This window comes from Pungitius pungitius, chromosome 11 (assembly GCF_949316345.1).
Source record: "Pungitius pungitius chromosome 11, fPunPun2.1, whole genome shotgun sequence".
NCBI lineage: Eukaryota > Metazoa > Chordata > Actinopteri > Perciformes > Gasterosteidae > Pungitius > Pungitius pungitius.
In genome coordinates this window covers 18,293,214-18,411,049 of record NC_084910.1, presented here as the reverse complement: position 1 = coordinate 18,411,049, position 117,836 = coordinate 18,293,214, and the positions used below count along the sequence as shown (strand labels likewise).

Here is a 117,836-nt window from a genome sequence, read left to right as displayed (position 1 = left end):
AAACGAGCGTTGAGAAAAGGACACAAAGACTGTACACAACGTCTGATCCTGCAAAATATGTCCAATTGAATCATAAGTCGGCAATTGAGGGATGTTTGTTGACTAAAGATTAGAGGAAATGGTGATAAGAGTGGTTCCAGTCGTTGAGCTTTTACAATTTCCACAGCATCTTTTGCACATTTCATTTCCTCATCGTCAAACACAAGAAACAAGGTTACAGGGGGCTAATTCGGAAACTTCAAAGTTTCCATTATTTTTGCTGCCTTCGGGTTGCTCCATTGTGACACTGCTGATGCATCGTCAGACGCAAAGCCCCCTTTCTTTATACAGCAGAAAAACAGTAATTACATAGTTGCTCCTTTCCAAAGTTTCCCATGAATATTTTCTTTATCATTAGACAGGAGAAGTAGAAGAAAACATGAAACGACAGCGGGAGGGAGATCCAGAAGAGGAAGGAATCAAAGGGGCTGGAGACGCGTGCTCCCAGGCTCCTAACCAGCCTCAGACACTTTCGGGGACCGGATGGACCCCAGCAGGGGGGGGGGGGGGGCCGTCAAATTATTCCAAGCCGGCCCACCGCGGCCCGAGAAGTTCACTGCATCCGTTGGTTGTTTTGTCGTTTTCTTGCTCGTGCTCGTCTGTGATTCCTCTCGGCTCAGTTCAGCCTGCGGTGCTTCCAGAGGGGAAGATTCCAATATCCTGGAAAAATCTTGTGTTCTGGGTTGCTGAGCTAAAATGGGCCAAAACATGACATGAAATCAAACTTTCGTAGCGCTACCTCGGCCACTGCGGCTCATTCATGAGCAGAAAATAGACTCCTATTTGTCCACTCTGGTGTTTTTAAAACTGTCTCCACGTCTGTGTGTAATTGTTCTGAATCAGAAAGCGTGTCATATAAACTGATGCGTGTTTTAGATTCTGTGCACATTTTCCAGCACGATGTCTGGATGCTGACGCTTATGAAGCATGTCATCTCGGAGCACCATGCAGCATTTCTGATTACTTCCTACTGGAATCCAATCTGATGCCTTATTTAAAAAAAAGAAGAAAAAAAAGAAGAGAGGCTGCTCATATCAGAGGTTTTTTTACAGGGAAGGCTTCATATTCAATACAGACGGGGGGGAGGGAGATGAGTAGAGCATTGAGTAAATGCTCATATGTCCTGCATGATCGTGCCTTGAGTCTAAAACAGTGGGATGTAACAAATAGCTGATGTGAGTTGTTTTAACTGAGCAGCTTAAAGTCAAAGGTGCAGCAGCCAATATTTGATCGGGTTTTCTGCCCTTTGTCGTTTTTTTCCGGTACATTTGAAAGCTGCCCTGATCCCTCTCCCTTCTCTCCTTGAACTCGCTGGCTCGCAGTCTCTTTGTCTAACTGGGTTTTGCACACTGTAGCGTTAGCTCGGCGATTAGCTGGAGAACATCTCAGCTCAGGCCGCCTGTGGAAGAGCTCAGTTTAGTGGGAATGTTTGAGTCGGGATTTAAACTTTGCTGAAAGTGTGACACGCAGGAAAGCGTTTCCTGCAGAAATGACACCAATAGGAATAGAGGAATTGGCAAAAATGCTGGCAAAACCTTGATTTGAAATAGCATGTGCATCTCGTTTATTCTGAATCATCACTCAAGTCGTGGTTAGCCGCCCTGCAGATGTTTTGACCCGATCGTTATGTATCTAGAAAGCAGAAGTGAACGTGACCAGATGTGTCTCCAGTGCTGAGACGCACAGAGCATTAAGAGCGCCTCACCCGGAAAATCCAGCTGTTGGCATTCCCTGGAGTCACTTGCCATGTTGAATTAAAGTGTCTTCATTCTGTGGCGTTACCGCGGATGCGAATGTGACGCGGCTGTCTGCGGTGACGCGGGTCTCCTCGATGATTTTCTACTCTACCAGTGGGCAGCTTGATGGGGGGGGGGGGGGGGACACGGAGAGGACGGGGGGACGTTGAACTGGGTTCCTAAAAGTGTCCTTTATGAGAATCGTTTGTATATTCCTACGGTACAGAGAGATGTCGCCTCCTTTAAAGGTTACTTCTGAGCTTTTTATTCCGTTGCCATTGTCAGAAGAGCGGGGGAGGCGACGACATGCAGCAAAGGACCATGGGTCAGAATCCAGCCTCGTCAGCGTCAGCGGGGAGCCTGCTCTCGGATTACTACCTGATACTACCTGATACAGTCAATAACTGGAAAATGTAACTCCGGGAAAACCTTAGAACATAAGTGTTCTACCTAAAGCTTTCCATATTCAAATGCACAGGGAGGCGATTTAGAGAGTAAACTAAGAACCCCCGAGGTGGGGATGTGGTTAACTGCATGGGCTCTAGTTCTGGGAGGGAGGGAGGGAGATTTACGAGGCCGCAGCAGAGGCGTGGAGGGCATCGTTAACATCACTCATTGTCACAGCGCTCACATTCATCAGGAGGAGCCCCAGTGTTAAAAAAAAATGGTTGAATTTCCCTAGAACCAGTTCATGCCCAACTGGTTATCTGAGATCACAAATGAGGGGAACCAGTCCCTTCAAATACAGGAGATACCTGCGGTGTGTCATCAAAGGGTTATGATGCGCTTTGGGACTGCATTCGATTCTCCAAACCGCCGCAATTTGCCACCTTACGTGGCCACCTAACGAAGATTAGATGGCTCTTTGAGATATTATTATATATTATTATTCATTTTTACACTTAGCAACGTCGTGCGGCGGGCCGCACCGTATGCGATGTTTCACGCCCCCGGTGTATTTAAAACAACATCAAAATGTCCTAAATGCTTGCAATGGGTTTTTTTGTCCTCGTGAGGGCGGAGCTTAATTTAGGTGCGAGATCCTGCGACCTCGCCGGCGTTCTCAGCCCCTGAGGTCTGTCTCCTCTCTCTCTTCTGTTTAAGTCTCTGGTACGAAGCATTGCAGCGGCGTGCTGCGCAGTTAATGAGCTTTACATGCGGAGGGGCGGAAGGAAGTAGAAAGTCTGTATGAAAGCAGCGCCCACACACACACGCGCGCGCACAAAGATGCACACACACAAACACGCACATTCTTGCTTGTCAAATCATATTAACATCAGGTCGGGCCGCTTTTTTTTTTTTTTTTAAGCCGGTTGCCATGGCAGCAGCGAGAAAAGAAAAAAAAATGGCTGTCCCTTGGTGGTTCACACAGGCGTCAGTACCACTGGTGTAAGTACTGCCCCCCCCCCCCCCCCCCAACCCCCTGCTGTGCTTAATGTAATGTGAGAGTGTAACTCCAATGCACAAAATGTACAATTGCTGTGGATGTGTAGGAAATTACTTCAATTTGTCATCGTAAAAAAAGGGTTCGAAAACTCTCAGGCCTCATTTATCCATTAAATTACTCCAGAATGAAGTTTATTCTTTGAGAGTTTAACTCGCTGATCTCGTTGCGCTGCAGATCTGCTGTGGAATAGTCCCGGGGGGGGAGGGGGGGCACATGAATCACATCCCATTTCCCTGTACTGTTAATACTTATAATAACATGTGATAAGATATAAATAGGTTTCCATTACAGTGGCATTACAGTATTTATTTTCAATTATTTTACTCAGATCAAATCTCTCCCCTCAAAGCCCCCCCCCCTCTCCCCAACCTCCTCCCCTCCTCCCGCCCCGGTACAGAAGATGACTGACTTGTTCCTTCATTCAACCAGCTGTAAGACACGCTTGAATAGGGGGGAGGGGGGGGGGGGGCATGAACCCAGCTCACATTTGTGTGTTGCATTGGTGTTGTCGAGAAACAACAACATGTCACGCCCCCCCCCCCCCCCTCTCTCCTCGGCTGTCGCTGGGCCAGGTACGCCTGCGCGTCACGTGCATCATCGTGGAGTTCTATATATATATATATATATATATATGTATATCATTGTTTTTCCTGTATTTGCAGTGGCTTTGCAGAGAGGCTGCTGAAAAGGAAAAAGAAAAGAAAGGAGCAGCCTTTTCTCACCTCATTCCGCTCCAGCTCCTTTTATTTGTCGGTTCTGATAGTGACGCTGACCCACATTTTCTGTGACCATTCCCGGGCTGTTTTGTTTTCGAACACAAAGTGTGTTTGTTTCCTCAACGGGTCCAGGGGAAATCAAATTGAAAGAGAAAACCGCGTCCACACACATTTAAAGTTTGAGAAATTCAATATTCGGCTTTTGCTCCCTGATTATGATGATTTTCTTTTTAACTTTGTAACATTGTAACATACAATAACTACTCGCAAGAGCAGCAAGAGGTAGCTTGACAAGCTTCAACTCATGCTTAGCATTCCTCTGGTGAAATGTAGGAAACAGGCTGTAATTACAGTGCAACATATTACATGTGCTTTGTGATTGGCACCGAGAGCAGTGGGCGGTCTGTGTGGGTTTTACAAGTGTCAAAGAAATCTTGTTTGCATTATCAGCGTACTCTATTGGAGCCACAGAATAAATATTGTTAAATGTAATTAAATTAATTGCCGGAAATATTACACAAGCAAAAAGGACTGCATGGGTTATCTTACCTGTACCTATATTATTGTAGTATGGGTTTCAGTATTGGTATGAAAACAGTGTAATAAAACCTGAAAAACAGAATCAAACTACTACTGACCACCAGGGGGCGACTCCTCGTCTATTCGAAAATTACTCTACTTCTCTCTTGATTTACTGCCTCAGTAAACATGAGTCTCTCGTTCTCTAGTTTTACCACATGTCATGGTTTCTGTGTATCCATATGCTATTTGAGTGAATTATTATTTCTAGAACTGATAGATTTTTGATTGATGTTGAACAACGTCTTTGCTCTTGGAGTTTTCTTTCTTTGCGTTGTACGCCTCCGCTCGCTCTGGACTTTGAACTTTTGAACTTTAAGTCTCATCTTTCATGCATTGGTGGACACATAGTGGATGAAACCGTTAGCCCGTCCCGTCTCATATTTATACCTCAGCAAGTCCGTACCAATGAAAAAACATATTTATCAAGGAGTCCATTACTTAATGAAAACCCTGTGACCCAAAGTGGAGGGTGAAAGTCTGAGCAGAAGACGACCGTTAATCAATGGTAAGCTAAACAAGGTAGCAGATCCTCAGAAGCTAATGGATGGTGTTCCTGTGTGTCATCAGACTAATTGGCTTTTGCCGGTGACCCCTCTAGAAGTCGACCGGGTGGAGGGGTCAGTTTGAGAGGGGACCTGTTATTTTATCAAGGTCTGCTTTTGTGTCCCGGTTGGAAACTTGCCTGATTTAATTGCTAAGACTTTAAAATATAGGGAAACTACATGAGGCTGGTCATGGGATGCATTGACTCTGTACTCAAACTGAATGATTTAACCCGGGCCTAAGGAAGTCCGCCAAAAGCTCATATAATGTCTTTTTTAAATTTCTCTGTTGCTTTTGGGTGTGTCCACAACTTAAGTGGCTCTTTCCGTTCCCACTGTGTGTTGCATTGCGGGTCCACAGTTGTGCATCCACATCTCTGAAGTCCAGTGATTTCATGCAGGCATTTTCAAGTACACTTCATTCTGTCAGTACTGTGCCCAGTGGGATTGTACAACCAAAGGCCGGGCCTAATGTATGCAATGGGAACGCTGCCACGGTTCGCCTTGTTTGCATGAAAAAAAGAGTTGGCACACCTAACAACATAAAATACACGCTGACGTGGCAGTCTTTCCTATCATTTAAGAGGTGAAGGAATAATAAAAGTAGTAGCGCCTCTCCAGGAACAAATAAAGAAAGCACGGGCAGCGGCTAATCAGCTAGCATGCTCATTTGAGTAAATATTCTCTGTTGGATTTGAACTTTTAGTTCATTTATTAACGAACAGCAGAACTTACTTAATTGTGTTGATATTAATATTGTCCCATTTCTGATCATTTCTTCTATTCTAAGCCACAGTCTGCTCTCCCAAAGGTGCAGGGTGAAATTACAGTAGATTTACTCAATGATACTCAAACAGTATCACATGGTTTATATTATATATTCTTGTTCACTTCTCTCAACCTCATGGAAGGACACACATGCCAGAGCCACTCCTTGTGTTTTTACCTTTCACAATAAGAGTCCGGAACAGGTAATGTTAGCTGTTAAACCAGATAAAACTTAGATTTCCTCCCAGTAAAATAGCTCCCAGTAGTAGTGAAACCTTTCATTAGTGTCATTAGTACATCTGCTAGCTCACCGTGGAATATTCCACATTTTAGTGTAGTTTATATGTGTGTATATATAAATATCGGTGTGGATTCCTTGCTTAGGATCTACTCTTTGAATGTGAGAGAGAGACGGATAGATTCCCGCTGCCGTAGCGTGCCGACATATCGCAGGCAGGGAGAGAATTAGTGTTCACATCATCCGGCTCGCTGTGCATGCATATTACAACAGGCGCTGATGGTTTGTGTGTATCCGTTTGAACACAAAGTAAATATTTATCTCACCATGCGGCGTTCAGCTAAATGTTAGGAAACGTCTGGCGCGCCGTTCCCTGGCGGCACGCGAGGGTCTCTGATCCGGGGGAAGAGACTTGGAAGCCCTCTGACCACGGAGTTGATCTCATAAATCCATTATCTACCTTGTGCTAAAGATTACTCCAGGTCACATGCTCAGGGACTGGATTACTTTGATGAAGCTCGCGCAGAGAGTTCGGCCTCTTAAGTGTTTGCAAATCGCAGCTCGGGGGGGTCGAGGGAATGAAATGTAGAACAATTTGATACTCTCCGATGGTCGGTTGATTATTTCTCTGGTGGCTTGAAGTGAACAACTCGACGCGGGCCGGCTGGGCGGAGCTTAACTACATGAAACGGCTTCACGGGCGCCGCTCCCTGTAGATCAGAGGGACACAGTTCACATTTTTAGCCTCAGAACTTTCTGGCCCCCGTTGCTTTATCTTCAGAGGCAAATCCTTCTTCACCCCCCACCCCCCCGTCCCTTTTATACAAATTGTGCTGCACTGGCAAAATATGACTCTGGCGAATCATCTGAGGCTTGTTGTAGTTTTGTTTTAGTAGTTATTTTGGGGCTGTGGTGTCGCATCCATTTGGTCGGCCGACCAACTTCACCCCGAGGAACTTTGGGAAGTAATTTAGATGCACCGTAATTACCACCTGTGGCCTGAGTGAGGTTGAGTCAGTTTCTAGATTTATACATATATATATATATGTAAGAAAAAGTTTACTTAATGCGTTCCAGCTCTTTCTGAGGTGGTGTAGTATTGTGATATCTCAAATAGTCAGGTGGGTGGTATGAGTTTTCATTACTGCTCGCTAATCGTGGTGCAATCATTTTACTTTTGTTGCCACCATGCCAAACATTAAGGACATTAAGGACAATTTTGCCACATCTGAACCAGCCAAGTCTGTCCCTCCTGTTGAGGGTTACCACGTGGATCCGGCCGACTGCCGTCAGCACGTTAGCGCGTGTCCTCTCGGGCCTCTCAGGTCAAATGAGTGTGACTGCAGATCGGACCCCCCCCCCCCCCCCCCCCCCCCGCGGTGCCAAAAAAACGTTTCCGTCTTACTGTGTGCAGGCAAAAGCGTTTTTCTCGTTGCTGGTTTGCTCTGATTCAACAACCTCATTTCTTTGAATCCGTGGAAATCTGGACGCCTACAAACACAATCAAGCTTGCATAATGAAGAGAACACAAGACGAGGCGGGTGAATCGTGCACAGACAAAGCAAAGACTTTTTATTATTGCATCTGCCATGAAACTTTCATTATTATTATTATTATTATTATTACTTCATACTATCCACAGGGAGACACAAGCTCTTTCAGTCATTCCCCCCCCCCCCCCCCCCCCCCCCCAAAAAAAAATCGTTTCACACGTCGCCATTTGTGTTATTGGATTTGGTTATTGGGTCTGTATCTGTGTCTTAGTCACACTCGCTCAACCAAACAAAGAATAGTCCCAGAGCGGCGTGGCACACTGATCTCATTGTGTCACAGGAGCTGCACTCACGGCGCCGGGAGCTCGGTGGACGAGCCCTCGAGACGTCACAATGCAAACGAGTGTATAATCCAAACTTCATGGCATAACAATGTACCAAATAAGTAAGGTGTGAAGCGCCCGCTCAGCACTCAGAGAGAGCCAGTCGAGCGTCCCGCAGCATTTAGCAGCTAAAGAGCCCGATATGTCCCACGGGAGGACTGGACTGAAACGCAGAGGGAACGTTGGACTTCAACCATGTGGCCCGAAGCTGGGCTCCAGATGGAGGGTAATGTCGCTCCCACACTGCTGGATGTGCAGATAAAAGACAACGCGGATATTTATATCTCTATGTTGTGTAAAACCAGCATTCGTTACTCAATAAATACTCTTTTTTTTTTTTTTTTCTCTCCACATTTTATTCACGCGGCTCGAGGCAAACCTCTGTGAGGTCAGCGATGCGTTGCCTTGTCACAGTTTCTCTTTTCTCGTTTTTTTTTTCTTCTTGTTTTTTTTATTTTCATCAAAGTGATTTTGGCCAGTTTACCTTGAAATGAAGTTCGGTCTTCTGTGAGATTACATGTGATGACTTTGCTCACCTTTCCGGCTCACAGGGTCCCACCGGTGCTGTGGTGCACTTCAATAGACTTGCAGCCTGCAGACAACGTACGATACAAATACAACAGGGTTTGGGGGGGGGAAAAGATGATGTCACGTGACGACGCGACGTCTCTTTGACTTCAATCAGCCTTAACTTAAGTTTTAAGATGATGGCTTCTTCTGCGGGATCTTTGTTTACTGTGTTAACCTGTGACCGAGCATCAGTCCTGCCACCGGTAGTCAGACTGCTGGTTCAGCTAAAAGTTGATTCAAAGCTTTACATACTGACAGTGATGCAAGTTTGCAACGGTTGCAAATATTTACAGAACTATAGTGTGAAAAGGTTCACGCAGGCGGAGGACCAACCAGGATCCTTTGAACCAGTGGTTGTCTGTTGGAGGTGAAGTGTTGCACAGCCTCAGACGCGGTCTGTGTGCTATTTTAGAGTTTATGTGTCTAGTGCTTTTACTGTGAAATGCACCAAGAGAAGGAAGGGATGTGTTGAGCTATATACACTTAACTGTCATTTTCTCATATGTCCATATGTGCGATTTGACTCTGTTGTGTCTGAATGAGACTTCTGTGACAGGTTCCATGAACGGTTCTCAGCAGCAGGACGACTCCCTTTTATAACCCCCGATGCATCCTTTGTAAGCGAGTATCTCTCTCCTCCCTGTGGACGTAAAGGCACCATAATAACGTCCCGTTGTCAATCATCTGCACCGCAGCAGAGGCCAGGTGTGTGTGCATCCCAATAAGTTACCTTCAAGCAGCCGAGACCGAGACTCGGCTCCAAAAAGCTTTCTTATTAGGGAGAGACGAATGCCACGAGGTGATATTAATATCTGTAATATCAACTCGGGACCTTTTTGGTGTTCAGTAGCTCAGACAACAAAGGCTGCGTCTTTTAAAGCATCAGCGCTTTGACAGCCGGGGGCGTTACCCTTCATCTGCTGTCATTATAAGAAAGGGCTGTAATACGGGGCAATTTCCCACCTGCCATCAATCATTTTCAAAGTGCGACAGGTTCGTCACATCGGGGGAAACAAATTGATTGGGTTTTTGATTTCAGACATTTACAGGCTCTTTATTAGTTAATTGTCTTGTAACTTGATATACAAATAATAGTTAATAACACTTCCAGTTTTCAGATTTTAACTGTAAAAGGTTTCTAGGTTTAAAGGCTCCTTTTTTTACATGAACGACATGTCGGTGATAAGTGCTCTGCTTGACTGACGACAGCGTCGCTCTCCTTCAGCAGAAGAGAAATCGTGACAAAAGGCCGATTTGATGATGTCAGGAGGCTTAATGGTGCCATCAGTAACCCGGTCGCAGTGTTTTTCCGGTCGAGTGCTGATTTAAAATTCACTACACGGAGTGCAATAATGTTTTTCTTTGATGATCGATTGCGTTTGATGAATCAACCGTAATATGTGCGATCTCTTGTCGAGTGAACACCATCATCATCATCATCATCGTCGTCATCCATCTCCTCCACAGCGACCGAGTGGACTGTTTTTCAGACAGCTGGCTGCGAAACACAGAAAAAGCGATTCTGAGAATGACTTGATAGAAATATAGCTGCGATTAAAGATTTTCATTTTTTTGACATCAGAAAGTTGTGTTTCTAAACCTAGTGTTGTCTAAATACAACTGAAAATCTATGTGATGTATAACACATTATAAAAGGCACAGCGTTAAATGAGGCAATCCAGTTGGTCCGTAGCCATGACGTCTCCGCCACACACGTCCATGTTCTCCTCCATCAGAGAGAAAATGTGACTACTGTACAGATCTAATGTGTTGTCAGGGTTGCTTAGCGACAGAGTCAGAATGGGCATCACTTCCGCCAGCCGCTGAGTAATAATGTAAACCTTCAACTCACACGACACACCTCCACCTCACAAAATAATGCAAACTATAAATAAGTTTATTTATTGCACAACACAAATAGTGCAAATAATGAGGCCGAATACAGCTAGCTGCTCATTAATTGTCACCAAAAAGTACCTCATCAGGGTTCTCTCAGCGTACAGTCGGGACAGAACCACAGATTAAAAACGTGTTTATTGTAATGGGTCTCTCTAAGTGTAATATTGCTGTACTTTCATACATTATCACGGCGGTAATTTCACTTCCTGTGTTGGGAGTGTGTGTCACAGCTGAGATGCAGTGTTTAATTATACAACGGGTGCCGATGGTTGAGTTAAAGATGGTTTTAGTAAAAGAACTTTCAATCGCTCGCAAACACGCTCACAGAGAGGCAGAGAAGTGACGCACTTTCACAATATCCTCCTCTTTGACTCTTATGAGTGCAGAAACCCCGAATCCCAGATGGGCGACCACCTCAGAGCAACACTTTAATTAAGCAAAACCCAAACAAACTATGGGCTACTAGCAAATGAAATAACAATAATAATATCCTAAGTTACATGAAGCTCGAACCCAGGGGAGCAACAAAACCAGCATTAACCCCATTTGACCTGGATTTACTGTACAGCGAGGAGTCACAACGATTTACATGCATGGATTGCAGCTAATTGTTTCTTTCATCCCAAAGCATGTCTCCAAGGACATTGCTGCCTTCTCTAAAAAAAAAAAAAATCAAATCAATGAAATAAGAGGAAAAACGCAGCAAAACAAAACACAGTGAACCGAACAAAGCTTGAGGCGCGGAAGCAAGTCGGACTGGATTTGATAGATTGCAGCGTGGAAAAATACATTCCCAGTCAGAGCAGCTGATCAATGACCCTGCAACACACACAATGTGATAAGATGACTTTAACGAGGCGACAGGCGCTCTTAACTATGCACAGGAGAGGTGCAAAAAGAACCTCTTATACCTCTAAATAATTCTGCTGCAACCACGCAGGTGAAGAAAAATCTCATCTGGTCGTTTATATGCAGAAATATCTATGAATATACATGTATGTGGGTCTGTGCACTTCAAAGAAACAGGAGATTTGTGCGAGACACACTAATTGTGGTTTGTTTTCACGGATGATTATCTGAATTTTGGATTATTTTACCAAACACAGTATGCAATTGAACACTTTATTTGTGCTGAATAATTAGAGTTTATAGAAAAAAAGGGAAACATGTTAGGAGCATACAGATGTGCTGTTTAGTGATACAATGAATGACCTCTATTATCTGAGTGCATTCTTTTATGTACAGTATTTTTACCTCATATCCTTCAGCACGACACAGTATGTTCTCTCCTTTGATTAAACGGATTTCTGTTTGTTGAGGATCAAAAAGGCTTTTTAGGCTCACAGTATATATGGATGCATTACGGAAGAAGAAGAAAAAACTATAAAAAGCAGCATGTAGAGTATGTTCCAATGAGCACAAACTCAAAGAAAAGTCATTATTTTATAGTTGTAGCAATTCTAGTTAAAACAGCACTTAGCAGACAATTAAAAAACTCTTGAGACGTGCTTTAACAGATAAAGTACTTGGCTTTGATAATTATGTGTGTCTGAAGCTACAAAAAATGCCGAAGCATTGAATTAAACATTGAACCAAGAACATCTGCTGCTTCTCGCATGAATATGCAAATTCAAAATATTTGTTCATTTCTGAGGTTTCACAGATGGACTCGATGTGTGCTGTATTCTTCCAGGAACCACACCATTCTAGTAAATATATATTTTGAGTTGAGGGGATGAGTAATCGACTTACACAGGTACTTTCTTTCTTCTCATAAAACGATCCCCTGTGTGATTGACTACTAATTACCAAAAGAAACTCATGAACAAAAGATTGTTAATCAATCACTAATCTTGATAAACGGAGAAACTTCCTAATTCTCCAAAAGGCCGGCCTCTTTTGGAAGCCAGACACCGCTCTGAAGTCCCATTAAAATATCTCGGCCCACTGGAGCCGAGTGTTGGTTGTTGATCGGATGCCGATCCGGGATCCCGTGGTCAGACCGGCCCGACTGACACGTCTCTGCTGCTCCCCTCACTGCTTTGGGGAACTAGATAGCTGTCAAACACCATTTCTCTCATGAAGGTTGTGCTGCCAGTGTTCAGGTGGTCGGTTGGCAGTGACTTTTCATCCTGGCACTTCCTCCCACCGCATCCGCCTCGTCTTGTCGACTCCTCCCCCGTCTGTCCGACCGCATCCACTGGGCTTCTGACGGGGTGACGATTCCTCAAGTGAAAGAAGGAAGATCTAAGCTCTGAATGTACCATACATCTTTGCTTTGAGGTACACCTTATCCAAGCAAGCATTGGGGCGACTACGTTGTGGTGTGCATCAGTTTTTTTCAAATAAGTGCTCAGCTTTTACATGTCCTCGGGGGGGGCCTTCTCCCAAAGCCGATTCCCCCCCCCGGCTCTTCCAAGCCGATGTTTGCTTTTTTCCGACGTGTTCTGGGTTCCCTACATGTCTCTGGAATGCCTGCACAGAAAGGGCAGCCGTTTCATTCCGAGCTTCTTCTTCTGGTCGGGCGATATCGTGATAATTCACCCGGCGACCATCGGACGTTTGTCAATACATTGCCTTAAATGTTAGCCTGAAACGCTGCTGTGTTACTCTCCAAACTTGATCAACACATCAAGAAAGACGCTTCACTGAAAGTTGACAACGTAGAACTCAGGAAAGTCTTCCCGCCGTCACTGACTGTGCCTTCGCAGGCAGAACGTTTAGTGTGAAAAATGAAACGACCAATCGGGCGACAGCGAGGGAAACCCATCTCAGCCCCTCGTATCCGTGAGCTCATTCTCTCTCTCTCGCGCTCATGGCCACAGATGATGAAGGTAAAACATTATTTTCGGAGCTCCGCCTTTCTCTCTGCCTCGCGTCACGGTGACGGTGGCCGATTCTCCACCAATCGGTCCGTCCGTAAGTCGCAACTCTCTGTTGTAAACGGGACCTCAGAGATACTGGAAGACCTTCACTTGGAGAAGCTACTCCCAATTGGGAGGTCACGGTTAGGTGAAGACGACATACGAATCCTTGTCATCCGGATTGTATGTCAGTGCTTTCTAGTGTCAAAATATGACTAACCAACCTGTTCATGTCCATCGCTGGGCCACCTTCTCTTTAGACTGTGTGCTGTGACCCCACGATCATTTCTAGGTATTGAAGGTCTGACCCAATGTCACTGATGTTACTTTAGATCTTTCAAAGGATATTTTAGAAAACCTTCATGCTGCCTTTTGGATTTGTCAAAAGAAAACCAGCGCCGACCGTGCGCGATTTCGACCAGCCTTTATTCTGCCTTCCCATCTTTGAACAAACAGGGGGAATTAGCCTTTACTTTCCAGATTGTCCCGTGTAGAGAAAACAAACCATAATCAATACAAGGCAGGCAGATGTCTGGCAGCTTTCCAGCCGCTCAGTTGTTCTCTTTGCTAACGACAGCCGTTAGAGGAGCTTTACCTTCAGGGATACTGCCTTTGGAGTTGAGTCCCGCTGCCTTGAACTTGAATAAATAAAAGAAGAATTGGCTCCTGTCCGTCTTCTGTGAACCTGGCACTAATCAGGCTGTCGCATCCACTCCACTGTCCGGTCTGGAAGAAAGCGCCATGACGGGCTGACGCTGCTGAACTCAGACGTCTGGACGCAAGCTCGGTCAGTTCCCCCCCCCCCCCCCCCCCCCCCCCCCCCCCCCCCCCCCCCCCCCGATCCAGCTGTCTTTTTGAGTAATGGTTGTGCTCTCAACTAAGGGACGATCTTGGAACCGACGGGTAGAGCTTCTTCTTCTGTTGTCGCTGGCTTTATGTGCTCTCAGAGGACTATAAAACACATTAGAAAGCCCCCCCCCCAGCACTTTAAAGAAGTTACTTGACCTTCTTAAAAAAAACAATCTTATTTTAAATTGTAGCTAATGTCTTTTGGGTTGAGTGGTCTTTTTTATACACCACTATGATACGAAATGGATTTTGATCCCCGCGTTTCGCTGTATCTCGATCGTATCTCCCAAGCACAAACACCCTCCCTCCCCCCTCATCTCTCCTTCTCATGCTCTCTCCCTCTCTGCTTCAGTGCTGTGCTCCTCCTCGCTCTCTCTCTCTCTCTCACTTTGCATTAAGCCCTGCTTGTCTCTGATCCTCGAAGCAGTGCTTATGGGAGCTTGTGAGACCAGTGTGAGCACTGATGGTCTCCAGTCGCCTTCCCAGCACTGCAGGTGGAAGAGGAGGAGGAGGAGGGAGAGAGAGAGAGTGTGTGTGTGTGTGGGGGGGGGGGGGACCGGTTTTCACTGGGTGGGAGGGATACGAAAACATGTGAGTGACGCAGAGAGTGTGATAATACAACGGGGTAAAGAGTGAGAGAACATGAGGCAAGGGGAGAAAAAATATTTCCAGAAAAAGAGAGAGAGAGAGAGAGAGAGCAAAAGCAGGGTGGATCAAGAGCAGAGGAGCCAGCGAATAGGAGAGGGGGGGGAGAGGGAGAGAGAGAGAGAGAGAGACTGACTGACTGCAGACGCTCGCCCACTGTCACCGCTCCGCAGCCAGAGGACAGAGGACAGAGGACAGAGGCAGTGGACGCAGGACGCCATGGAGGAGGAAGACCGCACCGTGCGCCCGCAGCTCCGCCGCTGACGGATCACCCCTCCGAGACCATCCCGTCCGGTCGGGAGCGACTTCTCTCTCCCTCCTTCACCAGACCCAAGTGCCGGACCTCAACTCCTGCAGGACCCTGGGGGAGGGAGGGGGGGGGGCACCGTCTCAGGCTGAAGCCACACTTCACTTCTTCCTGCCTTTTGGACTAGTGTTTTTTTTCTTCTTCCAACCATCCCGCCGTTCGCTGACCTTCCGAGCTGAGTGGATCTACTTTTGTCCCGTGTGCGGACCATGGGGCGCGGGTGGAGGGGCGCAGCGGGGAGCCTCCCACTAAGGACCGAGGTGACGCTGCTGCTGCTGCTGCTGCTGTGGGGCTGCCGGGAGGCTCCCGCGCAGACGGACGACGGGAAGTCCGTCTACTTCTGGGAAACAGGTACCCGCACAAACCACTAATCACAGATTACACGCGTGCGCCCGTGAAACGAGCGCACGCGTTTACAATGGCGGCTTGGCTTGGCGTGCGTGGGGGGGGGTGTATTAGCGCGTTACGCGGCGTGCGACCTCCCGCACGCGTAAAGACGAAAAGGTTTTTTTTTTTCACTCCAACTTTTAGAACGGATTGAACGTTTAAAGTCAGTGAGGATAAGACATAAAATGTCCTCCAGGTGAGACACGGTCGCAAATTCAGTCTTCAGGTGCGCGGCTGCCAAAACTTCAAAGAGGCGCCAGAAAGATGACCCAGAAAATCTCGCTGAGTGGCACGTGGCACGCGGGACGAGTGTGATCCGTGTTTTTTTTCTTCTCTTGAACGGAATACTTTCATCTCCCCGAGTCTCAGGTGATGCACCATTATTGAGATGTTGCCGCTGAGCGTCACGCCAATTGATTGATTTGAGGCATCCACGCACAACCGCGCACCGGTGTGGGAAGCCGCAGCCGCAGCTGCAGCCACGCGCGTGACATTCATACACGTAGTACCGAATAAACATTATCACTGTTGACGTGTGTTTCCTTGTTGATTTTTGCTGGACATGGAGAGAAAAACTGAGACAAGCACATATAAAGTCCATTAAACGACTTGATTAAATCCTCAATTAGGCAGCAAAAGGGTGCTCTTTATGGTACAAAACAAAAACCTGCCCATCCTCTCCCACTAAATCAAACCCCCCCCCCAACTCACTCCTCTCCTCCCGCCCACGCCCAGAACCAGCTCCCAGTTGACATGTGCCACGTCCCTCCCGAGGTTCTGCATCTTTAAAGAGGATGTAGCTGAGTAAGGAGATTAAAGGAGCAGGGATTTAACAGCCCAGGGAACCGAGTTGAGGAAAAGGAAGGCAGAGGGGACGCTGCAGGCCGAGAGGTGGACAAACGTAACCTACATCCAACCCTACTGGCCACGGTGCCCACGCCTCTCACCCACGCTACTCCACCTTTTCTCCCACACTGAACGCGTTGCTCACCCGGAGGGCTCTTAAGCTCTGTGCTTCTGACACGAAAGCCCGCAGGTGGAGTTTGTTCACTATTTCCAAATAAAACATTAATTTCAGCCCTAGAGTCATCGCTCTCTTTCTTTTTTTTTTTCTCACCCCTCTTTGATTTCACAATTGGCTGTAGAGTATTAAAATCACACAGAGCAATTTAGGGCTTTGAATCCCAGTGCATCTTCACAAAAAGCTATCACTGTATGTTTGCACTAGATTTGCATACTTTAATTTCCAATTTTTTTAAGGATGAAAAAATACCCAAACGCGATGATGTTTGTGCACATTTGCAGAGTATGCAGTGGAGGGAATATTCTTGTGGCAAGCAATGCTCTGATGTTTTGCATATTGATGAGTCGAGCTGAAATACAGCCTCTGTCTTGGGAACTGTGGGGAATTGGGCCTGCACTGCTTTTATTGCCTTCTGAGAAAATATGATGTATCTGTTTTGGGAGTTGAGACAGTTCTCTTCATTTTTTTGCTCCGAGAATTTTATTCAAATGAGGCGGATAGAGACAACGGGCTGTGCCAGACGCCGCAAGTGATATTTCTGAAGGTGGCAGTGAGGATAACTGGAGCAAAAAAAAAAACGAGAATGATTATACCCACCGTGAGGAGGAGGGTGGTGGTGGTGGTGATGATGATGATGATGATGGTGGTGGTGATAATGGATTGCAACACTTTCTTTCTGGGGCTTTTGAGAGATTGCAGGAAGTTTGTCTCCCTCTCAGACGCTGTTTTCACACCATTTCTTTTCTTTTCTCCTCGCCCTCCTCTCATCTGTTTTGCTCCTGGTGCTCTTGGTCCTCTGCACCTCTTTCCGTCGCGTCTCTCCGTCTGGTGCCCTGCATTATGGATTCCTGTTTCCAGATCCGCTGCCTTTTCTCGTTAGAACAAGCTGCGGCTGCAGTGGCAAGTCAGGATCGCGATAGATGTAACACGTTCTGCTACATCCTGCATGTTTCATGTGTTAATAGCAGAGAGAACTGCTAATTACCACCTATGTACACACACACACACGCCCTTTCAGGTACAGTGTGCAGGCTTCATTAGAGCCTGTTGTTGAAGCGACAAGGTTGCTGGGTTTGATCTGTCAAGACTGCACATGTGTGCCTGAGGACAAAGCAATTACAGGTGGCGGAGCGGGCGGCGCTGTGTTCAAACAACGCGCTGAAAAAAAGTGCGCTGAAGAACTTTGAAAATCAATACTGTCACTGTTTTTAATTCTTTGAGACGTCAACAGATGCCAAATAGTCAATCAACCACCTGATCGCCGTTAATCGACCCCCTCGAATGCGGGCCCCATAATCTTTTTTCCAGGGATCTGGATTATCATTCGGATAAAAGGCAGGAGTCCCCTCCAGCCCCTGGTCAAGCCGACCTCCTACCTTCTGACCTCGTGTGGAGAGGTCACACTCAGACAGGTGACACACCTGTTACTCGTTACTCGACACGAAGCAGAGGCATTTCATTCATTTTGGTTTGTTTGTTTGTATGCTTTGACGTGATCAATTTATTCAGGGTTGTCATTTATTCATGAACTTCTCGTTTTTATGATTTAATTTGGAGGTCATTTGTTTCTTCATATTCTTCCTATCTGTCATTGTTCGAAATCATTTTCAAAGTACTTGGTACACGATGAACCTCAAGCTTTAGGGAGTACACCCCTTTCCTTGTCTCATCTGGTTTTAACGAGATGACTCATGATCGTTCAATCCCACCGCTGTGACTCCATGAATGCGTCCCCCCCCCTCTCTCTCTCTCTGTGTGTGCGTCTCTTCACGCCATTGTCACTCGCCGCAGACAATGGCGTTCCGGTCCGGCAGCTCTCGAAACCCGCTCGGCACGTCGCTGCGTACCGCCGATGTCACCCCTAGCCGCGGGCGACAGCCCCGTTTTTAGGCCCGAGCGCATTCATTCCTCCCTTCAGAGGTCCGCTCGCGGTGAAGGTCGTCACACCGGCTGAGGGTCGCGGGTTTGGCGAGTGGAACGCAATCACCCGCCATTACGGGCGGACGCCGCTGAAGAGGCCATCCAGGGAAATTGAGGCAGAACAGGTGTGACGGGTTCACAAGTTCAATGCCGCGAGCCAAGGTCGTTGTCGCAGTGAGGATGAAAAAAAAAAAAATATTAAAACCCTGCACAGGGCGGGCGAGTGTTCCAAGGTGGAACTTTGAGACGAATGGAAAAGCTCTGGGACATCGATCTCTTCCAAGACACTCGGACTAATCGCTACAAAGTTCCAGAACCAGAGGAGAGATCTGATCAGCTAAAGTGAAATGCCGCATAGGGTTTCTCCTAAATAAATAAAATGTAATCTCCATTCCCGATCCTCCATCCTTTCCGTCCCCGGTTTAAATTACAAATCTGCTCTCCCACCCCCCCACCCCCCCCCCCACTCCCTGAAAATCCTTTTTCCTGAAATAGCCGTGTGCTAATACCTGAGTGCTCATTGTGCGCGCCCCGGCATCGAGCTGAGCCAGGAGACAAACACCCTGCCTGCTCCGCTACCGGCAGGAACGTGACTGGCGTCGTCCCGAGATGAGAAAGTCCCTCGGAGGTTCCCGCCTCATCTCGGCGAGCGCGTTCTGCCGCTACCCTCGGTGACCGTAATTAGCATAGCCCCCCGAGGGCGAGCAGGAGTCGGGTCGGTAATTGGCCAGCCGCTGTTTCAACTCCTCAGCAACAGGCAACACATTTAGACCATGCATATGAATCGAGGCAATTTCCTTGGGATTTTTTCATTTTTCATTACGCAGTACGCCAATGGGCCGTTTTATTTTAATTCGGTGTGCCCGTGTTTTTGTTTTTCGTTTTTTTTCTAGTTCAATTGGAGTGGAAGCAGAGGCTAATTGTGTCCGCGGTTTGCGAGCGCTCGACGGCCCGCAGAGTTTTCGCTCTCGGGAAGCCACGGGGCCCTCGGCATCTTTCTGTCCGAAAAAAGAGGGAGGAAGCTAGTTTTTCTAGTTAGCTAGTTGGTCTTTTTGAGTCTCGGCCTGAAATGACCCGTCGCCGGTTAACGGCGACACTTGTGACGCTGCACTTGGTTTTAAGATCACCCGCGGCACTGCACGCCACATTTGACCCAGATTGATCTGTTTTGTGGCTCAGGAGACATCACGCCGCCCGGCCGCAGCCGGTTTCGTTTAAATGGCCGATCCATCTCGGGGGGGGGGAGAAAAGGAGCCACCGGAGATGCCAGAGTTTGTTTAATCTAAATGGCAGAGCTTACACTAAAACCTGGCTATTGCTGATATAGAAGGGATGGCAGGATTAGAGATTACACTTCATAGAAAAAAAACTTTATTTAGAGTGACATAAGAGGATTTCCCGCTGCCTTATTCCATATTCAAATGGCTCATAACATGTTTCAGATCCGGCTGCACGCCGTTCAGTTACACCATCAGCGTGCTTCGTGGTTGGGGGTGGTGTGAGTAAGCAGATCAGTGATAGATTTATGTGATGTGGGGATGTTTTCCACCCCTGATTATCAGCCGTGACCCGGCACTCGTTTTTCTATTTTCAGTCAATTTCCGGTAATCCAGCTCAATTTTAGCAGCATCACAGCTCACATTTGGTCTAAATGGGACCCAATGAGAAACCCTACAGTGTCTACTTCAACGCACTGAAGGACGATGCGTGCCTTGCCAAAGGGCGGTTTGGGTCTGGTTGCTGTTTTCATCCATGTATTAGTCATGCCTCTCTGATTGGCCTGTTCTCACCAACCTATTCTCTCCCCCCCCCCCCCCAGGTCTTCTCCAAAATAAACCTCAGACTTCTGTGTGTCTCTGAAAACCAACAAGGACTCCGATCCCCCGGTCAGTCACAGGTTGAAACATTCTGAGGAAACCGGAGTGCTTTAGCTGTGCGGGGAGTGGTGTTCAAAACAGGCCCCTTCGCTCCCTCGAGGGTTGTGGGGGGGGGGGGTGGTGTGTGTAACGAGGCGGCTTCAGCGGGCTGAAAGGAATAGCGGCGTCATCGAAGAATGCAGTGACATTTAGAGGCTGTGCTGCCTCCTCCGATGCCGCTCCAATAAAGCCGTGGAGAAGGAGAAGGCTCAGGAGTAAATATCCTCCCGTCCATGCAGCAGCACTTCCTTTAATCCTTCATCTCTCCCTCCGGCCATCAGCAAATATATCATTTCTTTCCCTGGGCTCTGCGGTAGATGAGGGCATGTCTCGCGGTGTCTTGCACAGAAAAAGCTTCTTGTTTCACAGGAGCGTTGCTCTTCTGCCTCACTCGTGAGCTGACGTAGATGCCGTGGAAAGCGCTTCATCGCTGTGTGGCGAGAAGATTAATTCATCGACAGCCCATGTGAGAAACACACACACTGCTGTAATCCATGTGTGCTTAAGGAGTCCCATATCAAAGCTATTCATTTTGCTGACTAGGATGAGAACATTAGGTGCAGATTTGAATCGTATACAATCACATTGCTTTTTTGTTACTGGAAGTCACACTGTGCCGCTGCGGTTTTGACCCCATTCCTAAATAATTTTGATTGTTTGAAATGATTGTCTTTCTTTTTTTTTTGACCATTTGATTTTTGGTTTTGTAAAATGGCACAGCAATTCCTCCGAGTGCCCCTAAGCAACAGTCACAGGACGGTGGCTCACGGTGATTGTTTGTGACGGTTTTGCCAATCCCTGATTTGATGGTTTTCTGTGGAAATCCACTGACCCCGTGTCTTCGGACAGAAAAGTGACTATCGACCATGATAGCCCCCCTGTGAGACTACCCGGCTAAACGCTAACACAAACATGTTAGCGTGCTCACAATAATGACAGGTATTTGCTAATCTGCACCACCTGACAAACTACAGCTGCGTATTAAAGTATAGAAGATTATCTGTAATATAGCAACACACGTCTGCATACGTTTGCAAAGACACAGTGGAGTAACATCTCCCTCTTTACTGACATGGCAAGGCGGGTCGTGGATGCCTTTTTAGTGCTGATACCCCTTGCGCTGTGGCTGTGGTCACAGCTGGTACCGTCACCTATTGGCACGCCGTTAGCACTCGTTAGCACCCTGCGATTAGAAAAACATCAGTGCATCCCAATCTGGACCCCATGAATGTGTGCGCAAAGTTTCAGGGCAAGACGTAGGTAGAACCGCTAGCATTGCTCAACCTATGAATAAAAAAAACAAAATGACAAAAAACACATTGTACATGCAGTGCAAGGTATCGTAGTGATGTTAATCTCACATATCAGTCACTTATCAGATCTGTGACGCGGTGCTCTCTGAAGAGCTAAGCTTCACAATGAAAGCCAGTACTCAAGAGCGGAAGATTTCAAACTTAAAAGTCCAGTTGGTAATAAATCCTTCGTTTACACCTCTGATTGATGCTATTGACCTCATTTGCATTTAGGCTGCAATACGTACACTGTGGGCTGAATCCTTGACATTCCTGGTTTAATCTCCATTTCAAGTGTTTCAAATACTTCACCATAGTAAAAGCACACATGGCAGCCGAAATAGGAGATGGTGATTCATTTGAGGACTTAAAGTGGCATAGAAAAGAGAGCCCGCACTTTTTCATTTAAGCCCTAAAGACATCATGAAAGGACAGAAGTATAGAATCAAGGAAGAAGGGAGAGGAATTTCCGAGGCTTAGCATGAATACCACCCACTGCTTTAACACCATCAACATGCTAAAGCAGAAATACGGTGTGTATAACGTTATAGGGGGAGAGAGCGTGATCGATGGGCTGGCTAATCAGCCTCGACAAGCCCTCAGATTAGAGGGAGGCCAGCAAACGTCCCGAGGCAGGGCGGTGCTGACCTGCAGAAGGCGCATCAGGCTCTCGACCCCCCCGACACCTCCAGCAGGCCGCGGAATATTTGCCAGTGGTCACTTCACAAGCACATGTGTATTTACCTACGGAGGAAAACGGAGTCATTTTTTGTCTCGTTTTTTTTAATGTTTTGTTTTTCCACAGTCAACAAAAACACCAGCCGGCAACATCCACCCGAGTGTCCACACGGCAACTCTCTGGAAGGGTCATTAAAGTGTCTCAGCTCTACACAGGCGACAGTTGACCTTTTTACCTTTCTCGGCCCTCTCAAGGTGAAATGATCATTTATGGATGATGCTGTGTGGTGGATCGCAACTCATTCTAACAATAGTTTCGGTGAGCAGTTCCCAGTTTCTTCTCTCCCACAAAGCTACAAATCAATCACATATATCACAGCTTTTCTTTTGGCAGCTAGTTAAGTAGCCTCCCGGGTTAAAGATGAAGCGATTGGGTGATTTCTGCTGCTTTTAAACGGTTGCATAATTTATGCCACAATACGGAACGCCATCCAACCCGTCGTCCACCCATTGATTCAAACGTCTATTCGTCAGCCGGTTCATTAGCTTTTCCTTTTTCCTCTCACCCTTTGCATCGCGCTGTGGGTGTACGGCGTGGGCGCGCACTCACGGGTGACACTTCACACACACACACACACGGTAAATCCCACAAAGGCCACACTTGAAATCCAGAGGGAGAAAGTTGGCATTTGGCGTTAACACAATGTCAAAAGCGAGGCAGCTCTTTACTTGTTTTAGCCGTTCCAGTCGGGGGAAGAGAATCCACCAGAGGTCACACCTGCGGTTATATGCAGCTCGGTGGAAGCATGTGACAGATTGTCTCCTCCATGTCGTCTCCGTCACCAGGTTGTGTGCGGTTTATTTATAAGTGAGGACTTTTAAGATATTTGATCATAAGATCATAAGATTTACTATGAACTGTAACTAGGAAGTGGACACGGTGGTCACATGTTACATCAGCCGCTGGTCAGCTTGTTTAATTTGTGCAAAGTGCATCCTAAATAAACCTTGATTGCATTTTTAATTGCGATGCAAATTCTGCCGGCTGAACAGCCGTCTCGTTTTGTACAACACAAGACATTTTATGATATTGCTAACTCCCGGTAACACATGTACATCATGTACATGATGCCTACATGATGTACATCATGTACGCAGCCTAGGTGAGGAATTGTGTGCATTATTTTTTTATAGTTAAGTCAGTCTTTGCCGTTTTTGTCGATGGTTTTCCAGCCCTGTGAGTGTGATGATACAATAGAAGGGACAAAGTGACCTCAAATGATGCAAATTAGCTTTAGTAATTTAAAGATAAGACTCGTGCGATCCGCGCCCGATGACGAGGGCGCGTGATTGGGTCCAAAACAATCCCGCAGCACACCACAGACACTGCTGAGGATCAATGTCCCGTTGGCTCGTCCTTTTGTGTCCCCCCTGAGAGGACTCATTAGTGAACGAGCGGCCCACTGTAATTCATCACGGCACGTGTGACCTCTCTCCTCGCCGTGCCCTTCTTCATCCGAGAAACCTGAACCCCGAAGCTGTGTTTATCCTGGAGCAGAACATCCAGGGCGTTGAAGGCATTTAGCGAGTTGGATGCCCGGCGGCTCTTCTCTGTTTCGCAGAGGGGGCTTAGTGTAACTATTCATTATTATTTCAACCATTCACTGATTTTGCCTCCCAGAGGAATCTTCACGAGTACAGCAGGGAGATTTTTATTGTTCTTGTCCTGTGTGTAATCTGGAAACTCCACAGCAGGAAGCCTTTTGTCATCAAATGAACAAGGTTCAAGTGTCCTGCCGTTGTTTAAGGGCCCCGCAGCTTTTGAACCACAACTAATTGCAAGACCAAGCATCCGGAAAATGTCATCTATCACCTCCGTGTTTGCAGTCTGCCCGTCCAGTGGAACCCGAGTGGTCACGCAGCAGAAGGGGAAGGGGTCGCTTCCTCCAGCAAGCGGTGGAAAAATCGCCAGCCGCACCCCCACCTCCCATGTTTTTCTTTCGGGCACGCTCTCGCACTCCGGACGGGAGGTTTTGTGGAATTGTATCTGTGCCAGAAGCTGTCGGAGGGCGCGGCGCCGTGTGCTCCACGCTTCCTTTCTTTTAAATGAAAAACTCAACCTCCAGTGATCTCACACCATTAGGTGTCATCAATCTGAGGCGGTTTATTTTATTATATTTCTCTTTGTGTGTGTGTGTGTGTGTGTGTTTGAGCGACTGCTTGACTTCTTGTTGGTTTTGGGTTACCTGCATCTTCAGTAAGTGGTTTCCTGATTGCTAGAATGACTTTCAACACTCCCCAGAGAGAGAACGAGGTTATTTTGGAGTTAGGAAAGAGAACAAAAAGGATGGCGGCGCAGGACTAACTTTTATAGTTGACATGGAGATGGACACCGTTTAGTGAAGAGAGTGTAGGGGGGGGGGGGCTGTCAACCCCCCCTGCAATCCTTAGCCCTGCTGCTTTCAAATTAAAAGCAATGAGATGAACACATTAAGTGTTTCTCTAACCCGCAGCTAGCAGGAAGAAGCGGTTTGGTGCGTCCTCGGGAGGACTCGTAAGCTGTCAAGAGACCCGGCTGGGCCCACCTGCCCCCATCCCCCCCCCCCTCTGTGTGTTTGTGTTGTGTGTGTCTCCAACCAACCGGATTACATAGCTGTCACATCCGTCAGTCAAGGCTGGAGCTGCTGCCCCTCCACCTCCACCTCACCCCTTATTTTGGGGCTTATGACAGCGGTAGTCACGGCAACAGAGATGATGAGATGTCTGTCAGGGCCTCTGACCCCTGCTGCCTGTGAGCGTACCTGTCGTGCACGTTCGACATCTCTTCGACATGTGGTAACGTGCTGAGCGGACACGCGCTGATTATCCTTTATTTGAGGATTTGTGGAAATGAAATGTTGCAGTGCAGACGGGACTAACCCCGTACCTTAAAGCAACAGAGAGGAAGAGCGAAGCCTGAAGTACCTTATTCCTCTGAGTCACTCGGCTTTGAGCCTCTTGAACCTGAACACGGCAATACTAGTTCATTATTCAAGGACGGAAATTCTGTGTTTATTATATATATATATATATATATATATATATATGCCAAACTGATTTAAAAACTTGAATTGCACATTTTGAAATTCATTAATCATTAAATTTAAAGTCTAAATCGAACAAGTAATGAGTAACCATGTGTGTATTTTAGACACTGCTGTGTAATTGTAAAACTACACGCATGTGATCATCTTGGAGGCTGAATTCCACCAGGTGGAACACGTTGAACCAGCGACTCTTCCTTCCGTCCTCGTACACTTTGCTCTCAACTCTCCATCAGCCGACAATCCCCACGTTTAGCACGATGTTTTCAAACCACGGCCTTGTAGGGACACCGTGGTGGTCCTCTCTCTAGGCTAGTTGTTGAGATGGAAGTAGCCTAGCAGCTAGCTTAGCCTAGCAGCTAGCTTAGCCTAGCAGTGCGTGAAGTGGTCCCCTTGCCAATTACCCACCTGAATTAAATTCAGCAGAATTAAAAACACCTCAAACAACATCATAAAGTATTGGATGATTGGTAAAGAATCAGAGCACTGGTCTCAGGTCTGTACTGCAGTGTGCTGCATTTTCACTGATTTGTGGACCCGCCACATCCATCCCATCCTGTGCCATTAAGTGTGTGAAAGTGTGTATCTATAAAACAGGTGAAAGGAAGATGTCGCCACCTCTGAACACATTTTCTTACCTTCGGCAATTTTAGTCCCTTGTTGATCCGTGTGCTGTTCTTTCAGAGGCTTTTCCTTTTAGACGAGAACGAAACTGTGTGTGTGTGTGTGTGTGTGTGTGTGTGTGTGTGTGTGTGTGTGTGTGTGTGTGTGTGTGTGTGTGTGTGTGTGTGTGTGTGTGTGTGTGTGTGTGTGTGTGTGTGTGTGTGTGGGGGGGAAATGTAGGTCAGTCCTGCTGTTATAGCCTTCCGGTGAACCCTGCAGTCAAACAGTCAGACAATCCGAACTGGCATGTGTTCATTCGTAAAAGGGCACGGATATCTCCCCACCCTCCTCTACCTCTTACATCGATCCCCCAAATCGGCTTTTTAAAAAAATATCTCATGTAGATGTTTTTCTCATCGTCCTGCATCCGGCCACCTCTAAATCCCAGTAGGTAGGGCCGGCGGTAAGCGGCACCGGCAGCGACGGGTCGGCTCCCCACGCCTCTCCACCACGTTTTAGGGTGTTTAAGAGAAGGCTCATCCGTGAGGAAAGCCTTTCCCTTGGTCCGCCGCTAATTCACAGAGGATTGATATCATCAAAAGCCCGGCCGGCTCCCTTGGGACTGAAGCTGTGGCCCGAGGACCCCCTGGCGCTGCTTTTTGCTGTTGACCTGACAGGGAGACTGCAGATGAGTAGAAAACGAAGGAGGAGTGGACAGACGGAGACGTGGGAGGGCGAGGGCGAGGGGGGGGCACAGAGGGACGGTGCGATCCGGAGCGAAGCGGCGGGAGGGAGAGGGCGGGTTTCTCCTCGGATACAAAGCGGAGCGCCGTAGACGTCCGTCTGCCCGTTCCTGCCGGCTCGGTAAACTGCGGATGACTTGGAGTCGAACTTCTCCTGGTCCTCTCGGAGTGTGCTACCAGCTGCTGTATTATGCAGGAAGAGCTACTAAAGAAACCCTGAACACATCTTCACAACTATACGTATCTGGGTCAGCCGCATACCTCTCATATGTCTGCCTGGTGCTGAAAGTGTTTCGGATTCAAGCAAATATCTTTACTCATTTAAATTTTATTTTTTAAATTCTAAAGGATGTGCTGTTCTCTATAATTTTGCAATTAGAAAGCTGGCGGGCGGGAAACGGATGACCTAATGTCAGCCCTAATCTTCCTCCATCAGCTTTTATTCAAACTCCTCTATCGGACTATAAACTTCCCCACTAAAGAGTATTGGTTTGTACCTTTTGTACCCCCTTGTTCCATTACGGAATGAGTCGTAAATGGTGGCTAACCCAGTGAACAAAAGCATCTCAGCATTGAGAAGAATCCTTTCTTTATCTGCTACGAATTCGTATTAAACCAAAACAACCTGAACTAAAGGTCGACGACTAATGAACTTATAATGCACTTCTGCATTCTTACCACACAGTGTGCAGGTCGACACGATTCACCTCGAGCTCCTTACTCTTCGCTGTTTCCATCAACCTCCAGAGATTTCACTGTTTCAGTCCAAGATGAATCATCACTTTGTGCCATCTCGTAGTTCTTGTTCATTTACGATACCACACCACAGTATTGAGGTTGTATTGGATGAAACCGCGCAATATCGCCTCTCGAACCGCGACTCGCATTGCTCTCCGGCCAAGGCGCGTCCGACCCGCGGTCGCTCCTCGGAGTCAAGCAGGGAGGAAAAACTGTGGACGATGCGGGGCAATAGCCGCTCCTTGTGGCGTCTGTTCCTCTCGACACCTCAAGATCACCTCTAGTAAGAGGGACGCCTTTCCAGGTGCTTGACACCATAATGCCTCTCGCCGGGGAGGAGGCCTCAGAGACGGGAGATGATGGGATACGTGTGAAAGAGGAGGAGGAGGAGGATGAATGCAGCCTCTCAGGACAAAACCAGAGGGAGGGAAATAATAATAATGACACTTCCCTTGCAGGGCTTCGTTGCCAAGTGCTGTGATGGATCAAGTCAGAGCCCCTCTCTTTATTAACGCTGATCGTATATTGCCTGCAGGAATGGGGGTGGGGGGAGACTTCATGCTCTCCGTATACCACGTATCAAAGCAGTCTTCACACCTCCCCGTTGCTTCGCTCAACCCTTAACGGGGATCACGTGTCTGGTTCCCCGGAGAACACAGGGCTCAAGGCGGCGTATTGGGTTGCTTTGATCCTCTACCTACCTGGAGTGACTCTCTGGAACATTCTGTGAAGGGTCAGACGGCCGAGGACTCACACTCACAAATGTCCAAACCGAGCCATGCGCTCTTTTCTCAGTTAACCAACGCGACTTTTTTTGTCGTCGTTTTTACAATTCACATTTGTCCACTTCAGCCGCCGGGCGTTAATCACACTGCCTGCCATTTTTCGCTTTAACGTTGAACACACACAGTTCGAAAATCACACATTTAGAGGAAATATGCCCGCAGCCATGCAGACATTCATTTTGCGGTTGAACATCTGCACGGCGTCCGACACGCGAGTGGGACACATCTGCTGCGCGGCATCAGTAGCCCCTCCTTTGCACAGTGACACGAGCGAGCATGAAACCACCTGTTCCCGCCACAGGCCCAACGTGCTAACACTGAGCCAACATGCTAACACTGAGCCATGACAACTCCTCCCCCATCCCCCCACCCCCCCCCCGACTTCCCCACCGGCCCGTCCACCTGGCTGCCCTCCCAACCCTCCCCTTGCCCTCATGTCCTACTCTCAAGCGATTACCACTCTAATCCCCAGTTAATGGATTCAAGCGCTCTCTCCTCTTGGCCTCGATGGCCGCCCCCTGATTAAACCTCCTCCGTGTTCACGTCCAGATGTTACCACTGGATGGAGGACGCGGGGGGGCGGGGGGGAAAGGTGTCTGTATTAGACGGTGTCAAAGCGTGGGCTTTTTCTGCTGTACTAAGGGGGGGGGGGGATTGATTGGCTTCCCTGGGCGGCTCGTTCATCACCCAGCTGTTATCTCGTGTGTGTGGTTTTAATCCGATTGAGGGAACTGTTTGATCGCTGCCGACCGATGACGGACTTAAAAAAAGAACAGGAAAGGAAATCTGCGAGGGGGGTTTCTGAGTGAGGACGACGGTGCATTGAGCCGCAAACACACAAACAGGTTGAGCTCCGTCGTTCTCTCTGGATCTGGATCCATGTAAGGACATCAAAGGCTCACACAACCCAGGTCGTGTGTGTGTGTGTGTGTGATCACATGCTCAGTGCCACCCCCTCCCTCGCCAACACTCCCGATCTCATTCCTCCGTCATCCCATGTTTACCTGCAGCGGAAATCAAAGGGCAGAAACAGAGAGTCGTGTGCTCATTTATTTCGGCACCATCAGAAGGAGGGTGGCAGTTTTTCACAGCTCACACCCCACGGCGCGATCACAGCACTGTGTGAGTGTGTGTGTGTGTGTGTGTACACATCACCTTGGACCTCCTGCCCCACCGGCTCCACCCGAAAGCGTATTAGCGCCTCTCAAGCAGCAGTAAGCAGGAAGGATCCTAACGCGACGTTTCCTTGAGAGCTTTGTTCTCTCCCCTCGCCTCCTAATTCATGGAGGGAAAGTGAGGCAGTGGGTGGCTCATTTATACGTAATGATATTCCTTGTGATGCCACTTCTTGTTATCTTGCTGTCAGGAGAAGACTACATGATGATATGCGTGTACTGTACAGGTGCAGCAACTCCCAGAGCAGGCGTGTTATCTCTACAGCGGCACTGCAGGCCTTTTTGCTGCGTATTTCTTAAGTTATTAAGTCTTACCTTGTAATATATGTAACAACAGGGTTGGATTCTTCTTATTTGACTCAGCTGGGATCTTGACATAAGGCTGACATTGCCTTACATTATTATTATACACAAACACGCCTGTTTTTTTCATCTGAAAAGAAGGCAATTTGGGCTTAACACTCAAGGTAGACATTTAGTTTGTATTTATTTTAAACGTTTCATTGGCTGCATGTAACAATGCTTCCATATTGCTCGAGTGGTTAGGAGACAAAGGAAACCATAGAATTTTCCCATCATCCAAAATACAGGAGTAAGAAATAGCTTTCTTCCCTCGCTCTGTTGAGCGAGAAGAGGAAGCGAGGAGAGGAAGCGAGAAGAGGAAGCGAGAAGAGGAAGCGTCCTCACGGCGCCGTCCTCCAGCACCCGCTGACAGCGCCAGCGACACCGAGAAAGTTTGAAAGAAAGCCGCTGAAAATTCCAATTTTTATGAAAAATTCAAGAAAAGAAATCTCAGGAACCGGTGAAGTTGTTGTCATGCAGCAACCCCACTAATGATCACAGTCTGCCGGCCCACCTTACCTTGGCAGTGACAAAATACGTTTTACCATGAATGTTATGCGGCCAAAGGTTCTGGCAACGCAAATGAAGAAATCAACCATGTTGATACATGGCCTGCATTGCGCTTATATTTAACAACACAGAATCTAGTCTGATTAAAGTTCATTACGAAGACCCTATCCCCTACTTCTGTTCTTACCTTGCAGGCTTGTGGCCACTTGAGGAATTGCAGGTTGCCACTGGGGGGGGTATTGCAACCGTAAGCTTGTATCTACTGCAGAGATGTGTCTCTCAAGGTATCAGAATGATAAATTGAAAACATGAAGGCCCAGAAATAAAATTAAAACTTTCAGTAAATAACCGATAATAATGCCCGAGGTCCCGCTTTAATACTGGCCCCGTGATGCCCCCCCCCCCCCCACACTCCTGCAGTTGAGCAGGAACTAGTACCTCGCTGTCGGACAGAGATTTCTGCCTCTGCTGAAGTGCACTAACAGCTGCTCGCTCTTATTGATTTGGCCTCTGGTCAATCCGTCGCCTCGAGTCAATAATGTCTCTGGGGGAGGCTTTTTTTCCCCCAGATCTCCTCTTTGCTGAGTTATGATGATTCTACAAATTGCTGGAAGATTTAGACTTTGTCAATCATTTCATCTTTCCGGTTACGATGGCCAGCATAACTGAGGTCGTACGCTAATTAAGGGCCTTTTAAAAAAATTATTCAGCTTTTATTGGTTTATACTCTGACACGATTTACAGTAATGATGTGTTTGTTAAGGTTCAAAGTCTATGAGAACATCAAATACGGCAGAACCATCACCGCAAAGGAAGCAAAGAAATGACCAGAGCTGTGTTCCCCCCTGTGGCTGCCATCAATGCCCTAGCAACCGTCTTCCCCGGGTCTCTATAATCTCCCTCTTCCAGCCAATTAACGAGTGGGGAGGGTGTGAGAGGGAGGGGTCAAGAGATCTGGGCTCCATACTCCGGATGGAGGGAATTTTTTTTTTTAAAAACATCCCCTCCACTCGACACCCCAGCTCTTCCTGTGGCACTCTTCCACTCCGTGTTCATTAGGGCCTCATGATTTGATTAGCTGCAACGCCGCTTGTCAGTCTGCCGCAAATAATAGCCGCTGAGCGGGGGCCACCTGCCTGCCTGTTAACCTGTTTCAGCCTGGTACGACAAAAGAAAAAGGGGGGGAAAAAAATAAGAAAAAAAAATAAAATGTTCCCCCGGTGGTGAGAAAGGACAAAGCTCGAGTCTCCTTGAATCCATTCGACTGAGGGAGGAAAAGCTGCTGAAAGCCGCATCGTGGGACCCGCCTTCATCTGGCAGGAATCGTTCCGGATCAAGTTCCCCCCCCCCCCCCCCCCCCAACTCCAAAAAGAAGGCCTTCATGTGTCTGACAGCTGTTCACACCTGGCGTCAAAGGAAGACAATAACGCCAATGCTCCCTACGCCTCTTTTTCATCCGGGGGGGGGGGGGGTGCGCGCGGCATGAATTATTCAAGGGGTTTTCTTCCTGGTTCCGCAGTTGACATTGAGCTGGCGGCGTGTCATTGCCTCGTCTACGACGGGACCCCCCCCCCCCCACCCCACAGATGCACCCCACTGTACACCGAGAGGCAGAGCGGGCCGCATCCCAATGCTGGAAAAAGTGGATCCGCATCCGAGAAGGAAAGCAAACAGCAGCTGCTCTGGATGAGCCCGTCTTTTGGAGCTGAAACGGAGGCCCGGAACAACCCCTGAGGACTGTGCTCTGAACCTCCCGCATGCATGACGCGCTCGCACCTCCACGTGCGTAGGCATCGGCACGAATTAGCGCAAGGCGAGAGGCGGCCGTCCTATGGGAGAGACAGCTGTCAGTCTTTTAGAGTCTATTCTTGGCTCCGGGAGCCAGACGGGATTCATAGTAATCAATCGTTTGTCCCGCTTCGCGCTTCAAAACACGAGCGGCGACGAAAGGAGGAATAAAAAGGAAGCTATTATTCCGGAGGTATCAAAGGCGAGATTCTTCAAAGGGATTGTGTCCGGAACGCAAGAAAATAGAAACAGTCGCCACGCTTGACAACTCTCAGCAGACACCAGGAAGTGTTGGCACCTGTAGCCCTTCTGCCCTTTTCTCTCGACGTGCACATGACATCCAATTATAGCTCGACACCCCAACAAGAGCTTTCCCAGTCGGGGACGCCGTCAATTTGCTGAGATTGCTGGAAATGTCTCATTTTTGCCCCCCCCCCCCCAAATACGATTCATCATAAAGGAATAACCCGGGGCATCAGCTGGCAGCTGGACCTGACCTCGGTGTTCTGGAGGAATACGTTATGAGCCGTAATGAGGGTCACCGGGGGGCCACTGTTGCCGCGGCTGAGCCCTTCTGCGGGAAAAAGTAAAGGCTTTTCTTTTCAGTCTGGCGAGGGGTCCAATTTTTGCGCCGGTTTGGATCAATAAGAGCAAATCTACTCACGTGAGCATTTCAGGCGTAGTGGAAAAATGCTCGGATCGGCTTTTTGCGAAGTACACACACACACACGAGAAAGAAAAGCCCACAATCAAAGCGGCGGAGATGAAACGAAACGGCGTGATTGGGGGGAAAAAAGCAAAAGGTTTTGCCCTGATTTCACCCCCTTGCGCTCTGTGTTCATCACGCACCTCGGCGTGCCATGAAACGCAGGGCGAGCACAAGAAAAGAGCTAACAGAAGGCGGTGGGTCGATGCGGTGGTATGATCACAGTCTGCTCTGCTTTCGGCCTGCTGTGTGTGCATGTGTGCGTCCACGTGTGTGTGTGTGCGCTTTGGCTGGAGCTTGGCTCCGATACCCACGTCCTCCGTCCAACACCTCCCACCTCCCTACTGCCGGCGATGCAGAGTCCAAGACGCACCCCCACTCCCCTCCGGAGGCCCCCCAAAAGTGGGCCTGCGCCTCAATGACTTCAACCACGAACTGGCCTCCAAGCGCCGCTTCCTTGAATCCATATGCTGAGCTGACTGGTAAAAAAACCCTTTTTTATGTTAGTTCAATTTAACCACCTGACAGGCGGTAATTTCATGAGTGTCGCCTCACCGAGGCTTTAATTAACTGAAACAAAAGGTGGTAGCGCTTTGTTCGTTGGATTTTAATAAATTGCACTCTTTCAAAGCCTTATTGTTGCCGACAAATCCAATTCGATGTAAATTCTTGCAAACGTGCCCGCTGCCACCTTCCCACTCGTGCACCCCTGTGGTTTTAGTAAACAATGTGTTTGCGTAGGACATTCACATAATGGCATTCGCGGTGAACAGTGCGTGGCCACACTCTGGTGCTTTAGAATAACCAAAAAACAACCCCAAAGTGAAAATGTGTACGGTGTCTTTTGTGAAGAGCTCTCGGTGAAGCTCCTCCAAGTCTTTTTCATCCGTTCCTCCGGGTGAAGAAGTGTCACCCAGAGGATCCATGAAGATAAATGAAGTGAGTCTTCAACGTCTCAGTGAAGAAGAAAAGAATGGCCTCCTCCCCTGACCTTTCCTGTTGTTTTTTCTTCAACAATCATCGGATGGATCAATGTGAGCTAACTTGGTGGATATGAAGTGAAGCTACCTGCTAAACGTCAGTATTTTAAGCTGTCATTGTGGGCACGTTGGCATGCTGATGCTACCATGAGTGCTCCTGGGAGTGAGGATGTGCCGTCAGAATACCCTCACCTGCCACGCATCCAAGCCGTTTGCAAAAAGACACTTATTAGATGAACAATCTGCACCTGTCAATCAAACTGTGGAGTCAGTGGGGTGGGGGGGGGGGGGGGAGAAGATTGGAAACATCTGTTCCAGCGAGAGAAACATTCAGTGATGTTCTTCGCTCTTCTTCCAATGTAGAACTGTAGCTCATCACAGCGTTCTGATTGGTTCCGTCATCCAGAGAGTCCAACGGACCACGGCACCGCAGGGGCCCTTAAGCCACGCCCCCCAACGCTGCCAAGGAGCGTTATCACGGGTCTATTGTAGAGAACGTGTAGATTGTGTCTCACTCGACTTTCGTGTGTTATCAGTAACCATACGTTCAGTGACCCAGCATGCACACAATTTAGATGTTGTTTTTGGTATTTTCTGTTCCCCTCATCTGTTCTCTGTTTCTTCTGTTTTTATGCCTCTGATCCGTCGGTTTTGTAGGACGACGCGTCACTTTTCCGAATCCCCCCCTCTTGGCTCCTGTTTACTGGCACCGCCCCCCCTGTGGCACTGTGGGTGATTGTTACCGGATAGTAGTAATCGATCTCTTAACTCCTTTTGCCCGAAGCAGAGAATTGACGTCACGGGCCGGCTGTCTGGGGATGCTCTACTTGAAGCATCATACTGAAACATTGAATAATGAAATTGCTGGTAGACTTTCTTAGTGCACAGTAATAGTCACCATCAGTGTCACGTTCCACTGTGTGTTCCGCGCCAGCTTATTCTTATTTCCTAAATTTCATTACTTTACATCTTATCTTGTTTCTTCATGCGCCACCCTACCCGTCTTTTATCTGATAACGGGAGAACTGCGCCTGAAAAAATTCCAAATCAGCCCAAATCAAGCAGAGTGAGGCAAAAAAAAAAATCTATAATTGTCTGCAACATCTTCATTTGCACAGTCGTTTGCTTCCCACGAACGCCGCTGATTCCACGTTGACGAATTGTTGAAGCCGATCCTCCAGCTAGCGTTTTTGCAAATGAGCCGATAGCCCGCGGCGTTCTCTTTGTTGCCGTGATTTACTGCATGTCCCCAGAGCGCATTTTAAACCTCCCCGTTTTTTTTTTCCGGAGGGCGAAGGCTGCACAGCATCCGCTCTCTCCGGCCGTGCCTCCCTATTGAATGGGGGGGGGGGGGGGGGGACGTTAAAGCGCGATGCATTGTGGGAGTCGGTAATCGAATCCCAGACGCTGGCACTCCTGAGGGCAGGAGATCTCGCCGTGCGATTGGAAGATGTATCTTAATCAAGTGACAGCTACATCATCAAGCCCCCCCAGCCCCCTCCCCTCCGAAGCAACACCTGCCCAGTGCAGCACATGCAGACTGCGGCAGAAACACAGGGAAATACACCTGGAACATGTGATCCCTCACAAGTGCATCCCCCACCGGCGCTGTTAAACCCGACTGGTTTCATGCCGATTTATTGGCGAGATGCTTTGGTTTTTATTCCACCAGGTTTGTGAGGTATGTCTGAAATGTCAGCAAAAACAAAAAATGTGCCATTTGAAATCTGGACTAATGCAGAGAAGAATCCCTGCGGGGAGGAAATGTTTATCCTGTTCGCCAAGATAATCGTCCCAATCCCCCCTTTTCTGATTCTTGAAGGGCGAATGCAATCGGCAGAAGGAGGAAGCCAGTGTAGAGCTATGAAGGAGGTTAATGTATGTGAGGCGGTACAAAATCCAACTTATGTACTTTAGTTGTCCGTGAGGAGAATGATTGTTTTACCTGTGCACACATTTGGCTGCTTCCAGTTGCTTCTGCCTCTCTGTGACCTTTCACCTGTCAGTGTGGTTGGGCCGTTTTTTAACAAAATGAGAATGACATCAAAGAGGATTCAAACCAGCACGTCTGACTGAGCGCCTCAAACCCTTTTGGACCAGCAGGTCCCCAAAAAAGCCCAAATCTCTGAATCAATGCCTCTACTGCTGTATTTGGACGGGTGCTCACCTATGCGGTGTCCACCCCCTCAGCGCCTCGGGGGGGGGGGGGGGGGGAGATAAATGGTGGTCAGATGTGAAGGCATCTAAAGCCAGTCATGGGAGTTTTGTAGCTTTGGAGAAATGGAGATGAGACGCCACACCCTAACGAGAAGAATCTCCCCCCCCCCCCCCCCCCTCACGCCTCCCCCCTCCCCCCTCTGATGCTTGTACATCCTCCTCTCTGGTTCCTCTTCCTCACAAGAAAACCGTCTCCAACGGTTTGCGTCACCGCTCGAGTAAAGGAAAACCAGCCAGTGCAGCATCTCGCCTCCCGGGGGGGCACAAAGCCTCCGACCCTCCCTAGTTGGCGCCGGTGCACCCCACCCCAATCACCCTCCCCCCTCTCACCACCCCTCTGCCAAAGCATCACGCCCCTTTAGGGCAGACTCAACCGGAGTCTTGTCGGCTCGGATTTGAGTCAGCGAGTCGACAAGAGGCCGACATTCGGAGGCGCTCGATGTGGGGGAGGGCCGGCGGGTGGGTGGGAGGGAGGGCGGGCGGGGCGCGTATCGCCTCCCTGCAGAACAAGAGCTTTCATTTGCCGGTAAATAAAGATAAAGCGCTCACAGACATATTTATTTTTACTTTGACAGTGATGGGTACGGCCACTGTTATTTGTTCTGCTCTCCCTCAGGTGTCTCTGCTTGAAATGCAGAGGGAAGCTTTTCCCTGCCGCGGCCTTCAAAAGTATCCTCGATGACTTCTGTCAAGCACGCATCAAGACAATTGGGGCGAAGAAAAAAAACGGGACGTCGCCAACGCGTCAAAACCGGCATCGGCTCTCTGAGCTTTGAGTGGTTTTTAAAAAAGAATGAATCTGGTCTCCGTCATTTACTCCCAACGGAGCGCGACGGCGTGACTCCCGTCACAATGGCGTCGATGGCATCCCGTGTACCACCGGGGGCTTCTGGAAGCACAAAAAAAGACACTCCCTCATTAGCTCCACTGCCTCTTCTCGACAAACAGCGAAATCCGTCGAGGGCGGTTAGACGTCGTTTCCTTTTAGACCCACTGAGCGCGTTGAGCGCAGCGGCGCGGGGGGGGGAACCGTCGCGTTTATTTCGCTAAACACCCGCGTTGAGCTGTGAATGGATCAGAGAGTCGTGGAATATGTGTTTTTTTTTTTTTATTGTTGTTCCGTTAACAGCGACCGTGTTGCAAGAGTCGTGTTGTTTGTAGTTCTCTTGGTAGCTTTTTGGGTCGACACAAAGTTTAGGAAACTATATTTGAAACCGACTACAGTCCAAATAACAAATGGAACAGATGGCTCATTTAGGACGGGGTCACATTGTTATTGTATCCTAGGAGTTAGGACCATACCGGATTATTCCAGACTTCATCCTTCAATGCCAAAACGGGGGGGATGAAGTGGATTCCTCGTGTGGATCAGCTCATCCGACAATTATTTTTTTCATTAATTGAATTAGTCGGGAAAAAACATCAGAAACCGTGGGAGGGGGAGAGGAAAGATGGCATCACAATATCCTAGATTACAAGGTGACATCATCAAATACCAACCAGCATTTAAAGCATCAGCATCAGCATCGCTAAGCGGGCGGTTTTATCGCTCGGGGCAACCGCTCACCTTCCAGTGAGTCCATTACACCGCGCGGCCTCTAAATAGTGGACCCATTTCTGAAATGCTCCTCATTAGTCACGCAGTCCCACAACATAAGGGAAAGAGTTGTAAATGAATTGTCTTTCCATCGACTAATGGCTTCATCATCTCATCTTTGCTCTCATTGTATATATATCAAATTATTGTGAAAAGGTTGCTTCTTTAAGGTTTGGTTTTGCATTTGAAGTTTCACGTTTTAGGTTTTATTTTCTAACATTTGATTTCACTTCGTTACAATGAGATGTTTCTAGAACAATAGCAGCGCAAAGGTGTTTCTATGATGATATTCAGCTAAATTAAGTAAAAATCTAATATTTACCTCCTTTGTTCTCCCACTCCGCAGAGGCTACTCTATGCAAATGCCGGCGTTTCAAGGAGTTTGTTTTTTCGGCTCAGGAGGATTGCGTTTTTTTTACCTCGGAGGGATGCTTTCGGTAACTAAGGCCAGACCTCTTTCTGCCTCGCGGCCCTTTTGAAGCTGTTTTTCCCCAAAGTAGAGGCCGTGCTTTCAATGATGTCGTGGCTAGCGAGGTCTGTCACCATCAGTCCGATTCAGCACAGCGATGGATGGATGGATCCATCACCAAGTACTTTGGATTCACACTAATTAGCCAGAACAGCTCAGCTCGGATGGATGGAGGTTGGGGGGGGGGGGGGGTGGACAGGCAATCAGTCCCAATCAGGCGGGACGGCGTGAGCTTGATGAGGTTCGAAAGGTTTGATAATCGTCAGCGTGAATCTGGAGCGGCCTCCTCCCCGGGCCATGCGGCTCGGCTCCCCCCCAGGCTCAAACTCGAGGGGGCGAGAAGGTGAGGAGGCAATCCGAAGGTCACCTGCACCTCCTTCCACCCGCCGCGCTCCCGTGTCGCTGTAACCCACGGGGCTGGGAGTGCTCCGGCGGTCCTGATGGGCAGGTGGCACCTTGCGTGGCAGCTCCTGTGGGGGGGGGGGAAATGACGTTGGGTCGGAAGAAAGCCGCTTTATATGAGAGCATTTACCTCTGAAGGGTACAGGCCACCTCCGCGTGATGGGAGATTTCTGCCGTTGTTTGTCAAGGTTACCGACGGAGACCGGGCGTGTGTGTGTGTGTGTGCGTGTGTGTTTGTGTGTGTGTGTGTGTGCGTGTGTGTTTGTGTGTGTGTGTGTGTGTGCAGCGACGAGGTGCTGGTCTTCTGTGCTTTTCTTCCATCTCTTGCTCTGGGAGCCTGATTGCAGGTTTTCACAAATATCTTCTATTGGAAATAGACACACGTGCTTTTTGACCTTTGGGAATCCGTCTGTTTTGGAGGCCAGTTTTTAAGTTGTGAGTGGGGGGGGAGCTGCAGTTGGTCCTCCCCCTTTGACCCTGATCTTCGGGAGGATTCTCTTTTCTTCTGCTGCCAGCAGTGATGTCGTCACGGCGCGTTCTCGGTAAATTCATCTCGACACGCCTCGATCCTCGGAGGATGTCACAATGAGGCAAGACATCATACACATCTAACATGCTCAGCCTCTCTGTAGACAATAGAACTAAAGCCTATTTCTGCTTCAGCTTCAAGTCCTTACAAATGTCACGATGATGTGTATCCTCACTACTAAAAGCTCTCTAATTGCCGAAGAAGCCCACTTAACTGGCGAAGCCTCATAGGGTGTCATCCCCCCCCCCTTCTGTTGCACAAACCGAGCCGCTTACCGTTGCCGTGACCGAGCTGTCGTGTGAATGAAAAACCGGCGCGAGCCAAGATCAAAATGGAGGCGACTACTTAGAACACGGAGCCATCAAAGGAGCCCCTCCTGAAGCACAATGGAGGCGTTACAGCTAATGAAATTGAGATCAAGTGTTGAGCGGAGGGAGGCTGGAGTCGATGTGGCTCGGCGCCCCCCACCCCCCGCGCTCGGCCCCCCGGGCAGCCATCGCTCTGAATGCAGGCCGGGGGTTAACAACCAATCCGTGAATGCTAAGCCGACTCAAATGGCTCCTTCCTGATGTTAAGTATCCGCCCCTGGTCTCGTTCCCCCCCCCCCCCCCGTTGGACCCCATGCCCACCACGTGTGCTCTGTGGCTCTCGGCCAGAGATAAATGTATTGTTGAGCTTAACGTGACTCAGTGTTTTCCAATACTTACTTTTGCCCAAAGGCCGCGCAAACGTGCAATTAGCAGCTTGTAGTCGGTGTGATTTATTCCGCTTCGTGGAACACTCAGCTGGACGTGTTTAGGTACTCAGACAGCAGGTTTGGGTTTTAAAACCAACCAAGGTTACCTAATGAAACTGACATCTTGCTGTGTTGCTTGGAAACCGACGGATCAATGCCCAGGCACGTTTGCATCAAATTAAAACGAACCCTTTCAATTTTTCCTTTTCATCATAAAACAAGCTCCGTCGGAGCATTTCAGGGGATTCGATCGGGCTTTAGAACCCACCGGGAAATACCATGAACGCGTCAGTGTGCGCAGCCGTATCCATAAAACCAATATTGCCATCTATGAAACCAAACCTCTGTAAAAATCATCTTCCTGTGCTGTGATCTAATCTGACACGTTGACAGAGCTCTTCCTCATTGACTGAACGTGGGTGGGAGAATGAACCCCTGGAGACCCGGGGGGGAGCACAATATATATATATATATATATACATTTACTCACTTTAGCCCCTCGGTGTGCGGCTCATTATCACATGTGGAAACGCCGACGACACTCTGCCAAGTGGTGACCCCGGGGGTGAAAAGGTTGAACGCACTTTTAGAACTTCATTCTACAGATTGAGGCGAAACAAGCCTCCGTGTTTCTTTAAAACACGTCTCATAAATGCCTCACTCAACACATCCGGCCGGAGCGACGCGGCGGCCCATTCGTCAGAGCCCCCCCCCCCCCCCCCCCCCCCGACCCCGCCGGGGCGGAGAAGCTGTTCATTAAGTCGCCACTCGGGGGGCCCAGGCACGGAGATCAGGCTCTCACCTCGGCTGGGGGCGAGGGGGGGCGGGGGGGGGGTCGGGGGGTCGCCCTCTGCAGATATCGCATTGCATTCGTGGGGGCCCCCCCGAGGTAAAACAAAGAAAAGCTCATAGTATCAATAAGTTATCATAAATAGCCTGCAGGTCTTGGTGATTTTTCAGGACTTTTTTTTTCATTTTCGTTCTCTGGGTTTGAAAGTCTATTTTAAAAAAGTTTATTTTGTAGGGAAAAATGAGCTCATTAAAGAAGTAAAGCTTGAATGGGATACTCAAACGGGACATTGTTGTATAATGAGAAGACAGATGATTGTAACATTATTCATTCCATTCATTGAATTGTTTATAGATAATATGAACTCCATCAATACTTTAATAGTATTAGCACGTACATACTTTTACAATCAGAATAGAAAAGTTGCGGTTCATTTTTTGATCAACTATTATTCCAAGAAAAGAAATAATAGAAACTTTTACTGCATTTTTTTTTCTCGGACTCACTTGTCAGAATGACCGATGACCCTGATATAAATCACACCGTGTGCCTACAGATTGTTTGAGGGTTTGTTTTATTAAAAAAGGTTCTGAAAGATTCCATTCCAGAGCGATTTGTGCCTTTGTGCCGAATGATAAGAGTGCATTTTGCATTCAAACTGCACAGGTCTGAGCCGTGCATGCATGGCACATCTAGTATTTAAGTTCATTTGATTTGACTTCCGGCGTCATCAGCAAAAATCGAATCAGCTTTCAGTGACGATTGGTTTCAAAGTGCAAAAGATATGATATTTTATCAATACATACTGTATATCGCAGATGATTCAGTTCACATTTTCTCCTACACGTGAGAAATGGAGCCGTTGGTTTTTTGGTGACGTCACACTGCGTGCAACATTGAAGAGGTACCTGCAGCGCGGCGCTTCCTCAGAGCAGCCGAGGTCGAGTGGAACCGAGGGTCCCGAAGCCGGAGGAGCGTCACGAGTCTCGCAGAAGAAAGCGTCCATCTGGGGGTGGGTTAGATTCAGGTGGAAGGTGGGATTTTTCTGGTCTTCAATCTTTTTTTGTCATTCCTCCACTGCATTTTTCTCCCTATCAGCCCTCGAGATAACATTCACTTCCTTTATCCGTTTGCAGTTTGAAGGCCAAAAAGACCCCAGTTGCCTATTTTCTGTTACTGAATTAGAAATAAACGTCACATTGATTTCATGGACTCAGAGGATCCGCCAATGGAATACTAATGCCGTTCACCCTTCTGCATCTTCCTCCTCAACTCCAGAGCTAAGGGAAACCGGCAGCGCGATGCGATCTGGAGCCAAAGGGGGGCCCATTGTGGCGTATTGACCGAGTGTAGGGGGGAGGGGGCCGCGGGGTAGATCCACGTCGTCGCCTGAGGTCAGGCGAAAGGGCAGCGAGGCCGCCCTCGTGTTCGGATTCTCCCGTCAGCACTCGCTGCCCACAGAGGGTCCAATCAGCCCCAGGCCCCCCCCCCCCCCCCCCCTGCTGATTTAATCAATTACTTAGGACTTTAATGGGAGGGGGGGGGGAAAGCGAAGCTGCCCAATTAGTTTGATTCCTTCCCACCTACCGGCGTGATCGGCTCCCCGATAACACACTGCGAGCGCTTTAATTGATGCGTTTCTCTCAACTTGCCTCGAGATCCAGCTGAGACGGGATGATTGGGTCAAAAAACGGTTTTCCTCTTTTTGTTTGGCCGGAGAAAAACATGAATTCCAAATAGCGTGTGTCGGTCCCTGTTCTTCGTGTCTGCGCGAGCGGAGCAGATGGGTATGTGGGTCTAGTTTTTCCAACCCGAAGTCAATGAATGTACAGGAAGATACGAGGAAGTAGCCACACACGTCACAGGACGGATGGAGGTGCTTTTCTTGTAAAGAATGCGTTCTGGTCAATTCTGAAAGATTACAAATGCAGGCACTGCGGTTTTTATTGACTTACCGCAACTGAAGGGAGTGGACGCATTTGTCTGGGATTGCTTTCAGTTGGGGCGTAATACATTTAGCTGACGCTTTTATCCACAGCGACTTACAATAAGTGCATTTCAACCGTAAGGATACAAACTGGACCCGATCCATTCACAGAGCACCAATGGTTTGAGCTGGATGCGTTCGGTCACTGGTAACCAGTGAAGAGAGGAGTGGAGCAGTGCGGGAGAATTCAGGAAGGTCGAAGACCAGTCGAGCTTCTGCATTCTGGATGAGCTGCAGAGGTCCAATGGCGGCAGGAGGGAGACCGCACCAAATGAGTATTCCCCCCCCCCCTGATTTGACTGGTTTGACTAATTGATGCTCGCATCATGTGGTTTTCTGCTTTAGAGGAATCAGTGAGTGTTACTAATGTAACTACAAGATGTTTTTCTAATTCAACACATGGAGATCACAGCCCGTGCGATTATGTTTTATCATGATAGCCGTGGCTTGTACTGGAGTTCTGCATAATCACTGATCATTTGCTGCCAAATGATGTGGACGTCGTGAGGCAATCAAAGATGAGCTGATTAGAACGCTATTGTCACCTCACAAAAACCGCCTTTGGTCCACAACCCAACAATGGATCTGCTGTTGTGACACTTATAGTGAATAAATGATAATAAGATTAAACAATGCAGTGACATCGTGGAGGTAAACTGGTTGATTGCAAGGCTGTCACTTATTAAATGATCCATCAAAGCACACTGTCTTTGTGTGACACATCTGCAGCCTAAAACTACACTGTCTTTGTGGGACACATCTGCAGCCTAAAACTACACTGTCTTTGTGGGACACATCTGCAAGCCTAAAACTACACTGTCTTTGTGGGACACATCTGCAGCCTAAAACTACACTGTCTTTGTGGGACACATCTGCAGCCTAAAACTACACTGTCTTTGTGGGACACATCTGCAGCCTAAAACTACACTGTCTTTGTGGGACACATCTGCAAGCCTAAAACTACACTGTCTTTGTGGGACACATCTGCAGCCTAAAACTACACTGTCTTTGTGTGACACATCTGTCTTTGTGGGACACATCTGCAGCCTAAAACTACACTGTCTTTGTGTGACACATCTGCAGCCTAAAACTACACTGTCTTTGTGGGACACATCTGTCTTTGTGGGACACATCTGCAGCCTAAAACTACACTGTTTTTGTGTGACACATCTGCAGCCTAAAACTACACTGTCTTTGTGGGACACATCTGCAGCCTAAAACTACACTGTCTTTGTGGGACACATCTGCAGCCTAAAACTACACTGTCTTTGTGGGACACATCTGCAGCCTAAAACTACACTGTCTTTGTGTGACACATCTGCAGCCTAAAAGCACACTGTCTTTGTGGGACACATCTGTCTTTGTGTGACACATCTGCAGCCTAAAACTACACTGTCTTTGTGGGACACATCTGCAAGCCTAAAACTACACTGTCTTTGTGGGACACATCTGCAAGCCTAAAACTACACTGTCTTTGTGGGACACATCTGCAGCCTAAAACTACACTGTCTTTGTGGGACACATCTGCAAGCCTAAAACTACACTGTCTTTGTGGGACACATCTGCAAGCCTAAAACTACACTGTCTTTGTGGGACACATCTGCAGCCTAAAACTACACTGTCTTTGTGGGACACATCTGCAGCCTAAAACTACACTGTCTTTGTGGGACACATCTGCAGCCTAAAACTACACTGTCTTTGTGGGACACATCTGCAAGCCTAAAACTACACTGTCTTTGTGGGACACATCTGCAGCCTAAAACTACACTGTCTTTGTGTGACACATCTGTCTTTGTGGGACACATCTGCAGCCTAAAACTACACTGTCTTTGTGTGACACATCTGCAGCCTAAAACTACACTGTCTTTGTGGGACACATCTGTCTTTGTGGGACACATCTGCAGCCTAAAACTACACTGTTTTTGTGTGACACATCTGCAGCCTAAAACTACACTGTCTTTGTGGGACACATCTGCAGCCTAAAACTACACTGTCTTTGTGGGACACATCTGCAGCCTAAAACTACACTGTCTTTGTGGGACACATCTGCAGCCTAAAACTACACTGTCTTTGTGTGACACATCTGCAGCCTAAAAGCACACTGTCTTTGTGGGACACATCTGTCTTTGTGGGACACATCTGCAGCCTAAAAGCACACTGTCTTTGTAGGACACATCTGAAGCCTAAAAGCACACTGTCTGCTATTTATTGACATCTTCCTCTTCACACCCTAACCTCGTCTCTTTTGCCGCCACAGGTCCGTGGGGAAGGTGCATGGGCAGCGACTGCGGCCCGGGAGGCAGCCAGAGCCGGGCGGTGTGGTGCGCCCACGTGGACGGCTGGACCACGCTGCACACCAACTGTGACCAGGCCCAGCGCCCGTCCAACCAGAGGAACTGTTTCCGCGTGTGCGACTGGCACAAGGACCTTTACGGCTGGCAGCTGGGCGCCTGGAATGCCTGCGTGCCTGTTTCGGCGAGGACCTTGTGGAGCTCGCGGGCGCCCGCGTGCAGCGGCGGCGAGGAGGGCATTCAGACCCGGGAGGTGGGCTGCACACTCAAAGCGGACGCGTCTCCAGCAGAGGATGCCATCTGCGAGTACTTTGAGCTCAAGCCTCGCCTGGAGCAGGATTGTTTGATCCCTTGCCCTCGGGACTGCGTGCTCTCCGAGTACTCGCCATGGACGTCCTGCTCCAAAACCTGCGGCACGGGCCTCAGGAACCGGGTCCGGAGCGTCCTGGTCCCTCCGCTCTTCGGGGGCGCGGCTTGCCTCAACCTCACCGAGTTCCAGTCGTGCAAAGCGGGGCCCTGCACGGGTCCGGAGGGCATGCACAGCCTCAGGGTGGGGCCGTGGAGCCCCTGCGCCCTCCCGCCGACGCGGACGGCGCGCCAAGTGAAGCGCAGGAAAGGGAAAGGCCAGGGGCTCAGGGAGCGGGCCGGGGTCAAAGACCCGGAGACCAGAGAGCTCATCCAGAAGAAGCGGACCAGGAACCGCCTCAACCGGCAGGAGAGCCCCTTCTGGGACATCCAGGTGGGCTACCAGACCCGGGAAGTGACCTGCACACACCGCAATGGGAGCGCCGCGGGTCGCAAGTGAGTGGCTTCATTTCTATGTTAATGTGACGTAAAGTTAATTTGATTTTCTTTTCGTTCCGTTCTCCCGGCTCTTTTGTGCGCCCTTTCAATTGCGTTGCCCGGGTAAAGGTGAAACGTTCATTTTTAAATGAGGCAATTATCTTTAATGTTCGGCAGAGGTAATGCATTTTATTGAATCTGAATTAGTCTCATTTCCACCCACCCATTTTATTTTTTGCCACCGACCAAACTGCCGCACCTTTCGACTCGCTAGTCCTCCTTCGGATCCGAGCACTTCTAACAAGACGCCAGATCCGTCCTCCTGAAAGCGCTCTCTTCTCCGATCACTGGAGTGCATGGAAGCTCCTTTTTGGGACATCAATCGCTTTTCAAAATGATGCACTTTTCTCCATTCTGTCCTCGAATGTGTTACAGGAGTGATAGTGAGTTAAGAAGAGTGTCAGGCAAAACGGCCTCACTTGTGAAGAAATGAAGTCAATTCGCTAGAGAATTAAATAATTCCAGGAAGCTTTGATTACATAATAACGGGAAGCTTTCTGTATTTCAGGGTTACGGTTTGAACTTCCAGAGAAGTTTGCTCAAACCACGAAATAAGGAAAAATGAAACTACTCTGCAAACAAGAAATTCAGAAAATAAAACTTGTTTAGACATGTAGTGTACTACAAGAACGATCGCCTTGAACACTTTGAGGTCAAAGGTCATTTCTTGAACAAGTCATGGGTTCAGATCTTCTGCTTCCCTTTGTAGCGCCGGTCGAGCCGTGCCCGTTTCTTGGCCTGCGGCCGTGACGTCATTGCGGCTGCGAGGCGCAGCGCCGCGCTCATCGGAGCGCTCTCCATCGAAACCAAAATGGATGCGCCGCCAGCAGCAGAGAGCGCCAAACCCGACGAGCCGTTAGTATTTATTTATTAGCCACACCTGAACAAAGGAAAGCATTATTTGTATTCCACCTGGGATCTTTCGGTCCATGTAGCTGCCACCCTCTCCTCAGACAGCCTCCCGTTGTGAAGGTAACGCCGTTGATGTTTGAATTAAACAGGAAACCGCCCGAGTCACGTGGCAGGTTGTCTTTAGGAGTCGTTTCCCGTGGATCCATCGGATTCCCTCGACCCGAACCCGAACGCTTCTTCCCGGGGGGGGGGGGGGTGACGTGAGGATTTTGAGGCTCTCTCTCTCGCTCTCTCTCGCCTCTGATCTCCAGGAACGAATCGGTGACGATGTCAGTGAAACCGCGCCACATGTGTCACACGCGACTGTACTCCCAAGACTTGATCAATTATATAAACCAAAATCCATTCATTAATGCTTTGCTGGCGCAGAGCTCTCAGCACTGAATAGGTTCACGTTTTTCAAAGGAACCGTGAAAACAACCCCACATGCCCTTAGGAGCATAAATATTAATCCTTGACTTGTTTACGTCTTGTCCTGAAATATTAATAGTTGTTATTGCCACATTTTGTGAGGGGGGGGGGGGGGGGGGAAATGGAGCAAACTTCCCATTGAAGACAAAACCCAGAACATCTTCCTCACTTCATTTCATTTTAGTTTGAGGAAGAATCGTCATGGAGCCTTTTTGGTTCTCCGTAGTCGTCCTGTCGTCTCCAACAGGGCCGCCTCCTCCTAACCCAATTAAGCTTGCATCATCGCCTTTTGAATATTTCCACTGCGCCACGTTGCATCATTGCATTGAAGGAGCACCACAGGGGTGCGCTCCTTTTCTTTCTTCCTTTTGGACGTTTCGTCTTCGAGTTTTTTGTTGTTTTTTGTTTGTTGTTGTTGTTGTCTTCAATCACTTGACCCGCGTGAAATGATGTCCATTAAGACCATTTCAGCGGACGCTCTGAATACCGCTCAATAAGTGAGCGAGCACAAGCCCCTTTCAGTCCACTGTAGGCGAAAACCTACAGCCGTCATCTTACTTATTTAAATAGGGGCCGATTGTGTCCTCATTCTGTCTGAATGACTGAGATGAAGAAATAATGACTCCTTTTCAGCAACTGTGAAATCTGCACCCGAAATGCTCGACTATGCACACAGCCATCGAGGAAGGCTCAAGATCCAGATGCGGGGGGGGGAAGTGGGTCATTGGCTGCATTAGAGGCTTTTCTTCTTTTTTTCTTTTTTTTAAACGCAACAATCCCCCGATGCGCCACGTTGAAAATTCCTCATTGTTTTCCTCCGATTGCAAAACAAAGCGCGTTTTGAGGGAAATCTCTGACTCGTCGTCCCCCCCCCCCCCCCCCCCCCCCCGAGCGTCACCTCGCCAGCCGAGGTGTTTTAATCTGCCAAAAAAGGAGACCAAATACCCCGCTCGTGCCTTTTTTCCTCATCGAGTCGCTGGAGGTGAAGTGTGGTGGCAACATCTAAATGAGAGGTTTCTAAATGAAGCGGAGCCGTAATTAGCGCTAATGGCTCGTCAGCTGCGACGCACCCCCCGAGGGTGAGGGGGGGGCGGTGGAGGGGGGGGGGGGACAAGAGCGGTCGGCTTTCGTTAGAAACAAATCTCTTAACGATTCGGAAAGGAGGAGCCCGAGGAGAGGAGCGGTTATTTGTTACATCTAAATGTCGTTTGGATGATCAGATGTGAGCGATGGATCACCCGGTTGCTTTGGTTGTCCGAGACGTGCACTTTATGAACATTTATCCAGTTTGAGCTTCTTAGATGTTCTTAGGTGATTCACACCTTCCTCTCTTTTGTTGGCCATACTTGATGGTCATGAACCCTTTTAAAGCAGTGTTCATTTTGGCAGCTATTTTAGATTTAGACGAAAATGCACATTAGTTTTAGTCACATTTAGTCATTTTAATCCCTCTTAGTTTTAGTCGACGAAAACTAATAACATTTTACTCTAGTTTTAGTCACATTTAATAGCCATAACAAACCTTTAGCGTTGCCATGCCTCTGATTATCTCCATATTCCTATAATATGATGGGAAGGGGCCTTCAGATTTAGCGACCTGCCGGTGGCAACAGGTCACGTGACCTGCCGTTCACATCACAGGAAGGTGGCTACAACAATAGGGGGACGTGTGCATCGACCAAGTAACGGAAAGTAGTTTTCGTGGACAAAATGAATTCCTAGTTTTTAAAGGGTGGGTTGTGTCGCTATGACTGAAAATGTTCTGGAGAAGATCAATTCCCGTCCGATACTACGTGACCGTACGTCACGCGCTAATTGGACAGCCAGCAGCCGATTAGCATTAAGACGGGAAGCAGGATGCCTGCTCACAGTGTCACACGCTACATCTTCTTTGTTTAATCTTTTAATCCTAAAATAACCATCACTATGGGCTGGACTGTTTCTTATTTTGGGGGGCAGTGACTTCCTGTAGACTTGAGCTGTGTACATTACGAGCATGGCACTCTCTCCTCTGGCTGGTACCACAGGGAGCCGGTGTGTACTTTGTGTGGCCTTAATCCTCCTCCTTCCTCTACCGACGTGGATCTCACAACCAATCCTCTGCCCCCCCGCCCCCCCCCTCTCCTCGTCTTTTCCCCCTTTCCCCAGCCTGTGCGCCCCGTGGGACCCGCCGCTGACCCTGCGGCCCTGCGTCCTCCCCAAAGACTGCCAGCTGACGGACTGGGCCGAGTGGGGGCCCTGCTCCAAAGCCTGCCTGGACCCGGCGTCCCCCGCGGGCCGCCGCGCCCGCAGCAGACAGGTGGTCCAGTTCCCCGTGGGCGAGGGGGCGGAGTGCGCGCCGCTGGAGGACTCTGAGCCGTGTGAACCTCAGGGGGAAGGTGTGCCGCCCTGCTCCACGTGAGTGACCCGACCTCCCCGACCCCCCCCCTCCCCCCCCCCCCCATACAAGGGGCAGTTTCACAGGTTAGGCTTATTGTTAGGTGGTGATAAAAGCTTCCTCTTTGGTTCCAGACTGAGGCTGCACTACACGCAGTGTTGGTTCTTCATTTGTTCTCCTGGGTTGCTCATGGGTGTGTGTGTGTGTGTGTGTGTGCAGGAGGCAGCGTAAGGAGATAGATTAGGGTAAGTGCTTGGGATGGGGCCAGACGCAAAGTAGAGACAAACGGAGGCAGACGGGAACAATATCCGAGTCCTGCAAACTCTCCCACACACAAAGGCTCAAACGGGCTTTTATTCACTCGGTTTCATCCCTTTTCATCTTTTCACAGCTGTATTCAATACAACCGAACGCTCTCCAGCATGACTCTCATCTCAAGAGATGTTTGGTTTTCTTTTTATAGACGTTCCTTTCTTCCTTTGGAAATCAACTTCACCGACCAAAATGTTTGATTCGCGTGTCCGCAGACACGTCGTGCTAGAATAGAATGAACATTCATCACATATATTCATATACAGAAGTCGGAATAAACGCTGAAGTGGCGGTTCCAGTGTCCATTAACTGTCCACGTTCCCGTGCCTACTGCTCGCACTCCATTGAACTGTAAAGTGCAGCTCAGAAAGAAACGATTGATATATTGATATATTTTTAATATACCACACCCCACATGTGGCGCTTTGACCCGGCGTTACGCCCACACACAGAACGGCCGTGTTCTCGTCCCTTCCGCAGCTACACCTGGAGAAGCACCGAGTGGAGCGACTGCCGGGTCGACTCGTTGCTAGGCCAACAGGACCGTCGGCGCGGCAACCTGACGGGGCTCTGCGGGGGGGGCCTGCAGACCAGGGAGGTTTATTGCGTGCAGGCCAACGCCGAGCTTCTGAAGTACCTCGACGACCTCCGGGAAAAAGACCAAGGTAAGAAAATCAAAGTTTCCCCGAGACCCCGAGTGTAGGCCTCGCAGCGTGAAAGAGACCAAAGTTTATTCCAAATGTAACAAGTAAGCACAAGATCCCTCATTTACTGTTTGAATAACACATCATACCATCCAATTCAAACGGGACTCAACTTTTTAGCGCTGAAACGAGGTTGACCCAAAACTGAAGCAGCATCTCAAATCCCATCCACCTTCCTTGAGATCAGTGAGAATCTGATATCAGCATCCGTGCACTTCGACTTGAACTGCAGCCACACGTGTAAAAAGGTTTAGCATTATTCTGTGTCTCTATCGTCCCGGGGTAGTAGATTATGACAACAATATAATTAATATAATATTAATAGTTTTTAGGAGGAATCACTTACTTTTTCCTCCACCAGCTCCTTTTTGCTCCACAATGGCTTATTTTTTTTTTGCACAGTGAGTGTCATAAGAGCCGCAGTGTCCGTCCTGGTGTATTGGAAGCAGATGATTGCATCTCTAACACGGCAGCAGGCACAAGCTTAGGTGTCGATTGGTCCAAATGTAAAACGACACTCCACGCATCATTTGCATTCACGGTCACTGTAAACGTCATGGATTTTTGTCCCCCCCAAGTGTCCTGCCGTGGCTACGTCGCCCAGCTTCAACTTTTCTCTTTGAACCTTCCATCCGCCGCCGCTCTCTTAAACTCTCAAACCAAAGCGCGAATCGTTAGGAGCGGGGATTTGTGCGCTGGTCACCGAGTGCCGAGGCCTCCATTTCTGATTTCTTTTGGGGGCCAGCTTAAAATCAAAGCTGCACTCTTAAATACGGCCTCGGCTAAATGCGTTAGCCGAGGCCCGGGGCTCACGGAGAGAGGTGAGGCACCCGCTTCGCTTCCAACGTGAGGAGGCACAAACCCACCGAGCCAGAAGTCCACTCAACTCGATCTAAAGGGGTTAAGTGTAATCTGTGGATTCATGGAGGTATCAGCCGATAAGACTCAGACGTCATTTTTGGTTTTTTTTCGCTGCATTATCCAGTCCGTCATCATGTCCACCAAATAATCCCCACGGATAACTGGTGCATCGCTTCCGCCGTGGTCGTTCCAACAGGTCAAAAATAACATTTGAATCCCCCTCTGAAAGGATGTCGTGGGTTCCACACTTTTTCGCCCCGGTTGATTTGAAATATGAATTTCCAGAAGTCCTGCTGAGAAACAGAGACCACCCAGGCACGAATAGAACATTAAAGGTATAAATAAGGACATATTTTAAATAATAAATATGTACGTTAAAATAATAATTATTAATAGCTCATTATTTATTCTTAACAGCAACAATCGTGGATTTGAGCGAAGCAATCTATATAAAAGTGTCATTTCTGTTTGTCGACTCATCATTTGAGTTGTATTGATCTCGGGAGGCTGTCGACCGTCTCCTATCGACACTGTGACCAAAGTCAACACAACTGAGGCCGATCAATCGAGCTCTCACGTCTAACCCGGATACATTTGTGCAGCCCCCCCCCCCCCCCCACACACACAGCATATGTATGTATATCATAAGAGACGCAGACCCTTAGTGGTTTTGTAGCAGATCATTTGACATTAAATACTTCCATTGCTGTGTCGGTCTAATCCCCATTTCGACATTTATTTTTGCATTTTTTTTTTCTGCTGGCTCCGGGACAGGAAGTGTGACATCATCGCTCTTAATCCCACTCACAAAGCTCTCATTGGCTCAGCTGGGGAAATAGCCGTCAATGAGCTCAGCACCAGAACAATTCGACTCGCTACACACTGTGGCATTATACGTGAAGCTAAAGACCTAACCAAGCTAAAATATCATATTAGATGACGCAGGACATTTTAACCCCGCTGGTTACTAATGATCCATGATACATGCTTACATGCAATTTGTCTGAACTATCACTAATTGACAAAGAGAACATTAGCTTGCTAATAAATGATCCGTTTAGACTGAAGAGAATCAAAGGCATTGTTAAACAACAATGCAAAATGGTGATATCAGTAAAAATAACACAATGCTCATCATTTAATAATTAATTCAATGCCCAGAAAGGCTTTGTTAGCATAATTTAATTCACTCTGAAACGAAATTCGTTCAGCATAGTCAGGAAACCTAAACATTTTACATGCGTACAGTATCTTTTCAAGATGAACATTTTTAATTGAACTCATTCTTTAGTAACGACTTTGTAGGGTCGTGTTTTGGGTCAAAATAGTTATTTAAATAGATATGCTTTATGCCGCTGATAAAATAAGCGATGACTCGGTCTTGGACGCTAACATATGTCTCCTCCTATTCTATAAATACCTTTATTGTACCAAACATTGTTTTTCCAAGTTTCCATTTACCTTTGATTATCTGCTTGTGCACAGAAATCAAAGATGTCTGTTATGTTGCCGAGATGTAATCCATGTCGTAAGGTCTATGCACCTGTAATGAAACTGGGGCAATTGTAAACATGTTTGTACCTTTTAAATGTACTCAAAGATTCATAAACACAAGCTCATCGGACCGGGTTTCTGCACAAACGCGTGTCGTACAAATACATCCACAAAGTGGGGGGGTGGGGGGGGGGTTAGGTAGGTAATCTCCCAGCATACCACTGAGACACGGAGGAAGTCTGCGGCTCAGTGAAGTTTGATGCAGCCAGCGCCCTCTTCCCCCCCCCTCGGTCATTACCGCCACGCTAAAGGCCTGCGAAGGAGCCCCCCCAGGCTGAGATCTGGAGTCGGCTCACCGCCTCCTAAAGCGTAACCTTAATCTTTACAGGGGGGGGGGGGTGTAACTCCCATCTGACCCCAGATCGGTATCGCAGGCTTACCGACGTCATGCGGCACGTCCTGTGTAAACGCGGGTTCGTGCCGCGGCCCGCGTGGGGGGGGTCGGCAACTCGGGTCCCCTTTCGCGAGCATTCGAGAAGAAGATGGACTTAAAAGCCCTTCAAAGGTGCACCAGGGAGGCGTTTGATCAAAAACGCTCAGGTTCACAGGCAGGAAAAGAAACGTCGATATGGCGTCTGTAGGGAGAGCTGAAGTCAGGGCGGGGTTAGCCTAGCTTAGCATTAAGCTTCCCATCAGTCCCAACGATGGCAGACAGCGGGCATAGAAGGCTTTTACAGAAATATAAAAACAGCGACTTCTTATTATTTTGTGACCAACATCTCCAACCTGAAGGTCTGCAGTCGGAGGCCCGGCTCTGCTGCTGTCACCCCCCCCCCTGTGTGCGTGCGTAGCTAATAGCACTATCTGCCCTGTGATTGCAGCGGGTCAGACCCAAAGACAGCAGAAGCCTAGTGTCCCCCCTCTCCTCTCCATCACCTTCCAGATTACAGGTAGGTGCTTTTAGTCACGCTGATAACGAAGCTCCAGCCTCTCCATCTGCTTCTCGCCCCCCCCGGCTCCCATTTATTCCTCTCCCCCTTGTCATTGTCAGTCTCCTCTTCTTTCTCCTTGTTTCTTCTGCTAACCTCTTCCCTTGTCTCCTCTCCTCTCTACTTCTCATGTTTCTTTTCCTTTTCTCATTCTTTCCTTTTGTTCACTCCATATGTTTCCATGATCCTTCCTTTCCTCTGTCCTATTTACTCTTTCCTCACTTGTTTATCTTCTCCTTTCTTCTCCTCATTTCTCCGGACCTATCCTCTCCTTCCTTTCCTCTCCTTTCTTTCCTCTGTACTCTGTAGCTCTTTCTACTGTATCCTCTCCTTTTCCCCTCTTCTGGTGTCTCTTCTGTTCACTGAACATCTATTTGTGTTCCTCCTCTCGCCTTCCTTCCTTTCATCTCTTCTCCTAACACCTATCCTTGTCACTTCTCATCTCCTTGTTTCTTCCCGCCTCCTCTCTTCTCCTAACCCATTTCCTTCTCCTCTATTCTCTCCTTTCCCTCCTCTGTCCTCATTCTCTTCTCTCCTCCTACCTCCACTATTTCCTAATCTCCTCTTTCCTTCGTGCTCTTTTCTTAGCCTTCCCTTTTTGCTGCTTCCATCTTTTGAATGTAAAAAAAAAAAAAGACCTTTCATACATTTTAAATGTATGTATTTTAAAGAACACTTTGAAGGTTGTCCCCACTGTTCTGATGTTTTAGATTCCTGATGACGTTAACTCTGCACGACATTACAGCACTCGACTCAACAAAGCCCAGACTGCGGCTCTTTTTTTTTTTTTTCTATTTTTTTTCCCAGACTGCTCGGGCTCGCTGCCAAATCCAACAAAGGGACAAGCGGTATTACAACAAAGTTCTGTACTCTCCCATAAAAATGTGGGCAGAGGAGGCGAAGCTTTGTTCCCCCACAAACAGAATATACGGATGGTGAGGCGCCCGCAGACAGTAAGCCACGCTAGCGTGAGAGATTTCTTCCCCTGTTGTCACTCCAGCACAGTAGAAAAAAAAAAAAAAAAAAAAAAGAGACGGATTCACTGGCGCTGTGAAGGAGTCCGGGCGGGAAGCGGGGGGTGGGGGGGGAGCGAGGGGTTCTTTTTTCTCTCGCTACCCGGTGGGTCCTCGGCGTTGGGCTCCCAAGTGGATTGATGTCGAGAGATGGAAGTCGGTGTAGTTCACCAATAAGGCGAGGATTAACGGCGGCTCAGCAAACTCACGTATTTGACTTCCAGTGTATGTGTGGGAGGAATTAACCTTCTTGCATTTCAAAAGCCCCCACTTGCCTCCTTCCCCCTGTACAGTTCTCAGGGAATTAGGATTCAGCGTCTCCTGACTGCGTGAGACTTTAAGCTCTTAAATGCCTCGTAGGAAAAGTCGAAATACTGAAACCTTCTGGTTGAACATGTGAAGGGTTTCTCTTTTCTTTTCTTTTTGTGACTCATTAAATATCCTTCAGGAAAAATGTGTTTTTACAGATACTTTACAGAGAAAAGGTTCGTACAAAGATTTATTTTTAACCTTGGTGCCACCTCGGAGCGTTTTAAGAAGCTCAGTTTAGCACAAAGGGGGGATTTCCCTTTGTTTGTGTGTGTGTGTGTGTGTGTGTGTGTGTGTCTGGGGGGTGGGGGGGGGGGGGCACTTGCAATATTTCAGAGCTAGAAGGACTGAAAGGCAATTGAGAAAAAAATAGAATCTGGTCATCTTTTTTCAAAGCCTGATATTGTTTTCTCTCTTCCGTTTGTGACTTAAGAAGCTGAATGATGATTTGATTCTTCGATTGTTTCATCTGTGAGAATCATTTAAATCGGGATCATTTTAAAATGTACGTCCTTTAGAAGTGATAGAATTTGGGTTAGAATCTCACTGTCCAGTTCATTACAAAACGATTATTTTTGTTTACCTTAGAACTATTTAACTCTGCGTAAAAATGGACACCAGAAGGTTTTTCCATTAGTATTAGTATTAGCATAGCTGCATTGTGTGTGTGCGTTCAGCTGGAAACGTGTTGATAAGTGTCAGGCGGATTGCGGGGGGGGGGATTGAACCTGTCTGCTGAGTGAGCAGAAGTCCCTCTTATCGCCAAGAACGACCTGGAAGCGCCGAGGTGGCGCCTTGCTGGATTAAAGCAATTATAGGTCGACATTTCGGGGGGAAACCCGCCTGACGAGAGTCAGATGGGAGGATTTGTAAACTTTCTTATCTCGCTTCTGAAACAGCTGCTTGTTAGTTGATTTTATTCACCCACTGGCCTCGATTATTAAACGAATGTTTGAACTCACACAAGCGGCAGATAACGTGTTCATTGGTGAGCTTCAAAGGCGCTGCTAAGCAAATATTTTAGACCTTTAGGGGCCCAAACATCTCCGAAAATGCTGATTTTTCATTTTTTTTTCTTCTCAAAATGTCACATCTCGGGCCAAAAGTTTAATTTCACTCACTGTCTCCTCACATTGCCCATCTACCCTCCGTCTTCTAGGACCCAATAAAGACAGAGAGAAACAGGGATGCACAACTCTGGCAGACACTGATACTGTAGCAGCACTGGAAGAACACCAACTTACATATTTAATGTGCATGTATAAATGCGTAAACTCTCCATCACATTTTTGTAGCGTTCAACAAAGAGTCGCTTGACAGAGTTCCTCGCTGGGAGTCTTCTAAAGGAAATGGTAGCACGACCCCGGCGGGGGGGGGGGGGGGGGGGGAGAAGGTGCCAAATTAGACCTCATCACCAGCCACAAAGTAGTCAGTCTTGTGTTGAACCTTCTGCGTGGTTTCAGCCTCCGGTGAGAGCGAAGCTCCACAACCTTCTGTGGCGCTCCGTGATCATCTTCCCTAATTTATCATCCTGACACGCCATAAAAGGAATAATGTCTTCTTCCCCCCCCCCTACACACACACACACACACACACACACACACACACACTCATCTGCTCTCTATGGGGACTCTCCTACCTAGAATCAAAGTAAATGAGCCTTGTTTCCGTCCCCTCAGAGTGGGACGCTGGTGATCAAAGCAACGAGGGTTTTCCTTCTCATCCGTTTTTTATTCCTCTTTATTTTTTCCCCGCGCGCAGCCTCCCGGCCGGTGGAGAACAAGATGTGCAAGGGTCCGATCCCCAACAGGTCCCAGCTGTGCCACATCCCCTGTCCCATCGACTGCGAGGTGTCGCCCTGGGGGGCCTGGGGGCCCTGCACCTTCGAGAACTGTGACGACCAGGCCGGGAAGAAAGGTTACACTGTGATTTATCTTCCACGACCCCGGATCACTAGAAAGGCTCGATGCGTTTCCTGGAAAAAACACACACACACACACACACACACACCTTTCCTCTGCGTTGGCGTTTTTTTTTTTTTCGGCCCTGACGTAACGACGATGAAAATGTTATAAATGAATTGAATTACGTGTCGTTGCGCCTCGTCCTTTTGAAAGAGGTGATAAAGAACAATAACCCTTTCTTTTAATTCCTATGCTCTTCTCTCCAGTTACTCTACCAATGTAGTACAACACACTCTAAAGTACTTTCTTTACTCTCTGAGAGCAGTGGTTGTAAAATTCGCTCAATCTAACACTACATTAGCTGGAGAACTGTATGAACATTATCATGTTGGACAACATTCATGAATATGCAGCCTTCATTATTAGAATTTGTATCAATTCATAATGTTTAAGTGCCTGTAGTAGGAGCCCGACATCTTGTTAAAAATGCAACATTACTCACACTCCCATGAGTCTGAAGGGATACGTGAGATAGAGTAACAAAAAGATCAAGGCGTCAGCGTGGCTCGCGCCGTTTGGTCACATGTGCGTTACGCATTGTGTCACTCGTGGCACTGGAACGAGGTGGGCGGGGCTATCCGGGGGCGTCCCGCCTGCGGCTCGTCCCGTGTGTGTGTGGGGAAATCATCGCGGTTTCTCCTCATTAGTGTTAATGAGCTGTTTCAAGCAGGCGGCCGTCAAGCCCGGGCCGAGCTAATCATCGGCATCCATCATCTGATCCTTTTAATTAAGTAAAAGTACCAGTGTCACGGTTTTAAAATGAATCCACTGCAGGTACAAGACACAGAAAGTGTCATGAAAGTAAAAGTATATTGATAATAATGATGCACCAGGTGGTCATTTTGATAGAAATGTGTAAATGTAGACCAGTTCTCGCTCTCAGTCTTTGTGTCCGTGGCCGTTGCAGGTTTCAAACTGAGAAAACGGCGGATCACCAACGAGCCGACGGGGGGGCCCGGCAACTGCCCCCACCTGGTGGAGGCGGTGCCGTGCGACGAGCCCCGTTGCTACGACTGGCGGCTGGCGGGCCTGGACCGGTGCGTCCCTGACGACGGGACGCCGTGCGGCGCCGGCGCTCAGCTGGCGCTGCTCCGGTGTGTCAACGGCAACGGTGAGAGAGGGGGGGGGGGGCGGGGGCGGGGGGTGGATTCCTACGTGCTGCTGGCTCCTCTTACTTTTGGAGCCAATCGGAGTCTTGTATTTTTCAACATTACCCCTCCCCACTGATACCTTTAGTGAGGAGTCCTCTCATTGCTCTATTCTCCACCCCCCCCCCCCCCCCCCCCCCCCCAAACCGATAAAGCTCTCCCACTTTAACGCTCGCTCGACTCAGCGCCGCGTACCTCGCCGCGCCTCTCATCACGGCCCGTCTCGGCACGCACAATTAAACGCCACCCTGTGTAAATCAGATCAATCGTCCGCGGGCCTCGGGCGGATTCGTGCCCTTCGCTGCTGCTGATTCTTACTCCCCCCCCCCCCCCCACGTGCCCAGTCAGTCCTCATGTTACGACCCGTGTCAGGTGACTTTGTTCACGTTCTCTGGACCCATGGTGAAGCGACTGCATGGTGTTTGGCGAAGTTGCACTGCAGCACCATCAGACGCTCCGCACTGCTTCTATTCTCCTCCTCCCCCCCCCCTCACACAACACACGCTCCCTCATCTGATGAAAATTGATCGGTCCTGTCTGGATTTTTTCCCCTGCCCGCTCCTCGCCTCGGAGGAGTCGGCCGCCTGTGTTTTCCTCTCGCCGCGTCCCGTCGCCCGGGCCATGAGACAAAAGGCCGCGCAGCCGCCAGGCCAAGGGCGCCGCCAAGGGCGCCGCCAAGGGCGCCGCCAAGGGCGCTGACGGCATTGCACACGCCGCGCGGAGCTCTTCCTGGCCCCCTTCCCCCCCCCTTCCCTCCCCTCCATGTGACACTGCTCGCCTTCCCTTGTCACTTCTTATTTTCGTGACTTCTCAGTTAAGCCGCGATTGGTTCACTGCGCATCCGTCAGAGGTGACATCGCCGGGGGCCTCCGGTCGGACTTTCGAGGCTCGAGCTGTTCTAACACCCCCGCCCCCCCCGGCTTGAGATATCAATTCAGCCACCACTGAGAGGTTTGCGTCGCCTGCAGGAGGAGGAGGGTTCACTGCCAGGCGACACGGGGACAGATCTGGGTCAATACCAATCCACTTTTTTGCCGATGCTCATCAATAAAAAAAAAACGGGGTTTCAACGGGTGTGTTGAAATGTGAGTTTGCTCTTCTCAGGTTCAACGGCACTTTAGTGTCGAGTAAAGAGTGCACCAATATGAATATATAATGTATGACACTAAAAGGGTCATCATCTACTCTGGTACCAAATATGCGTAGAACCAGGAAACAAGTCTGCGGTTTACAGTCTGTTGGATGTTTGTTGCTTTATTGATTCAACGTTATTCACGATTATAACGCTCCAACCAAGGCAATGCACAAAGGCGATTTGGCGACCCCCGAGATTCCAATAGACAGCAGCCGTCTGTGTGACTTAAACAGTCCTCGCGCGGCCAAATGTGTTGCGTGATTGTTTGATCCCAAACACGCGTAAAGGAAAAGCCGAGCTGGGTCCCTCGGGTGCCCTCTCTGGCGAACCCGCTTGTTTGTTCTTTTTACTGGATGTTTCCACACGCTTTTACGGCTGATTCGTCGATACCCGATTCCAGTTTGGAAGCCCTCCCTTCCCTCTGGGGGGGACCGGCGTCTCAAGCCCGGTCCTGACACGGCTCCGCCAAATTAAGACGAGCAGCTGCTCCGATCGTCTCCGTGCCAAAGTGTAGTTCAGCGGCAATAATCTGATTCCTGCTCGGGTTTATTCTCATTGCCAAAGTTACCGCCTTGAAGTTCATCCACTGGCAAATAAGATCAACATGTGTCGGCGTCATTGGTTCTCTTTTGAAGCTTTAGGTGATCTTCTGAAGTCTTTGAGGGTTTTTGGGTAGATTCTCGTGAATGTATTTAAGGACAACAAGACCTTTCATGCAAGTATTTTAATAAAAGAGCAATACATGGCTAAGTCTCGGCACTGTGGGCTAATCAGTGCAGTACTATCACAAGACAGTTCCTTTGTACCATCAAATACAAGAACGTCATGTGAACATGCTGTGATGTAATACCTGGAGACACAGATGGTATCGTCTCAGTTACAACACTTACCCATAAACACATAAGGGATTTTAGAAAGGTAATAACCATTAAATAAATATACAAACAAAGCCACCTGTCTCAGCCCTCAATATTATATCGTTACCTGGAAACACAGATGGTATTTCAAAATGAATAACCAATAAACCAAGTTTAGAAAATACAAAACCATCTGTTTTGATCTTCAACGAAAGACTTCAGGCCCCAAAAAGCCCAAACAAAGGAATCCCAGATGGACCTTTTCATGTACGAAAGCAAATAATAGCTGGCTTTCTCCCTCCTTTCTTTCTCCTCAGCTTGAGCAACGTGTTTTAATCATTACTGTGGTTGATTCATTTAATCCCCTCCCTAGCCTTCTATAGGGAAAAATAACCAAATAAAACAAAAGGCCCCTAATATTCAAGGAAACATCTTTAGAGAAAACAAAAAATGGAAGGAACCAAATTGCATCACCGAAGACGTTTATGCTAATTTGTCCTTTTTAGTTTAGTTAATTCAGTTTTTTAATTAGAACTTGAAGTATAATTACTCTTTACAATATAAAACCCCATTGATTGGGAATGCGTTTTACTTTGAAATGCACCTTTCTTTCCTTCCTCACGGTCCTGCGTTCTGTCCTTGCCTTTCATCAGAGGAGGAAGTGGACAGCGGCCTCTGCGCGGCGTCCCCGGCTCCGGAGCCCGCCCCCTGCGAGGTGCCTTGCTCGAGGGACTGCGTGCTCAGCGATTGGACGAGCTGGTCCACCTGCTCTCAGACCTGCTCCAGCAAGACCATCGAGGGCAAGCAGACGAGGACGCGCTCCATCCTGGCCTACAACGCCGGGGAAGGTGAGCCTCACCTGCAGACAGCCCCCCCACCCCTCCCCCCCGCCCCATCAAGCATGGAAATGAATGCAGATGGGGCTCGGATATCGGCTTAGTCATGGCCTTTCAAGTCGTCCTTCGCTGTCACTCACCCAATGTCTGGATTTCACACCTGTCTGCATGTGCATTCATCTCAGACAGTCCGCTTATCGCTGCTGGCGATTATTTCCATCGCTCCGGGTCCTGGCGCGACACTTTTTTTTTCTTTATTTTTTTTTTTATCTGTCTCCGTGATCATTTCATGTCTTTCTTTTTGTCATTTCTCCCAAACATTTGCCTGCGTCTTATCTCTCTCTCTGTGTGTGTGTGTGTGTGTGTGTGTGTGTGTGTGTGTGTGTGTGTGTGTGTCTCTCCTCGCAGTCACAGCGATGGTTGTGGCCTGGATCACGGTGATGGAGGGTAACGGCTGTAATTAAGATTTAGCTTTTAGCTGTTTTGAACCTCTGGCTTTGTGTGGACCCTGCAGCCAGATGTAAATCGTCAGCTGGTTTTAGTGAATTCTAAAACGACTGTGGGTTGGCTTGCGATTGATTTTAGATCTTAGTCGGCCGCCTGTGACGCACTCGGGGCTCGTTGGCCATGTGTGAAATAGACTTGTTCTCTGTTGTTCTCCAGTGGTGCTACATTATGTCCCCGCATGCACTCACCTATCACATTAACATCATTTGGCATCTGTATTCACCACAGGTCTCACTCGGGTGCCGAAGTTTCCAGAACTTTACGGTAAATCTTTGATGTTTGAGACTAGAAACGTGGTATTGGTTTTAGTTTTTAGAAAAACAAAGGAGATCCTCTCCCGCTGTCCTTTCAGACCGACTTTTGTGAAACACTCGACGCACACGCACTCAAGAACAATACCTGAAAGAGGCTTTTGTCTGTGCACAGGTTCCCCCGCGGTGGAGATTATCTGATTAGATTTGGAGCTCCTTAGCAGATTTCACAGCCGCAGTGTTGCATATTGATAAAGAGACAAAAACATTTAGAAACTACAGGAAGGACCCAAAGCTTTAAGATACGGGGTTCGTATCACGAAGCAAGCGCCCATGTGTTGGCATGGGGATTATGTGCTTATGAATACGACATTATACCTAATTAATGACCGATTTAACATAACTGCTCGCACTTCATTCCACAGCGATTATTACGGGACATTATGAAGCTCAAGTGCCTCTTACTCTTTCGGCTGAGTGATAACGAGACGCACGCAAAAAGCAAGGAATGCTCTACTTTGGGAAGGAGCCGGCCGTCCATAATTTATTCGGCAGCCGACGCAAATGACTCTCCGGTGCAGTTTTTGTTGTCCCCCCCCCCCCCCCCCCCCCCGCGAGCTTCACATTTTCGGCTGAGGAGAGTCAGCATAGTTCTGCTCAGGAACCGCTGGGTTGAGGCCCTGGCAGGCTGTGATTCAGGCTGTGTGTGTGTGTGTGTGTGTGTGTGTGTGTGTGTGTGTGTGTGTGTGTGTGTGTGTGTGTGTGTGTGTGCGTGTGTGTGTGTGTGTGTGTGTGTGTGTGTGTGCGCGCTCATTACCGAGGTACGAAAAGCAGGAGCCGCAGTCCGGCGTCGCCCCTCAATCTCGGCTGAAGGGCCCAAGTGTCGGCAGTTTAGTCTGCGCCGAGGTGGGCTCCATCGACACAAGTGACAGACTGAAAGGGGGCGGAGGGGGGTGGAACAATAGACGGAGGTTGAACACTCTGAAAAGTCTGACCCGTTGCTCACGGTTACAAGACGCCTGCAGTTCAACTGTATGGAAGCCAGAGTGCCTCATGAAATGGTAAAAGCATTTTTTTTCAATGATAAAGTGTTTTACGCAAGAACTCGCTTTGGTTAACAAAAAGAAAAGCAAATACAATACGCAATATGCATTCACAGCTGTATTCATAGTAGAAGAATTACAATATATTGTGAAGGAAGGAAGGAAGGAAGGAAGCTTATTTGTATTCAGACTTGTGCTTTTCAGCAGCTTTAAAATATTCTTACAGCTGCTCCAATTTTACATTTAAGGTCTAAAGAAATATCTGGCCTTAGCTCCAAATCTGAATAGAAGATACAGAGTCACATATTTACATATTTAGTAGTTGTGACTTGTGTTTCCGACCATTTATCCATGTGTCTCGGCTGCCAAATGTTCCGTTCACGAGGTCGTCAGCACACTTTGTCTGTCCCATGATGCTCTGCTGAAGGTCTAAAGAGACTGAAAGAGGCTAAAAAGGTATCTGCTATTATCAAGATTCTCGTGAACCCTCAGAACAAGACTGTGTGTGTGTGTTTTTTTTTTCTTCAGGTGGCGCCGTGTGCCCGAACAGCAGCTCCCTGCTGGAGGTGCGTAACTGTAACGAACACGCCTGCACCGTCTACCACTGGCAGACGGGGCCCTGGGGGCCCTGCACCGAGGACCCCTCCGCCTCGGCCCTCAACACCTCGGCGGGGGTCCGAGCCGGCGCCGGCGGCGGTCAGGGTTCCTGCTCCGTGGGAATGCAGACCCGCAAGGTCATCTGCGTCCGGGTCAACGTGGGACAAGTGCCCCCCAAGAAGTGAGGTTCCTCTCTCCCCCCCCCCCCCCGTTTGTGCGCTTCGATGTTTTCCTGTTAAACGTTGGCGTTTTGACCGATACGGGGCGACTCCTTCTCAAAAGAAGGAGCCAATCAGTCGCATCCCGCGCCGCCGCTGGGAGGGCGGAGGACACGGAGAGCTTCACAGAGCCTCTTTTATTTTGTCTGGTAGCTCCACGGAGCACGGAAAGCAATCTGTTAAGTCATTTATGTTTGTTGATTCGTGGCAAACTGGAAAGGCTGAGTGGTACGTGAAGATGTGGGGTTGTGTGTGAAAACCAGCCGAATTAAAAGAAACAAACGAGGCGTCCGGAGGTGAGAGACGGATGTGAGAAGCACCAGTGTGTGTGCGTGTGTGGGGGGGGGGGAGATGCTGATGGAGTAAGCAGGGCAGACTCCACGTGAAGTAACCTCTTCACATCTTCCCTTCGACCGACCACCACAGAAGAAAAACAAAGTCTCCCCGTGCCTGAGGGCCTAATTAACCCCGCCGTTTTTGGGCGCCGGTAATTTTCTCATTGATGATAATGACGGTAATTAAATGGGATTGATACATTAAGGCGATTCTAATCGCACGTCGGGTGAGAGGCGAGGTGTTGCTGGTTGGCTGCCGTCGAGGCAAACGTCTCGACCAGTGAGTCAATCTGCTAAGATTGATCCCTTTAATGCGTCTTTAGTTGCTCTCTCTGATCATGCGAGCAGAGGAGAGGCTCAGGAGGAGGAGGAGGAGGAGGAGGCGGTGTGAGGCGCCAACGGAGAACCGAGGTCGGACTGCAGGGAGGCTTTATTCTTTAGATCCACGCTGAGGTTGCGAAGAGTTCATTCGCCTCCGTCTTATCTTCTGTCTATTTCGCCGGTCAATAACGTTAAAGCGCCATTTGTGATCGTGGTGAAGGAACAACATGAAAAAGCGTCGCCGATGATACAGCTTTAAACAATGCGACTGTTACTATAAAGTCTATTTTAACTTCACCCAAGCTTCCACTCGGCAGCGGATCCGTGGTGGTCGGGTTCATCTTCATCTTCGGTATTACTTCATTCTTTGGATCACTGTGTGATTTTATCTGAGGAGAACAAAATTTGTCTGGAAAGTACTTTGACGTCTTTGAAGGGGGAAAATAACACAGTATTTCAGCGTTTAGAGCTACATGACCTGGGTATCGGGGAGCCGTGATGAGTGTTGTTGTTTCCGTGTGTTGAAAAGTCAAGTCGATCGTTCTTGTCTGTTTAGTTGTGTTGTTCCGTGGGATCCATCTCACTTTGTTCTCTGCTCCGGGGATCAGGCCCTCAATCATCACGACATGTTTAACTCAACAATACTTAATCAAACACCTCAACAGTGAGCTACCAGTTTTCCCCCCCCGAAAAGTACTAGTGAGAGACGTGCAGCTTATAATAATGGTCTGACATACTGTCACACTGTAGTTTTGACAGTTGAGTTGTGGCATCGAGGTTTGGAGAAACCGTCTTTATTTCATCGCAAAGGACAGACGTGCACCGGCATCAATATTCTGGTTCCCGCAGGAACTCCTCTCTCCGGAGAAAGATTTTAGCGGAAAAAAGACACCGCGAGTAATGGGGAACTCAATTCTGAGAGATTTATGCCACTCCGCTGCCAGTTCACCCTTTTTACAAAAGTACACATTTGACATTGGGACGTTCTGTTCAATACAGAGACACCAGAAAAACAGTGTGACGGACTGACGCTCTCTGTGAGCGCTGTCAGAGCCTCTTTGCGCCTCCTTCTCACCTCCGCGGAGCGGCGCCGCTGTCCGTGGTGCTGGAGGAGCTTCCCTTACTCGGCCCTCATCCAACCCAAGTTTTTGTAGCTGTATCACACAAACACACACACACACACACACACACACACACAAAGGGTTTGGGAGCCTTTCACTCCCAATGACAAACACAGCCACTGACATGGGTACTATTGGTTTGATTGCTAATTAGGCCCATTTGTGAGCTATGAAAGGGGTCCGCCAATCAGCACGTTGATTTCAAATCAACATGAGCGCATTAACGGAGCTGCAAGAGGCCAAATCATCTGTAATTAACATGCATGAACATTGATCTACTAAGACACAACAAACACATCAAACTATTTAATATGCAGTGGGGGGGGGAATGACAGCATGCAGCAATCGTGTGAGGAGAAAGATGAGCAGGAGAACTAAGGTATCACAAACATTAGCGAACTTTGTTACAATCGTTATATAAGATGTGAAGCCAACCCGACACTCACTTAGATGCCACTATTCCGTTCACTAAAACGGAAATGTAACCTAATCGGTGCATCTTAATTGTTGGAAAAGACAGGCGAACAAGCCTCTTTAACTACTACTTAACTCTTCAATGGTACTTGGAGTTTCATCATTCAATCTAGATGATGATCTGCATCAAGAAATGTACCAGTAGCGTTCAGTAGTGTGTTTGCCAGCTGGTGTTTACTCACCACGAGCCGAAGCAGCAGCTTCAGTGCTTCCGGTCATAGATCCTCCATCTGTGTCACTCCATCCGTGGTTACACGCCACTGAGGTAGTGTAGGAAGCAATAAAGTCTCAGGAGGGGGGAGTCGGACGGCGCCGACAAACACGGGACTTTCGTGCAGGAGACCCAGGAACGTTTGTTTATGAAAACACACTGTGCATGTGACGGGGCAGGGTCCTTCACGGGGGTTTCCTCCCCTTCGTCGTAGTACAATTAAACGTTATTGTCGTCCATTTCCTCGCCGAGGAATAAAGATGCAGCCCCCGCTCCTCCCGGACCATGTGTTGCCCTGATGCGGCGTTTACTCACCTGCACTCAGGAGTCACTCCGTAGGTTTTTTTTTTTTTTTTTATCTGGCAAAATCCAACTGGCAGGTGGTCTATTATCAGTTCACCCAGGGGATCCCCGTAGAACCAAACGAACCCGGCCACATGCAGATGTGTCCTGTCTCCTTCATCAATGGATCCGAGCCGGAGGCAGTGAACCACACACACACACACACACACACACACACACACAAACAGGCATAAACACGATCTGTCATAGCCCAATAGAAATGGGAGACAAAACGGAGACAAACATGTCAATGCCTCGGGGCTCCTATCATCCCACAGAGAAGGCTGAAGAAAAAACAACAACGTCTGCTTATTGATTGTTGTCGGTCTGTGTGGCGAACGGCACCCAACGTGTGTGTGTGTGTGTGTGTGTTGTGTAATCACATTGATGCTGCGGAATTTGTGGAACCGAATGATTTATGAGTCCCGAGCTTCCTAGTGGACGCCGTGCGTCCTCCCCCCCGTCCCGGTGGTGAGAGGTGGCTCAGAGCTGTCCAGACGGCGAGAGGCTTCCTGAAGAACCACAACCGCCTCAATGCTTGATCAACCAACGACGTTTGTGCTTTGTAGTCCGTGGTTTTGATGGTGAATTTTAGCAGAGCTTATCTTTTGTCGCCAGACCTGTGCACACTCACTTAAAAACTACTGTCTCTTCTTTGCTTTGAGTCTCCTCTCTTCATCCCGTCTCGACCATCTGTTTGTTGGGGGGGGGGGGGGACAGATTACTCAACGCACCGATCGCAAGCAAGAGAAGCGGGAGTTCGACTTGGGGTCGACTTGGGGTCGACTTGGGGTCGATTTAGGGTCGATTTAGGGACGACTTAGGGACGACTTAGAGTCGACTTAGGGACGACTTAGGGACGACTTAGGGTCGACTAAGGGACGACTTAGGGTCGACTTAGGGACGACTTAGGGACGACTTAGGGACGACTTGGGGTCGACTTAGGGTCGACTTAGGGACGACTTAGGGTCGACTTAGGGACAACTTAGGGACGACTTAGGGTCGACTTGGAGTCGACTTAGGGACGACTTAGGGACGACTTAGGGTCGACTTAGAGTCGACTTAGGGACGACTTAGGGTCGACTTAGGGTCGACTTAGGGACGACTTAGGGACGACTTAGGGTCGACTTAGGGACGACTAAGGGTCGACTTAGGGACGACTTAGGGACGACTTAGGGACGACTTAGGGTCGACTTAGGGACGACTTAGAGTCGACTTAGGGACGACTTAGGGTCGACTTAGAGTCGACTTAGGGACGACTTAGGGTCGACTTAGGGACGACTTAGGGTCGACTTGGGGACGACTTGGGGTCGACTTGGGGACGACTTGGGGACGACTTGGGGTCGACTTGGGGACGACTTAGGGACGACTTAGAGTCGACTTGGAGTCGACTTGGGGTCGACTTGGGGTCGACTTGGGGTCGACTTGGGGACGACTTGGGGTCGACTTGGGGTCGACTTGGGGACGACTTAGGGACGACTTAGAGTCGACTTAGGGACGACTTAGGGTCGACTTAGGGTCGACTTAGGGACGACTTAGGGACGTCTTAGGGACGACTTGGGGTCAACTTGGGGTCGACTTGGGGACGAGCTCGTCAAGTCAAAACCACGCACCGCTGTTCTGGAGGACGTTGTTCATTTGAATGCTGGTCCGTTTCCACGGCGACAGAAACGGACACAAACACACACACACGAGAGGAAAGAGGAATTTATATGATAGAAAATAGTGCTGCCAGTGAAGGATAAGATACCCGGAGTGTAAATAGAATTAAACAAAGATCCGACGAGCGAAGACAATATCGGAGACAACAGGAGGAATGAAAAAGAAAAACAGAACATCAACCAAATGTAAATATAATATTAAAGCTTCACACTCCCACAGCCGCCCAACCATTGTGTTGTTAGTATTCTGGCTGCTGCTGTGGTCCGCCAACAACCTTTTTGTTTCCAAAAACTGGAATATAACGGAACTTTAATCATCCAAAATGGAATGATAACCATCAATAGTGGGTCTATGACATATTAGTGTCACAGGGGAACAAATGGTAGTTTCTCTCCATAGAGGCAAACCTGCTATTAATCAACTATTCGCCGTATATGTAAGGCACTTAATAACCCACAACAGAAGAATTTTCGGAAACAAAGTTAAGAAAAATCATTTTGGACTAAAAGAACAGAATCACCTCGATTAGCGCTCAAATGAACAATGATTGGTACAATGATGATGTAATGAACGTGCTCTTTGGTATTATCCCCTCTTGGCGTGTTTCCTATTTTGTTGCATAACAACCTGGACATGAATCTAATGAAAGCCAGTTTGACAATGTATAATGCAAGAAATTTGACCTAAATGTAGATTTGCTTCGGCTTTTGGGCTTACACAGGAATCTGGTGCATCACAGCTGGATGTGGGGAGGATGTCATGGCAGATACACTGGATTTGTAGAAAAATAACAAGGGTCAGAGTAAAAACTCAAGTTGCTAATAAATAAAAAAGACCCGTAGGCTTCTGGAAGCTAACTTTGAGTTAGAAGCCTTGGATGAAAATAAATCCTTTTAATGGGATTTTAATGATGAAAAAGACACCTCCGTGCGTTGCTGCAATATTGCAGCTTTAATGGCAAAAAAAAGAAGCTTTTTAGCCACTTTCTAAACAATAGAACGTTACTTGCATATTTCAAAATGTCTAAAAACTAATTTATCTGTTATGGTTTAGTTATGTTTTTACGTCATTGTACTAAACTTCGTTAAATCTATCAATGAGCAAAGACGCTTTCTTAAGTAACGACAATGTTTCAATGTATTTTGACACACATGTTGCCTTCAACAAATATTGCGCTTCATGCGAGTTGGAATATTTCGCAGGTCTCAATCAGGCAGAAAACATTGTGCTGATTGAAGTCATGTTTTTTTTTCTTTTCATTCATCATCATCATTCACCCAAACCTGCCCCCTAAAAGGTGCGTGACACTTAAACGACATCATGCCGAAGTCAAGCTGGATACTTGTGCCGTTTATCTAAATAGGAATATATATATTTCAGGGAATTTCAACATTGTTCAGATATCCGCTCAGGCTAATTTCCAATTAAGTATATGTTATTGGATTATTACTGAGTTGCCAAACATTTGTCAATATTCCCATGAAAGTTCAGATCGGGTGTCTCGTGGAACTCAAAGCAAATTAAAAAGTGGGCTTTGTTTTTTAGAGACTTAAATACTGCGCTTCATGCAACCGCAGCTTTACCGATGCTGGCCTCCTGTCTATTGGATTCCTCATGAAAGAAATAGCTTTTTGCCTCTATTCCACATAGACTCTAATTGTGTTTTGATCTTGCAGATTTGCGTGCGCCGTCTAATTCTGGCTTCTCCGCGGGCCCTCCCCCCCTGATAGAGAACGCCCCCACCCGTCCCCACGGACGCCAGAAGCCGCCGTGTGCCAAATGTGTCTCCCCCCCCCCCCCCCCCTCCTGCATCCGACATCACTTCTTTTTTCTTTTTTTCTTTTTTTCTTTTTTTTCTCCCTTCACTTGTGCGAATACACCGGAGGATTTGTTCCGCTCCAGAGGGGATTTAGCTCTGTCCATCGGTATTAAAGAATAAATCTCTCCTCGCGTCGTTGTCACAAATATTACATTTTCCCTCACTATCGTTTCCATCGGGAACAACCCCCGCTAACGAGTACCGGGTCGCCCCCCCACCCCCCCGGAGGAGACGGCTCGTTCTGAGCGCCATTAGCCCCGACCCCCAAACCATCGGCGGGTCCATAGGACAACAGTTCTCTCTTTATCGTCTCGCTGTGATACGCACAGGGGCCCTGAGGTGCTTAGATAGCTGGAGATTATCCATGATAACCCTTGTTCTAAAAAAAAAAACGTGAATCCACCCGCCCCCAAAGACTGGTTTGTGCCATCAATGGGATTATCGCTCGCGGGGCGGAATCCAGTCAAACCGGGGGTTTCTGTGCCGAGGCCGTAGCCTCTTGTCCTCCGTGTGGGGACAGGAGCGCGGGTCCCCCTGGTGTGGACTTGACCGCCTCCTTCCTCTCTGTGTCCTCCGAGCAGCCCCCCGGGCCAGATGGCATACATCAGTCGGTAAACTTGATGTGATTACCAAGGTTTTCATCAGGTTTTATTGCCCTAGATAGTGCCTGGAATAATTCCATCCTGCGTTCAAGCAATACCCAGATGGCCCTTTGTGCCAAACCTCTACAGCGATATTTATTAAAGCCTTAAAACGCAGTTAATATCCCCAGCAGCCACTGTGCTGTTTGGACATATATGAGAATGGCATGGGGGGGGGGGGCGAGCTTCCATATTTCAGTTGAAGCGTTAAAAAAAGGCTTCTGAGAAGATCTGCTCAATTAAAGGATCTTCTGGACCTTTGTGATTCCGATACAGTTTTCTAGGCCTTTGTGATTTTAAAAAGAGCCCTTTCCCCTCGAAGGCTGATACTCTTGCATGCTTTCACCACAGGTCACAGGTCACAACCCCCCCCCCCCCCCGAGCTGCTGCTCCACAGTTCTGTGTTTCGGGGTTACTTATTGTGTGTGTGTCTCTGTTGTGTGTCCCAGGTGTCCAGACGGCCCCCGCCCCAGCACGGTGCGACCGTGTGAGCTGCCCTGCAAGAAGGACTGCATCGTGACTCCTTTCAGCGACTGGACGGCGTGTCCCGTTACCTGCGACGCAGGTAAAGGGAGGGGAGGCGTGACCCGGCTGCTGTGTAATAACGCTGCAGAAGGAAGGCGTATTCGCGGCACGGCGGCATCAACATTGTTGACGTGAGATTTCTGACGCACTGTTTGGCACAGTAGTCTCCGGCTGTGGCGATCATAGACGAAAAGATCAACTCATGATGAAAGGAAATGCACACGGAAGCCAGTTTAATTTGAGTGAGGAGTAACTCTTGAGGTGGGACCCATTAAACCAGCGCACACTTTCCCTCCCGCCTTGTTACGCGTAATTAATTTGACAGGCCCTGGCGTGTAAGGCGACCTTTGGGCCGACCTCTTTAACTGCGCCTGGCAAAGCCGACTCGCCCGTTGGCTACGAGCGCCGCCGCCGCTGTTGTTGTTGTTGTTGTTTTTTTTAGCTGCGAGCATTAAAGAAAGCCCTTGTTCACATGACGAGGTCACCTTTTCAGTCCGTAGTGCGACGGCCTTCGACGCGTCACGCGGTGAAATAAGCCTCAGCTGTTTCTGACGCCGCGTAACGTCTTCACGGTGCGATTTCACACCACGGACGGTTTTTAAGCAGGCGGGGGCTCAGGGCCACCGTCTCAATTAGCTCCTTCAAATCCACACACGGGGGAGGCCCGTGAGTGCACTGCTGAGTCGATTCCAAAGGTCTGATGGGATTCCCCTGCATCATCGCTGTTGGCCTCACAGCCCGAGTAACGAGACGTGTCTCCTTGGCGATGGCAGTCCAATCAGATTTGGCAACGGCCGTCTTTAAGTCTTCAAGGAGCATCAAAACAGCTGCAGACATGTGGCTTATCCTTTTGCCATTTTATATTTTATCAACTGTGTGTGTGTGTGTGTTTGTGTCTGTGTGTGTTAAGCTGGCAACGCCGTGAAAATAAAGCAGTCAAGGAAGCGTCTCATCATCCAGCAGCCGTCCAACGGGGGACAGGAGTGTCCCGAGGTGCTGGAGGAGGAGAGGGACTGTGAGGTCCCCAATGTCTGCCCGGGGTTCAGGTAGAAGGCTCCACAGGGATCACATGGTGCTGCTTCGGGGGTTTTCGGGTGTCTGCTGAAGGCATTGACAAAGTGTCAAAGGATTAATGTTCCTCTACTTTCAAAAGCACACTTCATTGTTTACTCTTCAGGCATAATAAACTATTTAAGCCATAAATGCTCGGGTAAAAAGGTTTAAGGACTAATAGTGTTTTTTTCTCACTAACGAGTCAATGAAAGAGCACTTTCATGTAGTTCAGTGTTCGCCAACTAGTAAAACTAAAAAAATGACCAAATAACAACCATTACTTCATCACGATCTATTAAGGAAGTAACAATATTGTGTTTTAATTAATACACATATAACAAATACCAGCCTGTAGTTTAATTTCATGGAATAATAATAGCAAATAATTGCAATATACCCGGTAATGTTGGTACCTTATGAACTCTCTTGTGTTATAAGCTGTTGGTGTAATACCCAACGCTTTGGTCGCACTAATACAACTGTGCTGTCCTGACTCATTTCCAGGTGGAAAACCCATAAATGGAGGAAGTGCCAGCTGGTGCCGTGGTTTCTCCGACAGGACCGTCCAGGTGCGCAGGAGACGTGCGGTCCAGGACTCCAAACCAGAGGTACGGAGGCCGACCTCTCGACCTCCCACTTGCCTCCCGATCACCGGGGGAATTAAATCTTTGCTCGTTTCAGTGCGTTTGGAGCGCGGCCACCAGGCGGCAGATAGCTGTGCCAAGGTTTAGAGAAAAGGACAATTTACTGAGAGCACACATCTAATCCTCCCCTCCACCCCCTCTCCCCCCCACTTACAAGACACATCACGAACTGCAGCTGACTCTCCTGAAAACATCAGCAAGAGGCTTATTTCCTTTTTCTGGTTGTTTTTCTCTATTATTAAAACATTTGTTGTTGAGTTGGGGGAAATGTGTCAGCGCTCATCGCGCGCGCCCCTTGAGACTCGTTTGACAGTCTGGCTTGTCTCACTGCTGGCTTTTTGCACCTCAGGCTCTCGCCATGCAATTTTAATCAAATGTCTCCGGTTGAAATTCACGGAAAAGATGGTGCAGCTCGCCTGTAGCCGGCGACGGCCCAAACTCCTGCTCACGCGCGGGCTTCGCGCCTAAAGTGACGAGTGCTTTGGATGAGTTGTGGCTCGGTGTGCTGCCGCTTTAAAAGCACATTTCCTCTTGCCTTTTCACAGAGGGATGGATGGGCCATGGAGTCCTGGGAGGCTTTCAGAAAAATTCAATTTCAGGGGGGGGCGGGGGGGGGTCACGCAGAATGATCAATTTCATTATGTTCCGTCTCCTATGGAAGTCTGTTTCGTCTTTGCCAGTTTACATTAACGGAGGGAATAATCCAGTTATTCATGGGAATGCTTTAAGCCTACTTTAGCCGTACTCACAACATCAGCGTTCTATGCAGCTTTTTGCTGACTTCCTAACATGCGCCACCTGACGCTCTGCTCCCTGCCGCACTTTTTTTTTTTTTTGAACACTCTGACACGTCTCTCATCGACTTAAACCCCAAAAGACGCTGCGTCCTTCCTCGTCTGGGTTTTTTGGTTTTGGCTGACAGGGGGGAAAAAAAACAGGTCTATTAAAGACACCTGAACTGAAATCATGTCCTTCTCTCTCTTTCTTTTCCACACACACACACACACACACACACCCGACCTAACACACACACCACACCAGGCGGAGGGTTGTCCAAACCACAGCAGTGTCCACGGGGGGGGGGGGGGGGTTCCAGGAGATTGATTTCTCTTTAACGTTACAGCCCTGCAGAACGTCTGCATCACAAGAAAATGAAACATTGCTGCAACACAAGTAATACACTTCATTGAAAGAACAAAGACTGCTGCAATGATGCAACGCAACACAAATTAAAAACCAGTGGGCTTCAGACCAACTGTGGTAAAGATGCATTTCTGTCTGCTTTGCTTCTAATATTGTTTTTGTTTCCCTGTGAGATTTAATCCGAGTTATGGAGTCATGATCTATTTTTCATTGATCGTTTAGTCGTCCTCTCTAAATCTCTATTTAATGACCCGTTGTTCTCCAGTGGGGCAGGGCGCATCGGTTCTCATTTCTGTAACTTAAAGGAGCCGATCAGTCATTGTGCTTGTAACATGGAGCACTATGCAGTCTGAGGGGCGCGCGTGTTTACAGCTTTATTGATTTGGTGGAAACGAAGTGCCGTCACATGTGTAGAAGAACAGCGCAGCACACTGAATCACTGCAAGGAAATACCCATCGTTCACTTCAAGTTTCTTTTGGATTCTTCCAGCTGTGTCCTGTCGGCAGCTGGACGGGACGCAGGCCGACATCGGCGAGTGTCTGAATTTTGCCACGGCCATGCCGGCCATCACTCAGCGCTGTCAGCTCCCCTGCCAGGATGACTGCCAGCTGACCAACTGGTCCAAGTTCTCGTCCTGCACCGCTGACTGTGTGGGGGTCCGCACCCGAAAGAGGGCGTTGATAGGTGAGGAGAGAGAGAGAGAGAGAGAGAGAGAGAGAGAGAGATACAATAAGCTGTGGTTTCAGACCGGCTTCCTCGCTCTGTATTCTTGGCGTCTCTTGGGTTACCGGGCGACTTAAAGGCGTAATGCGCCACAGCCTTAAAAACAAAATCACTTGTAATGAGATTTGCGACACATTAAGGCACTTCTGCTGAAGATTGCAGATGAGGGGGGAGGGTCAACTTCAACTTTAAACTGTGAGAAAGTGGATTAGAAAAGAGAGGTCCACGGATGCGTCAAAACACTTTCTCAAGGCGTTGTTTTAGAAGTTTAAATCTATGTCGGAGTCGTCTGGATGCTCTTTAAGTGTCATCGCTCAGTACAAATGAATACACCCGACATCCAAGTTCAGTTGTTTTGAAGCGGGTAGTTAAAACAATATGCAATATGTATGGACACATTATTGCATTCCGCACTGCAGTGTGCTGCAGTACAGCAACAAACGCCCGTGGTCCAAATCCTAAATCGTGATGCAAAACGAAAATCAGAGAGCCACCGCTTGCTCGAGACACCGACCCCTCGCACGAAAAAATGTGCTGCGGGCAGTTTGAATGAAAGTCATCAGAGATGTGTCTTCTCATTTGCATTGTGAAATTTGCACATAGATTTAGAGTCAACAATATTAACGACATGTTTGAAGATAAAAAAAAAAAGATAGCATTCTACTAGAAACAATTTTGCCAGCGTAATCTCTCGCCTCTGTGAGTAAACTATCCCTGACCTAAAGTGTTGGAGACAGAAATCCAGCCAACACCAGCACAGTCACCTCCCCCACAGCCATGCGGCTCATCTCTTGTCGTCCCGCTCTCCCCCAGGGAGGAGCAAGAAGAAAGACAAGTGCAAGAACACGCAAATGTACCCTTTGAGCGAGACCCAGTACTGCCCCTGTGACAAGTACAACGCCCAGCCGGTGGGGAACTGGTCGGACTGCATCCTGCCCGAGGGGGGCCGGGTGGAGAGCATCCTGGGGATGAAGGTCCAGGGAGACATCAAGGAGTGTGGACAGGGCTACCGCTACCAGGCCATGGTGTGCTACGACCAGGACAACCGGCTGGTGGAGACCTCACGCTGCAACAGTCACGGTGAGTGGGTCTGTGTGTGTGTGTGTGTGTGTGTGTGTGTGTGTGTGTGTGAGAAATGAAATGAATATTGAGCCATGAGCGTATTAATGGTTTTTGTTGATGTAAAGTAGCACATCTGAAACATCTGCACCTGCTTCCAAGGTGCACGACCTTCACCAAGGTCATCCGAGGCCACAAGTTTGAGGTTGATTTTCCTTGACACATCTTCCACTGCACAGATGCATGGGTTTCTGCTGGAATGCTCACACAGTGTACTTGGGAGAAAAAAAAATCCAGTATAAATGGTATACGACTGAAAACCTCACTTTACTATTTAAAGACATCATGCACACACTCCGGGTCCAAAATGAACACCTGCTAGTCGCCTACTGAGAGTAAATGTCTTCTCAGGCGAGTCAATTACGGACACGATCCACATAGCTGGCTGCTGGACTATTTTTATGTATTTTTACAGTTTCTCACACAGACCGGAGAAAGCTGCTGTCACTTCGGGTCCAGTGGCGTTCCGGCCAAACGGCACGCCGGGACAAATCCCAGCGGGACACTTAACACTGCAAACAGGCTAAATAAGCAAATGGAGCATAACTAGGGGGGGGGGTGAAATGACTCGTTTCACGTGCAGACACGGGAAGAACGTGCAGACGCCGCGCTGAAAGCTTTGGACCTCGTGAGCGACAGCGCTAACCCGCCACACTACGCGTAGACGGTGTTAAACGGATCATTAATCCAGAGTTACACAGTCGACGCATGAGATATCCGGCGTGTTTGCGTTGTTTTCCCTCTCTTCTTTTGTGTTTCTGCGTGGGGTTTCACATAAAAGTGAACTTTTGGTTGTGTTGAACAGTCATGTGAAGCGAAGGATAGCCAGCCAGCGACTCACTGGGATCTCTGGGTTCCACGTTTGTGGGGGTTGTTTTTCTGTCACAATCGTTTGACACGGTCTTATCTTGGATCCAAAATACTTCAAGCGGAGGATCCTGGCTCAGAAACTCGTTGTGAAATTGCTGTGAAATAGAATGCGGGAGATGTTCAAATGAATACATCAGCGTTGTGCATATGCGAGCGTGGTTATAGCCTCCCTGTGTGAGTCACAGCTCCAGATGTGCATCGGTTAATCCGGGTGTGTCGTGAGGATGGGCTCGTGTGAGTGTGTGTTTTCTGTGCAAAGTGCATTCACACATTCATCTCCAAGCATCGGTGAGCTCACACAACAAAAAGAATTGTTTCCTTGAGGTGCACCAGAAAAAAAAAAAAAAAAAAAAAGCCTTTCGGTACACGTGCATCTCAAAGATATCGTCAAATCTTTGTTTTATCCTCCTCATCCGGCTGCCACTTCCTCCTTTTTGCTTTCTGCGCCCTTCTCACTGGTTTCGGTGGAGGGGGGGGGGAGACGGGCTCTTCCCTCGACACGTGATGGCGATCGGGGGGGGCGAGGCGCGGCCCCCGTTATCTCCGCCCTCCACACGCATTTAACTCAACACTAAAAGTAACTACTACATGGTGTTGGTGTAGTCAGGGGAAATCTTGTAGCAGGTCCCCTGCTGTGTCTTTATGAATGTGACATGTCATTACCCACACAGTTATATTTATGAGACCCCCGATGTCCTGACTTTTTCCATGACTTCATATAGTTAGGGGTGGGGGGTGGCAGGGAATGCAGTCACTCTGGGGAGCCCTGCAGGGTGAAGCTTTAGGGCGAGCATCTCGAAAGAGAGAGGAAGGGAGAAGGAGGGAGGGGGAGCGGGGGGGGGGGGGGGGGGTCCTGTTGTTTGCTTGGTTGTTTCAAGGCAACATTTTGATGGCCGCAGCATTACACTGAACACTGTTTACGTTTCACAGGCTGGATACAAAACTAACTCAAGTCAAATTAAATGACAGTGAAAATTCCATTTTAATGTTTCCAAAACGCACTGTAAAAGAATGAGAGCCTTTACACATGCCCAGAGGAGGAATTCAGTCTCACTTACGCAAGACAACACTCATTTGGCTTCAATAAAACTGGAAACTGGAATCAAATCATATAGTTTCTGGGAGGAATGCCAGAGATTCCAAGAAAGTTTCGGCGTGCAGGAGACCCTTCTTCTGCACATCTTTCTTTTGTAACATAGATGAACAGATGCCTGCACAGCTCTTCTCTCCAGACACACACACGTAACACTTTAATAACGGACTCACTTAAACAAACCCTTACGTCGCTGTCTGTCTATCTTCAACACGCTGCTTGTGACGCGGTTTTGACGCATCGTCAGCGCGCTTCACGGCGATGAAACACCCACGCCACGTCGCTGTCAGTGATTCAGAAGGACAGGTCTTCACCCTGGGACTAACGGCGGGGGAAAGTCGAGGTGTCCGTGTGGAGATGCTGATCTGGACTCGGGGCGGGGGGGGGGGGGCGGCAACCCGGGCGCGAGGAGGTCGGGCGCAAGAGTGCCCAATGTGGTCGTTATGTCACCGCGAGTCGAGTGGCTGCGGGGGCCCCTGGTCTGGATCGGACTGAGTACACAGAAGCGTATCAGCTCTAACCGCTCAGTTTTTGGGTCAGCAGAGTTTTGGGTCAGCGACTTTGGGTCAGCGACTGTCTTCAGCCGAGCCAAGTTTGAGCCCTGCTTTCAAAGCTCCACTCGTGCACCTGATGGACGTCGGTGCCACTGTTTGCTTTGAACTCATCAAAGCTGTAACCAAAGCCGCGAGAGCATCTCCCGTTCTATTATCAGCCCCTTTGTGCAGCATCTTGATGTGTGATAGACACGTAAGAGTGTTCTTCCATTTCCAACTTCCATTTTATCTTGTCAACACCACCTTTCAGCAGCACACCGGCTCCCTTTTTTTTATATATATATTTTTCCCCGTGTGTATTCATTTGATCCGAACATGGACTGACTGACCGGTTTGGTTCAAACAGCTGCGGGGACAAACTTTGTGAGTAAGAAGCCGTGTGACCCGGACAGGGCTTCGGTGTGAGGCCTGATGGCGCCACGGGAAGAACATATGTGCGACTTGGAAGAGAGGAAAAAAATGACATGAATGGATTTGTGTGTTTCCTTCCTCTGACGCGCGTGAGTGTGTTTTTCGGGGGCCGAGCCGTCAGTCAGCGCAGCGCAGCGCCACGCCAGAAGGAGGAGGAAGAGGAAGAGGAGGTTAGACGTTTCCACTTTGCCGGCTCATTCGCCTCATCGATCTGCTTTTAATCAAAGGCTAAACCGATCCGCGGGCCGGCGCTGTTGCACGGGCCTGAAAACACTGAATCGGGCTCCATCTGCTAAACGGACTCGTGCCTCGTTAAAAAATGAATAAAAGAAAGCTGTCGTGGACACAGCCAAAGGCGTGTCAGCCACTGACTATCAATGCCTTTAGACATCACAGTGAACCTTGGCCTGTGTGTGTGCTGGTGAAAAGGAAATCAAAGCCCCCCCCCCACCCAAAAAAAAAAAAACCCGCCAGCAGAGGAAGAATCTTAAAAGAGAAGAAGATGGTGGCGTGTCCAGGGAGCCGAGGGAAAATAGATAGAAATAATGAAGCTCACCGCCAGGCCAAACCACTCTTCTAGTAGATTTATTAGAATTACACGTAACAACTCCATATTATGTTTGAATAGGGGCCCTGCTTTCATTCCACTGGGCTAAAAATCAATAAGTGCATTGGGATTAGTCTGCTGAGTATCGGCTAATTGTCCGCTTTCGCAGCAGCGTATTTTTCTCCATCTGGCATTTACAGAGGTCCTGAACTCCAATGCTTTGTTTGTTAGATCGGAGGAAAAAAAAAGCAAAAGTAACCTTTGGGAATTATAACAAATGTAGTTTCATCCCGGTTAATGACAACAAAAGTCTTCTGGAGGGGTTGAAGAAGCGGACCGAGTCCTGGACCCGGAGGCTGAGAGGCTGCTGGTGGGACGCTCACAGAACAAAGGTTCTACTTCAAAGCTCTTTTCTTATGAATCCATTTCTCTGGTGAAGGCTTTTCCCTTTTTGAAGTAATTAATGACAGACTACAGTACGCTGCCATTCATTGAAACGGACTGAAAAGAAGCCAAACATCACTTGGTCTCACGTTTTTTTTGCATTATAATAGAAACAAAGACGTTGCGTTATTCCTCTGCAGTGTGACGAGCGTTTGCACATTTTAGAGTTAAACGCTGTTAAAACCTGTTCCACAGATTAATGAAGACTCGTACGCTTCTCCCTCAGCTAATTCCAAACCCCTTTCTCTCCCTTTTGTCCTCCCTGCAGGTTATATCGAGGAGGCGTGCATCATCCCCTGCCCCTCGGACTGTAAACTCAGCGAATGGTCCAACTGGTCGCGCTGCAGCAAGTCCTGCGGCAGCGGGGTCAAAGTTCGCTCCAAGTGGCTTCGGGAGAAGCCCTACAACGGCGGGCGGCCGTGTCCCAAGCTGGATCACATCAACCAGGTACGCAGCTGGGAGCCTCCATTTGGTGGCTGAGCAGGAGAACAAGAAAGACATTCTTGAATATACAGCAACTGGGCAATTATTCCTGGATATATAATATATTTCTACTTGTTATACACATTGCACAAACCCAACAGCGGCCAAAGAGGGCGAGGTGAGAATTATTAATAAGTGATGCAGTGAGCTCGAGTCTGCAGAGCTGTCCTTCACCTTCCCCTCATTATTGCTGCAGCAGTAGGCGACGGGGGGGGGGGGCTATAAATGGATCCCGACGTGTGCGCCGGGTGACTTCTTAAAGTTTCCCACGATTTGCAAAAAAACCCAAAACGCCTCCCAGCCCCCGAGAGCATCAGCAGATGTAGACGAAGGCCGTGTCGACGTGTGTGGAAATGTATGTGTGGCGTAGTTTCTGCACCACGTGTTCACTAATCCGTCTTGTCTCCCTTTTAATCCGCCCCGGACGCCCGCACCGCGTGTGACTCGCTGCTGCAGGCCCAGGTAAGAGCTGCCCCCCCCCCCCCGCCGCTTTTTGGTAAAATGTAGCCGTCAAGTGTCACAGATGTCACTGACAGATGTAAACAGTCACAATATCTGCTCTCACATTCAAGATTTAGTGATGCGGACATTTGCACCGGGGGGGGGGGGGAGTAGTCATGTCGGCTGAGCTTTCACAGCAAGTGGAAATACTCACAGGAATATATTTCTCACGAGTCGGATTATTATAATCACCGAGTCTGGCTTAACACCGGAAGTGGGAGCCAGCGAGGTTCTGCCCGTGACTTCTCCTGCGGATACCAGCCAGGAGGCGCGTTAACCCGGGCGGTTTCGGTCCTCAGGTGTACGAGGTGGTGCCGTGTCAGAGCGACTGCAACCAGTACGTGTGGTTGGCCGAGCCGTGGAGCGCGTGGAAGGTCAGCAACGTGGACCTGAAGGAGAACTGCGGCGAGGGCGTCCAGACCAGAAAAGTCAGGTACCGGTCTTTTTAATATTCTTAGCATGAAGATTAAAGGTAGTGTAAGTCAGTGCCGCAGCTTTAAAACAATTAGTCGATAAGTCAATGAACGGATAATGTATCGACAATAATGCTGATGATGGTTGTTTTTTTGGACTTGAAGTCATCACCCGAGTCCTTTTGAACGGAAGATGCACTCTTCATAAGCTTTAACCCTTTGTTATTATTAATAATAAAATCATCATGTTAGGACGTAGAGCAGTTTGCAGGCTGTCACGCGTGTACAACAGCTGACACGTGTTAATTTGTATTCAGATTAGTTTGACTACCTTGTGAAAAGTGATTAGGAAAAAACCAAATGAGTCTTAACGTGGTTCAGCTGAAAGTCAACAACCGACACGCTGCCAAATCCTTTTGGGTGGAACTCGAACTTTTGGATTTGAGTCGCCCACATGCAGAGACACACTCTGTAATTAGACTCATTAGATTGTAACGAGATGTTTTGTGAGGCATGAAGAACAAACACGGTGGTCCCGTGAAAGCGGTGGATTCAAAACACGCAGACAAACAGACAATAAGCCGCGGGGGGGGGGGGGTCACTGGACGTCTACACGCAGGCTCCTTGCAGCGGATAAAAGGATAGAAAGGACTTAAAAAATGCAATTTGGAGGTAAAAACTCTAACAATAAGCTGCATTTGAGGAAAGCAGTTAGAAGTAAAAACGCAATAGTCATTTTTGCTCTGGATTTATTCGTGCGTAATAACATTTGAGGAACTTGACCTCAGATTCACTGCCCCCCCCCCCCCCCCCCCCCCCGCCCCCCCCACACTCCACAGGTGCATGCTCAACACCATAGACGGCCCCTCGGAGTCCGTGGAGGACTACCTGTGCGACCCCGAGCTGATGCCCCTGGGGGCCAGGGAGAGCCGGCTGCCCTGCCCCGAGGACTGCGTCCTCAACGACTGGGGCCCCTGGAGCCGCTGCGACCTGGTGAGAGCCGAGGGCCAATCAGAGAGCAGCAGCCTTTGGGATTGATCCCGGCGTCTTCTTCCTGTCAGTCACTGATGTTTCCTCTGAGGCTCGAGGAATTCAAAGCGTCCACCAAGGACGGTGGGAGTTGGAATAAAAGAGATTTGTGAACGTTTGCATTAAAAGGGGAAGGAAAATGATTTATGATAAAGACTCAGAACCCCCGAGCAGGTTTCCAAAATTTACATCTTGCGACGCATTCTCTACGTCAGCAGTGTTGGGGCCAACGTGAACATTTGCTAAAATATTACCCCCGAGCTTCTTGCGTGATTCGGAAGACAAGTAATTAGATGTATTTGCATGAAAATATTGGTTTATGATCAATTATTCAGGCAGATGCTGGATGCTACAAGGAATTGAATTCATAAATGTTCATTTTGGCCTCAGGGTTGATGGAAAAAGGAGAACATGAGAAAGTATCTCTAAAGCGAGACCTCATCATACTCGCTGTAAAACGTGAATACATCAAGGTGATTTAATCACAGTAACACAGCACACACCTACAGGCTTCAGTGCGTGTGTGTGTGTGTGTGTGTATGCGCGAGGTGTCAGAACATCGTGTTCAGACCGTACGCCCCCCGACGCCCCCGACTCGCGGTAAAAGGAACGAGAGGCTGTTTTGTCTCCTCTGGTCTCACCCGCTGCTCCCACAGCGGCACGGCGGACGATGTGGTGGCGTTGGCGGGGGGGGGGGGGCTCTTGCATGTTTTATTCCTCGAGCAAGATGGAAATATTCAAAAAGAAATATTCCCGGCCTCTGATCGGCGGGGGGGGGGGGTGGGGGGTGTCTCTCTTCTGCAGCCGTGCATCCGGACCAACAGTCGGGAGCGCACGGCGTACGCCCTGCGCCCCCCCAGCGTGGGGAGGCAGTGCCCCGACACCAGCGACAGGGAGCCCTGCAGCCTGAACCTCAACTGCTTCAACTACTTCTACAACATCACAGGTGAGAGAGGGGCAGTGAGGGCAGGGGGGGGGGGGGGGGGGGGGGTCGAAGGGGGGTCCTCCAAAGAAAAATGGTCTTTTTCCCTTCATGATGACATTCTGTCTCTACATATTTACATACAGCTTCCTATCTTTAGAACATGTTGTTTGTTTTATTTGTATTTCTCTGGGGGCTTCAGATGAGTTCATACACGTCTATTTGCTATTATTCCTGTTTGAATCAATGAACAGAATATACTGATGAACTAATGACCATGTCCTCCCTAGTGTCCTGTGTGTGTGTGTGTGTGTGTGTGTGTGACGATGATCAAGAGCCGCTGAGGATCCCTTGGGGCTGCAACACGTCCGTTTACTTCTGCTTCATTAAAAGTCCCACATTCTTGTGTGCGAGTCGTGACGAGAAGCAGTCAATAAATGACTCGTCTGTTTGTTTTTTTGAATTTGCTTTATTGCTTTTATCTTTCGGGGGGGGTGGTAAGACGACTGCGAGCCCGTCCACGTTTCATCAAACGTTGTGTTGTGTGATGATGATGTAACGTCAACGGAGTTCCCCTTTAGGTTTTTCCTCTCAGCTGATGGCTGGCGACTCAGTGGTTTCCCGCAGCAACAAGCGCTAAAGCCTGGAGGAGGCCGAGGGCGAGTACAGCCTTGTGTGGCGTACCGTACGTTCACATGTGTGGCTGGAAATAAACCAAATTACAGACTGATTAATCGGCCACGGTAACGAATTGTGAGTGTAGACATATCAGCTCCCGGGGAAAATATCAGACTTTTTACCTGCAAAATGTCTGCCTGCTGTTAGTGGACGAGAATGTAGTCTAAGCCCCTCCCCTGAAAAACCAGCTGCCGGGTGCCAAGAAATGATGAACCACTATAGCAATGTCACAGACCAGATAGCAATAAGAACAATAAGCTGCAGATTCCGGCTCTGGCTCTCTGGAGGGTTCGTTACTGAAAGTGACGACTTCCCCTCAAGTTTTTTTTACATTGTTATTTCATGCATCGTTGTTATATCTCCAGTCTCTGAGCTGGCAGCTCTCGCCAGCTCTCCTCTGATCTGCGGGGTATCAAATCCTCTGGATCACATGTCACAGAGGCCACTCCTTCACATCTCCCTCCGAAAAAAACTGCAGAGAGCATTTTCAATGAGAATAAAAGGAGGGAACGTTGGCAGCGTTCCTGTTTTTCCTTTGCATTTGTGGAGTTGCCTCCGTGGCTGCTGTCCCACATTCTGAACCAGCCCACCCTCCTCCTCCTCCTCCTCCTCCTCCGCCTCCTCCCCCGCCTCCCCGTTGTGCTGTCGCACCGGGAGACGTGACATATAATCCCTACTGCTGGGTTCACAGTGGCATGCATGCATCCCGGGGCGTGTGTACATAACGTAGCGGCAGAGATTATTATTAATGGTTAAACCGCTCCTTTTCTTCTGTGTCCAAACGGCTCCATCCTTCAATTTTTCTACCCTTCATTGCAGTTTCTCACCGGTTTCTCACGGTTTCTCTTTTTTGTTGCAATCTCCCTATTTTCAGTCCCCAGAGCGGCGCGAAGCTGCACGGCAGAAGCAGACGCTGAAGTTTATTAGGTGGAAAGCTATTGATGTCTCTTTTAATTTGTATTTGAAAGGGGTTTGGGTGTTGCAGGAGTCTCGTGACACAGCAAGAAGCATTGTGTGATGCAACAAAGGCAACGAGCTGTATGGGAAGCACATTCTGCTGAGTCATCAGGGAGCCCCCGAGTGGCTCATTTATACGCACGGCACGCCCACCCGTGAAGATCTTAAGGGGACTTTGTCAGCAACATGGCCGGCATTTCATTTGATATTGCTGTGTCAATGCAACAAATCAGAACTCTTTTTTTTTTATTTTTATGAATCTCCTGTTGCATGCAACAACAACCTTGAGTTAAATAATTTGCAGGGTAACATTAGCGGTGACACCCGGTGGATAGAGAACGCATTTGAAACCCCTTTGAACGGCGTCTCCTGGGGTTTCATCGCCCTGCTGGAGGGGGGGAAGAAAAAAACAAAGCACCTTCCTCGTGACACGAATCAATGCTTCTTTGCTCCCGACTCAATCTTTCACCTCCCTCCTCCCTCTGCTTGCACCCAGGGTGGTAAGATCAACAGCAGCCGCCTGGTTGAACATGTCATTGATATGTAGTGGGGGCTGCGTGCTCTTCTGTCAGGCAACAGTCAGCCTGTTTTTAGGCTGATTAGTTGTGGTTTTTGCACCTCGTGGCCTCTGAGACGTCTGACCCACTTACAGCGGCGCCCTAATGAGCCGCCGGAGATGTCAACGTGAACGCGCTGTGTTTCAGACTGGAGCACGTGTCAGCTGAGTTCCAACGCCGTGTGTGGGAGCGGCATCAAGACCCGGATGCTCGACTGCGTCCGCAGCGACGGCAAATCGGTCGACATCAAATTCTGCGATGAGGTGTGACCTTTTTTTTATTTATTTTTTTATTCCTGTTTCTGTATTTTGACCCGTTCAGTTTGCCTTTCTTTCACATTCGCACTGCGACACGTCGGCGGGCCCTTCCTGTACCATTAGGCCCTCAGAGGTGTGCACCGATGCCTCAGCGTTTTATTCATCCACAATGAGCCTCGGCTCCCTGTAATTGCAGCCGGCGGGCTGTGGCAGACCCGTCCCCGCAGCCATTTAACCCCCCCCCCCTCCCCCGTGGCCCATTTCATAATCTGGCTCATTCACAAAAACACATTGTGTCAGGACGGCTTTCACAGCGCCGCCCCGCCAGAACAAAAGCTTCTGGGAATGGTGGTGCCCGGGGGAGGTCGAGCTACCGCCTGACCGCTGCGGACTGAGTCGGCCTGCGTCGCATCGTGCATTAACGTCTCCGCTTCCCGCGCGTGTGCCCCCGCAGCTGAGTTTGGAGAAGAAGTGGCAGATGAACGTCTCCTGTGTGGTCGAGTGTCCCGTCAACTGTCAGATGTCGGCGTGGTCGCCGTGGTCGGACTGCTCTCAGACGTGCGGGCTGGACGGTAAGAAAGCTGAAGCCAGAGCAACTGATGACACACAAAGAACACATAAGGGCCGAAATAACACAATGCATTTGCTTTGAAGCTGGTTTAATTATGCCAGTTAAATGATGGTAAATGGCCAAACGCATCAACTCAGCTCAAATGGAGCTTCTTAAACCACGACATTTAGTTTATTGCTTCAAACTTGCTTCATTTTTGGAGTCCAAAGTCTTTATTTTGAATACTTTTGAACACTTGTTGTAAAAAAAAAAGGTGTCGTCAGAACCAGCTGATACATCCTCCTTGGGACCAATGGCAGTCGACTCCAGGATGCTCTGCACCAGAAGACAACGTTGTCACTTGGGAGCCCCGCGTTGTAAATGCACACATGTATGAATGTATAGAAAAGTATAAAATCGTTTCACAGCGTATTGGTTCAGGAGCGTTTCCAGGCCCCCGATGGCATTAACCTTTTTTTTTATCGTGTGGTGTGCGTATGCTCAGCACAACATACTTTCTTGGGATATTTTTAAGTTTGCATATCAGTCGCTTCCTGTTCCCGCTGGAGGCTTCTGGCCAGAAAAAAATAAATAAAAAGGAGAGAAGAGAGGAAGTGTTTTCTTTGAGAGTCTTCCCAAATGGCCGGCGATGACGTGTCCTGCTGTTGCCTGCTTGTTGTTCGCGGCGGTTTTGCACAATAGATTTGGGTCCCATCACGTCTCCCCCCCCCCCCCCCCCCCCCCGGCTCCTCGGAGCAGTGCACGGCGCTTTGAAGAAGAGCCGCCGCAGCGGCAGTTGCTAAATCTTAAGGAATAAGATAAAAGTTTTAGTACGGCTGAAAGAGCAAGAGGGGACCCTCTTTGATGTGTGTTTTTTTTCCTGTCTGTGTGCGAGTAGGTGTGTGGGATGCGCTCCGGTTGGAATGGGATATGAGCAGGTACAGTGTGACTGTGTGTGTGTGTGTGTGTGTGTGTGTGTGTGTGTGTGTGTGTGTGTGTGTGTGTGTGTGTGTGAATGTGTGGGAAGGCTGATTTGTGTCTCGTGTGTCGAGAGGCAGTGGAGGTTGGCAAAGGTGTATTCTGGTGAGCAAGATTGCTGCCTCGGCAGGGCGGGAAACGTGAGTGGGATCCACGACCCACAAAGGGCTCTGAGGTCTGAGAGTGGGCGCTTTGACAGGAGGGTTGAATTTTGAATAAAACGCACGCACGTATGTGTGTGTGTGTGTGTGTGTGTGTGTGTGTGTGTGTGCAGGGTCGTTGTGTTGAGTTTTCTCAAGTAATTCATAGCTTGAATTCTGCACTTAAATCAAACCGGTCTGCTGTAATGCTCACGGGGGGATTTACAGAGAGTTTGCTGATTGATGAGGAAGAAAAGCCCTTTTACCCGAGGTGGTCCGGACACCCATCATGGAGGCTTTTTTAGAGAAGCCCGCCCCGGTTGATGCAAGCGCTGCTTTGCACAGCAACATTCATCTAATGAATGCAAAAGAAATGAGCTGTTTCACGGAGGGAATCGCAGTGGTCGCTGCATTTCCAAATGAGAGGGTGGAGTTCATAGTGTGGAAAATGACCACTTGTCAGTGAAATTGTATTAAAATAAAATCACTAAACATTCATCTGCCATCATGCAAGGTACTAGGTAATTTATAACCTAATTTAGTCCATCTAAATCCTAAAAGGTTTAATTGAGCCGTAGCCATCCGTGCAGTAGAGGTCTGTTTCCTTATAGAGAGCTGCAGGAATGAGCCCTGAAACCCATTCAGCTCCTGGCCCCGGGTCCTGAACTCAGTTAATTTCATTTTCTTTTGACAGATGGCTGAAATAACGCAATGGGATTTTTTTTTGCTTTGCTACATAAAACACGTCAATACCCCACCAAGTCCTAAAAAAAAAGCCTCATAAGAGCTTTAGTATGTCTGCTGATTGTATTGAAGCATCACATTTTTACGTGCACGAAGCTTAAAGAGGAAAATACACAAATCGCAACGACGAGGCCCTGATGATGTCATCTCCCGTGTGTGTCTCCCCCCCTTCCCCCCCCCCCCCCCCCCCCGCAGGCAAGATGTGGCGGCGGCGCTCGGTGGTCCGGGCCTTCCAGGGCGACGGCCGGCCCTGCCCCTCTCAGACGGAGCAGTGGAAGCCCTGCCCCGTCCGACCCTGCTACCGCTGGCAGTACGGCGACTGGTCCGAGTGCCGCGTGGAGGTGGGTCAATAAAACCCACACAACCCGTATGTGTGGCTTTAAATATTGACGATGGCATCGACCCCCCCCCCCCCCCCCCCCTGTCAGCTACAAGAAATGCAGCCTGGCCCCGCAGATCGATACGCACGCGAGCTGCAGCCAGAAGTGGACTTTGTAAGACGGAAAATCTCGACACCTGGAGAAAAATAATGGAGTCTTTAGTATTGATGAGACGCCCCGTCAAATCCCCACGCATACGGTTATTTTGTGAGACGGACAGTAAAAATCAATCTAATGCACTTTTAACACTGATACGTCGATGTAAACCGGCAGAAGTCTGGCTGCCGCTTTGAATTGTGGGCCACCGGGTCAGAATATTAAAGCAGCTGCGGCTTTATGACATGAAACAATACTTTGCGAGTACGAGTGTCGTTTAATGGGACCACAGAGGCGCGGGGGGCACACGCTCTGAAATAATGAACTCACTCGTTCACCTCTCAATTCTCTCCACCGAGCGATCAATAGAGAATTGTTAATGCGGAGCAGCAGTCAGTCCAGTGGACACAAACCCGTGTGATAGCTTCAAAAGGGATTAATGTCTTTCCTTTTGGTTGATGAAAGGAATTCAGCTTCGAGCTTTGATCTGAGCATGTGGCCTGACAAAAGATCTGTGGTTAAGATTAAATTCAAACGAAGCACAATAAGCAGCTGTTTCTTGTAAACTTCATTCAAAGTTTACATTGACTTTGTCCACCTCATTTAAGAACTATTATTTCTCACAAATAGTGTGTTCATCGCTTCGGACGGACCGTGGTCCAATCGTTTCGTTATCCAACATTGAGCCGCAGCTTCGTGGCTCATCACCCTCTTCCTCCTCCCTTCCTCCGCCCAGAGCGTGGTGTGCGGAGACGGCGAGCGCTACAGAAACCTGTCCTGCTTCGTGTCGGACGGCTCGGGCGACGCGGCGTCCGGCGGCGCGGTGGACGAGGAGCTGTGCGGCGGCCTGGAGCCGGCCGTCAGCGGGGACGAGCGGATCAGCCTGAAGGAGGCCTGCACCCTCCCCTGCCCAGGTAACGGGATGAGGCCTCGTTACCGTAGTAACGGAGCAGTTGTCTTGGCGACCGTTTAATGATGGTTTGCGTCGCAGAGGGTCCAAAAGTCACTTTGCAAACTTGTCTGCAGTAGAGATTTATATCTCAAAAGGAGCCAATAAAAACACTTTAGTTACAGGGTGGATTTTATTATCTCTAACCGATGGCGCTCAGAATCTGTTCATGACTTTTATAATCAGAGATGGGAACATACCTGGAGGCGGAATGAAAGCACTACATTAATGCAGACGCTTTTTTATGCAAGTTTAATTTCCTGCTGGTTACTGTACATCTCGCCCAGTTTTCAGTCCAAGATCCAAAGATATTAAATTGAATGATGCAATGTGCATCTCACAAATAGTGTGAGATGTGCAATGTGCATCATTCAATTGAAGGCAATAGGCATCCTTAAATTGTGTGTATGTGCATTGTTAAAATGAAAAAAATAATGCATTGCACATATTTATTATCTTAATCTGTCTCTGCACTTATGCTGCTAAAACACTCAATAATCCGCCATGAGTGCTCAATAAATATAAATATATCAGAAAATCTCCATATTTGAGAGGATCACCGCAATCTGTTCCGTTGTTTAACCATTGTGTAAATAGTTACAGTTGAGTAATGGTTGCATCTCTGATGAAGAGTGTGAGGTGGAGTGGAGTACCGCTGTCAGCCCCGGTTTCCTGTTTCCAAACGGGAGCTCTGACCCCTTTAAATCAATCGTTTCCATTTGTACAGTTCCGAAAAATGGAAGCAAGTGATTATAAGAAAAACACACAGACAATTAAAGTAACACAGAAAAAGGGTCGCAATCAATAATCTGTGCGGGCGAGATAACAAAAAAAAAAAAAAAAAACCTCAGGGCTCACACAAACGACGAGATGGCAAGCTGAGCAACACTCTGCTGTGCTGTAAATGACAATAAATGGTTGATTTTATGCATGTATTCATCTCACATCTCAATGGAGACGTTGATTGAAAGGAGGGCCGATGCTTTCAACGCTGATTATAGGCGAAAGCTCGCTTGATTCGAGGTGCGGCGCCGCACTTTGTGAGGGCCGCAACGAGGAAGTCAACGCGGCACATTTAGAGGATAATTTATTGTCAATCTGCAACGCGGCAAAATGCAGATGTGGAGTCCGTCTGCTAGACAAAAGAAAGCACCACAAACAACAGAAACTGTTGCGCGCACCGCCGCTGCCATGGCAACGTTATTACACACATAGGTGGGGATTTCAAGCTATTCACATCCTGCACACATTGCCTCCTTAAAAGGTGAGTTGGAAAAGTCATTTTTGAAGTTCATGCTTTCGGGTGCAATTGTTAGCTCACTAAGACACGCCCCTTTGAGTTGGGGTTTCTAATGCTGTTTGTCTGTCTCTTCATCACAGAGAGTGCAATTGACCGTACTTTCAGGTTGTACATACGCTTCACTATTACAAATCATTAAAGTGTGTGACATATGCCACATAAAAATGCCATGTGGTCACTGTCCCCCCCCCCCCAAAAGCTTGTCTTGCGTGCTTTCACTTCAGTACATTAGAAATCCTAAACGCCACCACTTGTTTTCCACCGACTTAATTCCGAACTTTCTTCCCTCTTCGGAGTATTTTTTTAGTTTAGCATTCTTTTACTTTCGTGTGACGTCTTCCTGTTGATCTGATCCGTTGATGATAATTAACGTTTACGCAAAATCTGCGCTCACATGCTGTCAGATGAACAACAGCCCTGTTTCCATCATCACATCGCATCACTGGGGTCGTACTTAATAAGTTGCTGCTCTCGTCACTTTTTAAGAATCCGTCGCTTCCTTTGAGTGGGGGTTGAGTTACTGTCAACAAGCTGTCAGTATCTCTTCTCCTTTCCTGGTGTATATTTTTAGTTTTTTTTTGGTTGAATATCTATAGGACGATTTAAGCTTAGATTAGTTTAACGACAAATATAATGAAGTAGAAGGAGAACAGCGTTTGCAGATGAGGGATGACCTGCAGTATTAAATAAAGTATACTATATAAAATAAAGCAAGCGATGACCCTTTGTGTCCACGGGAGATTTCATCTTTACAGAACATAAGTCCGACGGCATCGGTGTGGCCTCGTGACCTCGCCTTGATTGACAGTCGATGTCTCGGCCCCGCAGCGGAGAAACCAGCAGAATATCAGCTCTGCGGTGAGGACGTCGACCCTCACCCAGAGAATCTCAGAGATGGGATCGTCACGGCAAAGGTCAGACGCGGTGACTTGTCGTCGGGGGGGGGGGGGGGGTTTGTGACGAGGCTTGTCAGCTGCTGGCTCTTGTGCAGCTTTTGACGGACAGGAGTGTGTCTCCCATCTGTCGGGCGGCTCCTCATCAGAGACTCCAGATGCGGCCTGACTTCGTGCTGCATCGACGACGGCAATATCCGCCGTATTTTCTTTGTGGGGGGGGGGGGGAAATGGGGCAAACAAAAAAAACAACAAAAAAACTTAAATTATGATCCAGGGCCGATATAAAAAAAGGGTGTGTTTTCACATAGTGCAGCTTAAATATAAATCTCCTATTTTCTGTGTCAGTGGTCCCCGAAGGGAGAATTATTGTTTCTCGCTTCTGCCAAGAGACAAAATACAAATGCAGAGTTCATTTTCCAAAGTGCCTATAGTGTGTCTATTTCGGTTCATCGTTGATCTTTCATCATCCAATCCCTCTCAAAATGTGTAAGGACAAAAATGTTCCTCCTCTTAAGCAGTTTGAACGTGTTTCCACTGGCAGGTTTTCTCATTTTTGGGGTAATAAAAAAAAAAAAAAAAAAAAAGAGAGAGAGAGAGAGAGAAAACAGCTCATCAGATGTCTGCAGGTCCCTGAGATGGAGAACACTGAGACACGCTGCCCCAGATAACAAGCCAGTCCGACTGCAGGAGAGCTGAAGTATCAGAAGCACGGGGACGCGGTGCTGAGCGATGGGGGGGGGGGGGGGGGCGGAATTCAGGCGCAGGTTTGTGCATCACGGGTTGGCAATTGTGGCAGCAGGCTGCTCGCACACCAACACGCACAGACACGGGCTATTATTGCACTGCCACCCTTGACCCCCCCCCCCCCCCCGCTGTGTGATGAGCTGCACCTGTCAGCTGTGATCAAAAACCAACCCTTCCCTCCCCCCGGCTCAGGCGCACACCTTCCTCCTCGCGCGACTCGTCCGTACAGCTCCAGCGCGGCGATGTGCACATCCCGCGTCCCGGCATCTCACCCGGATTAAGCCGATCTCAATCATGGATGAAGCATCGCAACCCTCGGGTGGAATCTGAGTAGTTGATGCAAAGCGCGGCGCCTCCTGTTGTGGTTCATGTATGTGCAGCGCGGCCGGGGGGGGGGGGGGATGGGATTGTTACGGACTCTCTGTCTCTCTCTGCTAACCGCACATCAAAAGTCTGATGGGTGGAGAGGTCTGGGTGGTGCCACTCCAGCAGCCGGGTGTCCATGCGGGAGTCAATTTCAATTCAATTCATGTTTTCATGTTATTTCGTTACGGTCTGTACACAAGCGTCTGCCCCGAAACCCTCACATCACACACAGAGGTATGAGGAAGAAAGACCAGTTACTGTTGATACCAAAAATAGGTGTTATTTTTTAAAGAAGTAACTTCTCCATCAGGATAGATTCAGTGTAGATGAATGTGATTTAATCTATTGAATGTGTGTAAAACAGAAGGGGGTGGGGGGGGGGGTGTCATTATTTTTGCGTTCCTCATAACTTGATGGATCTGGTGCCCCCCCCCCGCCTCATGGGATGTACTTGGTCCTTTGCCCCTGCAGGTGAGTGCTACCTGATGGAGTGGTCGGATTGGAGCTCGTGCGTGAGCATCTGCGTCAAGGCGGCCGGCGTGGACTTCGGCTCGGTCCGGGTTCGCTCCCGAGCCGTGTTGGCCCAGGAGCCGGAGAACCTGCAGCTCTGCCCCGACCAAGAGTGGGAGTCCCAGCCCTGTGACGGTAAGAGCCCCCCACCCCCCATGCTCCCTTTTTAAGGAGCAACAGAAACCTGTAAGACCTGACCATGACGGGCAAACAGGCCGGATCGCTGACTGCTGGGATCGCTGCCGTGCTCTCACGGGCGTTCGGCGCCCCCCCTGCTGGGATTCCTCGAGCCAGATCCCAAACTCCCCCCCCCCTACCCCCCACCCCCCACATACTCATTTACTGTTGTGATCTCCACGGCTCCCCAGGCGGGTTAATCAGCCATTAGGTGCAGCGTGGGCTGCGTGTCACTACCAGCACCAGCGCTCAGCACACACGCAGCCACCGGCTTGTCCCCCCCCCCCCCCCCACCCCACTCGTGCCCCCTCCCCCTGCCTCCCACTCCTCCTCTCCTCCCAACCCCGCTACTGTACGCAGCCCCTCAGCAGTCTTTATCGGCCTGACCTGGTTTCACAGCATCACTCGAGGCACAGTGGTGGGGGGGGGGGGGGGGGGGGGGGGGAGGAGCGCTATGACGAGGGGTAACGGGGGGAAACGTGCGGGGGACGGTGAGCCACCCGTCCGCATGGAGACCTTACTACTTCACCCCCACCCCCCCCCACTGGACGTAGTTAATAGGAGCAATATGTCTTCTCCTTTTGAGATGAAATGTGAGATGTTCTTTAACTTTGCCGCCGCAGCGAGAGGGAAAAAAAAGTAAGATAAAAACTATTTCGCAATCAATCATCTGATGCTCTTCCTCTATATACGTGCACGGCGGATGTTGCTGCACACGCGAAGCAAGGTTATAGTGTATATACCCCCCCCCCCACCATTACAAAAGAGTCAGTTCATCTTAATGGTAGTTAATGGGTACATTTTTTAAGCTTCCTCAGGTATTTCCAAAGGAAAGGGCGAGCAGACGGGAGCAGCTAAACGGTCAACATGAACTCTGAAGTGCTGGTTGACCTCGATAGAGATCGGACGTGGATCAATCATAGTGATCGGGGAGAACAAACTGTATTCGGTACAAATTGTCTTCACTTGCTTAAAAGTGACGCATCTCCTTTCATCCCGTGGTCTCTGACCAGTTCATCCGCTTTCACTCATTGGTGTCTGTGGATTCCCGGTTTTGGAAGAACACGCCTGCACCTGCATGTCTGTGTGTATGTGTGTGATAATGTAAAATATGTTGGTATACAAGCGCAATATAACTGATTAAAGTTGTTTCTATCAGGGTAGTCCTAATGAATCTTTTGTAAATGAAGAGCCTTGAAAACCTGCAAGAGGCTTTCGGCTCTTTGTGTCTCCAATTGGCTCTTTCTCTCGGAAAGGTTTCAACAGTAGTGAAACTCAAGCATCCCCTGTGAGAGACGGAGGGAAGCGCCGGCTGATGTTTTTTTTTTTTTTTTTACAAACGGCCTCTTCTGCGGCGAGCCGAGGAAAGCGTAAGAAATGAGGAAAGCGAAGCCGGCAGCAGACGGATGGCCCTGTGAAAGCAGCAGACGGATCCGTAGATCTCCCCCTTTTTATCCAAGGTTAAATTGTTCATTTTACGCCAGCCCCGATGATTGGTCACAAAGAACTCCGCGGGGAAATATGGCCATTCATTGCGCTGATGGAGGTATTGATAAAGTCATAATAGCATTGATAGAAAGTCATTAAGCAGAAGCTCTTAGCGGAGATTAAACCGTCGGACGGGACCCATCTGCGAGGACCCACTGATAGTGATATTATACGACAGCCGCCTATTACGCAACCGTAACTTAGCAGCCGCTTCATTAATCCTTCGCCCTGGTGATTAACGGTCTTCGCTGCCGACTCCCGGCGCTCGGCCTCTCCTAGATATTGATTGTTCCTCCGGGTTTTGGTTCTCAGAGGGCGAATGCTACGAGTACAAATGGCTGAGCGGCGGCCGTCCAAACGCCACCGGCCCGGCGGTCTGGTGCCAGCGCTCCGACGGGCTCAACGTTACCGGTAAGCAACTGTGCAGTCAGTCACACGCACCTCGATCCATGACGTGTACGTAGGAGCAGGAGATCCTCCCTGCTGGATTCCTTGGTTTCTTCCGTAAATAGCGAAAAATGACCACCAGCTGTCTGAGAAATATGTTCTGTTTTAGTCATACGAGATTAAGGACAAGTCGCATTTAAAGGGGCCAGAACCAAATGTGTCAAGTTATAAAATGACCCAGTGTGTGTTGAAGTTATTGTCTGTTGACCAACCAGTAGACTCACAACACTCAGAGAGCCACTATGTCCGTGTGTGAGGCTGTAAGTACACCTCGGTTTATTTGAGAGTCAAATCATTTGGGGAATTTAACTGAAAGGTGAGAAAAGGTCTCTGGATCTGTCCTTCCCAGGATGGAGGTCTCACGGGCTGTGCAGAAACACGTACGTTTTCTTGCTCGAAGCGACAGAAGTACTTCCTTTGACTCCACTGTCTTCTCTGCCCTTCCCCCCACCCCCACCCCCTCAGGAGGTTGTCCTCCTCTGAGCTCTCCAGAGGACAACGACTCGTGTGACCCTCCCTGTCTCAAGACAAAGTCCTTCTGCAGCGAGGTGAGCGTGAGCTCGTTCTCCCCCGTTTCGAGCTAGTCTTGTCGGACCAGAACGATGGAAAGAACGAGGGGAGACACAGCTGAGGTGAAGGGCGCGTGGAGATGTGAAAGCTGCGTCCGTCACAGAGAAAAAAACACCTTTTTCTACGCTCACCCGATACAGCAGCCGGTGAATCTGAACCCTTATGGAGACCGGCGGCTCGTTGTTTTTTGAAACCAGCAGTAACGGGTGTATACACGTCACCTGATTAGAGTCAGTTCAGGACATCTCATTCCACCCGTTCACAGCGGGCTAAAGAACAGAAACAGTAACCTCACTGAAATGCGTGTCTTAACGTCCGACGTGTGCACACACATCCCCGATGTAACGCGTCGGCAAAACCAAACACGGCTCTGTGCCGCCCCCTGCAGGCCGCCACCTGCGCGTGCGAGGAGGGCTTCACGGAGGTGCTGTCGCCGAGCGGGCAGCTGGACCAGTGCGCCCCCATCCCGGTGCTGGAGATCCCCACGGCGGGGGACAAGAAAGGGGACGTGAAGACCAGCCGTGCCATTAACCCCACCCTGCCCGCCACCGCGCAGCCCGGGCGCAGCGGGCGCACCTGGTACCTGCAGCCTTACGGACCAGGTGAGACCACCCGAATGGCGTTTCCTCACGGCGTCCCACAAAGGGCCCAAAAGAGAGGCAGATCCAGTCCAAAACGAAAACCTTTTCATCTCTCGACTGACTCCACCTTAATGTGCTCTTCAGTAGTCGAGACCTGATTATAAAACAACACCAAATAAAGATGGGGAGGATACAGGGAATATGTGCTCGTTGGACAGTGTTATGACCACAAAGAAAGAAATAATAAAAACGGATCCATCTTAATGATCACATGTTTAACTGAAGGGCTCAGATCAATTCACTTAATTAGTATCACCTCATATCTCAATAACACACATTCAGCGTCCTCCAAAAAACTCCTAATGTAACATTATATGTACTTACACCTCTCGATCACAAAGACAAGACCCCACCGTGCCTTTTAAAGTTCATCAGAAGCCGAGCAGCGTGTAAATCCCTGAAGGTAAAGTGAAGGCCTAAAGCTGACGGGCCGTCACGTGGCGCCGCTCGGTTGTCGGCGGGTTTTAACGCGCTCGCTCGCACCAACTCAAACTGACACATTAAAGAAACAAAAGATGCGCCGGGCATGTCGTCTGCTGTGATTACCCCCCCTCACCCCCCACTCCCCTCTGAGGCTGCCGGCAACGCTGCGTCGTGACTGACGGTGCGCGACAGCAACGGAAACATTTAAGGAGGCAGGAGAGCAGAACCTTTGTGGTCCACGTGAAGCTTCCTCCTCCTGTGCTCCTTCGCTACGCTAAGATCTGAAAAGTGCTTCAAAACGAGACAACGGTAGCAACAGAAGGAGAAATAAATGATGTCCTGCTGAACTTTGGGAGAAATTCAAAGCTTCACATTTAGAAAAGAATGAGCATTAAAGTTGCAACGGTACAAGCATTATTTGAGAATAATAAGTATTTCATCTTTGGATGATGACTATTATCTGTCATGCTGGGAATGGAGCAGATTTTAATCATTTTAATCAAATACTTCAGAGTAGCTTGATACATCAAAATAATTGATAATAAATATATAACTGTGCAAAGTATCAAGTAACTGCAGCTGTCAAAATATCTGGTGCAGTGAAAAGTGTAATAGTGAAATTATAAAGCGGATAAAAAAGTGCTTTTATTTATTTTTCTACAAAGGAGCCTTGATGATACTGAGGGAAACATGCAGATCTGAATAGAGTAAACTATCTTTGTGTGATCTGTCTGGAAATAACCCTTTTTCATTGACTGAGCAAAGCCTTCATCTTATAATCATTTAAGTGTTCAGTGATTCCTATCGGTTGATACAACTTTTGCTTTTTAATTTTCCACACATCGTTCATGAGCGATCAGTAAACGGGAGAAGATCGTGGAACCATTAACCATCGCGAACCCCCCCCCCCGAGGCAATTTGAACCATGACACCGACAGTTTGGCCTACTTTACATAACCAGTATTTTAACTTGATTAAAAAATCCACACTTGTGAATTGCTGCGTTTTTTCGCGCTCGTGCCACTGGGAAGAAGAAGAAGAAGAAGAAGAAGAGGAAGAGGAAGAGGAAGTGAGAATGTTTCCCCCGAGTGAAGTGAGAACTGACGCGCCTCCTCCTCCACAGATGGGAAGCTGAAGATGTGGGTGTACGGTGTAGCAGCCGGAGCCTTCGTGCTCCTCATATTCATAGTGTCTATGATATACCTAGCTTGGTGAGTTGACCACTTTGATTTCCCCCCCCCTATTCACCATTATCCTCCTCCTCCATGAAACCAAAAGTCATCTGTCCCACCCGCTTTGAGACACAGCCCCCCACCCCCACCCCCCCCCCCCACCCCCACCCGTCCTCCAGCCACCCTCACATCACCATGTTTTGTCCCCTCATGCCCTCCATCTCCGTGGCGTGCGATGCAGCAGCTACTGTGCCAACGTGCATCGGTCTCTTGAGGCCCAGGAGTCCGGCGCCAACGGGACGGCGGTCTGGGGGGGCCGCAACGCGCACGAGATGGTTTACACCTGCCCCGATTGCCAAGAGCTGGCTCAGAGCCGTAGCCACAGCTAATGAGGATGTGGAGGGCCCGCCCCCCCTCCCCTCTGGACACACCCTCTAAAAGGGTCACATGCCCCCCACCCCCCCGCCTGACTAGCTGAGTGAAGGTGCTGGTGCAGGTGAGGACGAACCCTCCGGGGGCCACGTAGTGTAGATTGAGTCGGCCCTCTACTCCACGCACGGTGTGTTCTGTTTATGGCGGCTTTTAAAAGCGACCCATGTCAGATTTATGTGTTCACGCATTTTTTTGGGGGGGGTTGGGATTTTGGGGCACCAAGTTTTCACAAAAGTTACTTTCAAGCGTGTTAAAATGGTCTTGGGTCCAGAGGCCGTAAACAGAATATACTGCATTAGAATATTAGCTTAGCATATTAGCTCATATAGTATGTAAAGCACAACAACAACAACAGGCACATGTGGACGGAAGAAGAAAACGGACCAGGACACATCACCAAACCGTGATGTCATGCCGCCCCCTGGTGGCTGTGAGAGGACAAACATTCCATCTTCTGCTCCCTCCCATTTCATTTCCTGTCAAATCAAGAGCTCATTATCCTTCTCACACATCAAGAGAAATGATGTTATTTCTTTGTATTCAGCTTTTTCAACTGCATACAATTTGTGTTAATTGGACCTATTCTTAACCGTCTTTGCTGATGTAATTAGTTGTTCAACACTCAATCAATTATCTTTTTTTTATATGACAATTTGCTGTTTGAATGCAGTTTTTACTTTACTGCATGCTATATTATGACTTTTTTTCTACATGTTATGCTGGGAGCTTTTAATGCCTTTCTTGCAAATACTATAGATTACTATGACATGGGTTCTTATTATGGTTTATTAATAGTCTTGAGGATATAGTTTAGACGCAGTGCAGCTGTTTTACCAAAGGCGTAGTGCAACAACACCTTTTTCCGTGCAGTCCAAATGTGCCCCAGAGGTTGTAGTGTCTCATATGTTGGATAGATACTCCAGGCCGGGAGGTCCCGGTTTCCAGCTGCACTCTTACCCCGTTCTCCTCTTTCCACACAGCAAAAAGCCAAAGAGACCTCAGAGACAGAGGCAGCAAAACAGCCGACTGAAACCTCTGACTCTGGCCTACGACGGGGACACGGACATGTAGTCCTCGGGGGGGAGGGGGGGGGGGGGTCACCAAGCACCCCCTCCCCCCCCCCCGCCACCGTGGCAGCGGGGGACACGCGTGGTTTTGCGGCGCAAACGAAGCGCAGAAATGACTGAAAATCCTCTTGCAGCAGAGACAGTGGTGGGGTTCATCCATTTCAAGTAGAGCGCCATCAACCACCCTCTTTTCATTGTTTTTTTTAAGTATTTCATTTTTTCAAAGAGCCTTCGTGAACTCCACCTTGTTCAATAATGAAATACCTTCTTTTTTCGGGGGGGGGGGTGAGGGGGAGCCCAACCCATCATCATCATAAAGAAAAGATATTCAGCTGGAGGAGTCCGGATGCAGTCTGTCTCTGAACATGGCAGCTCCAGCTTCAGCACTTACACACCCCCCCCCCCCCCCCCCCCCCCACGCGTTTTCCGCTTGTCCCTAAAAAATGCTGAGTAGCTGGAGGCTTAGGATGCTCTGACGGCTCGTACGTTGCCAGAAGTCACCGCAGGGAAGAAGAGGAGGAGGAGGAGGAGGGAGAGGAAAATCTCCATAAAAAGGTTTGGATGCCTTTTTCCTCAACTGGGTTTTCCACTCAAATCTCTTACGGTCTTGAACAAAAGCGAGGCACTTCTTCTCCCCCCCCCCCCCCTTTCTCATTTTTTCCCCCGCTGGATTTCGGTGCACACGGGCCTGTGTTTGTGGGATAAACAGATCGGTGCGATGCCGATGGACGAGCTCCTGCCTGCCCTTCGCCACCCTTCGTCTTCGTTTTTCAGGCTCTACTTTGCACTATATTAGTGCAGCATGATATGCACACGTGACTTCTACCTTCTAATGCCATAAAACGCGGCCTCTTCCACCGACGCGTCAAAGAAACACCGCGGCAGCAGGAAACCAGAGTTCGATGTTCAGATGTGAATCTCAAGTGGCTGTGTGTGTGTGTGTGTGTGTGTGTGTGTGTGTGTGGGGGGGGGTGTTATTTCTCACAGCTGATTTGTCGTAGTTAAAGTACCTTTTGTGGTTGGTAGATTGCGTTTGGTGTTATCACTTTTATTTATGCCCCAGATCAAACTGAACATGTAACTATAATATCAGCAGGTGTTTTTCATTTTATGAATCTCCTGCTTTAGAGACATTTTGAACCATAAATATTACAAATAGATTCCAATTCTTTTTTTTTTACATTTAAGTTCATTGGGGAGAATACAACTTTTCAGCGGTTAAAAAAAAAAAAGAACAATAAGTGTGAACCATTCATGTCATTTCTGCCTTACTGACGACTCACGGCCCTGTAATAGAATTGAAATACTTGAATGGGGAACATTAAACGTCCACATGGAGCATTAAAGAAGATCAACTTTTCTTTTTCGGGTCACTCAGCAAGTTTTTGTAATGGTTTCCATGTAGTAATCCGTATCATAGGTGATCTTTCCTCTTTCAGTCCCACTACGCGAGCTGAAATATAGATAATAAAAAAAAAAAAAAGAATCTGTACAAAGAAACTATACAAAATGTTAATAACAATATGAGAAAATGCTTCTGATGAGTTCAACGTAAAAGCAAACTGGTGCGCAGAATGTTTACTTTTGTTTTCTTGTGGGATTTGTAAATAACAGCAATTTTTTATTTTTTTGGAGAAAAAAAAAAATCTAAGTATGTGAACATTTATTTTGTATTGCACAGAAAATGTTTAGTTTGAATATCGCGAAGTGGATGTGTGATATTGCTGATCGTTATCATGATGCAAGTTGTACGTTATGAAGAAGAAAAAAAACACGAAGGCTCAGACGTTTTTGTACAGGTTGTTTATATGTGTGGGAAAAATTACTGAAAATAAATAAGAACACGGTGGTAAACACACAAACTTTCATTTCCATGGTCACAACCCACAAAAAAATGGTTTAAATTGCCATTAAAGGATCACGCCTTCAGTTTTCTTACATATTTTATCACCAATAATTCTGTGAAAAGATGCCAACGATGTGATCAAAGTGTAATCTAATGGTTACATCTTAGATGATTACATGCCGTCCAATATCTATTTGATCCTTCTGGAGACATAAATCTCATAACCGTCTAGTGGAATTTTATTTTAAAGGCACAGTCATTTCCTAAAAGATGCGTGCCGTAATTTTCTAATTTACCCAAACGGGACCAGAATAACATCCGTCTCTGGGGGGGGGGTTGAACTTCAGAGCATTTCTATCGCTTCCCCACCTCAAGCGGCAGCTAACGATGCTAACATCGCTAACGGCGCTAATGGCGGCGGCGGCGCTGAACTGAGGCGGGAAGCGGAGAGAGTGAGCGGGGGCCACGCGGCGTAATCGGTTCAGACTGGTTTCTGGGTTTCTATGAAGAGGAAACAATGTCAGCCACTGAAAAGAAAAAAATCCTTCACTTCAAAGCGCAGGAAAACAGATCTTCAGGCAATCTTGGAGCTTATGGAGCTAGCGCACTAGCGCTTTCTGTAACCCCGCCTCCTCCAACGACCGATTACAACACACACACACACACAGGGAGACTAGATTAAATATTGATCTATTTATATCTCGTCTTGTTATGCTCCTAACATCGTATGAAGAACTTTTAGAGAACAAAAAACAAGTAACGACGAAACTCAAAGTAAACCTAAATGCTCTGTCTGCTCTCAGTAAGAATTAGCTTCAGTTTATTTAAACCACATGTGTCATAAAAAAGTTAATGTTTGATTCTAAGTTAAGGAGTGTGTGTGTGTGTGTGTGTTTGAAAGGGGATGATGAGAACTTTAATTTCATGGTGTCAGACGATGGCTCATTGTTGACTCATTAAAAAGGGAAAAGGAGAAGCTGTCTTCACACATCGCAAGTTTTCATCAGTGCATAATTTCGAGGAGTAAAACTGTGAACCAGACACCAACAGGGGGCAGGTTTTCAAGGATGTGGGTGTTTACAGGACAAAACAACGGGATATGTGGGACGCTTTCTTCTTCTTCTTTTTTAACTATAACCCATTTGAAATACAGCTGTCGTTAAAAACGCACGGCATTATTTTTGTGAGTCGTGCTTCTAAATATTTGATAAAAGTCTACAGCTTAATATATTAAATTGTTACGCTGTACAATTTTCATGTAAATACAAAAGCCAAGCTGGTGTTATTCGACATAATCAACTCATTTCTTTTTATTTATGAAATATCAATTAGTTTGTATTTTTAAAACATTTTTAAAATTTGTGACTTGGAAAAACCTGATTTTGAAATCACAGCATAAATTAGGTTTGTTATTTGGCTTTAGACCTTAGATATTGTAACATGAATGAGTCACATAATGAGTTGTTGATAATTCACTCAACATGTCAATATTACAAATAAAAACCCATCAGTCAAGTTTTTAAACCCCCTCATGATCTACATGTCAAGTAAACATTTGGGCCTTTTTTGGGGGTCCGGTCGGTGACCCCGACATCACCATGGCAACATGACGGCTCGTGGGCGAGGTGCCGCGGACGACCACCAGATGTCAGCCACCGACGCCGTGGAAGGAAAAGTTGCCTCTCAGAAGTCGACGTGAGCCTCCTTCTCTGCTCCTCGCTCGCTCCATTCGTCTCTCCCTCCCTCCCTCCCTCCCTCTCTCCCTCTCTCCCTCTCTCCCTCCCTCCCTGAACCTCGGAGCGCACTATATAAAACATCCCTCCACACTGACACTCTCAGATGTGCAAACACCTCGGCTCCTCCAAACCTCACAGCAGAAACCTCCCCGGTAGGAACACTTGAGGCAGATTTTTTTTTTTTTTTACTATTATCTTTTTTTGTAATGCCAGACACCTGACCCCTGTCCCCCCTAGAAAGAGCCCGAGAAGATTCATCTCCCCCCCCCCCCCCCTCCAGCCTCAGGACCACCTCTCCTCACTCACAGGTTTCTCCCCTCAAGTTGGGCGACTGGTCCCGTCCTCGTCCACAGGGAGCTTCTGTCCTCCTCCTCTGCTGAAGAAGATCCGGGCGCCACTTGGACGATGAGGACCACGTGCCTGCGGGCGGCCGCTCTGCTGCTGTCGGCCGTCTCCCTGGTGAGTTGGACGTGTCTCTCGCTGTGCCTCCTCCTGGTCATTTTACATCTCTGCGGTCTGTGTGATTGATGTTCTGGCAGCAGCGATGTATATATATATATATATATATATATACATCGATGCAACGTGCGCCAATAGAGCGCTTTTGATGACGTGAGTTCCCGGTTCTGTGCAAGGACAACCAGGAGTGTCACAACTACAGGCATTTGAATCAGAAGTCACTGCTGCAAGACGTCAGCTGTCAACGTGGCATTTAGTTTTTCATTTTGTTGTTGCGCGCTCGGCTTTTTAAATGTTTTCACCTGAATTTCAGCCCCCGTAGTGACAAAAAAGCCCCCGGATCTGTAAACCGCTCGCTCATTAGCGTCGTCGCAAATGAACCAAACCGAATCTGCATCTCCACGAATCCACCTCAACGCCAACGGCAACGCCAAATGTTTCTCCCTTCCCATTTGCAGACACACTTCAGTGGGAATACATGTGACAGGACAGCCCGGGCCCATTGTGACAGAAACATGGCAGAACGCTCCCAGACACTTTGTGACAACCCAATTCCTTTAATCCTCGCAAAGACAGTAACCCCTCACCCACCGACAAGTCTGTCAACAAAGCAATCAAAGCAGAGCAGGAGCCACTCCTCTCCCCAACACCAAATAAAAAAAATAACAACAAAAAAAAAAACATAAACTTAATCCTCACAGACTCGACTGGCCTTAAAAAGCTGCCGTAGTGTTATCAGTGTTTAATTTGCATAGTGATGGAAAGAAGTCAATTACTATTAATTATTCTCTACAACTTAATACCCATTATCGAATTGAATTCACCGTCTTGAAAACCATAAACTCAATTTCACAGCCGACTAAGCGCACTAATCATTTCCCCCTCCCCCCCCCCACTTTCTCTCTGTTTTTTTGTGCCCTTCCTGCTTTGAAGGAGCAAACAAAGATTCCTCGATTCCGGGAGCAATAACATTAACAAACATGCATCCCCTCATGGACTCACTGGAGAGACGAACATTGATCGAGTGCGCGCGGGTCACATGTGCGATAGCATCCCGCTACTCGTAGCATCACTTGATGGAAGTGGGGGCTTTTTTTTTTTTTTTTTTTTTTTTCCTTCCCAGAGTCGGCTTCCAAATTGCTTCGCTATGCTTTAATGGGATGATCATAATTGTTTCGTACTCGGTGCATCCTAAGCTTTCGCCTGCAGCTCCTTCAAACAGATTGACAGACCCATGGGAACCTCGCAAACTTATTTTGGCCGCCTTTGAACCAAGTCGTGTGTGAAATAATATGATTATGCATTTTTCCTCTGGGTAAGTTGAGAAACTGGTGGCTAGTCTCTCTCTCTCTCTCTCTCTCTCTTACCTCCCCCCCCCCCCCTCTTAGCCTTCAAACTGCCCCCTGCTCTTATATCCCGCAGTCCGACCGCGTTTGCTATTTATCCTCCTCAGAAGTCACGGCAGTAATTGTGCCCTGGCCTCCCAGAAAAGCGGGGTGATGGGACCTCGGCTCCGTCCACCAGCTGCCTGTGATGTCTTGACATACTTTGTGATTTGTCATCATCTCTAACCCTCCCCCCTCCCCCCCCCCCCCCCCCCACGCCCCTCAGGTAACACTTTGATATCACTGGGAGAGAGTACTAAACTCTTAGCGGGCGTACCAATGCGCTTAGTGGATCCATCAGCTCAACGACGGGGGGGGTGACCTCACAAGGCTGAATTTACTAAAAACGCCTCCCAAGTGCACAGTGGGAAAATGCGCCAAAGACGGGATCAACACACCGAGGGGCCGGTAACCCGCCTCCTCGTCGTCCGCAGGCTCGGACTTTCACGGACCTTCCCGAACTCAAGTGCGCGTGGCGGCGTGAGGTCATATGTCAGATCACGCGTGACCTCTCGTACCCGAAAAGGTCACAGCCGGTTTGATCCCGCGGAAGACGCGTCGTGTCCTTGAGGGCCCCCCCGACCTTTAACCCCCGATCGCTCCTCGCGCTTTTAACGCTCCGGATAAACAAACCAGACGGGGGGGGGGGGGGGGGGGGGGGGAAATCGGGGCGAAAAAACCTGAGAATTGGTTTCCGTGCGCACGAAACAGACAACGCACAACAACCATCTGCACACTGCAGCCCAACACTATCCATCCAATCGAGGCTGCAAAGTGGCAGCCCAAATCCGCCTCTGAGCCCAGGTCTCTTCTTTACCCTCTCCCCCCCCCACCACCCCCCCACATACAGGTAAATGAAAAGTGACACACACTTTCATTCTTCCACATTCGTTTTTTTTTTGTGTGTGTGTGAGGGGCCTGCCGCCCTCCGACGGTTCTATTAAAGGTGGAATTTGTTGGCCGCTCCCGGGGGGGATGGGATGGTGTGGGTGGGTGGTGTGGTGGGGAGAGGAGGGGGGGGATGGGGTGGGGGGGGGTGCCATAGAATATCCTCCGAGCTCCCCGAGGGAACGCCGGGGTTGTTTATCTTCCCGTTTGAAGGAGCGGGCGCCCGCGCCTTATCACCGCCGATAGCTGGGAGCAGATAGCATTTAAGGCCGCTACGCTGCGCCTGGCAATCTGGAGAGAGCTTTGCTAAAGAGGGCTTCGTGCACAGCGAGGCGCTCTGCTGGGGGAACAATGTGAACACGCGGGGGGGGGGGGGGGTGGTGTGTGGGTTGCCTGTACGTAAACGCGCTTGCAGGTGGAAAAGTTGGACAAACCCACAGCCATGAAATGGCTTGGAAAAGCCTCCAAATACGATTGGCAGATATGTTTGAATATGATGCTATATTTAGAATATATTGCAGATTGAATTTTTTTTTTTTTGTTGCCCTGCTGCATTGGACCGGTGTGACTTTCTGTAAAGTTTGTGTATTTTCTGTATAAAAAACGCGCCACAGATTTGAAGTCTGCTTTTGAAAGACATTTTGTTGCTTTTGAGTACAAAAAAACCCACAGCGATGCTCCTGAATAATTAAATCTCTGCCTCTGATGCTTTGATTTTTAGCTCTCTTTTTATTTTGCTGTATGTGTGTAACTTAATGGAAGTAAACCTGCAGTAAACACATAAAACACCATTAACGCCCGTTAAAACTTCAAATCCTGAATATTTCTCAATGGCATTAAGCCTCATCAATTTACCTTCATGTGGTCAGAATTGGGGTTCAGGAAACCCCCCCCCCCCTCCTTAGTTGTCTTTTAAGAAGCGTGTAACATTCTCTGAACTAATCTGCTACATCCGGACTGTCTGGCTTTAGCTTTCTGCAACATGAGCGAACAGCTGACATTTTCCAACGCGGCTCGGCTCCATAATCCTGTTAGCAGCTCCAACAAATACAAACAACCCTCTCGGGAGAAGACCAAAACTTTGCAAGAACATTGTTTATTTATTTTTTGGTCTGGACATATTTTAACAATACGAACAGTTCAGTCGGGCCGACGTGTCACTCGGCAACATCGGCGCTTTCGTCTTTTCGCGTCGCAACACGTTGTTCCCCCCCCCCCCCTTTGGGTCGGTGGGACAGACGTCGGCTGATTGACTGTCAAAGAGTCGACTGGATCATTTCGGGTAATTTCCCATCGTGCAGATTCATTTCGTCAGTCGACTACTCGTGTCAGAAGAGGACATCGCGTTGATTAGACGTGTGTATATTATAGTGTGCAGATTATCGTTGTGTGTAACATTGACGAAACCCGGTGGATTAAAATTGAGAGAAAGGGTTTTAAAACTAACATTTTAAAACTAAACCATCGGACACGGTTTTGCTTCTTTTTAAATGGCCACAGACCAAACAATAATTCGAACCTACACAGTTAAATAAAGTCATCCGAGTGCAAAATGAATCTCACTTTAAACGGTGGTAGACGTAGTTTGATATTTAATAAAACACATTATTGACAAACCCAATATACCGTCGGCAGGCCAAAGTCATCCCAGTGTGACTGTTGACCTTTACGCTGGCGTGTTTGTTTCCCTCCCCGTCCTTTATCCGGCACCATTGTTCCCCTTTCTCTCTCTGCGGTGTCTCTTTCAGGCGCATTCATGCATCTAACACACACACACACACACACACACACACACACACACACTCTTGCACATTTCTCAGGCGAGAGGTAACTCTCGGCCCACTGAGTGCTGGTGCAGTCAGTCGGGGGGGGGTGGTTCTGGATATAAACCTTGCTTTAGTCAGGACTGCCTCTGATCTGGTTAATCTCCCCGGGCCGGATTACAGGTTGGACTGTAATCCGTGAAGTGGGGTCTCTGTGAATGTGCTCTAATCCAGAGACTGTCAGGTGCTTTAGATGAAAGCTAATTGCGTGTCACAGTTTGGGGAACCGCGTGCATGACGCCCGGCGACAACGGAGCGAGTTGCCTCCACGACAACCAGGATTCTGGTCCCATGATCACTCGGGAGCACAATTCATTCACATCGTTTGGTGGAAAACAGGGAATAATGAAATCCAGTGTTATCCCACAAAATGATTCACAGCATGGAAACGATTGGAAACATTCATTTGCTTTGGAGTCCTAAAGTCTCCTTTGACCAGCACTGTTTGGAAAATAATATTTGTATCCACACACACACACACACACACACACAAGGATCAATGTCAATGATCAGCCGGAGAGATTAACAGATAAATAAAGACTTAAACCTTAGACTTAAAGGCTCAGAGCGTTCAGCATTCCTCGATCTGAAGCGTTACCGAGGAGCATCGGTAATTACGACCAAAATTAATCTGATTATTACAGACTTTTCAGAACTCAGAAGAGAAAAAAAAAAAATCTGTAAAATTAAATGGGGATTAGGGGTCAAAGATAATTTCGACGACTCCAGCGGACAAAGTAAAACTGAAATGTTTCAACTCGTGTTGATTCAGCTGTTTCCTAGCAACGCAATTCCATTAACGTGCACTAAAACGGAGAGAGAATTAATACTGGTACATTAGGACAGCGGGAGGAAAAACATGAAAACATAAAAGCATGCAAGCATGTTCTAATAGTGACCCAAAAAACAAGCATGAACCTGAAAAATCAGCCCTTAAATGAACCTAAAAATAACTATTGCTTTGTTCCATTTTCACTTTTAAATAAACACAAAAACCTGAAGCCAGCTGAAACCTGAAATATTATAAAACCAAATAATAAAGACTAGGTAGTATAATGTCAGAATGAACTTTATAGCCGCTCGGCTGAAAAGTCCATACGATGCCAATTCAACTCTTACATCCTGAGGAGCTTTATGTCGGACTGTAATGGTGAAGATAAATCCTCCCACTCGCTTCATCTTCTTACAGTACATCACCAGCAAGGCCGACATGACAGACTTTTGTTTCCAGCAATGGAAGACAAAAGGAGGAGTTCATTAATTCAGTTTAACTGCCCCACTGCGCAAGGAAACTGCTGGAAGTCATAGTTCTCTTCACCTTGTCACGAGGATCATTCTGCAGCTCAAAGTCCTGCATCTCTCGCTCGCCCTCTCTCTCTCTCTCTCTCTCTCTTCTTTTACAAAAAAACAGCCTGCCGCAAACATCTTCCAAGCGTTTTCCGGGTATGAAAGGCTCTCGGTGAAGAAATGCGCAGGTCGTGTCCGTCTTCTCACAGCCACGCGAGGCTGGCGTCTCACCGACGGTTGCGTCCACGCCATCGAGGCCTCTTTCCAAACTCCTCCCCCCCTGAAGCCGAGGGCACCAGTTTAAACGCTTGCTCTTTCGAGAAGAAGATCACAACTCTGGAGCTACAATGTCATCCAGTGGACCTTCTGAATGAGAGAAGACCTTATTTTCAGAGTATCGATCGCGAAGAGAGAGGGGGGGACGAGGGACGAGGGCGGGAGGGGGGGGGGGCGAAGGTGCAGAATGCGAAACGCTCCGAGCAGACGGATCCGGCGTTCCGGGCGTCACTGTCACGCGCCGCTCGCCGGGAGAGGAGGGACGCGGAGTGGAACCATCAATCACCCTGCTGCTTGCATCCCGAGACGCCCCTTCGTTCCTCCTCTAGTCTCGATTGGGACGTTTCACGGACTGGGAGCGCTGGTTTCGAGGTGGCTAGGCGCTCGTGGGGGGGGGGTGGGGGGGTGAAGCCGTTTATCTGTTTGCGCGGGGCATCCTGTGAGTGGACGCCACACATCTGGCCGAGTCAGGTTGCGGTTGCAGCAAATGAAACGAACCCACCGAGGGTCATCAGTCATCTGATGGTCTCCGATCCTCCATCGCACGGAAGTCAGGGCGCTTCGTCCGCTCAATGTCGATGTACGTCGTCGTTTCTGGCTCCTTGAAATGAAGATCACGTGGATTCCCTGCAATCCATTTGATTCCAAGGGATCGTACGCCTCTGACCGGAGGGATTCCAGCTCGGCTTTAATCGCGGAAAATGCTTCCGACATTCACCCTTCACCCTGAAACTAAGCTCTGATGCACCGTGACGTCGCCTGAGAACGCCATCAGGTAGGAGCTCTTTTAAGTGGTTGGAGGTGTTCCAGTAATGGCGATTGTCTTTTCTTTCAGGTTGCCGGCGCCGACTCACCGAGTCCAGGAAATCCAGACTTGAGAGGGAGCTCAAAGTCCAAAGCGAAGACCTACTGGACCGAAAGCAGCAAAGCGGTCTCCATCAGCCGCCTGCTGTCCCAGACCCTCTACGGCAAAGAGAACTTCACCCCTCTGGACCTGAACTACGACGGGGCGGACTCCTTCTCCAAAGCGGAGCAGTGGAACTGGCTCTACAACGCGTCCAACTCCCGCGACCCGCGACCCAGGACCAAGAGGAGGCCCATCGTCAAGACCGGCAAGTTCAAGAAGATGTTCGGTTGGGGCGACTTCCACTCTAACATCAAGACGGTGAAGCTCAACCTCCTCATCACGGGTAAGATCGTGGACCACGGCAACGGGACCTTCAGCGTCTACTTCCGCCACAACTCCACCGGTCAGGGCAACGTGTCCGTGGGGCTCGTTCCTCCCACCAAGGCCGTGGAGTTCCAGGTCCGCCAGCAGCATCAGCCATACCAAAACCACCACCACCAGCAGCAGCAGCAGCAGACGGCTCTGGAGACCAAGGACAACAAGCTGTTCAACTGCAGGGTGGAGTACGAGAAGGTGGAGAAGGGCACCAGGAACTCGCTGTGCGCCCACGACCCGTCGCAGAGCTGCTCGCAGGAGCAGACCCAGAGCCACGTGTCCTGGCTGTGCTCCAAGCCCTTCAAGGTCATCTGCATCTTCATCACCTTCTACAGCACCGACTACAAGCTGGTGCAGAAGGTGTGTCCAGATTACAACTACCACAGCGACACCCCTTACCTGCCCACGGGGTGATCACGTGACCAGGGGGGCGGGGGACAAGAGTTTAAAAAAAACAAAACAACGCAAACGTAAAAAAAAAATTTAAAAAAAAGAAGAGGTCTGGGTAAATAAAAAGAAAAAAAGAGGCCGGCTGTCGGGTCTTTGAAGACGTCAGAATTATTTGAATAAAAAATGGATTCAAGACACTTGAGACGTTGACAGGCATGATGAACAGACCCAGCCGAGGTCATCGCGGGAGCATTTAGGGAGGCATCTGTAGGCTTGCAATACTCATATTATATGCATAGCAGCTCACATGGAGAGGAACTCACCAAGCCAACCGTAAAAATATGCTGATTGTATTTATGTAAATACTGTGGGTTCCACACAAAGACCAGAAAACAATTTTATTAATGTTTCCTTCTGCTAATTTAGTTGTTTATTCTAATAGTGTATTTTCGCCTCAATCCTGCTTTCTGTCTTTTCCAATCAGTTGCTGGTAATCATTGCAAACACGTAAATGTCAATGCAAATAAGAAGAACCTGTCAGTATGCAGCAGAAGGCCATAATGGGGAAAAAAAAGAAAATATATTTTGAGTGGTGTTGTTTTCTGCGGTGTGAATTGTTAGCGTGAATTTACCTCCCCGATATTGTCCGTGCATGAACCGAATGTGGTAAACAACCGAATAACGTCAGTCTATATTTTCATGTTACCGCGGCTGTCAGAAATCAAGCAGCGACAGAGGAAAAAAAAAATTGATTTCAATTGTGTGATACCTGGTAGCAGTTTTAAGGCCACGCTTCGATGACACCAACGACACCGGCGCAGGGCTCCGATCAGATCAAAGTAATGCAAGTAAAATGTTGCAATAAATAAATAAAACTTGCAGAACTCACACAAGATAACGCAGACGCAGACGACTCATTTCTTCACTGCCACTTAAGACCCGTGCGCCTTGTTCCTCAGTCCGGCGTCTCTTCCTCCTCCTTATTTTTGTGACTAACAAGTCCAATACAATAAATCTTGCCCCCCCCCCCCCCCCCTGCAACACCAGACGAGCAGCTAATAGTAAGAGGAGTCAGGGCCACGCTGACCTGCAGGATCCATAAATAGCTACAGGTGCACCTTTTGTATTAAGAGAACGCTGGATGATGAGAAAAATGAGGTCATAGGTGTTTTTAATGATTTTGGAGGAAGCCGAAGACGTGAAAAAGAGAACGGTGTTGAAATGTGATTTCCTGCTCCAGAGGAGATCAAACAGCGGGCGCTAATCACACATTCTACCTATCAAACCGAGAAAAAAAAACAAAAAATATCTGGATGAGACTAACACTGGCTGTTAATGATATTGGATGTTCCAATTGGCTATTAAACCTTCATTACATAAATTGGGAGCCAGTGGCTCAACGTGAAGCATTTAGGCGAAATGAACACAGTGCAAGTGGAAGCGCTGCAGAGTCAACACCACAGACTGAATGAATTAAAACGCCAATGGAAACCTGTAAAAAAAATAAATGAGAAGAGAGAAAAAAAAAAAAAAAAGTGCACCTTGGGGCCCCGATCACGGGTGTCTATTCAAATTCAGTGCTCTTGCCACGCGGTTCACGCGGCGGCGGGCGGCGGCCTGGAGGACATCCAGCGCGGCGGCGTGTTTAGTGACAGACCTGAAAGAACAGGGGCCGCGGCACAAAGAGGAATTTATGATGTGCAGGAACACGGGGCTGGCAGGAATCACTGGAAGCACCTGACTCGTAAATTGGGAGCATGTTTCTGTCAACCGGAGAAGAAGGAATGACTAACGTCTGCGGATGGCTGTTCTTTTTTTTTGGGTGGGGGGGGGGGCAGTTCTTTCATCTCAATAAAAGTGACGTTGACGCCTCCCCGCCGTCACCCAACTGTGCCAAGGACAGTTTGTTCAGACGGCGCTCTGCAGAAGACAACGCGGCCTCATTCGTGCACGTCGTCTCACGGGCGCAAACAGTCCGACACACAAGCGTTTGGAGAGCGAGATCCGCCCCCCCCCCATCCTCCCCTCCCTCCACTCCCACTGATGTCGTCTGAGGGGTCAAAGGCCACGTGCTGTGTGTGCCGTGCCGCTCGAGTCAGATGAATAATGTGCAGATGTGTTCGCCGACTTAAAGCTGCAGCGATCAAATTCTTCGACGATGCATCAAATGTCTGGTGGGAAAAAGGTGGGAAGATCCCGAGAGAGAGAGTCATCGTGGGGGGGTTCCGAGGGGTTTGAGCGTCGTTCGGCTCATCGTTTCACGAGGCCATCGTTTGTCAGCGTTAAACAGCTTGTTGCCCTGACAACCAGGTGCTCAACAGTCCCATAAAATGCAGGTATCAGAGTTTTTGTAAATTTCATATCTAAATGTAATTACAGATATCAGGCGGTTTTATTTCTGTGTTTAATTACATTGCTGATTTAACATAATCTTTAGCCTTTGGGTAATATTAATAACTTAGATATGAATGTTGAGTCTCGTATTATTGCTTTTATTAAAACATCTGTCAATCACGCCGTCAGAGGCAGCAGCTTCCAATTTACGTTTCGTCTTCTCGGCCTCCGTCTAATCTTTTGTTAACTTTAAGATAACTGCCCGTACTTCCAATACAAGTCAATAAAAGGATCAAACAGAAGGGATGTAGAAAGCAGAGGTATGTAATTAAAACGAAAGAAAATTAAACTCGGAACAGATTTAACATTTTTAATAACCTCAAGTCAGCAGTAAATCTCATTCTTGGAGAGTGGGAGATGTTGGGTTCATTAGCTCCCGCTTCGAAAGCCAGCGTCTCTCAAACTTATGCTCCTTCCTGAAGCTAAAGGAACCCCCTCCTCTAAAAAAAAGGGGGAGAAGAAGAAGAAGAAGAAGAAGCACAACGAGCTCCCGTGTGAAGAAGGAGCGATCTTCAGGACCCCCCCCCCCCCAGTTCTTCTCCCTCGCCCCACAATCCCTGATTAATGTGGCCTGGGCGGGAGCTGTCAGAAATGGCAGAGAGCATCATGGGATTTCTCCTTCATGGTCCCAATGACACCCGGCAGCTGCAGGAGTAAACAGATGACTAACCGCTGGCCTTTTGGCAGCCCGGTGGAGATCCGCACGCCGCTTTGACATTTTGGGCGGATTAGAAAGTTCTTGGGTTGTGCTCTCGAGGTGTCAGAGGTGGTCGGCATAGTAATTATTAGCGTCTTGGTTTTCGCCCCCTCTGGGCCTCCCCCCCCACCCCCCCCTCCTCCTCAGTTAACGTTAGTCCAAAGTTAGCGTCTGTCCAAAGCAAAAAGTCTCGAACATCCTCTAGAAGCCTCATTTATGAACAAATCACGTCTCGTTTGTGACGCTGCAAAAGGATGTAATGGTACCAAAAAACAACAACAAAAAAAACACCAAAAAAACAACAAGCGATTGTCATTTCAGATCATGTCCTTTCCGCAGAATTCATTTTAAATCTGTGGCTGCAGGCGTCCCGGGGCCCAGTTCTGTGTGACGTATTGACATATTAAAGGCTCTTTCAGACAATAGCTGGTGTTTTTCTTTCATTTTTTTTTTTTTTTAAATCAAAAATAAATTATTCCCCTCAAAACAGCATTACTCCTCCGGAAATGAAAACTCACTTATTGTGAACGTCTCATATCAGGTGAAAACTAGGAGAGAATTAATTAACCTTTGTCATTTTAATTGCTTTAGTGACAGCTGTCCTTTGGTGCTGCAGCTCTCCTAATGCACATACTGTGGGGCTTGTCAATTACTTTCTCGGAGAATAGATTAAAACGCCACAGAGGATAGAGTCATTTCATTAGTCAGACTTAATGCCCCCCCCCCAGACATAACCAGGTACGAGAACTTCACCCCTGAATATGCAAGAAAACGAGCAACAACTATTAAGCCCGGATGAATCGAATGAATTGTGGCAACGAGAAATTAAGTTTACGCTCTATTTAATTCCGTCCCGCTGCTTATATTACATTTGTATACACAGGTTTTTTTTCTCCTCTGGAAAGGGTTTGATAATTAGGAATACGTTAAAGGCCTTTAATAAAAAAAAAAAGGTCTCGGACTGAAATGCAGGGCACCTGCGTGGAGCAGCTAATTGCTCTAATGGATGTCAGAACAGCACCGTAATGGACGACGGCGTCTCACGGCCGACGCACATCCACGACTCGGCGCCGCTGGGCTCGTCGCGGGGGGGCCCGGGCAGACATCAGGCCGCTTTGAAACATCTGTCAGCTGCCTCGGGCCCGCTCGCAGCGAGACGAGGGCCCCATTTTAGCAGTATATATATATATATATATAAAAAATAAAGGGGCGAGGAGGATTTCGTCACCTGGATCCCAAGTGTCATGTGATTACAATGAGTTTAACGGAAGCGTTGGGCGTAAATGCGCAGATGGTGGATGTAACACAATCCAGAAGGCAACAGTTTGAAATGTGAAAGACGAGGGAGGTGGGGGGGGGGGGGGTCACTGTAGCACAGGCGCTATATCACACATCATTTAGGGTTTAAATGATCCCAATGTTAAGGGTAGCTTTATTAAACCACACAGGGAAAGTATCGGCGTCAAAAAGAGGCGTTTGCTTTTTTTAAAACGACATGAGCTGTAAGAGGATTACGCGCCTCATGAATATGGCCCATTTCAAGCCTGTGGTTTACCAACACTTGGGCTATCAGAAGCCCCCATCTCCATCCATAACAGACCGCCCCGCGACACAAAGGCAGATCCCCTCCTACCTGAACACCTCAGATTTAATTTCAGTTAAGAAAAGGAATAATAAAAAAAAAAAGGTCTGATCAGCTGAACACATCTGTGTGTGTGTGTGTGTGTGTGTGTGTGTGTGTGTGTGTGTGTGTGTGTGTGTGTGTGTGTGTGTGTGTGTGCTGATTCTAAACCCTGACAATTTAGCTTCATTTACAAATCCGCTGCACCTCAAAGAGAAAATACAACTTGTTGAAAATCTATTTTTAAAGTATCCAATGCGACCGGTGAATTATCACAGGAGAAACAGCAGAGGAAGGCGATGCTTTCTTCATGCCACCTTGTCAAACGCATCCCTACAGCTGGGTGTTTGCTATTTATACCAGATGAACAAACACTAAAGATCACACTTGTACTTTCTTTCTTTCTTTCTCTCCCCCCCCCCATCAACGAGGTAATACATTTTACAACAGCATCTTGTTACGTGTCAAAACATCAAGGCTTTGCAATAAGTGTAGAGATGAAACGGCCGTAAGGAAGAGCCGTCCGGAGGATGAGGAGGAGGAGGAGGAGGCCCCTCTCCCCGTGTCACAGCGGGAATATATGGCGCCGTTTCCCTTCAACGTCCCGCCTCCCAAACGGGGAAACAATCAGGGCCACAACCCCCGCCCCCCCCCAGCCAGCCGGGGGCTTCATTTGCCACAGATTTATAACTTGAACAACCTCTCCCGGTGCCCGTGCTGCTAAAGGTGAGCCGCTGCTGGTGACAGAGATGGAGTCAGCGCGGCGGCAGGGGGAGACGAGGATGATGCGCCTTTCAAAAAAAATAAAAAAATGCATCACCATTAAATCAAAGAGTAACCTTGGACGAGTTCGGGTTCGGTGCCAGCTCGGTGACACGCTCTGTCCCCCCCCCACGGAGCATGGCAAACAGTGAGGAGGAGGGAGGGGGGGAGGGAGGGAGGCCAGAGCTGCAAGGGTGAAGGGACCAGCTCCTCCTCGCTGACCAAGGGCACCTCACACTGACATTTTTCCATCAAGAGCCCGAGCTCCACATGTCACAGACAGAAGGTCCGGGTCTGAGGGACGGGAGAGGAGGGGGAGGGGGGGGGGGGGGTAGGGGGGGTAACTGCCTCAGAGAAGTTAACCAACAAAAAACTCAAATCTTTTAACCACGTGCACAGAACACCGGTTCAACCCGTGCTTTTTGTATTTTTGATCATATATTGAGAAATAAAATATTTCAGTGTTTAAAAAAAAAAAAAAAAAAAACAGCTTCAATAGTGAGAAAATACCTAATGCGAAAGTGGAATTAGTGTTATTGTTCCCCGAACAATTCCCCGAGCCATTACACAGGGTTTTAGCAGAGCAGACAAAGCATTCGAGTGCAGCCCGGACACATTAAAGCCTGCTGGTCCCTCGGCTACAAAGGCTGAACGTTGCATACTTCCCACTCATGCAGATTGCTAAATCAAGAAACTACATTTATTTACGCTTTTTAATAAAAAAGCATTTAAAGCCTCAGAGGAAATTCTTTATTGAGACCCCTGGTGGAAACGCCGCGCGGCTGCCCGAGTCTCTCCACAGCACCCATATTTTAAGTTAATAATGTGTCCAGGGCCGTTATGGTATACATAAAACAGTAACCAGTGCATGAGGGCCAACTGAGGCAGCATGCTTACATTGGAAATAAAAAAAAAAGCCGTGGCAAGAAAGAAACATCATTTTAGATTAGATTTCTAGACGGAATCTTTGGTAACTTTCTTTTTTTTCTTTTAAAAAAAAAAATCTAACTTCCTCCACTTGCCTCACATTCGCTGAGAGATGTCATCCATCTATCTCTGCCCCCCCGGCTGCAGCAGAACCTCGACCGCGAGCGGCTGCTGCTGCTGCTGCAGCGCGGCTGTATTTCAGCATGTTGAAGTGCATGGAGAATTCCCATGAAGGGTAAGGGATTATGGATTTTGGCCTCTAAGCCGCCTGGATGCCCAGTGAGGATGTCTCTGAGCGTAGTAATCTTCAAACACCACGCAGAGTGATGAGTGGGCAACTGAGGAGTTCTACTCGGGATCTAAATGTGTTCCAGCAAGTTACTGGTGAGAGAGAGAGAGAGAGAGAGAGAGAGAGAGAGAAAACACCATTTGGTGCAGAAATGGAAAGGATCGATTCCGTGGCCCCTCCAGGCTGGAGACACTTTTTGATCCTGTGACCCGTTTAGAGTCTGTGTAATAAAAAATAAAATAAAAAAACTCTCGCCAAGCAAGGGATCACATTGGAGTGGTGTGAGATGTAAATGTCACGGCTCCCCATTACCACACGTTACTGCAGATGAAACAAAACAAGGAAGAAAAAATAAATAAATCCTTTT

At 48.4% G+C, this 117,836-nt stretch overlaps 2 protein-coding genes across 2 annotated transcripts; both read left to right on the top strand.

Annotated features, from left to right (window-relative positions):
* The first annotated feature begins 14,690 nt into the window (after nucleotides 1-14,690).
* On the top strand, nucleotides 14,691-99,876 carry thsd7ab (thrombospondin, type I, domain containing 7Ab). The gene is made up of 29 exons (XM_037454934.2): nucleotides 14,691-15,429; nucleotides 44,733-45,567; nucleotides 49,081-49,329; nucleotides 50,102-50,286; nucleotides 53,562-53,630; nucleotides 56,753-56,908; nucleotides 57,863-58,066; nucleotides 60,749-60,943; nucleotides 63,261-63,510; nucleotides 70,923-71,038; nucleotides 71,909-72,044; nucleotides 72,556-72,659; nucleotides 74,329-74,523; nucleotides 75,376-75,642; nucleotides 79,869-80,047; nucleotides 80,540-80,545; nucleotides 80,884-81,017; nucleotides 81,837-81,990; nucleotides 82,831-82,972; nucleotides 85,288-85,403; nucleotides 85,852-85,969; nucleotides 88,005-88,150; nucleotides 89,022-89,199; nucleotides 93,012-93,185; nucleotides 95,028-95,126; nucleotides 95,628-95,710; nucleotides 96,121-96,334; nucleotides 97,920-98,007; nucleotides 99,381-99,876. Exons 1-29 carry the CDS (start codon nucleotides 15,288-15,290, stop codon nucleotides 99,469-99,471), a joined length of 5,025 nt encoding a protein of 1,674 aa, XP_037310831.2. The 5' UTR covers nucleotides 14,691-15,287; the 3' UTR covers nucleotides 99,472-99,876.
* A 3,439-nt stretch (nucleotides 99,877-103,315) lies between these two features.
* Nucleotides 103,316-112,813, top strand: LOC119198082 (neurexophilin-1). The gene is made up of 2 exons (XM_037454938.2): nucleotides 103,316-103,508; nucleotides 110,003-112,813. The coding sequence occupies exons 1-2, from the start codon at nucleotides 103,455-103,457 to the stop codon at nucleotides 110,801-110,803; spliced, it is 855 nt and encodes a 284-aa protein (XP_037310835.2). The 5' UTR covers nucleotides 103,316-103,454; the 3' UTR covers nucleotides 110,804-112,813.
* The last annotated feature ends 5,023 nt before the right edge of the window (nucleotides 112,814-117,836 follow it).

What these genes read in the sequence shown, in the direction of transcription:
- thsd7ab (XM_037454934.2), top strand. Translation starts at nt 15,288, where the DNA reads ATGGGGCGCGGGTGGAGGGGCGCAGCGGGGAGCCTCCCACTAAGGACC. An exon ending in GGACAAGTGCCCCCCAAGAA is followed by an intron (nt 63,511 to 70,922) that starts GTGAGGTTCCTC and finishes TGTGTGTCCCAG; the next exon opens with GTGTCCAGACGGCCCCCGCC. An exon ending in CTGCACCCTCCCCTGCCCAG is followed by an intron (nt 89,200 to 93,011) that starts GTAACGGGATGA and finishes TTGCCCCTGCAG; the next exon opens with GTGAGTGCTACCTGATGGAG.
- LOC119198082 (XM_037454938.2), top strand. Translation starts at nt 103,455, where the DNA reads ATGAGGACCACGTGCCTGCGGGCGGCCGCTCTGCTGCTGTCGGCCGTC. An exon ending in TGCTGTCGGCCGTCTCCCTG is followed by an intron (nt 103,509 to 110,002) that starts GTGAGTTGGACG and finishes CTTTTCTTTCAG; the next exon opens with GTTGCCGGCGCCGACTCACC.